Genomic DNA, 142836 nt, shown 5'->3' with positions numbered 1-142836 from the left:
AGAGTAGCTTTCAAATAAAATGGTTCAGTTATCTAATAATGAATTTTTTTTTGTCAACTAATAAGTCATCTAGAATTAATCAAACAAGTTATCACAATCCCTCTACAAATAAGCTAATTTAAAATCAAAATATATATTTTTTATATTCATTTTAAGACCTTACACGTCTTCAAATCTTAGATTTATTACTCTTAAAGCCTTTCAACACCCATGGACACCACCTGTCACTGTTGCTGCTGCATTAACCCTGAGAGCACAGCCAGTTTATTTCATGCAAAGCATTGTGGAACCTGGTTGAGGGCTTTGAGCCGGTACAATGGCATCCATTTTAAAGGATGTCATAATCAGTCAGGCCTGCAATTTCTGCCACCACAGGGGAGTAGAGAGTAGAGACCATGCAGCGAGGAGGAGGAGGAGGAGGAGGAGGAGGAGGAGGACGAGTAGAGGAGAGGAGAGCCTGAGACCGACAAGGTCACCGCTAACATCATAACAGGTGCAAAGACATGAAGGAGAGAAGGAGAGAGGAGAGAAAGGAGGGTGAAAAAAGGAATAATCTGAAAATGAAGAATTATATTGATCTATCATAGGGGGAAAAAAGAAAATCTCAGTTATTATTATTTTTTGCACTGCCACTGTCACTGTACTAAGACCCTGTTGACCAATATAATTTGAGTGTAATGTTTTAATTGTTTAATTGTGTGCTATAACGTAAAGCCCTCAGTGGAAAACGGACATGTAGAAACACAGAAGGACAAAGCTTGTCGTCTGCAGAGGAAACTCCCTGATGAAAATGGTGACTTTTCAGGATGATATGAAACATGCACAGCTCCTCCATCCTGTGGCTTTGGGGTCTCTCTCCTCCATCCTGTGGCTTTGGGGTCTCTCTCTCTCTCTCTCTCTCTCTCTCTCTCTCTCTCTCTCTCTCTCTCTCTCTCTCTCTCTCTCTCTCTCTCTCTCTCTCTCTCTCTCTCTCTCTCTCTCTCTCTCTCTCTCTCTCTCTCTCTCTCTCTCTCTCTCTCTCTCTCCCTGTGACCCAGTTCTGCCGCACCGCTGCACACATCATTACGTTTCCCACTGAGAAATCCTCCTCTGACACCTCCCAGTACACGGAAACACACATACACAGATGCAGGCACCTGTTACTGGGAGGCCTGACTATAAATAAAGCAGGTCAAAGACAGTTGCAAAATATCGGACAAGGCACAGCTTTTATGGCTGATAAGAGAGGTGAACCAGGTGATGGGTGTGGCCTGTTCGCAGCATGTCACATTCCTGCATGAACGCAGGTCAGTGTGCTATCGACCGGTGAACCCGAGGGAGGAGGGCAGATGTTTGTCCAGCTATGACTCTGCTCGAGAGTTCAAAGCACCAGTGAGCGGTGCATTATCTAACATACAAGTTACAGCTGGGCATATATGATGAAATAATATGTGATGCATAGCCACAGATATTGAAAATGACAAATGATCAACTACTAAGATAAGTATGTACTTGCTGTTCACTTTTACAGTTAATCCAGGTAAATCAATCCCTCCCTAAAAGGTCATTTTGGTCTCTAATCATGCTGAAGTTGTATGATAATGTACAAACCTTGTTATATTTCTGCACCTGCTATACAAAGCAAAATCATTAGTCCTCTTACCGTTTTTAAAACCATCCATTTTCTTTTGAGATCCAAAACCACTGCACACTTCCTCCTCCTCTATTGGTTTATTTTAGTTTTTTGTTGTATAATTATGTTTCCCCTCTGCCTTTATGCTCGTCTGTGCTCAGGTCGTGCCCCTTCTCATTCTCTAAGTCTTGTGACACCTGAACAAGTCTGGTTGAGTCTCTTTCCTTCATTTTCACACTCTGACCCCTCTGCTGCTCACTCATCTCTCCTCCCACTTACACCATTTGGAGTGAGGCCACCGCTTGCAACAGATGGTTGATTTTGGATGAATTAGTAGACTGACTGGGCCAAGATGATGCTAAAAATAGAAAAAAAACCTTTATGTGATGGTACTAAACTATCTGTGTGCACTAAAGTGATAGATGTCTATTCGATGCATCGCTACAGATTATGTAAACATAACCCTGAGCTTGACACAATTTTAAAACCAAACCAGACACAGAATATCTTCACATGGCTGTTAGTTGTGCTTAAATGATTTGTTGGTTAATTGAATAGTTGATCCACATAAAAATAATAAAAAATAATAATAATCATCAGCAATTGACAATCATCAAGGTAAATTGCCAAATATTAGCTTTTTTGCTTTTTTTACATTGTTGGGAAACTTTTGATTTTGGACAAAACAAGACCTCTCCTTTTTTTTAAGTAAAAATGTATAAGTTGAATGTAAAAAATAAGTAAACAAACAATTAAACAGATTAATGGGTAATGGGAAAATAGTGTCTTAGTCTCTAATAGGCCACAAGCAAAAGCAAGTTAATAATCTATCATTATAATGTTAATAATTCAGAACCAATGGTTCTTAGAATAATTTAAGTCAGCAGTTTTAAATGTTAATACGTTATTGATAAATTAGTTTAGGCCTGGATGGCCTATGGCCGAGGTCAGAGGTCAAACAGTGGAGGAATATTGAGCTACAGAGATAAAAAGACAAGAAAAAGGTATTATAATAAACACCTGTTGCAACCTGGCAACCCAAAAAGAGATTTTATTAATGGATTATAACTATTCTATAAAGTATAGTGCAGTATTTATTACCGTAATCTTTAATTATAAGCCAGTATAAATCAGCTTATAACCCCTTTTTAATAGGTGATTTTCTAGAGTGTTACATTTATAGGTTAGGATCATTCAAAGTTTATAGCAGATTTAGTTTGAGGTTATTGATCTCAGTAGTTTTTGAACCTCTGAAATAGTCTGTATAATTACTAATTTGTTGCATTCACCCACTGCAGCATGTCACTGTTTTATTGGAAAGCAAAGCTGTCTAACTGAACTTCAGACTGATAAAAGCTGATGCTATACAAGTATGAAACTTTGACAAATGAGGTGACACATAGAAATGACGTGTCTTCCACTCAGTGACACAGTTTATTCGGAGCTCCTAGAGGGTTGCAGTCTGCAGAGTTGTATCTATGCACAGTCACGCATGAACTCAGACTGACAGAAGTTGTAAATCTTTAGCCAAAGGACAAACAGACCTTTGTTCCTGAGTTAACCAGATAAACCCTGCAGCCCTCTGCTCACTGTGGCACACACCTATATGATATAATAGCTCTGAACATAATTACCAGTCTGGGTAAAGGTCGGTTTTACGCATACAGACAGAACAGTCAGTCAGTTGCTGTTTTAGGAGAAAATGAAGTATTGTTAAGGAGCTCGTCGGCAAACAATTGAAAAAAGAGGGTAAAAAAAAAAGAGTGAACAATTAATATTTGACGGAGCGACAGTAATAAACAGCAGGAGAGACTTTCACCTGAAAAATGATCAATCTAACAGAAAAAAACATATGCCATAAACCGAAAGGTACAGAAGGAAGTGTTGGCACACTGCGTACAGTCCGTAAACGGGGGGTTACACAGACACAGTATGAAGTAAAGTTGTACAGTTTAGATCTTTATGAAAGGAGACGACCAACCTGCTGGATGCACGAAGCGGGCCAAGAGTGGTGAGGAGGGACAAGCACCGCAAATGTAAATGAATGGGTTGGTGTGCGATTTAGCGCCATCTGGTGGACAGTGGTGTTAATGCAGATTTTGAATGATGAAGACAACAGGAGGAAATGATACAAGTTTATTCATCAGTATTATGAATTATTGGCTATCAGGATGCTCACTATAAGCTTCAGTGAGTACCATCAGAATATAGTTAGTATGTATTGTAATGTATTGTATTGATTAAACATGTCAAATGTTGATGGCATGACTGTCTTCTGTCTGTGTGTGGCATGTGTGTGTGTCAGAGTTTGCTGAAAGTGATCCTCGGAGGAGTCTCGGGCTGTAGGATGAGGGTGCATATTGTTTTGATGTCCTCTGAGGACGACACGCTGAGATGGAAGCTTAGCAGGATCTAGACAGAGAGGGAGGAGAGAGAGGAAGGGGGGATAAAGGGAAGCAAGGGGGGTGGGGGTTGTTAGTTACGGATTAAAAATCTTAATTTAAAAACAGATCATAAGCTTGTAACCCTGAACAGTAAAGCAGTCTCTTGTTGCTCCTTGTCACATTTCATGAGTTGTAGTAGATCCACCAAGAAGACACTTTTTCTCTAAGCTTCTCGAAGGGTTTCATTTAAATAACTGTTTGAGGCCCAAAGAGGTAAAACTATCCAGTATATAATACAAATTTGTGCAACAGAACTCTCTTTTCTCTCCCTTTCATTATCTTACAACCCTCCAGATTCATCTTGTGGCTCTTTGGAGGGGCCTGACCACCAAGTTTGTAACCACTGAATTAAAATACTATTGTATGTAAAGTGGCTAAAATGCTCCACCTCACCTTGATAAAACAGATAAATGCTGCTTTCGCATTGAGGCATCAGTATCAATACTTACATTAATTTGTAACATAGTATTTGATCATTGTAGTACTGGTACTTTGACATAAGTAAAGGATCTGAGTACTTCTTCCTACCCAGCAAATCCAGATTAAGTCTGTCTTCCGTTCCCTAAAACTAAACATCAGCCTATCCAACTCTTTTCTTTCCTCTTGAATTGCATCCCTTCTCTCTGACTCCGTCCTCCTTCACTCACATGCATGAGCAAGAGTTGCATCTCGTTCTCAGCAATCCTCCTCCCAACACACTGCCTCGCCCCGAACCCAAATGCCAGAGAGCGAAACCCCCCAGCCCCGTCTCCTCTTTGGCCGTCCTCTCTGCCGCTGGCCCAACGTCCGGGGTCAAAGCGCTGTGGATCATTAAACACCTCTGCACTCCTTCCCAGGGGGTAAAGACAGGCCTGGACCATCGTCTGAGGGGAGAGTTGATGAGTGTCAAACAAACCAGAAGTCTACCCGAATGTGTTTGTACGAGTATATGTAAGAATCTGATCACTCACCCCAGCAGGAACGTGGTAATTCTGAAGAACAATATCTTTTATTGGATACCGCTGCACTGTGGTTCCCACCGGATATAACCTGACACACACACACACACACACACACACACACACACACACACACACACACACACACACACACACACACACACACACACACACACACACACACACACACACACACACACACACACACACACACACACACACACACACAAACTGAGTCCTGTTTTCTAGGTGCCATCTTTGACTTCTGACTCATTCTCAACACTAAACTCAGAAACACTGGCAATCAATTCTCATTGTTGAGGAAGACACTTCAGACATCTGTTCCAAGGCTCAGAGCGTGATTTTCCTTTCATGATCCTCTATTGATCTGAAGGAGAAAGGAGGGTTTTTTTCTACTCTTAAAGGATGTTTCATGTAGTGAAGCTTGTGTCAGCTGGTTGTTAGTAATCTGATTAATTGCATAATTGTTTGGGAATGTGCACCACTAAAACACCATTTCAGCTGACTCACACATTATAGTGTTATCTTTTGGCTCTATCCTGTTGAAGTCTTAATTACTTTAACCATGAAAGCTTATACTCAGCCTTGGTAATAGCAGTTTGACAAACATTCCTGGATCAAGGTCCACTTACACCCTTTTTCCACAGATTTGGACTGCCGCACAGTCTTCATCAGCTGATGAAGTCTTATCAGTTAATATTGGAGCTCAATAGTTTGTTAATTCCATCCATAGCACTTTTAAAACTTCTTGTCTGGACAAAAGACAACAACTGAGATTACATGTCATTAGATCCATCTTTACGAACACTCCATCCACTGATGGAGACAAAGTGATGTGTATGAAAGCCCTGGAAAGGCATGTAAGTGGACCTTGAGTTGAAAATGTTATGTCAAATTACTATTTCCAAGGTCAAGATTAAAATGTAATGTTTAACATTTAAGCTAATACAGATGAAGGAGCACTAAAAGTGCTATTGAAAAAATAAGAGCCTCTGTTTCCATGACAACTGAGCAAACTTCATCCACTCAGGAAACAGCTTGGATTGTTTTGTTGAATACAAACAATCCAAGCTGTTTCCTGAGTGGATTAGTTTATATTATGCTAATATGGTGCATATTCCTAAATAAAGTTATGTACACAAACACATAGAGCTTATCAATATTCAAGTATGTTTTTACTGGTTGGTTTTCTGGGTATTTGGGCATATTTTATAATGAAGGTGGAGTGTGCTGGCCGCTGTGTACTTGATAGGAACTGGGAGGCAACAGAGTACTTGCAGATATGGAGCAAAGTGTGTCTATGTGGTTGACAGATAAACAAATCCCCAGGAAGCCCACAAATAGGTTAATCAGGCCAAGAGCAGAGGGATGTGTCTTGAGTATTATGTACCTGAGGATCTCCTTGATTGTGCCTTTCAGCAGTGGCGCTCCCTGCAGGGCTTTCTGAGCATCACCCCCTGCTTGTGCCCATGACGCCCTCACCTGCTGCCTCACCCTCTCCTGCACCTCCGGGTTACGGCCCAGCTCAAACAGAGCAAACTGCAGGGGCACCGCTGTCTGCAGAGAGGACGGGATGAGAGGTGACATGGAATCAGTTATGGTGAGGTATACAGAAACACAAATTACAAACACACACACACACACACACACACACACACACACACACACACACCGTGTCGACCCCTCCAGCCATCAGCTCAGTGACGTTGGCTTTGATGAGGTCTAAAGATAGCTGCCCTTTCTCCATGAGTTGGCCCAGAACCCCGGTGTACTGGCCTCCAGCTGCACCCTCAGACCCCCGAGCCTGCGAGGAAGACAGGCGCTGGTACCCCTTCTGGATCCGAGCCTCCGCTGGAAGACGAAAAGGACAGGATGACAGAGTCAGGTGAGATGGGAATAGTGAAGGGGGGGGGGGGGGGTACTGAAACAGAGGGAGGTGCCTGAGGAGTCTAATGAATGCTGCCTACCGTGGCTGAAGATGTGGTCCCATGCGCTGGCGTGCTGCGTCCACAGGGGAGCACCCACGAGGAGCATCAGGCGAGGGGGCAGGTAGAGGAGAGGAGGGGTCGTGGCCAACATTCGCTCCACGGCCCAGATGAACTTCTGGGACTCCAGGGAAGGAGACGAGGAGAAGAGGCCGATACGCTCCCCGTAGATCACATGGCAACTGGCTATAAGGGGGGGAGGAAAGGAGGGAGGTTGAGGTTGTTTTGGTGGGTGAGGGTGAGAGACAACTGACGTGTTTCAAGGTGAACAAACAATCTGAAACCAAAAGTACTTTTTGAAAATGTTTTAAACTAGCCAAGGCTTTACTGAATAAATTAACTTAAGGTTGCCATTTTTTTTAAAAGTAGATTATAAGACTTACTGACACATATTTTCATGTTTTAAATGTAAGCTCTGAAGAATTACATGGCCCTATGGGTTGAGGATATTCTAAAATGAAGCCCCAAAGTCTGTAACAGCTAGAAAATATTCTGTGTTTTTCAAATGCCGCTCCGCACAGATAAACATTTTTGTTTACTGAGTGCATACACTGCCACAGAGAACTGCCTCTCCTCCACCAGACATCCACCACCTATCAGACATGCTCATATTATATCAACCTCACAGCACTGACTGGAATAGAGTTTCTTGCAGGTCTATTCCTATCCCGACTTAGCACCTGGCTTCGTGTGCTGTGGTCCATTAGGAGCAGGCTAGCATGACTCAAAGTAATCAACTCTCCCCTTTTCACTCTCTCTCTCTCACATACACATACAAACACACACACACAGATGCAAGTGTTCAGCACGCTGAGTCACACCAATCATTCACACATGTGATTGTGGCATGTTGCAGATATAGGCAGATGAAAGGAGCAGACCTGGTGAAAGAATGCCGGAGCTTTGATCATCTTTGTTAGTGTTTCTATTTTTAAAGGTGCATGTTCTCCTTGACCTCCTTCGGCTATAAGATGTTAACGACAGATATGCCTCAGGATAAAATGAGTTTCGGCTCTCATAAGAGGTGAGAATATTTTTTAATTAAAAACAGAAAGAGCAGAAGCAGTGAGTGAGGGGAATGATTTTGTTGCAGCAGATTGTATAATTCCTCTTATGTGAGATGTTTTCATGGCTTACGTCAGCATTTATGACTCAACTCAAAGTGTTGATATTTGCAGTATAAAATCCTGTCAAAACAGGGAGGTGACATTAAGAGTAGACACCCCGGGTAAATAGGGTAAAATTCCTAATATCACCATGAATCTTACCCAGTTGATAACTTACTTTTGTATTACATGTTTCCTGATCCTGTTATGTTATGAGGCATAATCATTTTAAATATGTGCTAATTTGAATACATTTGCAGAACCTAACTGGATATAGCCAGTTTCCCAATTAATTTTTCATTTTGTTGATATATTAGAGTCACAGATTTTCCGGTGAGAATTATGGATAACTCTTTGTATCACTCCATAAATTACTTTCAACAGCCATTAAAAAAACAATTATCACCATGTGTTTTAATAAAATGTTCTATAAATAATATACAAAAAAAAAACCTTTGTAAAAAGAAAATAGATGGAAATGACACTGGAAGGTTTGGTGTATGTAAGTGTTACTTTAGTGGAAATTTCTGGCGTATGAGAAAAACCTAATTTTGAGAAAACAGCCTTTAAAGATATTTTTTTGTAAAATTCAGTACACTTTGTTGGACAAAACAGATGAAAAGGGAAGAAAAAATCACTAATAGATATCACCATGAAACTTCCCCCAGTAGCTTACTGACATTACAAAAAATATTTTCTGTATTACAAATGTTCTGAAATGTTAACTTTTGGTGAATTTATGAGAAATCTATAGATCAAATAGACAAAGTGTAGTTAAATAAACACCTAAATGGGTGTTGCATTGTTTTCTTTCCACTAATCTTGGAAACAAAATAGCCCAAAATGTTGATCATTTCTAGGTGAAACGGTTAAGAACTGTGATGTCCCATCAGACCCTCATCCTTTGACACCTCTCTACACTAAACTAACTTTTGCTGGAAAGAAAAAGAGCCAGAGTTTTATGGCATTGAAGTGTATTTGTAAATAAAACAGTAACTCATGTGTACTTCAACTGTGCAATCACACACAAAGAAACCACAGGTCACAAGTTACTGGGGATGATGACCTCTGACCTTCCAGTGCGAAGCGAAAGAGGTCAGGACTGGGATCCATGGTCAAACTGCGTTTCCCCTCCTCGCCTCTCCCCTCCCTCTCCACTCTCACCCGCAGCATTCGGCAGAAATCCATCGCAACCTCATCGAGCAGGGGGAGAAAACGCTTCACGGCCGCGCTCATCATCACCTCCTTGTTGAGCAGTAGGCGGTCAGATCGCCACTCCTCACCATTCCTGTTGAGATAAGATTTGGAGCGAGGCATTAAAGTGAGCCGCTTCACTTCTGCTCAGTCATTGTGAAGCAAAGGAACTGGGTTGTGGAAGAAAAGAGAAGACTTTCCCAAGCAGATGTGTTGTTATGTTACTTAAATATATATCAAAAATATATACAGAGTAAAGTAGAGGTGTCAATGTCAGTTTCCATATCAGTTTGTGTTTCCCCTTGCGTTAACCTGAACCCTAACAAAGCCATAACCGCAAACAGAACTCTTCTGTGATGCTTAACTGCTACTCAACTATGAATTTCTGCAATGTTTGACCAAAACCTCACCTAAAGAAGAAAGAAACCCAGACTGAAAAAGATACAGAAAGACACAAATTTTGACTGATGCATCCTTTGTATTTTTTTGCGCTTCTTAATGGTCGTTCTGCAGTTGTTTTGCAACTTTCTGTGGTTGCTTTGCATAACATTGCAAACCTTTTGTGTCTCTTTGTGGTCTTTTTTTTTTTTAACTGAAGCTGTCTGATTTTAATCCAAACACAAACTCATGATCAGAATAATTTGAATGATGCTACAATCACATTAATATTCTAAGAGCTTTAACAAGCTACAGCAACAAGAGAATAGCTGAATACTTTCCACACATTTGATTGAATGACCCCCAAAACATGAGCAAGATCATGATGACACAAGTGATTACATGCACTTACACACACAAAACATGTTTGCCTCACTTAACGGAACATTTCAATATCTCACATTCATAAAATCATTCCCTGGAGACTTGTCTTTACCTTAATCATTATCATACCCAACCCTGAACATAAATAACCTAACATTGAATGACCTATGCACATAGTGGGGATCTTTCCCAACATGGTGACGGCTTAAACAGATTTTCAGTGCATCACCACGACATGAGCAACACACATACACACACATGTACACGGGAGTGGTACTGACTTGAGGAAGACTCCCTTGCTGTGCTGGCGAGTCTCTCTGTGCGTCGCCCAGGGCTGCAGGGTCATCCGTCGGGGGTGCAGGCCCTCTGAGCGAAACAGCTCAGCTATGTCCAGCGGCAACATGATGTTCACACTGCTCTGAGTGCCCACGTGCTCCCTACACACACAAATACACACAAAAAAGGCATAAACTCATATGAACTACTGCTACATAAACATATTGGAAAACCCTGATGATCAAATTTTTCTCTCCTTATTCAAGTGTCAATGCCACACTTAAGGCAATGACACCATCCCTCTATCTTCCTGCTACCTGTAGATGGGGCCGAGGGCGTTGAAGGTCCTCTCCATGTGCTTGTGGAGCTGCCGGAAACGATCTTCTCTCCAGAACTTCACCAAGTTGACCCAGCCGCTCCTCCCTGTGTGAGGGATCTCCTCGAAGCTTCGAACCCGTCCATCCACACCTCCCTTCCTAACTCCTGTTCTCTCAGCTCCTTTTCTACCCTCCAACTTTCCAGCTGACACCATCCCTGCTGCTGTCACACATAAAGCTCTTTGTGATGCGACACCACAAAGCAGATTCCTGGACCCCCAAGTGCCCTGTGTTCTGAAACACACAGTCACTGGGATGTACATGCTCCTCATGGTCCAGACGAGATGTGTCCAGTCGGTCTCATCCAGAGTTGTGACACCGCCTGTTGTCGTCTCTGCGTGACCGATTATTTCCCTCCTTCATCCTCAACCTCATATCCTTGAATCTGCTCTATCCCTCCAATGGACTGATAGTGGATGATGATTTATCGATGGGAAGATCACAAGTTCAAGAGAATCACAACAGAGCCCAAATGTCAAGCTGATCCAGAACACGCACACACAAACACACAACACATAAAGGCCAAAAAAGGAGAGAGTCCAGCTGGTCAAAGATGTCTTTATAACAATTTTTCTGTGACAGCTGGTAAAAAATAATAAAAGGACCATGACTGCTTATCAGTTTGTAGGAAAACTCCACAAGGTTTTGAGGTGAGTTCTTTGCTTCTGCGTCCTTTTGTATGAAAACAATTAATTAGGCAGCGGGAAAAAACTAATCAGGAAAACTAATTGCTTAAAAGTTCTCGCTACGATATTCAGAGCATTATTGTTCATAGAGATTATAGATACATTTTATAAACATTTGATATTGATCAGAGAATATTTACAAAGAGACACTAAAAAATGTTCTCAGTTAATCGTACAAACATATTATATGTCATTATTTGTGTGAATGTGTGTTGAAATGTGAACGTGTTTCCCTGAGGTTCCTTACTTGTGAATAGATCACTTGGATCTATGTCGTTTGGAGCGACGAGACAGTAAAAAGAAACTAGCTACAGTAGCTTCTAGATTACATAAAACATAACGTCATGAAAATAATAAAAAAATATATAAAATGCGGTGAACTTGTGATCAATCCTTTTAAAGAAAATGTGAAAACCTAATTTTCAATTAACCTAATGACCCCCTTAATATTACACCCTATTAAGATAAGAACTTGAGTCATTGTTTTTTTAATTAATAACATTTGTATCATAAGTTAAATAAGTTGCAATATAACACCACTTCTGAGGTAACTTTCAGTGACAGGTGAATTCATCAGATTATTATCAGGAAATTCATTATATTTGCAGGTTTGATCACGTTCTCAACTCACTCAAATTAATACTAAGCTCATCTCATATAAGATATAAAATGATCTGTCATATTAGTATTATTGCTACATAAAAGAGAAAAAATAAGTACAAAAGAGCGAGTTTGTATGTAAGATGTTGAAGCACAGTTTGTGTGTAAGCAGCAATCATGTATGAGGGTCCCCTACTGGTCCCCTGCACTAAACTAACACATTGAGAAGGTGTTGTACCGATCTTCCCTTTGATCACATATTGATCACATGACTTTACAAGTTGCTGGTGCAGCAGTAGATGTCTTGCTGTGTTTCCTCCCTTTGAGCTCCGTTGTGCCAAAGCTGAGGCCTTGAAAGGCGCTCAGCAGGTTAAAGTCGTCGTCCTTAGTTTTGGTTTTAGGATGAATGATCTTCGACAGCTTATGGGGGAGCGACACTTTTCCTCCCACAGACCTCAGGTGGTTTTTGTCCTTGGGGCTCTAATCATGAATGAAAAAAATGGAGAAGAAAAGAACTTGATGTGCTGAATCATCTCTGTATTTGTCCACATTGCTCTTGCCAATGCTACACCAACAGGCAGCATTGATAACAAATAGAAAAGCACCTGTTGAGTGCAGCTCTATTTGTTTATAAAGGTTTGATAAAGTAAATGAGCTTAATCACAAAGAACAGATACCTCCACAAAGACTCGTCTAAATAGATTTTGTTAAAGCTACAACGAGGAACTATCATTTTGTGTTGATTTTGGTGGTCATTCTGAATAAAAGCGGTAATGTATTGGAATACCAGAGAGCGTCTGGAAAACGTATTTTACTGCAGTAAGGTGTGACAGTCTGCCCTGCTCAGTCCGTGTTCTGGTTCTCTGGTAAACCTTTATGATTTTATGTGATTTTGCCAGAGTTTGACTGGCACCGATGACAATCATCAGGAATAATCACGTAGGAATAGTCAATCTTATCGCTGATGGTCTCGTTCACTTATGTTGGTCAAATAGAGGGATTAGTATTAAATCATGCTCATTTTCAGTTCCATACTTTGGTTTCTACTACAACATGTTTACAAACTTTTATGTTTATATTACACATTAGTTCTTCACATACTGTCTGAAAAAACCTGTATTCACCCTCTGTATCTTAAATCCCCCTCCTGAAAAAGTCCATTCTGCTCCGATATGATTGCAAGAAAAATATGGTGCACCTCTGCAAAGGTAGTTCTCAAACTGTGAGTGGAGATTATCAGATAGAGGGATGTATTTTCTAATGAACCAGCATGTTACATAGGAAAGGAAGCCAAATCTGAATTTCCTTTTGAATCACATGTTTTCTGATCTAGGCAGCCAACAAAAAAATGTCTGGATTGTCTTCTTTCATAGTTTGTGGTTTGGGAAGGACTCTAGATATCCAAATGTATGTGCAAAAGCACTGCAGGTGAGATTTTACATGATATTTCCCCTTTAAAATATGTTATGGAACAAATTATTTCTTCCCCAAATAACCCTGAAGTCTCTCAATGAGACGTCACCCTGACTAAACAAACTACAGTAAAAACATAAATGATTAATGTTTATTCTCATTCTATTAGAAATATTAGCACAGACCTCAGACAGATGATATTTTTTCCTGAAGTGAGATCTCATAGATGCTCTCTCTGCATTCTTCTGAGCGTTCAATGCTTCCCGCAGCTTTCTGTAAACACAGCAGACAAATAGACAATTACACCTGAAATATTGCAGACAGTTTTTAATCGAAGCAACATCTCTGCTTCAGCAGTGACTTAGGCTTGTGACTCAGAACTAACTTGATTTCCTTTCTCTAATGAAAGCAAATACAAGCAGCTGCAGGCCGTAAAATTCTAAAAATGTCATATTTTAAAACACTGTGAATATAAAGCACATGTGCTGGTTTTGTTGCCCTAAAGTATTTCAGTTAACATGTGCCATTAAACTATGTGTTTTCAGTATCTAAGTACATTTACTCAAGTACTCTATTTCCATTTTATGCAACTTCCACTTCTACCAGACTAGATTTCAGGAGGAAATTCTGTTCTAATAATATACAAAACGCTTTTGATACTTCAAGAACATTTAGCAAATCATACTTTTACTTAAATAACATTTTCAATAAAGGACTTTTACTTGTAAAAAAGTATTTTCATTTTAACTTAAGTAAAGACATGATGTGTTTCTACATTGTCCACTTGCCTCTCCTTCTCCAGGTCCTCCTGGTACGAGCAGATGATTGACGGGTCTTTGGGGTGTGATGTTCGGCGAGGAGGGGTCCTCCCAAACCGGTTGCGTCCTCCTCTTCTTCTCCCACCTCTACCCCTCTTGTTCCTGTGTTTGGCACACGACTCCCTCTCCTTCACCAGTGACACCCAGCCTGTCAGCTTCCTGATGGGCGTCCTCAGCAACTTTTTCACTCTCACCACAGACTCCATGATGCACCGGGCCTCTCAGGACAGGAGGGAATGACCAAAGCCCTACTTCTTGGAGAGGTGTTGGATGAATATATAAAAGTTTTCTCCTTCGCTCATGTTGTGTTGCTCTGACAGTACGGACTCAGGACACACACACAATCTCACGTCCTGTAGCGGCTATAACTCAGGTTGAGACCTGCCAAGGACAAGGATTTAAGTCAGACAAGGCTCAGACAGACAGACTTAGTTAACTCTTTCATAATGTTACAAACACAGATGAAGTGTTTGTCGTCTAGAGGATATACGAGAGAAAGATGGAAACGACATTGGGACAAAAAGTCTGACTCAAACCTAATGTACAGATTCTTATTCAGGCCACTTATAACTATTAATCAACAAACAACATTAACATTTATCATGTTTGTCCAGTCCACAGTTTACTCACCATGCAGGTGGTCGCAGTTGGTCAAAGGCTCACAGAATACAATCCTGATAAAGCTCCAGCCATATGGCCTCCACCGCAACCAGACAACCCCCCAAAGCTTTAGAACGAATCGGAGAGGACAAGAAGAAACAACAGGAGACTCCCTACAAGACGTTGTTCTGGTGTTTCTTGACCCATACAGGAGAATATTAATGTCTGCAGTTCCAGGTTTAAGCCACTTCTTCTTCTGCTTCCGTCCTACAGACCTACTCCACTATTCAACACCACCAACTCTCCCATACAAATCGCTACTTAAAGGACTTAATGAGGGGAATCTCGTTAGCCGGGGCAGGTAATGAACCCGATGACTCACTTGTTGGTGATGAAGATTATGAGACACGAGCTGATGTCATGTTAAATGACACATGCATGCATTGACAGTAGTGACATTAGTGTTGTTCATGTTGGATCTCAATTGCGCTCTTACGATGCTGCACTTTGTTTTTGTTTAGGAGCAGTTGAGCTCTTAATTTAGGAAGGTGACATAAGAGGTATTGGGTAATGTTCTTCAAACGCAGCCAACCAGAAAGCCATTCAATTCAGATTATTATCAAGATATAACAGGTTTTCAGGTCTTCACAATAACTTAATAAGTGTTTGGCTTTCTGGATATCCAGAGATGAAGAGATGAGCACAGATTTGGGAAGAGGAAATGAAACAAAGAGAAACCTGCATGGAGAGAATCTGAGACAGCAGCATCAGAGTTATAGAGATAAGAGAAAATGATTAACAACTGAAAACAAAGCTGCCTAAACTATTAAAGAGGAGGTAAAGGGAGTGAGATCCTCCCTCTTAAATGTTTATATATATATATATATATATATATATATATATATATATATATATATATATATGTGTGTGTGTGTGTGTGTGTGTGTGTGTGTGTGTGTGTGTGTGTGTGTGTGTGTGTTTTTAATTTGTGGTAGCCTAGTTTTCTGTTTTGGTAATCAGTTAAATCAGGATGTTATGCCTTATATCTGTGCAAACAAAGTGAAATGAAAAATGCTAAATGAACATTGAATAAATGGTTTGTGTTTTCAATGGTTTTACACACTATAATGTAGTTGTAACCAGTTATATAGACATTTAAAGCCTCACCTATGAAGACATATTTTATATTTATTAAACATACAGTTAAAGTAAAGTGTTACCAATATGTATCCCTTGATTTCCTCTTCACACATTTTCTGCATTAGAATGTCTCACCTCAGTGAGTTTTGTGCTCAATGGCCTACTCTAATGCCCTATTTTGCACTCACATGACCTTTAAACTCTCAAATCAACCCCCTTAATATCCCTCGTTCCCTTCTTTCCCTCCTTTTTATTTTCCCTTTGCTGTCTAGACCACTTTGGTTTTCCGACAGCTGAGGACACTTTAATGCTTTAACAAGATCACCAAGACAGGCCACGCCTCCTTCAAGCTCATGTTCAGTGACTGATCTGGGATCAGTTCACCCATCAAGCCATCGATCCTGTGTCAACAGTATTTCTCCACAGATGGGAGAAACAAAGGTTGAGCACATTACTGACCCTACATCCAAGATGTGTTAATATTCAATCTCTTATGAGTGGATACTTTTTTATAAATCAATCAGCGCAACCAAAAACACAACTTCTGTCAATTATTAACATACCCAAGCAAATTTTTGATGAGCAATGCACACAAATCCAGTGTATATTGTTGGCTTGTGTTAGTGTGTGCCTGTGTATGTGTGTGTGTGTATGTGTGTGTGTATGTGTGTGTAGGTGTGTGTATGTGTGTGTGTGTGTTTGAACCAGAGCTTACGCGCAAGCCCAGTGAAAAGAGCCACTTAAGGGATTCTCAGGTGCATCAGAGTCCAACTCGTGACAGCCCGTAACTGACACTATCACATTAACACAGAGACACACACACACGCACGCGCGCGCACACGCACGAACTCCCAAAAGGCGTGTCTTTTTCACAAAAAAGGTATAAATTGAATGCTAAAAATGTCCTATTATTGCAGACTGATACCAGAGCAGAAGTGATGATGGTCCTGCAGCTAATAAATCTTATAATAAAACCATGTATCATTCTCACATTTCATTCTACATAAAATATCATGTAATTTGAATTTGAAGATAATAAATATGAGTCAATCTAAAAAATTACTTTATATAACTAATTATTTTTGTCTTTAAGGTTTCAGATCTATTGCAGAGAATGGTAGCTAAACCAGGAGACACTACACTGATGATTTAAGAAAAGTTTTGGCACAGACACGTTTCCACGGACCTTTTGGTCCAAGGCTGATGCACTGGTCCGAGGGCGTCGCAGCCTAAACCACCTGTTTAAGGCCCATTCAGTGATGGCCACAGCTTCTAGGTCTAAAACAAACAATCTGTTTAAATTCACCAGACTCTCACTCATATTTCAGAAGTCCTTTTTTTCAAATCCCAAGATTTATACACAACAAAATTATTACTGCATTCTAAGTATAATTGTAAAACCGTTAAACACAAAATGTACATCTTTGATAAAAAACTAAATTCTGTGTTACACACAAAAATATTGATTTACCTTCCTTCAATAAATCTTCATAAAAATGTGTGATGCTCATGCTCATTGACAGCCTAAATTTACTTTAGCGCTGCTAAAGAAGAAGATCATATGCAGACATTTAAACATTCCCTCATTATACACGCATACAAGTACACACAACCGCCCACACAAACACACACATTTCAAAAATAAGGTCTCATTCAGTCAAACACCCATACGTTGACAATAAGTCTCTCTCAGCTCTGCCAAGAAGGAAAATGAAAATTGGCAAGCGCACACACTCGCTCAGCCTTGTGACCGTGCTCTCTGCTGAGCTGCACTCAATCAAGACGGCAGTTAAGTAAGGAGTGTGTGAGAAATGGATGTGCCAATGTAAAACTTCAACTACTAAAGAGGTCATTCAATTCCAAATTTATTACAAAAAACACACAAATTATTGTTATAAAGTGACTGAGAGCATTACACTGAAAATGTACTTTTAAAAGTTGCATAAGCTTTTGTAACTAAATCCTCAAAGTTTAAGAGATACAGCTGTATTTGTAACATGTTGAAGCTGACTTGATGTCCTTGAATGTGATGATCAGTCAGACAACACAGTCAAACGGTCATTTACTTCCATTCACATATATTTAGATTACCAGCTAAACGTTTCATCCATTGGTTTCCACTCATTTCTGTTTGACACAAAAATCTATCAGCAGACTGTATAAACTTTTCAGTAAAAATCAAGGATTGCAAGTTAAATTATTGTGTATGTATATATATAGATACATTTCCCTCAGAAATTGGTGGAGCCCAAAACCAGAGCTAAAAGAGAGTGAATATCGGATTTTACTTTAGATTTTCATCAGGTGGTCAGAAACACAACTCCAAATGAATGATAATGTTGTTCTGTGTCTGCTGGGTGTATAACAGCCAACTGTTAATAAGTTTACTATAACTTAAATATTATATATCTGAATTGTGTTCACAGGTCAATGTATCCTCTCCAATGATTTGTACGTGTCTTTTGTGGCAAAAAAATCTTTGTGTTTATGAAATTCTTTCCCATTTATAACTCAATTAGCTGACTCAGGGTTCACCAATCATGTGGTTGGAGTCAAACAAATATTCCTTTTGCTGCTGCTGTCAGCTGTTATTTCAGTGTATGATTTGACATGACCCACCTCCACCCCGTTCACCTCCAGTTTTAACAGTCTGTCTTATGGATCCTTCCACTGAGCTCATTAGGACTCTAGTACAAAATTACATTCAACCAGATCCTCACCTATCGTTCTTCACCCTTTCACCATCAGCCGACTCCTTCGGGGTAATATTCCTGTCGGGCTCAACCCACGACTACCCCCATAAAATCTGTCTACTTGCCAAAGACATTTCACATAAAGTAATCCCTCAACTTTTCACATTGTGCACACTATAACAAATAGATAAATGTATAACTTCTTAAGCCCTTCTTTCAATTAGTCTCTCCCCCGATTGAAATGCAATATAAAGTATGCATTATTTGCAGTTGAGAAAGTAATACTTGCAAACACACTGGCATGGTCCGCACAAGGTCAAGTGTCTATTCAGGGTCTCATCTGCTCATATCCCAGCTGTTCCTCCAGATTTGACTCTTCCCTGGATGAGGAAGAGGCAGGAAGAAGGGTTGAGACAGGGCAGAGGAGAGAGAGATGCGTGTGGAAGGCTCGTACTCCAGCATCCTCTCCAAGAGGTAAAACAACTGGTGGTGTTCTGTTCCATGTGATAACAAGTACTTCTAAAAAACACACAGAGAGGAACGTTAGTGTGAGTTAATGTGGTTCATGTTTAAAAGTTTGCACCCGCCACAGCTCACCCTTAATGGTTTGCACTTGGCTTTCACGTAGCGTCCGGCCTTGGAGCACTCATTCCAGTCCAGACGCCCACGGTGGAAATACTTCTGCTTTCTGTGAAGCAAAAACATTTTTTTTGTCAGATAAAGTTTGTTTGCATGTGTGTTTTGTGTAACACTGAACAGAAGAGTGTTACCTGCTCCTTTGGATCATTCTCTGAGGAACCGGTCCCTGTATGCTCTCCATCATAGCCAGATGCTCCTTATTGTCATGAGTCTAAAAAGCAAAGATCGTGTCAACAAGATCCCAATCATACTACTTTCAGCATGCTCTAATTTTACCAATATTATCACACATGTGACCTGGTACAGTGTGAAGCCTTCGTAGTATTCGAACAGGATGCATCCGATACTCCACACGTCACATGGGTGACTCCAACCCAACTCTGTGGAAGAGAGAAGAGGGACAAAACCTTTAACACAACAGGACTGACAGCTCCTGGTTAACCCCTGGTCTTGATCAACATCTCTCACCCAGTATGACCTCTGGAGCTCGGTAGTGACGTGTAGAGATGAGGGCAGAGTGGTGTTCGTGGTCAAAGGTGGCGCTGCCAAAGTCAACAAGCCGCACTGTGGTGTCATTTATTCTCCGCTCATTGCACTTCTAAAGGAAGACAGAACGTAAACAAGCCAACCCTTTAGCCAGATACACAACATTTTGTTATAATCCCCCTTTGGCAAAAGAACACTGTGCAAATGCAACTATGCTAAAGGAACAGTTTTAACAGAGAGAGAGATTGGAGAGAAATAAGATAAGAGTTCAGTCAGAGGTCCAGCTGAACACAAACACACAAGCTCACTCCCATAGGTGATCTGTAGCTAGCTATCTTAAAGCTAACATCGGTACATTGGATGTTTGGGGCGAATACACACAAACTGTACAAACAATCCAGGGGCCAAATTTGAAGGAATGACATGAGGCTTCAAAAGAGAATCCGCTTTACTTCTGAGCACACTTTTACACTTTGATATTTGTACGGATTAAGCAGATGATGGAACCAGGTTAATTACTGATCATTAGAGGAGCTGGTAGGTGGCTTTTAGTTACCTTAAAAAAGAGCCAGGCTATCTTTCCCCGTAGTTTCCAGTCTTAAGCTAAGCTAACGGTTGCTGCCTACCTTCATATTAACTGTACATGTCAGCGATATCGACCATCTCAGCTAACTCTGGGCAAGAAAGTGAATGAGCATATCTCCCTAAATGTGGAACTTTGCTTTTACAGACTTTTTTAATTGCCAAAAACCCAAACACTGGAGCTTGAGCACAATTATTGAAACCACTAACTCATATTGCCACTCTATTGACCAGGTATGATCAAGAAACCCTACTTTTTGCAAATAATAACAGTTATCTACTTAAAATACATCATTTTAAACCTGCACCCAGAATGCACCTTTGAAACCACCAATTAGATCACTTAGAAATCAAAGCTTGAAAGGCCAAAAACTCTAGATAATTGTGTTTTAAACCGAGCACATCAGTGCGCAGTTGGCATCTTGAATCAGCTTTTTATTTACGGCTTGTGTAAAGTTGTGATGTAAAAATGACATTTTCAAGAGTTTGAATAGATTAGAATGAAGTGTTTGCTTGTGCAAGAGGTGTAAGATATTTTGACAGAGAGGGCCGGAGTGTGGTTTAGCAGTTGCAAAAAAGTGTAAGTACAATAGGACAACGTTTAACCAGTAAGTCTGCAAAGGATATTTATAATACAGAAAATATGTGCATTTGTAACTAAAATAAGTTTGGCTAACCTAGGGGTTTGATTAAAAGCTTGGTGAATGTCTCACTGCTCACGTCTCATGCCTTGCCTGCCTAATACAGATAACTAAAACAACAAACCTCAATCCAAAATCTCATCAAAGATTCCACACATTGTCCCACTCAGGTAAGCAAACACAACCTTTGCCTGAACACATGCGGCTGGTGTACAGGTTCTGCTGAGCAAAATTTGCATCTCAAATGAGCAACAACAGCGCAAATCTCCCAGGTTGCTCTGCCTGCATTAATCTGTGCTTATTTAACATCGTGGCTTCATATCACCCCCGAAGATCCCAGCCTTCCTGCCTGCAGTTGTTTACCTTCTCAGCGTTGTATATGATGGAGTAGTCTGAGTTGACAAAGAGGATGTTCTCAGGCTTCAGGTCTGTGTGAGTCAGCTTGTTGTCATGGAGAACTGCAGTGGAGACAGAGGGAGGAGAGTATCAGGAGAAATCCAACGCCCTCGTCTGGTGGAGTTCATTGTTGGTTTAACAATCAGACTGTAATAATTTTTTAGGGGGAAAAGATCCTAAATGAAAATAATCAGAATTAGCCCTAGTTGTGTTTGTCTTTCACTTTAATCTGCATGGGGAATCAGGATGACTTATATCATCTCCAGGTAAGAAGTACTACCCTGAGCCTTCCTCTTAGCACCTATTGTATTCGTATTAGTTTGTTGCACTTATTGTATTCGTATTAGTTTGTTGCACTTATTGTATTCGTATTAGTTTGTTGTACTTATTGTATTCGTATTAGTCTGTTGCACTTATTGTTTTCGTAGTAATTTGCTTCTGCACTATACTTTTGCTCTGGTTTATGCTCTTAGATGCTTGTTTAAGAAAGGAGATGCACTTATGACTTCTGGTGACTAGTAGTTCTTTTGAATACCTATGTTGAATACACTTATTGTAAGTTGCTTTGGATAAAAGCGTCTGCTAAATGACTGTAATGTAATGTAATGTAATGTAACAGTCACCCTCTAAATTTCTATCTGGCTTGTTCACTCCTGCACGGGACAGCTGTTATAATCTGCTTACTGCCATCACTGACATTGATCCTGAAGTACAAGAGAAAAAGAAAAATGGTACAGTTGGTGTGATGCATGTTGGACTCACAGCTGACAGCGTGGCAGATCTGGTGGGCCATGTGTCGGATCTGGTTAATGGGATAAGGCAGGAAGTTGTTTGCTTTCAAGAAGTCGAAGGTGCTGAGAGACAGCAGCTCAAAACAGATGCACATGTGGCCGTAGTAGTTAAACCAGTCCAGCATCTGTACACAGTGACTGATGGGAAAAAAAGATGGTGGTAATTGTTTGGTACAGTGCAAAGAAAGAAAGAAGAAAGAAGCAACAGACACAATAAATCATTGCAATAGGTACACAAAAGAAAACCAACGGATGAATATGTGAGTTCAGTTCCCAGGAAAATGCAAACAGGAGAGTTAATTGGTCTGATTGCTGTAAGAAAGAAGCTGTTATTGAACAGTGTGGTGGTGGTTGAGATGGACATATAGTGCCTTTCAAACACAGAGATGAAACATATAAGACATAAAAAGAGTCAAAATTACAAACTACTCACCGTCTGTTGTCTGGATCTCTCGTGCTGATCTTCTCCAAAACATTTATTTCCAGTTTGGCTGCTTCTCTGTATTTCTCCAAGTTCTTAATGATCTTCAGAGCAATTCGACTTCCTCCTCTGTGTGTTAAAACACTGTCGTTAAAAGCACTAGTCACACATTGCATTTTGGTCCAACCTTCATTTTTAGATGTAGCAAAGTACCTGCTGTGGTCCGAGCATTGCACCACCTTCCCAAAGGTTCCCTCACCTAGAGTGTCGACTATCTCATCTGTAAGAGGGATTAAGATGAAATTAAAGCTGGAGCATTTTTATACAACGGCTGCCAACACTTACAACTGATACCTACATCTGTCTTCGAGGACGTCCCCACTTTTGTAGATCAGGTGGCCATTCTCAGTGTCCCTCTCAATGTCGCATGTAGCCTCAACGCTGCTTCGCTGGAAGCAAAGGTACATTTATGACAGGTGGAGCAAAAGAAGAGAAATCTGTGTAGGGAAAGCTGCTTCTGGGCCTTTCTCCACAATCCAACTAAAGGCTGAGAAGACGTGAGTGAGGTCTGACCTATGGGTCTTAAAGGGCAAAGGTCATCAAGTGGATTTACCCCTGGCTCTGAATGATGCATTTAAACGTACATGCAAACAAATGATCACATGGCAAAAAAAAATCTGCATTAAAAGGTGCTTAGTTTCACGTATTTCTCAAAAATGATCTGAATGCAGTCGTGATAAAAGTAAAAAAATCTCTAGAATGCAAACTTTTGCATTGAGTTTGATTCTGACGACCTGAGTTTGTTTTTAAATGAGGTTAATAAGAAATGTCAAATGACTTCTGTCCTCTTTGGAGGAGCTGAGGCTCTATTTCCATCCACATTCTGAGACTGTTATTAATATCAGAAGCCCAGCATGTGCTGAGGAGACACTTACTGCAGGGCATGGGCCACGAAATAGACCATACACAAACACATGTAAACACACATAGACTGCACATGATTTGTGGAGCTCAAATCAAAATGATCAATTAAACTTTACCACATAGTGCAAATGATTTAAGGTCATATGTCAGCTATGACGCAGAGGTGATTGTTGTGATTCTTTGTGGAAAGAAATTAGAACAAGAATACAGGAGAAGCATGCACAGAAAATGGAGATACTCACAGAGAGGCAGAGGCAAATACAGTCCATAAACCCCTTATAGAGAGAGCACAGTTCTGTCTTTCCCATCATGAAGAAGCACAGAGCTACTTGGAGATGAGAAGAGCTTGAGGGAAAGAGGATGGAGGGGTGTTGTAGTAAGGTGAAGGAGAGAGGCAGGTGAAGCAAAAGCAGGAAAACTAGACGTCCAGGAGTTGTGAAGAGAAAAAGCACAAAGGACGGGACAACACAATATTAAAGCAACAGCACAGAGAAAAACAGCAGGACATTGAGCTGTGACAAAGTAAAATATAGCTCACAAAGTTGTCAAAGGAAACCAGAAGTGAAGGTGTGAAACTAAACCGACACAAGAAAAAATAGCTATGAGGAATAAAGAAAAGTAAAAATCAAAGAGAAGTGAATAAGAAAAGCTGAAGACAAAAACAGAAAGCGACAGACAGAAAGCGACAGACAGAAATGAGACGAGGAGGCAGGAGGACAGATAGACAGGGTGAGAAAGAGAGAGAGCTGAGACTGATGCTAATAATAAACTTTGGTCACAACCCCCCGAGAAAGTCTTCAGAGGAGAATCAAGATGTGGTCAGGGGGAGGAGAGATCCTGTTTCACTCATCTTACTTACTCTCCTCCTTGCACCTCCTTAACCTCTGCATCATGTTTTGCCACATCTGTCCTGCTCTGCACGCTACACATAGCTTTCAATTTACAGCACATTCTCTCTTTACAAAAATAACTGACAGAGCGCTTATAAAAGATTTTATTTTGTAGTTCATATGAAGCAGCAGTAAAAGGGTTTTAAAAAACTAAAATCATTTCAAACTTGTTAACAAGACACATCGATAACAAATCTTATAAAGTGATCCGTAACAAAACATTGGACTTTTTTTTTTGTATCATATTGTTTGAATCACGATTCTTTTTTCTCTGATGAACTGAACAGTAGAAAACAGACAAATTATCTTCTATCAGACTGAACAATGATTCGATGAGTTTGTTTTGGAGGCTTTTCGGGACTTGAGTGACCATGTAAACCTCATAATATCAGATGCAACTCTTCAAAGTTGGTTCCAGGTAATATCAGAATGTCACCATAAGGCTCGTCCTGCTCCGCACGCACCTTCCTGGCCGTTAAAGTCTCTGCAGACAGGACACACACACAGAGTTTAAAGCATCCACTTACTGTAAATAAAAACACATTTTTTGACGAAAAGACCGATGTAAGAAAGGGAGGATAATAGTATGTGAAAAAATAATGTAGGACTTCAACTGGAACTAAAAGTGGTTGAAATATTTTCCTTTTAAATCCTATTCTCTTTCTATGAACAGCTGTACAAGACCCCAGTGTGTTATTGGCCCCTCAGCTCCTCCATTTAATTATTAAAGCTTCAACTCGTGAGACCCTTTGGTATTTTTAAAGATCTCACCCAGAATCATGGATTAAAGAGTTTCCTCCATTGTCAATGCTGTAACACAAACATAATTTCATCATGTGTAATGAGATGATTGGATGATCACTGAAACTGATTTCTTACCCAGGAGCCTCTGAAAAACATTGCTGACAGTTCTGCGGTCGGCGTCTGGCGGCAGAAGAGACTGAAACACCACAGACGCCTCTTCATGCTCGGGCAGCAGACTTAACACACAAGAAAACATAAACACAGAATCGTATTCTTATCTCCAAACCTAACAAATGCAAAGACTGGGAAAAACAAACTTCCAAAAAGTAACGGTGTTGCATTCACTGTCATTACCCAGGAGACTCTGCTGCAGGAATCTCCGGCAACTCGTCCGCCACCTCTGGGATGTCCTGCAGTGCAGAGACAGATCTGGAGACAGTGGACCTGCCAACACACATTTGCACATAAGCATGTATGCACTCACAGTCTTCAACTGTTTTTCTTTTATGTGTATGTTTCTCATATTTTTTTATGTATTTTGAGTTAAAAGTTTATGTTTTTTTAATTTGTTTTTAGAGGTTACCTACCCTTCTTTCTCGGATGTGTATATGGGGGAGATCTCTCGACTCACATCCCTTTGGTCGGAGCCCTCCAGCAGCAGTGAGCCAGGCTCTGAGCCAGGCTCTGGACACACACACACACACACACACACACACACACACACACACACACACACACACACACACACACACACACACACACACACACACACACACACACACACACACACACACACACACACACACACACACACAGAGTTTAAAGCATCCACTTACTGTAAATAAAAACACATTTTTTGACGAAAAGACCGATGTAAGAAAGGGAGGATAATAGTATGTGAAAAAATAATGTAGGACTTCAACTGGAACTAAAAGTGGTTGAAATATTTTCCTTTTAAATCCTATTCTCTTTCTATGAACAGCTGTACAAGACCCCAGTGTGTTATTCGCCCCTCAGCTCCTCCATTTAATTATTAAAGCTTCAACTCGTGAGACCCTTTGGTATTTTTAAAGATCTCACCCAGAATTATGGATTAAAGAGTTTCCTCCATTGTCAATGCTGTAACACAAACATAATTTCATCATGTGTAATGAGATGATTGGATGATCACTGAAACTGATTTCTTACCCAGGAGCCTCTGAAAAACATTTCTGACAGTTCTGCGGTCGGCCTCTGGCGGCAGAAGAGACTCTTCATGCTCGGGCAAATACGGCAGCAGACTTAACACACAAGAAAACATAAACACAGAATCGTATTCTTATCTCCAAACCTAACAAATGCAAAGACTGGGAAAAACAAACTTCCAAAAAGTAACGGTGTTGCATTCACTGTCATTACCCAGGAGACTCTGCTGCAGGAATCTCCGGCAACTCGGCCGCCACCTCTGGGATGTCCTGCAGTGCAGAGACAGATCTGGAGACAGTGGACCTGCCAACACACATTTGCACATAAGCATGTATGCACTCACAGTCTTCAACTGTTTTTCTTTTATGTGTATGTTTCTCATATTTTTTTATGTATTTTGAGTTAAAAGTTTATGTTTTTTTTATTTGTTTTTAGAGGTTACCTACCCTTCTTTCTCGGATGTGTATATGGGGGAGATCTCTCGAGTCACATCCCTTTGGTCGGAGCCCTCCAGCAGCAGTGAGCCAGGCTCTGGACACACACACACACACACACACACACACACACACACACACACACACACACACACACACACACACACACACACACACACACACACACACACACACACACACACACACACACACACACACACACAAGAGGACGTTGCATTGGCTTATATTCGTTCCCTGGAGGCTTGCCCTAACCCTTAACCATAAGTGATACATGCCTAACACCGACCTCTGACCTCAGCTCCACCTCAGGGGTGACATACAACCTCTTGAGCTTGTGCTGAATGCAAATACAGTGGTAACAATGAGGAGAATTTCACCCCCAGTTAAACACAAACTAGCTGTCCCCGGTCAACTGGTCTGGATTCAGTCTCATGGCATACCTGAAATATCAAACAACTCTGGTTCTGCCACATCTCTGGGGACCTGCATTCACACACAGACACAAACACAATCAGTCATTCATTTTGTGTCATTTCCCATCTTCTCTCAGCACAAGAAAAAGCGAAGGAATAAACGTCCCATCACACCTCCCCTGCTTCGACGGCCTCGGCCGCCTCGACCATCTCACGCTCTCTTTCCTTTCCAGAATCAGTGGACTCGGACCCTCTCTCCCCAACCTGCAGGTCCGAGCCCGAGACGGGATTGATGGCCGCAGCCCGTCTCCATAGAAACAGCACTTCTTCAGGCAGTGCTGCAGGGGAGAAATAGCTTTGAGGTTTATTTTTGAAAAGGTTACTTGAGTCAGATATTTTAAAATCACAGTAAGAGCAGATGAGTATGAGGGGGGGGATAAAGATTCTAAATATGTTACACTTTATATAACTAGTTCATTATAACAGATCATCAGCCTTTATTCATTCACATTTTACAATAGGTGCCACTGGATTGTATTTCACAGGAAATATGCTGGATTGTTGTATGGTTTAAGTGAAACATATTTTACAGTTATTAAGTTAGTATGGGAAACTAGTCTGTAAGGAAGACAAGTGTAAAATGAAACCTGTTTTTTTTTTTTTTTTTTTTACAGGTGTGTTACTCACGGGTGCAGGGTTGGTTGAATAGCTCAGCAGCAGAGGGCAACCTGTTGGAAGGTGACGGTGGGTAAAGTGGAGGTTTGGTCTCAATCAGAGGGTCGTCGAGCTGCTGCTGAAGCACCTCCTGGTCGATCTGTGTCTGCAAGTCCAAGAAGATCAGCTGCCTCTTCCCCCTGGTCTTCCTCTTTGGAGGAGGCTCATCCTGGACATGGGAGGATTGTGGGAAGCAAGTTTAACAGAACTTTCCTCCAGCTGTAAAACCTAGTCCGGCTGTCTATTTATAATAAGAACAACATTTGGATTGCCAGGTTTCTGGTGTTCACTCTTCCTCTTAGCTTGACACTTGCTTTGGTTTTTTTACCTAGCTCTTTTATTCATCAGAATTACACCTCCAATAGACCTTTTAACCACTGGACCACAATCTATTTAATAACACTGTATTAACAATAACAAGGGCGTGTTATGTATGGACTTCTGTAAATAACCTTTATTTATCATTTATTAACATTTATAATTGCAGATTAAACAGGTTATTAGAACATGGAAATCCTGGTCATTTGTCAATCTGATTTTAAAAACATCGGTGTGGTTGCACCTCTGACTGTAGAGTCGGTCCTCCACGATCCTCTGCTGCAGATGGTGGGGATGGGACAATGTGCACAGAGGTGGGGGTGAGCTGGTCTGACGGGGGTCCAGGGGTCTCCAGGGACAGGTCTAGCTCTTCCTGAGGCAACAGCGTGGCGTCCTCACCAGAAAGCATTGTTGGCTGTAATCTGACACAGGTAGAAACATTGTGAGCTTGTGTGGATCTGTGTGTGTGTGTTTGTGCTGATGTGTCCATGTGCATCTGGATGATTTACTCAATAGGGGATCCTGGGAGCTCTTTTGTCCCTTCTTTCTCCAGGTCTTCCTCTCCTCCGCCTCTTTCCACCTCCCTCTCTTGCTTTCCCGGTGTCACTTCCTCTCTGGGCATTTCCAAATCCTCTGTTAGAAAAGATTAAAGAAAGACAAAAACATCACTATGTTATTGTCACCCTTGTCACTTGAGAGAAAGAAGCTCCTAGTTTTGCCACACACCTTCTGGAAAGTTATCTGTTTGGGCCAGGAGAAGGTCAATAGTATCTGGATGCTGATCGACGAGCTCCTCGCCCTCAAACTAGCAGTGAGAAGAAGGAAGAGAAAGGAATGAATGCAAGGGAAGACCAGCGGGATGCAAACATGTGTATGTCTTTGCATGAGCTTCTTCTGACAGTCATACCTCTGCAACAGGGATGTTAACAGGCTCCGTCTCTCTCAGAGTAATGCTTTCTTGAGATGCAGTAATGCCTGGGGAAAAATATGGGTGACATTAATGAAAGAGGCCCATCATTTCAACAGCTACACAAACCAGCGGGAAAGGACACAACTAATCAAGCTGCAGTTTAAGTGCTCTCTTCTGCAGATTGAAATGCAGCTACATGACACTTCCTGACACCGCGGCATCTTCCTCTGCCAGTTAGGAGGATGTTGTTGCAGGCAGTCTGCTCTGCCTTGCCCTGACCTACAGTATCTCTCTGATCTCTGTGCTGCTCTGGATTTCTGCCAGGATTTGCATGATCTGAGCAATGTCTATTCCTGTGACCCCGTTGTTATTTCTGTGCAAATCGCTGCACGCATTCTAATATATTGTACAATTCTTTACATGTTTTTGCATGTTTTTCTGTAAAGCCGCACAGTTGAAGTTTAATTAATGCCGATAATCAAAGAATTAGGACAGGCCTTGGGTATTCCCTTACAATAGCATTTCAACCAAGCATGCTGTATTCATTCCTTCTGTTCATACTGGACATTATAAGATCCTTTCTTAAAGTGCTTTAAATGTAAGTGATTGGGGACAAATAACAGTCCTATCTTCTACAAGGATATATTAGATGTTAAGTGCCAGTTTAATCATCAGCTAAATGTGCATTTTGCTTTATTTGTTTAAGTCTCTCTATTATTCTTGTATTATAGTATCGCATTGTCAGTTCAAGAGAGCCCAGGTGAATCTTTATTAAAGGGAAACTTTGCAGGTTTTCAATCTCCTTTGCTGGCGGAGGATTGCTGAAGGAAGCCAAACAACGTTCATCTGCACACATTGCGGTGACACAGGTCTGGTTCAAATTCCACCATATGCCAATTTATTCAATTTTCCTGGACCTGCAACGACCCAATGCCCTGAAGAGATCATTATTTCCATTTCATTGCAGCCCATCAAGTCCTCCTACCGCTCTCTGGTGCAGCAGCAGATGGAGTTGGACTCAGTTCAGGATGCTCAGGTGACGTTCCTCTCAGATACTCCTGACCCACCTGAAAGACAGAAAAGTACACTCATTTTATCAGTACAAATACAGTATTTACCTTCAGTTACAAGTGTCAGCTGCCTGTTAAATCTCCTCCATTATCTGGGTATTTGGGTACCTGTATTAGTGTATTTGGACTGGGTATGGGCTCCTGCATGTACATCACTCCGAATAAAGGGTCAGGAGCTCCTTCTGTCTCCTCCAGGAGAGTCAGGGCGTCAAGAAAGTCCAGAGCTTGTCTGAGAGACAACAGGAGGCAAAGCAGCAAGAAACAGGAGTTACAGGGTGTTTTTTTTTAAGTACAGACAAATGTAAGAAATGTTGAGCACCTGTTCTCACCTGCCGTGCTCAACCATATCAATTTTATGGGACGTTTTTTTTTTTATCAGCTGGCCCACAACGGTCTGAAGTTCCTCTGGAAGGACACAAGTCTTATTACTTATTATTATTAGTGTGTCGATCCGAGGGAAGGTCAAACTGTTTTCACCCGAATTGTTAACAATCCTGATTTCCAGCCTGGGATGTCTGAGGCTGGTTTCAGTGCGGCAAGGATGAAATAAGTAGAATGGAGGACTTATTTGAGAATAAGGCATTATATATTGCAGTGCACGACAATAATTACCAATGCTGAAAGATCTCCTGTTAAGAAATTGTTATTTCTTACAATTGGAAAGATGTTGGTCTATTCTATGAGGCTATGAGTTCTGCACGTCACAAAGAGCTTAGGGGCACAAGAGAGAATGAGCTCCTGTCACAATCGATGATGAAAAGTGGAAAGACATCTGGAGACATGCCAAATCAATATCAGTCTGCTATTCTACCAAGGCAATACTGTTTTTTGATCATACACAGAATATATATAGCACCGAACTGTAGACATAAATTAAGCCCTACTCCTTGACCAAAGACAAGAAAATGGTACACTTTTTATTGCACATTATAATTGTAACCTCTGATGTTGTGTGTATGAATCAGAGCTGGTGTTCTGTGTTTTGGGTTGGTTTGTTTCTAATGTTTAGTCTTTTGTACTTTTTTCCTCTCCTGTTGCTTCCATAATGTGTATAAAATGTATAAAATGTAAAAAAAAAAACGAATAACTATATTGTCCAAAAAATAACCAGGGCTCATCTCTTTCCTCCAGTCTGTTGATAACTTCTTACCCAGGAAAATAGCACACTGCCGGTGGAAGACGAGGACGACGCCGTACTGGAGCTGTGAGGAGAGGTAGAGGGAGAAGCGAGGTCGTGGCAGACCAGGCCGAGGGGGCGGGACCTGCTCCAGCAGGTAGTTCATGATGTCATCACTGTATGGACATTAGCTTTGTTGTAACTGGACAGATTCACGGTTCAGCCATTGATTAAAACGTGACAATGACTCAAATAACTTCTCACCAGGTACTTTTGACGTTGACTTTTAGGAAATCCCGGCGAGGAACTCTGATGCCTTTTGTGGCAACCAGCCTGAAATGGACACAGAGCGTTTAATATCGTATTAATATCGAATCTGCAACTTCTTGAACTGTACAAGCAACTTGTAAAAACTGTGATTTAGGTTTGGACAAGTCTCTAAAATACACCGTAGACCACACACACAGAGATACACCCCTTTACTGTATGAGGTACAGTATGATGGCCTTTAATGCTAACCCAGGTTTTTACCGCACTCTTTTGCTCAGCAATTTAAAAAAGGCAAATTAGAAAAAGCACACAACTCATCATTTACAGCATGTGATCAGAGCACTGAAGGAGGCAATTAAAGAAGCCAAACTATCCAAAACACCATCCGATCTGAGACAGCTTTAATTCAGCAAAGCTTCATAGGATTGTATAAAGTATATTTCTGTCATTGTATTCATATTGCTGCACTTTCATATATTTCCTAATACATCAGTGCTCTCTCTAAAAAAAAATGTTGTTCATGCTTAATTCCTGCGTCACGTTATAAACTGAGAGCTCAGGACTAAAGTATTGTTAACTTTTAATTTTAGTTTTAAGGCTAAAATGTCTTTGATAACATGTTGTTATTGATAGCATACAGTGTAATAATGTGCAAACTCTTTGTTCCCTGTTTTTCTTAAATCCTGAATAATTATGTTTACCTCATTGATCAGCCTTGGCAGGACTGTACTAATTTATGGTAATGTCAATAAAGCACATTTAAATTGGAAAAATGAAGAAATAAAGATTGTTCTCATTCCAGTAGTAATTACAACTACAATCCTCCATGCATTTTTTAAATCTCTCTTTCTCATAATATAACCTTTGACCTTCACCTCATCTTCAAAGCTGCTGTCTTAAAAGGGGACTTCAAAGCCTCAGACTTGATGTTTTGGTTGCAGTCTATGTTGCCAGATATTTGTTTTCTTTGCCACTGGTGCACCTGCTCTCTGGGGTTGTTTTTTTTCATACTGTATGTCCAAGTGTGTATGCTCAAAAAGTATGTGTATTTTATATAATGGAGATTCTAGGTTTTAAAATGATATATTTTGGAATACAAGAAAAAATGTGCGTCATTCTTTTTTTTTTAGGAACAAAATCTATAAAGTGTAGCGTTAAAACGTTAAACAGACCAACGAAATAATGATGCATTTAATCAGCCTTTATATTATTTATTAAGATGTCTGTCTACTTAGTTGGGCCTTAAATGATGGTTGGGGCATAATTTCAATTTAAGTGAGCTTGATTTTATATTTAAACCATTTGAGGGACGATGGACGCACTTACGATGATTTCCAAAGGTTTTAATCTCAGTAAATCTTGAAAAGAATTAAAAATACTAAAGCCCAACTTCTAGTGAACAAAACAGCAGCGAGGAATTAGTCTGTAAAACCTGATAATCGATCACAAATCCAGTTTATGAGAACTAATAACGGGAAAAGAATACATTTAATACCCGGTAACTAAATCAAACCATGAGTGGCCATTATAACTCCACTAGCCTAAATATATAAATAATAATAAAAAATAGCAAAGATATTAGTTTTACTTACCAGATTGTAGAGAAACATCCTGTATGACGCTTCAGAACTGTGGGGTAGTAAAACATCTTTTCGAGAAATCGATAAATTAGCGGATTAACTGCAGATATGTATCTGGTCCAGAGCGGCTCTTCAGTGTGTGATAGCAGAAGACTGTTTGTCGGTTTATTTATTGTTATTTGAGACGAGCTGATTGGTCAGTGTCACCGCGAGATCATGAAAATAAAGCTTAGTGAATAGAAAAAAACATGTATTAGATTTGATGATAACCAAATTATTACATCATAATCTAATATTTGTAACCAGATTCTCTAGTTAAATAGTTAAAAACAAAATGCTTGTAAAGCATTAGGCACAACATATTTTTTTATAAATAATGTGGTGAGAATTATATTGATATTTAAATTATATATTTGTGAACATACCTGTACCATTTATCTATTTTTATGGCTTCCTTGTTTTTCACAAAAAAACGGATGTGGGAACTTTGATTCCTTGAAGAAAACTGCATTTTATTCAGATGTAAAGGAAAAACGTCATAGATAAAATGAGACAAAACAGGAAACAAGTTCATATAAAATAAAGGCAACAAAACAGATGTAATAAAAGACAATGGTCAACTTAAAAAAAAAAAAAAAAAAAAAGAAAAGGGAGCAAAGTTACGGTGGTAAAAGGGATCCTCTAAGGCTCCTATAGATGGAGTCAATGATGGCTGCAGATCACAGCAGTCTTCCTCTGCACTCGGTGGATCCACAGCAGCAGAGCAGCACCTTCCCCTCCACACTGCCCACCTCGTAGTTGTAGTCCCAGGTCAGCTCTGTGCCGGCCCGGATCCGCCTGAACGAGGACACAAGCAGTCAAGTGGGTGCAGGATACAAGCTAATCAATACGTTAACTTGAAGCAAAAGTAGTGCATTGATTATTGCTAATAGCTGATGTACATACTGTATAAAAAACACCCCATAAAGCCTAGCATCATTCTCCTGAGGCTCCTGAGACAAAAACGCATATCCTGTAGAACATGATCTGTGATGGGCTGAATTATAATTCAATATGACAATTTATCATCTTTCAATGGAAATATATAGTGATGATATGATATATATATAGAGATATAATATAGATAATTATGTTGTCTAAACTGATGATAACAAGCACATTCTAATTTCTCATAAAAATCTGATGTGAAATATTACATTACACTTTATATTACCACTGAGTTTGTGAAATTAACAAACTGGAATCCAACTGGCAACCTTCAAGTCACAACATTTAAGCTCTATTCTCCAATATGTGCATGCATGTTAACATAGTCAGCGTGTAGCCACCAACATTTTTCTATTTTCCACTTTAATTCCAATTGACATTTTTATACTGTTACATTTTGCAACAGTTTTTTAATAAAAGGAGAAAAAAATAAGCATTTCATTACTGTACAAAATTAGGCTTTACCATGTATTTATTTCATATAGACTAATCGTTTATTTAATTACCAGAGAACATACTTTATGTGATATATATTGTTATCGAGATATGAAATGGCCTATATCACAATATAAGATTCCATAATGAGTGGCAAACTTAAACTTTGTTTCAAAACTCACTTGCTGGCAAAGAATGCCACCCAGGGAAACCTCAAGTCATGTGTCCACAAACACATTCTGGACGAAAAGGTTAGGACTACAGCTGTGCTGTAATACAAAGAGCAGACAGATGTGATCACATACAAGATATATTCATAGCAGCATAATCAATGGATACACACTGAGATCTTTCAGATTCCACACTTACATTGAGGTAACGCCCCAGGTTTCCTTCCAACTTGGCATCGATGATGTAGCAGGACTCTTCACCGTCAAAGAACAGGCGGGTGTTTTTGGGAGCGTTCTCCCCACCTCCTCCAGTCTGACCTTGCTGTCCCGTTTTTCCTCCATGACCTCCCGACCCTCCCCCGCCTCCAGGTGCACCTGTTTTCACCATCATCCCGTGGCCGCCTTTTAGGGCGATGCCACGCGTTGATTTCACTGCCACCTGCTTTTTAGTCACACCTGAACCAGAACAGCAGCAACAGGAGCAAGACAGAAAGTGAAGTGAAACAGTCAAAACCATGCGGTCATTATCAGTGTAGTGTAAATTAATGTATTTTCTAATTTCTCCCTTTTCTTCTCCTCACCCGGGGTGACTTTCTCTCTCTCCTTGTTGTCGTCAGATCCAGAGCTGATGGTCTGAACATCATCACTGTCAGAGAGAGTCATCACATCCTGCTTCTTCCCTGTTTCTGACTTCACTTGACTGCAAGAAACACAAAATTAATCTTAAAAGAAATCTAACTTTAGGTGAGGTTAATCATCACAGAGTTGCTGAATTATTGTTAATAAAATATATGTTTGAAATAAGAAAAAAACTCATAATCCATTCAGGAATAATTTGTTAAGTACAACACACCTCTTGCTGTCTCCAGATTCCTGTGATGGAAAACAGAAAATTGAGGGTCATCGATCTTTGTGCAAGAGAAGCATGATACAAAATCTCATAAAATAAGAGCCACCTTTTACAATAAATCCTCCTACTAAAGATAACATATCTAAAATGAGAGTTCGAATGAGCAGAAACAGCCGGATTGTGTTAATATTTCTGTGTGAGACACTGCATTTTAAATTTTTTTAAAAGGCTTTGCACACAGAGCTCAAATAAAAAATGACACATTATTTTGACTTTGTCTCGTCTTTACTCACCTTCTTTAGCCCCTGGCTGGTGAGCCAGGAAGCCACTTTGCTTTTCCCCGTCTCTTCTGGCATGGACGGTGGCTTATCGTCATCAGTTCCTCTGGCTGACGCGCTCAATCCATCTTTACTGTCTTGACTCCCTGGGGCAGGAAGGAGAGGAGTGTGAAAAGACAAAACAGAAATCTAACAAACCATTCTTTAGCTTCACTACATCAGTGCAGTGGAAAGAATGTAAATATTGGCCATAATATGAGGTGTGTGGAGAAAGACAGAAACATACAGTACAATGTCAACTTATAACCTTCAACTCACCTACATTTGACATTCACTCTAAGCCTAAAACTTAAATGCAATTGTTTTCGATTCGGGAGCAAGTAAAAAATACTTTCATTATCAGTAAATATAAATATATTTTTGAATAACTAATTAGGCATTTAATCTGTAAAATGTCAAACACACTGGCAAATGCCATTCAAAAGTTCTGAGAGTCTTAAGTAATGTAATATATTTGCTTATTTTGTCTCAAAACATGATAAGAAATTTAAAATAGCAAAAAAGCAAACTTTAAAAAGGTTCTAACCAGCATTTTTATTTCTTATTTTAAAAGGTTAAAATGTTTTATCTTTCAGCAAAATTGTTGTTATTCCTTTTCTGTTTGAAGAGGTCTTTTCATCACTACTGCTCATCACTAGCTACCTTGTAAATACATTTAACATGTTACCTATAAAGCAGTAAGATGAAGGAAAGGTATTTCATACAGTTGTGGATTAAAGCTACAGGTGTTAAATCACCAACAAGTACTACACAGTTAACACACATATACAAAGCAGTCTCACCCCAAGAACACAACCAAGCCTAATGTGGACACTACAGGTCTTTAAAGCAATTGTTTTTTAGAAAATGTTTCTCCTGCTTAGCTTAGCGTAAAGATTGGAAACAGTGGGAAACAGCTAGCCGGCACCGGATCACATGTAACAACATCTGCCTATCAGCTCCTCTAAAGATCACTAACTAACATGTTGTATCACTTTTTTTTATGAAATGATGTACTGGATTATTTCTTTATATTTCCTTAAATGTCTAACCTTTTGATTAAATAAAAACCCTGAACATTGACCTGCTACCTGCAAAAGTTCTCTGACGACTCTGCAATCGTCGGCCTCATCTCCGCAGGCGATGAGAGGGAATACAGAGAACTGAACCAGGACTTCATAGGATGGTGCCGGCGGAACCGCCTCCAGATCAACTCTGGTAAAACCAAAGAGCTGGTGGTGGACTTCCGCCGGGGTAAACACTGTCCTCCGGAACCAGTGAACATCCAGGGACAGGACATTGAGATTGTGCAATCTTATAAGTACCTGGGTGTTCACTTGAGCAATAAACTGGACTGGACTAATCACTCAAATGCACTTTATAAAAAGGGTCAGAGCAGACTGTATCTGCTGAGGAGACTAAGGTCCTTTGGAGTGCAGGGAGCACTCCTGAGGACCTTTTTCAACTCTGTGGTGGCATCAGCCATCTTTTATGCAGTGGTCTGCTGGAGCAGCAGCATCTCAGCAGCCGACAAGAAGAGACTGAACAAGCTTGTCAGGAAGGCCAGCAGTGTGCTGGGGTGTCCACTGGATACGGTGGAGGTGGTGGGAGACAGGAGGATGATGGCCAAGCTGTCATCCCTGATGAACAACACCTCTCACCCCATGCAGGACACCCTGGCAGCTCTGTGCAGCTCCTTCAGCCACCGGCTGCTTCACCCCCGTGTGTGAAGGAGAGGTACCGCAGGTCCTTCCTTCCTGCTGCTGTCAGGCTGCACAACCAACTCTGCTCCCAGCAGACCACATGACACATGACAATAAAAACACTGTGCAATAATAGTTAAAATAGTTTTTTTCTGTCTGTAAATATTATATTTCAGTTATTGTGTTTTTCTACTGTTTTTATTGCTTATTTATAATACTTGTTTTTTTATTTTTATTTTTTATTTTTCATTTTTTATTTTTATCTTGTCTTTCTTTACTATGTCTCTTGTGTGCACTTTAACTCTATGCTGCTGTAAGCCTGCAAATTTCCCCGCTGCGGGACTAATAAAGGATTATCTTATCTTATCTTATCTTATCTTATCTTATCTTATCTTATCTTCCACACCTCATGAAGATGCCACCAGCTCACCTTCCTTGTTACCTTTGACCTGACCACGGGTGGTGTAACTCCTCCACACAGAGCTGGAGCTGAAGTAGTTCTCCTTCACAAACGTGTTGTCAGAACTGTCACTTTCCTCTTCGCTCTTTGAATCCTTGTCATCGTCATCGTTGCTGTCCCCTGATGAGCTTGGGCTTTGGGCTGTGACAGATGAAAAATACATAATTTAATAAAACAGGTGAAAATCATGTGGAGAAGGAGGAGGATAGAAATGTCAGCTGGGGTCAAGAAAAAAAGCTGCAGAGAATGTAATCTGGTCAGTATGGGACCACCTTGATCTCTTACCTTTTGACTTGGACTCACCCTTTTTGGGCAGTCTCCCAATAGGGCTTGCCGATACTAAAGCAGATGGTTGGATTTTTATCCTCGACACGTCCACGCCGCTCCCCTCGCTGTCCGAACAGTGAGCCTCGCTCTCATAGCCCTCTTTGAAGTTCTCCACACTTTCTATGTGGTCCAGATTGGCGAAATACTCATCACCCATCTCTAGACCTTCCCTGTCGGCAAAGTCGTCCGTCAAGATTTTACCTGGTAAAGATTAAGAAAAAGGAAGAGAGGAAAAAGTCACTTTGCTATTAAGTCATCTGCTGTTGTATTGCAATGACCAAACGGATGAGGATGTCTGCATGTGTTCTGTTTTTGATGATGTCGGTCTGTATCTTCTCATAAATCCGTGCCCTTCCTCACCAGCATAAATGCAGACAAAAGAGCCCTTGGCCACGTCATCCAGACAGCGGATGCCCCAGCCTTTGTTCTGGGTCTTGAAGAGCTGGAGGCGCACCTGCAGGCCGTGTTGCACCAAGCGGTTGGTGCACATCTGAGCACAACATTTGCACCGCTTGTTACACTCGTAGATCCTGAGAGTGCAGGAGAGAAAATAAAAATGATGGCCAATGAGATTAGACAACTGAAATAGCATTTTTATTTAAAAGTAATTATCTCTCTGTAGAGTGTGTGTAGAATGTCTGACCCTGTTGGGAGGCACTCCTCTAATCGTTTGTGCAAATATCCAGCATTTGGGTTGATCTGAGCCCCTGGTGTACAACCTGTAGCCTGAAGGGTCAGCTGGTGGCAAGAGCATTTGGACCTGTAACAAAAACGCAAAAATATGTTTAGAATATTAAAAGAAGGAGATATATGAAAAACCATGGGTCACGGGTGAATAATGTCACTAACTTGTCGCGACAGCCGTCGGTGCATTCACATCCAACCAGGAAGTCTGGACTAGTGTTGATGTATACTCCATCTTCAGGAATACGCTCTTTACCTTGAAAAGAAGAGAGAAAGAAATAAATTAATTCACAGTGAATTTTCAAAATAGGTAGGGGCAGCAAAAGTCAGCTGCATGGATAGGTAAATATTTCAGATTTACTTTTATGGCTTTTTCAACATAAGACCTGCAGGTGAAGGGGGAAGCTTAAGCCTTAGAACAATAGCTCTATGAAAACAAAAGCTAGATAAACAAATAATACCTTTTTTTTTTTTTTTTTTTTTTTTTTTTTTTTTTTTTTTTATATACTTAAAAGGGATAGAAGAGCAACAAGGGGAACAAATAGAAATTAAACTGAAAAAAAAATGTTTTTCATACAAGCTATTTAAAAAATAAAAAATTGTCTTTGCATCCGGCTGTGACAGATTTCTTTGTCAGATGTCTAGAAGTAATCATATCTACTACTCGATGTATAAATGCACCCACTAGAGCACAAACTAATGCTAGGATTAAACAACATTATGTCAGCACGATAATGGCCCAACATGACAGACGTAAGATGTTGGGAATACAAATCAGCGTTGAGCACTACAATTTTATACTGTGTATTGTATTTCTGTCACAGTGGAGGACAACTGACGCAGCAGTACAATAGAGAAAAAGACAAAAGTGTCACAATTTTTCTAAGCCGTCTCTCGCCAAGTTTCATAATTTATACGACATGTTCTCTGATGTTTGCCGGAAGGAGAGGACTGCTCTTTGGTGCAAAACTTTAAACTTTAACTCATTTGTTAATATCTCAGTGTAATTCTTACTGTAAGCTACTTCAGGAGGCGGGGTGGAATCAATCTCGTTGACGCAGGACAGTGGGATGTCCTCTTTTCCAATGGTGATGTCATGAATGTAATAGAACGGCCTCTGTGGCTGGAACGGCCGGTCCACAAGCACATAGGGGTCTAGACAGAACATCTCTAAGAATATAAAGTCACAGCGCGTCTGGAAGAGGTAGTGCTGGATCTCTGCCATGTTGCGCAGGCAAAGCCCACAGGGAGCCTTGTAGATCACGTGGAAGGACATCTGAGGGGTGGAAATGCAGAAGACAAGAGTTGTACAATTCAGTTTAACTGCAAGGATTTTAAAGGAAAACTGGGTATTTGAAGGAAATGGAGAAGCTCTAGCTCAGGGTTAGGCCTCATATTTTCACAACATTACTCTAATCTTTCTTCAAATTTACCTTGCGGTTGACTTTTCGGCGTCCCGTCATGCGTCTGAAATCGTACAGTAAAGGTGTGAGGAGGGGGTTCTTTCCTTGGTGCAGGTCGGACTTTGCAGGTCGGACACGATTCAGACATGCGGGCTGACAAGTGTGCACAAGGTAGAAGATGCGGTCAGTCGGGGCCCGGTACGAGGGCTGATGTGGGACGATGGCCATCGTGTGGGTCATAGGAGGGGGTGCAGCAGCCAGAGTGGGCAGTCTCTGATACGACTGTGTGAAAGCGGGTGGAGCAATACTTTGGACACTCAAAATTCTTGCACTATGGATAGACAAAAAAGACAGAGAGAAAAAGATGTGATCACTTTCAAAAGCATTTTTCTTAGAGTTACTTAAACCCCCCCCAAACACTTAGGTTTAGAGACCAAAACCATTTTCTGTACCAGTCTGTTGACACGTTCATATCTGCTGTAAAGTAAAGGGCATAATAACATGGGGTGAATGAGGATTGACTCCCTTTTGGAGCCAGACTCAAGTGGCCGGTTTGAGGAACTGCAGTTTTGGTACTTTTTGGTTTGGCTTCATGTCTCAGCACCTGAGTTTGGACTCACCTAGCGAGGTCGCTGGGACTGGAAGAAAGACACTGCATCATGATTTTGGAGGCGTGAGTGCCTCCCACCCCTGGGACAAATGGTGAGGTACTCTTCTTTGCCATCTGATGTTTATTGCTTGAAGACAGCAAGGAGATAAAAGACAAGTTAGTCGATATCAAGTCTCCACTTCCTTTCTTTATCGTCTGGGTTTAAAGCTAGACTTATCAACATTGTGGTGGAGCTGAACACACACTTTTCAAACAAGGCGGCTGTTTCCCTTCTTTATGAAGTCAAAATATGTCAGTGTTGTTTTCCAGCTTGTTGTGGTGCTGCCAAGTGGCCAAACACATAAATCAATGCAGCTTTGAGGAGGTGATGTAAAGTAAATGTACACTAAATGAAAGCAGTGTTTAACTACCCTGCCATAGAAGGATAAAGTATAAAATCCAAGTCATTGTAGTATCTCATTCTCACATGACTGAAATACTTTTCTCTGTTTGCTTTGGTCGATGTAAGAATGAAGCTGGGTCATAAGAAGAAACCGACTTTTAGAGGCGTTAGGGACCATTGTCGATCCGTACGGACCACACCCGGATTAATTACACAGTTTAACATTAACCACCGCGGTGTGAAATAAAGTTTTTCTGACGATAGTTATGTGCCAACAGTGAGTGAAAATATGCTATAAGGACATCGGGATTATGCATTTCTAGTCTCCGATCTCTGATAATGTTACATTGCACGTTGACAGGAGGAGAGGTGGTTACCATGGCAGCACCGCTAATGCCCAACCAAATTCCGTTCGGTGACATGATGATGCGTTCAGGCTCTGTTCAGAGAAAAGGACTATCGGGCGAAGAATTTTCTGACGTTATCATGATGTGTTCACATGCAATCTCGTAAAATGTAGTGTTGGTGAGAAACTTGAATCAATATTTTAAATAAAAAACAAATAAGTATTAGAGAGGAAATGATGACCTGTTTACACTACCTCTAAGCAGCTTATAAAACAATGTTAAAACTACTAATGACAAGATTTGTTTTAATCAATAGAAATACAATCTTTTATTTCCTTATCATTTGAATTATGTTTTTTATGAAAAAGAAAAAAATATATAAATTACTACAGCAAAGTAAAATTATAACATTTAAATATTTTGATAATTAACACTGACTTCAGAGCAGATTTTGGGACAGTGGAAAAAAATAGCCTGGAACCTTGTAGACCAGCTGCTATAATCAAACAACAAAGGGATTTGTATCTGCCCATATGGATCAGCGATTAGTATTGGAGGCAAAAAAACTTTATCAGGGATCTCTAAAAATGACTGTATATTGCTCCAGTTTTTCTTTTGTGCTGATCCAATCCGTGATACTATCCGAACCTTTAGTTTTATGATCTGTTGCACCGCTACCAATTTTTCTTTGAGAAGATGGTCTTAAGGCAATTTGGTTACATCTTTGAAATTGTTCCGTCAAAAGGTCAATACTTCCTCAGCTTCAGCTATTCTTTGCAAAGTATACATCTTCGAAACAAACTGCCTTAAGTAGTGTCATGCTATAGTTCAATAAGCATCACTTACTCAATACGTGGAGGCTGTGGAGGCTGGATCGTCTGTTGGATTTGTTGAATTTGTTGGGGTTGTTGGAGTTGTTGGAGTTGTTGGAGTTGTTGGAGTTGTTGGGGTTGTTGGGGTTGTTGGGGTTGTTGGGGCTGTTGGGGTTGTTGGATTTGTTGGATTTGTTGAATTTGTTGGATTTGTTGGATTTGTTGGATTTGTTGGATTTGTTGGGGTTGTTGGGGTTGTTGGGGTTGTTGAGGTTGTGGGGGCTGAGGACGCTGTTGCTGTGGTGACTGTGAAGGCTGGCTGGGTGAGCCTTGCGGCGTTTTGACGGGAGAGGCTCCAACATGTCCGTCACTGGTGTATTGAACGACTGGACCTTTACTCCTCAACGCACCTGGAGATTGAAATAGACAATAATAGATTAATGCAAATTAAGTGACTCAAAGCAAACAGTGGGAATGACAATTATTATGAATACATTTTTTTTTTCAATCATTTAAAAAAAAGAAAATCAAAATAAATCCCAGTGGTTCAAATGAGGCTTTTTTCACGAGATTAACAGTTCAAAAATGTAATTGTTACCCATGTTAGGTCGTGTCCTCTGTTGACCAGCCAGCTTCTTCTCCTGGGTGTTGGCGGTGGTCATCTTCAGGTTGAACATTGGCTCCAACCTGGTGGAGCCTCTATAAATCCACTCACTCCTCTTGTCATCCTGATCAACACACAACAACAAGAAGTTTACTCTCCCTTCTGAACATTTTGACAGCTGTTTTACGAGGTGAATATTTTTTCCATCGACATACCAAAAAGAGGATCTTGACCAAGCTTCCATCCACCTCTTCCACTTTGCTCTTCCACCAGGTTCCCTCCCACTCTGTCTTGATGATCTGCCCAACCTTTAGGAGCACCATAGGCCTGCTGGGATATGCAGTGATGTACTCCTCAATGAAGTCTCGACAAGATGCATCTTCTATGTCCTCCCAGGTACGCTTTACTGTGAAAACAAGTAAACAACAACGCAGCATTTAGCCACCTAATAGGTAGAGTTCACTGGGCTTTACAGATTACAAGAGAGAAGGAGAACATAAAGAAATAGGCACTTACATGGTCGGCAAACTGGGTGGAGGTCAGGTAGTGTCACATATGAAGCATAGCCATCATCAAAGAAGATCAAAAACCTGAAACAGATATAACAAAATATTTTAACTACAATCTGACAGATTCACTTTTTACATATAAAGTACTTGCAGTACTTGCAAATACTGTATGTTTAATATAAAGTGTCACTTATATATAGTTTGAACCACCAATGAGCACTGACATTGTAAAAAGTCACACTTACATCATATCCTGGTCTCAATTCTTTACTAACAAAATGTAAGTAAAGATTATGCGTTTATTAAAAAAAAAAAAAAGAATGACGGCCAATATTAATTTTAAATCAGATTTTGTAACTCATTGAAATTGGCCTCACAAAAACAGATTTGGTAAAGCTCTAACATCAGCGAATAAGCACATCCCACCCTTCAGTTCACCCATTCTTTAGCTCCGTCTGCTCACCTCATACGGTTCTTGTTGTTGGGCATCTCTGCTACTATTCCAGCATAGAGCCACACCAGGTTGCCGTCCTTGTACTTGGCGACTACACGAGCACCGACATACAGGATCTCCAGGGTGGGGTTGTACTCAAAGGCCACATGATTTCCAGACAGCAGACTCTTTCCTTTATCAAACTTCACTTTATACTTGAATACACCATTCCCTGAATAAAGATAGAGGGTGTGTTGCATTAAAGATAGCACATCAGGAAAATTAAAGCATAGAATACATACAATAAATAACATATAGAAAATGTATATATAAACAAATGATTTGGGTAACACACCAACAGGGCTGATAGCAACAAGGGCGCCTTTGTGCCAGGTCTTGGTGCGTTTCTTTCCCAAAATCATCATCCCGACTCTAAGCTCATCTTCTGTCGCATTTGGGTTCGGCTGGGTCATGGACTGAGACTGGACCTGGGATACAAATACTGCTGGCACTGACGCATGAATACCTGGAGGGTAGGACAAGCCACACATACTGTCAGCATCAAATATACTTCCCCTACAGGTATGATGCATGTAACATTACCTAAGGTTAATATATGTTTGCTCACCTGACAGTGATGGAGGCTGTGACGGAGATCGCAGTAATGGAGCACCTGGTGAGGGCTTGGTGACCATTTGGACCAACTTCTGCACCTGCTGGGATGTTTTCTGCAGCACGGTGGAGGCCTCATTTAACTGGTAAATAAACAACATTTACATCATCATCATCTGCACACACTGAGCAGTGATACCCCTCATACCCCTCCATAGATGTTTGTTATAGAAACCAAAATATATATTGCTTCCCTTTTAAGCATTGCCACAAGTCTCTTAAAGCAGCAGGTCATTTACATCACTAACTTCCCCGCATGCATTAAAATCGCTCCTAGATACATTTTTGGAAGTAGGCTACTGTGTTAAAACTGTATATTTATATGCTTGTAATTTGTAACATCTGTAAGATAGTAACACTGTTGCAACTTTTTTTAACACAGTAATACAATCTTCAACATATTTCTGTACCGTTTACTAATTGCTTGTAGATGGAAACATTGTTTTCTTTTTTTATGCCTTTACATTTTGTATAATTTAGTATGTATGTACATTATTTTACAATACATGCATATATAGTGTACTAAAATGTATTAATTAATTTTGTTATGCACATTGAGGATCATGGGACAAGCACAGAGACTGAATCATTTATCAATCTACAGTATTTGTTAGATTTAAGTTGGCAAAGTTTTCAAACAATTAACATTTAAAATAGAGAAGCCCCAAAAGCCTTTTACTGAAACACATCAACATATGAGCACATCTTAACACCCCTCAATCTGCCAGCCCACATCAAACATTTAGCATTGAACAGTGTTAATACAGATCGTTTCTATTGTTCTCACCGCTGGATCTTTGCCAGGAGTGACGGGCTTCTTTGGAGGAACCACTGAAACAATATAAAGAACAGAAGATACTTAACAGGCTGATTGTTTTCATGTCGTAGTAGCAATGAATTGTAACTGAAAGGAGCAGGACTTACGACAGCCAACAGCAATGACATCATCGTCATCATCATCGTCTATTTCGATGACCTCAGAGGACAGCACGCTGCCTCCGCCCCCCTCATCATCTGAGCTGCTCTCTATGTATAAGAGGCCGTTCTTATTGTAAGTTTCCTTCACAAGCTTCTCACACTCTAATATGGACCTGAGGAACAAACGGGAGAAAAAACATGAGCCTGAAAGAAAAAAACAAGAACTGCACAACTAGGGATGCTCTGACTTAATTTATTCAGTAACAGCAGATTTCGATTTTTTTTTTTAGTGCCATAGCAATGCCTGGCCTTGTGTTAAAATAACATAATCTTTAAAAAAAATGTCCTATGAGTATGAACGATTAATACTGTGAATGTGCGACAACTAGCCGGACTGCTCCGGTCTGAACTTTTAACTCACACACTCACTTATATCAGTTTTTTTCAATACTGTATATAGACAAATGTTCAAAGGGTATGATATCTGCTAACCTGCATCGATATATCAGCGAATTGTGGATGGTTGTGCTGATGGTGGCCGGTTTTAAAATGTTAACATTTTCACCACACCCAGACTCATGTCATACTTACTTGTTGGCATCGTTGAGAAGAATGTTGGTCTTCGCCTCCTCTTCTTCTTTCTGCTCCACCCATTCCTTGAGCTCTGTCAGCTGAGCCTTTTTCTTCTGCACAATCTCACTCTTCTCCACAGCTTCGTCAATCCACTTCTTCAGCTCATCCAGAGAAATGCCCAGCTCCTCCTCCATATTTGAATCCCAGCCTTCCAACTCCATTCTAAGGAAGAAAAAAACAGAATTACATGTAAACATAATATTAAATACCTACACATTAGACTTATGTTATTCTCATTAATCAGTTATTGCAAAGCAAATCCTTAAAAAAGTTAGTTATAAACTATTACTGTATCTGTCTATCATTACTTTTACTAACTATTTTGTTAGCCTTCCCATACAGTGACATTTTTCAGGATGTTTTGATATTGTTATTACAACCATCATGCCACTTTGCATTCAAAAGTTGCAACAGAATAACATAATTACACTCATACATTTGATAACCTTGTGATAAGCATGTCCTAATAATCTTAACGCATTAAGTCACTGAATCTTTGAATTATTTCATCAAAAATGTACCCGCGTTGTTGTAAATCAAATCTCTTTGGGAAATTTAGTGTATTATTATGAGACATTTAAAGAGTTTGATCTGATAGACAAGTCATGTTATAAATACCAGTATGATTATTTAGCATACCTTTTCATCCATATAAATATCATAATGAAGTCCACCCTGCATGTAATGTCTGCAGAGACTCATGACAGATGCTTACTGATACCTGTCAGCTTATCAATCCACAGAATAAACATGTAAAGAAACAATGCAGACTGAGATCTCCCACCTAGTTGGGCTGTATTTAAACTGGACGGGCTCACACGTGTGTAACGTTACATCTGCTTCCTCTATTCCAGCCTGACTTCCATATGTTGGTGTTTGATTTGTTTACCCGAGCACACACACAGACACACATGGGCCAAATGTAGCTGTCCCAACCAAAACAAATAGGAAATACTGTAGAGTTGGTACAAATGTGGGTTTGTACATTACAATGAGGCAGAGTAGAGGTGATCTAGACTTGAATAACGTTACTCGTTAGCACAACAAGGGACTGAATACCGTTAACTGAAACCGGGTAACATCCGGTTTAATGTCGGCCAACAGAGTGGCTGCTCATTTAACCCAAGATAACTTCACTGACACTTTAATTAGACACATCCCGGCAAGCAGGGCAGCAAAAACACATCAACCTGACGCTCCAAACAAGTGAGAGGAGGCTAGCTCGTTAGCTTAGCATTAGCGTGGAGAAAGTCTCATATCTTCATAACTGGTGCAGATGTCCGGGGGGAATCAACGGTATGTCCTCTGGAGTAGTTTTAAATACACAATAGACGGTGAACTTAATTTGGAGACAGCACTAAAAACTCACCCATCGCTGATGTCCATCCTGCCTGCTTGCAAGTGTAAGCTCAGCTAGCTAGCTACGGTTAGGAGCGCATGCATTGTATCCCAGGGTAACCGAAGAGGGCGGAGGGGTTCGTGCGCTGTTTGGTTCTGTGAGAGAGACGAGAGCTCCGCCCGTGCGGGCTATCCAGGTATTTAAAAACGGGCACCTGAGGTTCATGATGCTTGATGTACACATTGAGGACAGAGGCGATGCATTGTCTCATGTCAGGATCATTTATACAACATATCAAGACTACAGAAATAAACTCACTGCCAGAACAATAACATAATAATATTGATGTTATTTCTATGTTAAGCTCATATTGACTCAATAAAAAACTCTAAACTATTGCAAGATGTGGGACTTTCAGTAGAAATTAGGATTAACCATTAACCATTCATTTACCCACTGCCCTTTTTACACACTTTGTATATTCTGATGAATAGGCTTCAATAATTACTGGATGCGTCATTACAGGATTCCCAGTGTTGCATGTAGGCTACTACTTCTTGCACAAAATACACTTAACCCTTTCATGCATAGAGGTCACTACAGTGGACAGCTATTCAAATGTTGTTTTCTTGTAGATGCATGGGTTTTGATGGCATAGTTGCACATCAGCCACTACAGTGAGCGCTATTGTAGTGGCTGATGTGCAACTATGCCATCAAAACCCATGCATATACAAGAAAACAACATTTGAATAGCTGTCCACTGTAGTGACCTCTATGCATGAAAGGGTTAAGTGAGAAATGGCAATTATTGAATTAACTAGCAACCTATCGGCGCTCATTATGGAGTTTCTGAACGATACCAAGATGGATTAGTATTTATTCATTAATTATTATAGGAGCATTAGGTGTAATTGTGTGGCTTCGAAGCGTTTAAAGCTTAATATATGAATATATAAGAGTCACTTTTTCAAGCAAATGTTCAAAACGTTGCTAGTCGAAAATTCACATCTGACTAAAAGGGACTGTGGAAAAGGTTCTCTGACTCCTACTATTCACATTATTCCTGTCCTTTAGTTTTAATTACTGTTAATCGGTAATCACTCATTTTCACCACTTGAGGGTGCACATGAATACTCTCTCCTGATTCCTTCTTGACTCAGCCTTTTATTATGGATATGTATCTATTGAAAGACTTACCACTGTTGAATTGCCAACATGTGCTTCAAACTAAAGGCTTTATTTGATTTGTTCAATAACAAGTATCTTGCATGAAAGTTTGTGCAAAATCTCCAAAACATTGTGTGACAAAGAGCAAAACATCTGTTTTGTGTTTTATGTCCACATTGAGAATATGTAACATCTGTGCTCTATTAGTGTGGAGGGGAAAGCATTTGCCTCTGTCTTTATCAAACAGCTTTTCACAATGTACACTCTTGTATGATGAATAAATCACACTTAATCTCTTGGACTCAGCCTCTCTGTCAAAAGTTTTGCTATTTGTATCTTTGTATGAAACAAGGAGAATGGGGCCTGTTGTCTCCCGGTGAGATATGCCTTTTTTGTAAAGTACATCTGATTAAATGAACAGGCTCTGACAGGACACCAGTGTTTGCTGATGAATTGTTAATTGTTTATTTACCAGTTGAGCTAAACAAACAACACTTTATATGCACTCCTTTTTTAGTATATAAATGTGTTAATATGTGGGCATGCAGGAATATATGTTTATCATACTAGAAAGGCCTACCTGGATGAAATAATTAGTTTTTCAAATGTCTAGGTATATGTGGTGAAAATATTTAATCATGTCTTGACCATATAGCACTCATAGTAAATAGTCATTTAAATAATAACATTTCACCAACATTTTAATTATTTTAAAACTACTTGATCTATCTTTTAGTTTTCCATCCATCTCTTATTTTTAAACCATGAATACCTAGTTATTCATATGCATTTACAACACTATATGTTAAGTGTATTTTGTAATTTACATAGCATACTTACATCATTTGCAGTTGTTGGATGCTGCTCGTAGACACCTTTTTTTGTACAAAAGTTTGATTTACTTAGGTTGAAACTATATAAAAGTTAAGAAAGTGTTGGACAAAACTCCACCAGAGTGATTCTGTCATAAAATAAGACTTAAAATATTCTTTGGCTTGAGGCAACTCATTTTTGTTATCCGATTGGAGTAGTTTGAATAAATGGCTTTACTGTAGACTATAATTTGTAGGTCCATCACTCCTCTGTTTGTGCCTCCTGGTATGTGGCGACAGAGATATTACTGTAAGGGTCAAGCACCATCTGACCGCAGCGAACTATGGTCACCAACAAGAAGAAGCAGAGCAGGAAGAAGAAGAAGAGGGCAAAACCAAGATCCACATCCACATCCAACCTCGACACCGAGACGACTGGAGGGTCCATGTTGACAAATCCACAAAAAAAAAAAAAAAAAGTATCAAATAAAGTATCAAATCCTCAGGCGTTATCTCATCTGTTTTCTTCCTTCTTGTGGGAACTACTTAATCATCAAAGTAGTTGCACTAATGCTTAAATTATTAAAAAATCCAGTATATCTTTATTTAAATGGTGTCTAGCAGTTCCTTTGTTGATGTTACGGTACAATCCATCAAGCTGCTGCAGTTTCAAACTGAGAAACCAACTCGTGCTCTGTTTTGTCTGAATACGACAATCCATTCCTCTACATCTCGCGCTGTTTTCTTTTCTCCCCACATTGACACCTACTGTCCTCCCAAAGACGAGACACACGGAGCCCTATTTGGCACCTGTGTCCTCCATGAATAGATAATAAGGAGTTTGGTAACGACCAGGCCGTTCCTGAGATTAGAACACCCAGTCATCTCTCTGGTCTCTTCAGGAGATGAGACCTTAACAGGAGATGACACCTTAACAGGAGTCACTGGATCCCTGGTCAGCAAGAGGAATGGACACACGACAACACGACAATTACATCCATCCGTACACAACCTTTTTAAGGTTTATAAAGCAAAAAGTAGTGTGCAGATTAAAATGCTCCGTCTATACTGAATCAATCAGTTGACTGTATACAAACCCCCTGCACACATGCATAATCATTTCATTTTTATGGCCTACTAGAGTACAGAGTGGTCAAGATGCATAAAGAAAAAAAAAAAAAAAAAAAAGGTTAAGAAAGAGAAAGAGGATATGACACCTTACTAGCAATCCACTTGAGGAGTGAAACTGATCCTGACCAAAAAAATGCAGATTGCTTGTATTCTGATGCCACTAAAGGCGCGCGCGCACACGCACACACGCGCACGCGCACACACACGTTAAGAGTAAAGTGACTCTATGCAAGAACCTGTGAGAAGAGGCCGTCTGCATTGAGATGATTCTGGCGAAACAAGATTTACAGCACAAGACGTCAATCAAGTGCAACCAAAACAGGGCACAGTAAACCTATCTTAGACCTGTACAAGAAATGAATGCCACCTGTTTTCACCCCCGGGCTGTGAAAGAGAGGACAGGACGAAGGTGGAAACTGATCCCAGTAGATACCCACAGATGTCTTGAGTCTTCACTGATATACAATGGAGAAAGAAAACAGATACAGCCCAATCAAAGAAAAGTTGGCTTTTGTTTCTGCACCAATTAAGAACTTAAAACTGTTTAAAGAAAGCGAATACATGCATGGATGTCACTGAAAACAGCCTTGACTATTGCATGAGTGTGATCAGTAGAGTAGACTGCTAGAACAGCTATCACGAGCAACACAGGAAATACATTTGACTTTGTAATCAAGGATTAAATGATACTGTGTGTGGACTAACCCGGCTATGACCTACCACAGCTGATAAGAAGCATTTGCTGTCCAATTTCTTCGCTTTCAACAATTTAATACAAAAAACAAACACTTCTTTCTCTCGTTTAACATTTCATGTACAGTATAATTATATTTGTTTTTCTATGAGTGATAAAAGTTCACATCATTGAAAAAGAAAACCTGGATACAGAGCAACCAATAACAAAGACAACACAGTCACCAACATACCATCCTGTTGAAGATTAAAAATGGACAATTATCAACATTGGTTTACATACAATTACATAATTTGTAATAGGTGTGCAAGTGTTTCACACAGACGATGGAAAACTGTAACAAAAAAGGGTCAAATTTATCCCACAACATTTTTATACAAATTCACCAAAAAATGATTGTATGTCACATATAATTTGACCTTATTGGCAAATATCGACGTTAGCCACAAAGGAGACAAAATACTTTTAGGGCATTATCACTAATAGATCATATTGTTTTCAGCTCAGTGTATTCCATTTTAATCCTGAATACCCTGATCAAACCATTAATTAAATACCAATCAGAATAGGGTGATAGAGAAATCAAAAGATCCAAAATAACAATAATCAAACATAACTACCATATCTCTCCATTTTAAAATAACATTAAATCAAGGGGAACATTTGACAACAAATAAAGAATGGCTTTAAAAGTACACAATTCCTGCTTGTTAATTATTGCTGTGTGATTTCTTCTCTTAATATTATTTTACAAAAAGGAGTACAAAAAGCCCATACTTGGTACAGGGTAATGCAGGGCGACAGAAAGAAGATTATCAAGCAAGTCAGAAACCCTAGGACTGTGTTACAGTTGATAATGACACTGTACGCATCCATTTTACATACACACATGCATACTGTATATAAGGTATGTAGGCAAAGAAAAATCGATTGTACACATTTCCAATGGGCACCTAGACAAACAGTATGTAGCCATTGTTAACACTGTTTGTCTGTTGGAGGACATCATTCAATGAGGAAAAAAACTCCTCAAGAGGATACACAAAATAATAAAATTTATAGGTGAAGCCACCAAACTGTATTCAGTACAAATCTACACATTGTAGAAGTGCTCCATGAAAGTGGTGCTGACATGCAGAGACATGCTGTGGATTTAAAACTGTGAGCGAGGTTAGCACAGACCGTGGTGGTGGTTTGCATGCAACAGCTGAGAATTACAACAAAACAGAATCACCAAAGCTGTATATACCTGCAAATTCCTGAGAGTTTAAATCAACGATGGAAGTGATTAGTCTACATGCTAAAAGGCTAAAACAGCAAAATACACTCTTCATCAATGCCTGAGAAAAATTAGGAACATTTCAGAATAAAAGGCCGTTGTTTGTTTGTGTGTGTGTGTGTGTGTGTGTGTGTGTGTGTGTGTGTGTGTGTGTGTGTGTGTGTGTGTGCTTTTATTTCCTGTGTATGTTTACCAGAGTTTGAGTTTTGTTTACTCTATTCAAGTGTGGTTGGGTGATTGTGCGCTTTTTATATATATTTATATATATCACATATCTACAACATAGGTTGTTGAGCTTTGGGAAGTGCTAGCTAGAGAATGATTGTAATATTGATAAAATAATTGTCTTTTAGTCAGTAGCAAATCCTTGATTTTCCTCCCGTTATATCTGCAGTCAGATATATCCCTCCTTCTTTAACTGGCTTGTGGCAGTGCAATTTAAGCCATGCATAGCAAGGAAAGAGTGCTACTCTCAAGATCAGGAAGAAAAGAGGAGCAGAAAAGCTATATAATATAAGGAAGAGTGAGGGCAAAAACACTCAAGAACACAAAAGGGGTGGACCAGGTCACTGGTCAAACGAGGAGTACAGGGGAATCTCAAAGTCGTCGCCGTTGAAGTTGGCAGGCTGGTCCAGCATAGACAACACATCCTGAATCAGATTGAGAGACAAAGAGATTTATTTTAAGTGTCAGAAAGAAAAAAAATTGCTTTAGAGAGGGGTAAGGCTGGTTTCACTCACAGGAAACATGTCTTGCTGGTTGCCCTGAGCGCGAGGATGCTGCTCTGCATTACTCTGCGAGTGCTGCTGGCCTTGCCACTGGGGCCACACTGCCTCTACTGCCTGAGAGGGGAACTGCGGCCCAGACCGAGAGCCATCTGGGATAAAGCACAGCGAGGTGAGATGATGCATCGGTATAACACAGAGAAACACAGGTTCAACGATATATGCACACAACCTACCATAACCATTGGTGTTGAGATTTGCATGTGCATTAATGGGCGGGTAGTTTGCGTTGTTGGTTTGGGTGGGAGCGGCACCTGTCGGCATATGGCTAAAAGAGTTGGAAGAGCCACCGCCAAATCCTACTATGGGAGCAAACTGTGGAGACATGGTCTTTGCAGCCTGGGGAGCCACCTGCTGGTTAGAATAGGAAGAGTGACTCAATTTACTGACTAGTAGGTAGGTGGGGTCGATGGTAAATAAGTGATGATCAATAACTGGGATAGACACAATAAAGTGTAATTATATTAAGTATCATTTGTGAATGAAGATTGGCTAAACATACTAACAAAGGCAAAACAAAGTCAGATAATGACTCCCGTTGTATCGGCTTACCTGGTTATTAAATTGTGGTCTGACTCCAGCTGCAGCTACAGGCCATCCTCCTGCTGGTCCTCCATGAAGGGGGCTGCCAGTGCTGGAGGGGGTAACTGACTGTGGGGCTCCATTCTGACGAGAAATCTGAGCCAGCATCTGCCCTGCTGAGTGGGAGGGTTGTGCCATCTGTGGAGTCATGTTGAGGGGCCTGCAGACAAAAGTGAAGAGGGTGCGAGCACGGTTACCTGACTGTCATCTAATAAGATAATCATCATAACATAAACATGGAAAATAAAAAATTATCCTCTTATCAAACATAATAGAAACGCAAAACAAAAAACCCACTATGAATTAAAGATTATAAGCAAATAAATAAATCGTATTCAAAGTCAGCATAGCAGCGAGTATGTACTTGAAAGATACAATAACTGCTTTTAGGAATACATTCTAATGTCATCATTGTCAGGCAGCATCTGCACCCACTTAACGCACATGGGGGAAGCCTTTATTCTCTTAAACCCTTTATGTGGCTGACTCACATTTGAGGGAACTGGGAGTTTACCTCATACGCTGTTGTTGCACACAAACCAATATCATACAAAAGAAGTTGCCCTGCTAGCTCTGCTCTGATAGGCAAAACCTTTAGACATGCAAATCAGTTTGTAGGTTACATAAATGTGTCAATTCACTCACGCTCACTGCAGCAAAGAGTCACTTTGGCCTGTCATATAGTACAGTAAATAACTATTTCATTATCTTCAGATCTCAAATTAGGTACACCACCAACTAAATTTGACATATTCACTGTAATCCCAAATTTAAGCCGTGGTAAGCAATACATTTTTGGCATAAACAGGAACAAATGCCACAATAACCTTTTAGCAGATTGTCATTTAAGTGGTACCACAGGGTAAGGGAGTTTTCAAGACGAAGGCCAAATAAAAATGATACAACCCTCATCCTCTAGCTCCTCTTCTCAGTCTTAGGCCCCACCACCAGACGAGCGCAGGCATTATGCATGCTCTTCATACATTAACCTATATAAATACTGGTCAATCAAGTCAAACATCCTATTGATCGTGATTCCATAAGAATTACCCTCCCGTTTTCCTACTTAACTTGTGTGTCTGTAAAGCACTTTGAGATTACATACTGTGATTTGCGGCTCAAGCTAGCTATCATATTGGTGAAGTGTTTCAGAGATGATGAGAAAATGTTGCTAATAGTTAAGCCTTCTGCTAAATGCTGTGAGCTACCATGTGACAGCTGCAGCAGGGAAACTTTGGCTACAGTTAGCAGAAGTATAAACTACTAGCTACATTTTCACTCCATCAGATAAGTCTGTCGGGGTTGCTTTGCAGTGTTGGCACTTGTTGCAAATGTTGGTCAAGCATCTGCATTTGTAGAACAGCCAATAGGAACACATTCTCTCTGAAAGGACCTGTGACTGGCAAAGTCTCCTGACACACGCTAGATTTTCTGAAGCCTGAAAACAGAGCCCAGACGAGGTGCAGGAGTCTAGTCTTTTCTTAGACCTTAAGATCTGGTGTACATGTAACCACATGCACAGACACCTATACGCACTGAAGACCTATTCCCACCTGTATGCATCATTGGAACGACCAGCAGCGAAGCTATTGGCTGGAGGATAGATCTGTGTGGTGGGAGTGGAGGTGGAGGGCAGGCCCTTGGTCTGATCTGGGCCTTGGAAAAGGGAGGGGTAGAGCTCTGGCTTCTCAAGGCTCTTGCTGAGGTCCGGCCCTGCTGCTGTCACTGGCTGCACCGGCATCTGAAGACCACCAAAAATAAATCAGTAATCATTTCTGTAATTAATCTTATAACATTCACAACAGATGGGGGAGGCTGAAATCATGGAAGCAGGTGACAACTGCCAAGCTCTATATCATTTTGTTTCTAGCCAAAAACCAGATTTGTCTTTACAGTGAATACAATATAACAGCCCATCTTTACAGGGTAGACAGGAGCAGCAGTCATACAATTAGGAAAAAAGAATAACAGGTAAATAAAGGGCACATAAAGAAATGAATAAGTGTTCTGCCAACGGCATGGTTGAGTCGAATAATGTGTTGCTAGTAGCAACCACTACTGGCACAGTTCCATGGCAGTTTAACTGACAACTTGGTACATCCAACATTTTGTCAGATATGTGCCGAGGCAAATATTGACAAACATCTATTGTTTACTTCTCATATTCCCTTGTTGTACTATCATCTGTAGGAACTGTAGCTATTTTGACTGTTGTCATATGAGATATTAGTATGCCGACAAATAAGTGAGAGAGCTCGATAGGGAGATTCATTTTATAACACATAGCAGAAAAGAGAGACTAAAATTTTAAAAGAGTTTAAGTTAAGACTGTGATCAAATGTGGCACTTTAAGTCAGGAACCTACAAACCAATCCAATTGATTTTTGTTGGGAACACTTCCAGGCTTAAAATATATTTTGATAACAAAAGTACGACAGAAAATGTGTTCCATTTAATTCAAGCATGAACAACAGGCATTCCTGATAATGGGTCTCTCTCAACATCCTGTTCTGTTTTCCTTCTGAGCAAACAATCAACATCCGGCCACAAAAAGGCCTGACCAGTTACTACAGCAAGGGACAAAGGACCCAAGAGAAAACATGTAATCTATGCTTCGATCAAACTGGACATGTACTGTACATTCATGTGTCCCCACATGTGCATGGCCTTACCTGTGAGAGGGCGATTGGTCCTGCCTCATACAGTCCGTCTCTGGCCCCACCTCCCTCTAGCTCGGCCTGCTGCTGCTGTAGCTGCCTGAAAAGGGAAACAGAGAGGGACAGAGAGAGACGGTCTAAAATAGCCTCATTTCCATTTCCATGCCCATCCACTGTTGAGTTAGAAGCCCAAACACCTGCTGACAAAACAGCACTTAACCCGCCACCGGTCACCATGGCAACATAAAAATAGAAACAAGAGAGAAGAGGAAGACAGTGACAGGAAAGGTCTGCTATACAAATACATACTGCTAACATGCTAGACTACCTGTGTTAAAAGTCCATATTCACTACTTGCTATTAGACATGCTCCTAATTAGAAAACAGCTCTATTTTTCTAAACGCTACAGAGACAAATACAGGGGAGAGAAGAATCACCCAGAGTAGGAAACAAAAACTATAACAGAAGGACTGCAGTTTGCTAGAAACCACAGTAGTCTCCCACGAAGAGGCAGCCCCTGTTCTCCCATGCAGGGGGAGGATAGTCAGGCCAGGCCTGGTCTCACCTGGTGGCCACCTGCCCAGGGCTGAGCATTACAGGAGGGCAGTTTGGGCTGCTCTGACCCAGAGAGGGGGGCAGCAAGCCGACTGGGGAGGAGATGGGTGTGAGGGGGTCCTGAGTTGAGTTTCTACTGCCCCACAATCAGAGATGGGTGCAAAGGAGAGGTGTAGGGAGAGAGTGATCAGTGTGTGGTTTATTAAAAGGGGTTGTGGTAAGGGCGTAAGAGGAACTGGGGATGGAGGGTGATAGGTAAGCATTCAGACAGAGGGATTTTCACAACAGTCACACTTCAAAACGTCGATGGTTTCATTATGTACTGTATTTGACAGTACAACATGTGTAATCATGTTACATAATCATCGGCATTGGTAAAATATGTGTGTGACTCACTTGACATTGACATTGGTGCAGATTATATACTCAATCTCCTCTGAAAACGGGTTCTGGAAGGTGAAGGAGCTGGTTCTCATCCAGATCCACTCTCTCGATTTGGAGCGAAACCGGAACATCACTGACAGGACCTGGCCCTTCAGCTTCACCACCTGTTGGCACAAATCCAACACACCAAACAGTCACAATCTGGGGTTTTCATCATCAATGCAAACAAGAAACAGAGTTATAGAGAGATAACAGGTTACACTGATAATTCGAGTCAGGCTCTTAAGTGAGAGGGAGCAGTTTTCTTTACAGCATGAATGTAGCTGAATTTTACCAGCATTACATTTTTAGCTGTGGAAAGTGGCTGATTCAGACTTAGAGACTACTTCGGTCAGTTTTAGTCTGACTTTGAATGAATTAATTCTGTCTACAATGTTGCTACATGTAGTCATCTTTTCTTTCATTCTTGTAAGTGCATGTAAACTCATTAATGTAGTAGTACAACCACAAGATAAGTCCTAAAAAAGCTGCACGTATTGACATTGACCTACCTGTTGGAAGCTGTCTCTCAGTAAGCCCTGGTCTTCAGGGTGGGCAAACTCGAGAATATTCTTCCCCAATAATTCCTGCAACACACAGCAGATAATAAAACCACCATTAGCTTAGAAGACATGTACGGCAACTTCTGGCACAAAGGTCCTTAGAGGATGAAATCTGACGTTTCCACAATCAAAGAGTCTTACCTGTGGCTGGTAGGCGACAGCTGCCATGCAGCGGTGGTCTACGAAGGTGAACATGCCCTGACAGTTATGGCGTGAGATGAACTCCACTGGAACACTAATACTGTTGATGTCGGTCTCACCTGGGCAACAAGTAACCTAAAACGGAAGAAAAAGATTTTAATACAAGCATTTTACCCTAAAGGATGCAAGCTACCACTATAATGTTAAATGGGTCAAAACAAGTGCGATACTTTAAAAGCCACACTGTGCATGAATCCCATTTATTTATATTTTCAATTTAATTTGGTTATCTATGTTTTGAGTGTAACTCAAAAGGCAAGAATATTATGGATGTTATTACAATTGACTGCTTGTAAAAATGATTTCAAAACACACTGTAACGGTGCAAAAGTCCACTTTAGAGAAGACCATAGATTGTGACCAGAAAATACTGCCTAGTGGTAGATGCACTTTCCAAAAAAAATTCAAAGAAATATACATTTCTATTCCACCATCAGTAAAGGTGATTATATTCTTAGATTGTTCAAACATGATTCTTAGAAGGATCAAACATTACTGCAGTTTGTAGGAAATATAAAAATGCAGTTAAGATGTAAAGAGCCATACCAACAACTTTTATTTCATTGTATCAAATAAATATACTACATAATAATGACCTTACATGATCAGTTCAAAAATTATTTTGTCATTGCGCGACTTGCTTCAATGTAAAGCCACGTGTGTGTGTGTGCGTGTGTGTGTGTGTGTGTGTGTGTCTCTACACACGAGGTATCCATCATACCTGTAATCTCCCGATTGCAACCAGACAGTAGCGACTCCCCTGAGTGTTGTCTGATTCATCGTCTGTTAATGATACTCCTAAACACAAACATGCAAAAAAAGTGTGTTAACATGGGCCTAAAAGAATAACTCATGAAAAGGTTTAGCACCATTTACAGGGTACTAGCCATATTACAAACAAATTTAACAGATAGCTATATATGGCTAACCCTAGTAAAATAACTAGTTTTACCTGAAGGGGGCCAGGACTTGATGTATCCTGTACAGTGGACCACTACATACTGGGGTTCTCCTTCCTTGGCTGTACCCAAACCATTCCTGCGATAAAGGAAGAAATGATAATATATACTTCAGAATGAATCAGTCATATTACTGTGCCAGAAAGAAAATTGTGCTTATGTGCTACCGAGCTACTCCAGGTACGATTATATCTGCACAGTAATCCCAACTCCATTTTAAAAAAAAGCAAAAGAAAGACAGTTTGGTTGTGGTCACCTGTTTCTATTCCTAAGGAAGTTCAGTCTGTTCATGGACATCGGTTCCACAGGACAAGAGCCACACCTGAAAATACACACAGGCCATAACATGGACAATTTATTCATCTGGACACACATAAATATTACTGATGAACTGGAAAACTAACTGTAGTATGAGTCACACCTCATTCTGCATATGAATGATCGACGGGCTCCCATAGTCATTCTGGATGACGACTGCTGGCCTTCTTTCTTCACTGTTCCTGTCTTCAAGTCCAACATCCTCCCTTTACGGGTAAACAAAGAATAGACTCAAAAAAAGGTGTAATGAGCGATCATGTGCCAACATTTTTGATATTGACGAAGACACTTTGGGAATAATTAATGATAACAAATAGACTACTGTCTGCCTATTTGGTGTCTGCTGTGTACCTGTATTGTTATTCTCGGCAGTAGAAAGCTGCTCTCTGAGCTTTTCTGTGTCATCCGGATGGAGCTGGTCATACAGGGAGGAGCCAAGCCATTCAGACTGTGCCTGGTTGAGGACAGGTGTCAGCGAGTCAGAGACGTAAACAATGCGGCCAGTCTCGCATGACACCACGAACAGGAAGCCGTCGGCTGCCTCCAGGATGAGGTGCTTCAGTTCCTATTGACAGATGGCAGCAAAGGCAGGCTAAGCAGTGTGGATGAGAGACCTATCATGGAGCATGAATCAAATTTGTGTGTGTGTGTGTGTGTGTGTGTGTGTGTGTGTGTGTGTGTGTGTGTGTGTGTGTGTGTGTGTGTGTGTGTGTGTACTTCTGTGTCTCAGTCCCTTTACTGTGTGCAATGACAATAAGGCTGAATCTAATCTTACCTAATTGATCCATTATGGTCCTTGTAATGGCTTTCTACATTTTTGACATGGTGAAGGTGTATAAAGATATGTGCTACGTCCATGATAATGACACCAGTTGCTTCATTTCACCTGTCAGCAGGGAGCTTCACCAGGGGGTCACTTACAGTAATTACATATTCAAAAAGTTTCTTTTTAAAAAAAGTGTACAAGTTGACCAACGGCCTGGAAGAAAGGCTGGTGAAGTATGGTAAAAGAAAAATATCAGTTTTAACATTCCAAATCTAGATTACACCAGCAATGTCAAAGACAGTCAGTAAAAAGTAGTTCTGGCTTGTCCAAATTTGTTGCCCACTCTGAACATGCTTTCAGCTAGTTTTAAGATTTCCCATCTCAATTTCTACATTTCACTCTCTCAGTTGCTCATACCTGGTCAGTGAGAAAGGAAGGTTTGTACGACCCATCCGAGTTGGTATTTCCACTTCCCCTTAGAGATTTCATATGGGACACGGCCATTCGCAGGATAGTTAGTTTGTCTGGCTTCCTTGCTAGTGCACTGCAGGTGGGCACCATGTCTGACAATTCTGTGATGTAGGCCGTCATCTTGTTCCGCCTTCGCCTCTCAATCTCACTGTGGTTCTCCCTGAAACGAGGAAACGACGACCAGAGGCAGAGGTGGACAGGAAAGGAGGGATTGAGATGGGGGAAACAGATGGGCAGGTGGACAACATGGAGTAGAGTTTAGAGTTAATGCTGCAATGTAATATGGCAACCGGGAAAAAGAGGTGAGAATGAGAGAAGGTGAGAGAAATAATAGTTGCACAAAACTATAAATCAATTATCTTTAAAAAATGATAGTGAGAAAGCAAGATTCTGGTCTTTCAAGCCCAGTTGGTGACAAAAGAGAGCAAGTGCCGAGAGAGAAAGACCACTTAGATATCCTGAGAGGGGGGGAGAAAAGAGACAGAAAGGACAGTTGCTCAAAAGGAAGGGATTACCAAAGTGAAAAAAGTCCCTGATTCACACACAGCGAAGCAGTTAGTGATGTATAAAATAGTAGTGGGCTGAAAAAGACAACAAGCTGCCTGGGGTAAATAAGCATAACATTCTGACAGGCACCAAAACAGACTCACAGAGCGCCGAAATATGCCGGTAATTTTGTGCTGTCAAAATAACAATGTGCTGGGGTCCCACCAGGACTAGATAGTATTTAATCAGTGCATTCAATGTTGATATAGAAACAAGCAGGAGAGGGAGCCTTCTTCAGTGGTACAGGCCATACCTGGCTTGTTTTTCCTTATCTGCAAAACTCTGATCTTCTTCCAAAAGCCTGGAAATGAAACCAACCCACTAAAACACAGGCCCAAATATCACTACCAAAATAAAAAAAAAGTGTAAGGGTAAAAAAAAAAAACTGGAAATGAGAGGGAGTGCAGCATGGGGGTAGCTGTTGTATAAATAATGTTGCTCCCCTTACACCCCCTTCACATACATAAGTCTCTTAATTCGTCCTCCTACCTGGCAAAGCGCTCTTTGTCATTGCCACCTCCTGTTTCATCATCACACCTGAGGAAAACCAGAGAAAACATTGCTTGTTATAGCAGCAGCCCAGACAATACGAGCACTTGATAAACCTCATCTTGCTTTATGACAGAACAATCTGAGAGACAAATTTACCTGAACAACTTGTTTCCTTCATCATCATCATCATCATCAAAGTCAGGCCTGTGAGAAGAGAGACATATTACATTACACTACAGTCATTTAGCAGACGCTTTTATCCAAAGCGACTTACAATAAGTGTATTCAACATAAGTATTCAAGAGAACTACTAGTCACCATTAGTCATAAGTGCATAAGTGCAACAAACGAATACGAATACAATAAGTGCTAAGTGGACGCATATCAGACAAATATTCTCACAGGACTTTTGACCAAGTGTCAAAACAAAACTATAACTGTCAGCAAATGCACACAAGTTATTATGAAATATCAGCACAAGGGTTAACACTGCCACACAAACTTACGCAGCTCTTCTTTTGTTGGTCCCCTTTGGTACAACAGCCCCACCACTTCCTTGGGCCCCACTTGCCCCCATACCCAGATTTGGGTCTGGTAACTCTATTAATAAACACAGAGGCACAGAGAGACGAAATGTAGAAGGCATGACAGGTGATTTACTCTTTGAGCCTCAAGCACTGAAAAAGAAACTAAACTAGATCGAGGCCACATTGACTCCACTGTCACCGCACAGAGCTGACTTTGGTTTCATGTCGCAGCCTCAGTTATCAACATTAAGTTTTCTGGACGTCAGCTATTCGTCATCAGTGTTTGTAGATCGTAGTCAGCCAAGACAACGACGACACCAAGCTAATGTGAAAGCTACATGTAGCATACCGTTACAGATACAGATCTTGTAAGACACATTACCTAAAAATAGCAACAGATGAGCAGAGATAAGCAACCGCAGCTTGCTAGTCAGCTAATTTAGATGTGGTTTTTTTTTTTTAAACTTAACTCATTTGGCCTGTCAATAGAAGCACAACAGGGCTGTTTTAATAGCCAGCTAGTAGCTAAAGTGGCTAACATGTTAGCTAGATAACACTGATCCACTCAGCAGCTAGCCTTGCTGTAGCATTAGCTTTGCTACTAAGCTAACGTAGCTGTCACGCTATCTGTAGGAAAGTCTCCGCTGGAGCCGTGCGGGGGGGAAACGCCCATGACCCGTCAACAGTACGCGTTTAGATGACCTCAGTGTCTTGTGTTGCACTTTACCTGGGTTTGAAGAGGACATGTCTGCCTGGAATAACATAAACAAACAACTTCGGCTGCGGGAGAAAAAAAAAAAAAAAAAAAATCACCCAAACCCTTCGCCCCTCCTCCTCGCTAGCCGGGTAAAGGCTAACAAGTGCTGATTTCCTCACGTATGCGCCTTCACTCTGTGTTACCAAACGCCCACAGCCATGACTAGATCTGTTCCGTGAGGACTCGATACGCAGACACACGTAGCGGTGTAACTCCTACAAGTCCTCCTTGTCCTGTTTTTCGGTTTAAATCCCCTTTCCAATTCAAGATGGCGCGCTAGGCTATCGGAGCAGAAGCTGTCTACTTCTTTTCTTCTCTTTCTATTGGACGTCACGCGAGCCAGATACAAATGACGTCAGTGTTGGGAAATCCGTGTTTAGCTCCGCCCCTCTGACAGTGTAAGGCACTAGTGTACTGAAGAACAATTTTGAGGATTATATGAGTATTTAACTGAATAATTCCACTTCTTACTTCACAATCATTACAAAAGCTTGTCACTTACAGTACCAGTCAAAAGTTTGGACACCTTCTCATTCAACTACTTTGAAGAATCTAAAATATAAAACATATTCTGGTTTGTTGAGCATTTGTTTGTTTACCACATAATTCCATGTGTTCCTTCATAGTTTGAATGTCTTCAATATTAATCTACAATGTAGAACCATGTTTTGACTGGTACTGTATATACTATAATGTTAGGAAAATATACTGAAAGTATCAAAAGTTTTATTGCGCAGAGTGACAGCTTTCAATGTGTTGTATCATGGGACCATATATGTATTCATGTAAAAGCAGCATGTCACTGTTGCAGTTGGTCAATGTGGAGTTAATTTAAACTACTCTATATACTAAACTACTTTATATACTACTAATCTACAACATTGTTTCATGTTTTATTAGCTCTTCATGTTTGTTCTGTAAGAAGAATTGTATCTGCTAGTCAAGAAGTACTACCCTGAGCCTTCCACTTAGCACTTATTGTATTCGTATTAGTTTGTTGCACTTATTGTATTCGTATTAGTTTGTTGCACTTATTGTATTCATATTAATTTGCTTCTGCACTATACTTTTGCTCTGGTTTATGCTCTTAGATGCTTGTTTAAGAAAGGAGATGCACTTATGACTTCTGGTGACTAGTAGTTCTCTTGAATACCTATGTTGAATACACTTATTGTAAGTCGCTTTGGATAAAAGCATCTGCTAAATGACTGTAATGTAATGTAATGTAAAAAAGGTTAAAATTTCGGCTGAAAGTAGAAAGTTGCAGGAAATGGAAGTATTCCAGGAAAGCACAGTTATCTCAGAAGTGTACTTAAGAACAGCAATTGAGAAAATATACTGAGTTTTCATTTGAAGTACAAGTACATAAGTAATTTACAATATGAGGTCTGATAATATTGGGTATTCTCTTCAGATTAAATAAATAAATACAAATTTCCAGGATGACTTGACATGATTTCCTGCTTAAGGACTGAGTTCATGCTGCTGTCTTTAAATCTGTAAAATATATGATGTATTTTAACATTTTGACAGATGGACTTTCAAATGACAAGATCATGTTAAATGTTATAATGTTTTTGTTTTATTTGCTGGAAGTTAGAAACTTAAGAGTATTTACTGTTTGGGATGTTTGCAGACAAAAAAAAGTTGCATTCATTGTGATTCATGATCTTTGCTTTTATTATTAATAACAATACTTGGACATCATTAGACAAAAAAATAAAACAAAATAAGAAAAAAAAATAACACTGTAATTAGGACACAGCTGTTTCTTCTGTATCCCCAGGGTAGAGAGGTTGCTGGTTGGTCTGGGTTAGTAAAATACAACGTGGTGGTGGAATGAGGGTGAGTTTGAAAGGAAGGTAATGAAGGTAAGTAAGGAAGCGGAGTGAGTGATGGATGAGACAGTGGAGGGAGGATATACTAGTCTTAAAGTTGGATCTGTGATTTGAGGTGGAGACAGGAAAGAAAACAAGCGGCCATGAAGACAGGAGAGAGCTTCCCATACATTACAGATAAGGCACTTAACATACAAACAACTTTAAAGCATAAAAACAAAACAACATTCATTGCTTGATTAAGTCTCAAACACTAAACTGCTAGAAAATGATTTCAATATCTTTTACCTCCTCGACATCAAATGACAAAACCTGTAAAACCAGTTTCATAAACACAATCATACCTAAAATCATTTGCTTAGATCTACATTTAAAATTCTAACCCAGGTTAACAAATAACCCAGGCTACAAGGCAGTGAATTGAAGTAATCTGGCCCCTTTTTTTCTAAAATCTGGAAATGGTTATTCTGTCCCATTCCAATCGAGCCACCCACCTTGGCAATGATTTTATTGAGAGTCATCGGTTTACAGCTGGTGGCAGCATCAGCGTGATTCACGACTCAACTGGATCAAACAGCGTCGGATAAACCAGAGAGGAAAAACATTCAGCTCCGACAAAAACTAGCAGGAAGCTGTGATTTAATATTGCAGTGTTTGTGCTAAGCACTCATTTTCTGGGTATTTCTGACTGCTCAGACAGCAAAGAACTGAGAATGATGCATTTGATCCTTTGCAGGTCAGACATCTCTTTCTGAAGAAGTAATTTTATATAATGAGCTATGCTGGCTTAAGAATAGAACATAATAGAATAGAATAGAGAAGAACATCAATTAAAACAAGAAAGCAAGATGTTCTTTTTGTTTATAGACAAAACTGACACCAAATTTACTCCTTAAACCTCAAAAAGCAGTGTAATTTATGAATGGCACAGGCCGCATTGGAGAGCAGAGGCACACAGTCCTACTGCACGATATTACAGTATACAAGGGACACTGTATGTTTGTGCAAAGACATTGCAATAGCTGAAAACTTATGTAATTGCATAGACAGAAAATTAGGGAATTAAATACCCTATTGTCTCACTTTCTTACACTCAATTTCACTCTCTTTTGTTCTTCTATTAGAATACAAATAAGATTTGACGAAATAAAGCAACACAAGATTAAAGCAGAAAGCTTTCTTTTTAAAAATGGCTTTTTAACGGCCATTAGCTGGCTCTAAGGCACACAGAACAAGGAAAGCTAAGAAGAAGCACCATCAACCCCCCTTCTGTCCATTTTCTCCCCTGTCTCTTTGAAGTTTTTGGACTGACATCACATACTGACAACGACACATTTTTCTCTACTGACAAAGCTAAAAAGCCATGCCACTTAATGTAGTGTGCATCATCGGCAGGATCTCTGTGCCCGCTAAAAGTACGAATGAACGCGTGCGAGTGTGTTTCTGTGTTGTGCAAAAGTAACAGTGTCAAATGTCCTCAGGATACCTGCTGTTCTTGGTTTAAGGGGAATTACTTTCCCCCTCCCTAACCCATGATCCTTTCTTTTTTCTCTCTCTTTTCAACCCTCCCTCCTGCTCCCCTACCGAGGGATACGAGTCCTTCTCACATTTGTTCGTCCTGACACTTGTTTGCTTTCACTCTGTCTTGCTGTGGTTGTTGTTGTGGACCGTGTGACCGTTCTGCACCGGCCCATTTTTCTTCATGTCCTTTTTATCCTCCTCTTCCTCCCCCTCTTCTGATTCATCTGTTTCATCTTTGTCACTCCTTTCATCGTCCACTTTTTCCTGATGAACAACAAAAGAAAAGAGTTCAAAACACATCAATAATCAATGCTTGAAATGTCCTGGAGCTCTGGCCAGTCTCAGAAAAAGTCAACCAGTTACATGCTTGAAAATGTGTGTATGCATGTGTCTTGTTGTGCACAAAAGATCCATAAAATGACATGTTTTTCTATATTCCTATAATTATTCTATGGCTTATGTTGCATGTACTTATAGTTTTTTATTTGTAACTTTATATCTTGTGGGCATTTATATTTGTCCTGGCTGGATGATGAGGATGTAAGCACTTCCATAATTTTTAATTACATTTCAACAGTTTACAGCCCTTCAATATGTCATGTCAGCTGACAGTTCAGCTGCTTTCAATTATTATTCTCTAAAGGGGAACAACAAGGTATGTCTTGGTGCTACTGCAAGAAATAATTGTATACGCATTTTGTGGTTTCAGAGGGAGCTACAAAAAGGCTAATAGTTGCCTCAAATGATTTAATTTGAGTCGGCATCGGTTGGGTCTGAAGACAAGTTTTGAAAAAAATATCTGGGGTTGTGGAGTTAGAAACAAGTGATCTTACTACACCTCTGTAGCCTGCTCCTTGACTCTTCTTGAAGCTACTTAACTGCTATTTGCATAACCGACCTAAATCTCCAACAAAACTGTCAGTGGTTGAGTTGCATTGTGGGTAATGTAGGCACCAAGTTTTGACACGCCAGAAAGATGTGTTGAATTAAAAAACTGATATCTTTAAAGATTTTGATCCTCTTAAAAAAAAAACATTCATCATGAGTCAGACATGAATCCATTTACTTTCTGTGATTACTTTCAAACTGACACCCAAACTTAAAAAAAACATCTTCAGACCCTCTAAATACAACAACTGTCAGTGCATATATACAGTTTGCTTCAACCGATTCAGCGTTTGCATTTTGGTTGAAACCTCAACTGACATGTTTTTTTCCCAGTTCATACACCTGAACTGGCACGACTGTCTCTCAGGACACTTCAACTGACTCTCTCAGCTCAATTTACCATTTACACTTTTACATTTAAGTTCACACTTGATCTAATTCAGTTCCAACACTGAAACTTCCAATTCTTTGAGGACCTTTATTTTAACTTCTTTTGGTAATTTAAATGTTTCAACGGCAGATTTTCAGTGTGGAGTACATCTTATTTGTTATTGTCCTTTTCTTGTATTTAATTTCATCTTGTTTATTTTATTTTAATAAATGCTGTATGATGAAGATCTGAGCTCTTAATGGATGATTAAATGGATGGAAAACAAAATATGGAAATTTGCATTAGATTTCATTGCTTGCTTACATTGTGGGTGAGGAAGCGGATTGCTATGCGTATAATGAGGAAAGCCCAAAAGATATGAAGACACTGCAGAGTCATCAAAAGTCCGTTGAAGAAATAGTAGCCAAAGAAGGGTTCATAGATGGTCACTGGGTAAACCCAAGTACAGTAAACAATCCTGCAATAGAGATGGATAGGATTAAGGGCAAGGTAACTTAAATGTCATACAGGTGCATATCACAATAATATGTTGAAACAATTGTTTAAAACTTGTGTGTGTACCAGAAGGGGAAGATGATCAGCCGAGTGATAATGAAGAATGCAGCAAATACGATGAAGATGTAGTTACAGGCATTTCGCCACCCGGCATAGTTGAACATCTTTGCAGACTGTCAGATGGAGAAAGCAAGAAAATGTGTTAAATAGGTCGTTTGCAGATAAATATATAATTAGTTTGTTCGATGAATAGTAGTTGAAATGTAGTTTCCTCCACAAGGTGGCAATGTGTCATCACTGTGTCTGAATGTGTCTCAGTTGAAGTCTCATTGCACTCAGTGAATCATGGGTGAACAAAACTTGAAATACTATGAAGGTATGAATGCCATTTACCTCTAGTAGGTAATCGGAGGAGTCGTGAACCAGCATGATGAGAGTTCCAGCACGGATGTAGTTAACACACCAGGAGAAGCTAATGAGGAGGATGGTCGCCACATGGTGGACAATCTGCTCCTTAAAGTCCTAAAGGGAAGGCAAAAGGAGACATGGTTGTTATGCAGAAAAAGGGAAATGTTGGGGATATTTATTAATGTCTCGCATGTTTTGAGTGTGTGAAGTGGTGAACTCTGCTTAAGAGGCATCTAGATTAGAATAATCTGTTGGAGGAACACATTGTGCCTCTTTTGCAAGATTTTCTCCCACTGCGCTCAGCTGACCCTGGCTGAGCAAAGTCCAAACACTCACACACTCACACATACACACACACACACACACACACACACACACACACACACACACACACACACACACACTCAGACACACATAACGGAATATGTAATGTAACAACAGTCTAATGTCCAGCCAGGTGTCAAACTGAGATAGTAAGAACAGACTTTGTCTTCCTCTTGCATTCGCTGAATCATGATTTAACACCATATAAAAGTGAAACACAAACTGTTTGTATAGATTATATTTGTTTTATAACAGTTATTTCTGTGTATCTTTTCCTTCTGTTACCGTTAAAGTGTCGTTGTTTTATACCACCTGAACTAAGGAGAAGAGATAAATGAATAATTTCACTCACTTTGCGTTTGACATCAGAAGCCACACTGAAGAGCAGAGAGCTGTAGAAACCCAGCTCAATCATATAGTACCAATACTGAGATGGCAGGAGAGTCTGGAGGAGAGGAAACAGCTTTACTTTCAAAATCAATACACCAATTGGAGCAAATCTATATTGGAAACTAGGGCTGCAACTATCCATTATCATCACTATTACTGATTCATCTTATTATCTTCATTCTCTTGATCAGTCGATTAATAGTTTGGTCTATAATAATGTCAGAAAATAGTGAAAAATGTTAAGTCCAGGCTGACTCTATAGGGAACTCTATATAAGGAGGGTGTCGTATGACTCGTGTCTCAGGTTCTCTGCAGTATTCTTCAAATCAAATTTAAGACTTATTAAGACCACAAAGAATGCAATTCTGCTCATTTTTTACAGTCATACCAGTAAAAGAAAAGAGTCCTACAACCAGGAAATTAGTTCATTTTAGCACTTTCGGTTCCCTTTTTTTTCTCCTGCATATATCCTGTTGCATACAGTGAACATCCGAGAGACTTACCAGCACAGGGAAACCTTGCCACATCTCCTTCAGGTCATACAGCCAAGGTTTCTGGAGGGAGGGATGCGATTTGAATGAGACAGCAAAACTCGACAGGTGTATTTATATCTACTGACTCAGCATGGCAATGAGTCAGCGCTGCCCCCCTAACAGTGCGTGAGCTGAGGTTATCACAGCAAAAAAAGACGGACTACTTTGAAAACTGTCATGTTACGATGGCAGGGCAGGTGACGAATGAGCATGTGAACATAAAGAGACGAGAGGAGGAGGAATCAAGGTTAACATGGCAGTACTCACATCGATGAGGGCGGCCAGGCCAGCAATGAAAGCAAGAAGGTAAAAGGTAAATCTCCAACTGCAAGAGAACACACACACATACAAACAAACTTTCTACTCAGTCAATGGGGAAAAGACAATAGACACATTTTCTACCAGCAGACTCATAAACACATCACAAACAAACAGTCCCAAACACACAAGAATGCCAGTTAGAATGAAATGCCAGGCTGAATGTCTGGAACAGTCTGGAAAATGTGGTGAATGGCACTGAGAATGTCAAATCAGGACACACACACACACACACACACACACACACACACACACACACACACACACACACACACACACACACACACACACACACACACACACACACACACAGACAAACACGTGCTGACAAACAATGAGTGCTGTCAGACAGTTTCCTCCCTGTGAATCCTGTTACAGAGACAGTGAGGAGGTCATCCCCTCTACAGCCTCTAGTACAGGTGTAAAGAGGGGATTTCACACAGGAATCACAGCAGAAGAGACAAACAAGAACAGAAAAGTGAACACAGAGAAAGAAGAGACACTGAATGTAAGTGATACACCAGTGGGGAAAGTTAGGGAGCGTAACAGAAAGCCTGTTGTGTGCACCAAAACAACAGATTGATTCAGAGGAGAAATGTCATACCACGCACAGTGAAAGACACACCAAAACCAGGGAGCGACAGACATGCAGGCACATGCACGCAAGCATCAAATGAAGAACATCAATCTGCTTACATAGGCATTCACACACACATATTCAGCAGAGACGTACACACACCAGTCTGATTCCTCTTCTTGCAGATTAAAGGGTCACTTCACCAAAAATTACAAAAAATAACTTTTGTTAAAGTCGTGCAGATAGTTTTGGTTTAATTTGGAAAGGTTTTAAGTTATCTCTCTAAGATTCTGGCCTCCTCCACGACAAAATGAGAAGTTATGTTGATAAAATTCCTCAGCTAACATGTCCCCATTAATGTGGATAAGAAAACACTGTCAACACTTTTATAGGGTGATAAAAAAAAATCTCAGCTGATGCAGAAAAAATGCGAACAAATCCTATAAAATGTTAAAGTGCCCAGGAAACATTTCCAAGCAAATGAGCCATCCCATCCACTGTAGAAAATCATGTGATATGGTCAAAAGCTCCTGAACAGCTACTGAGATGCTTCTGGCGAGATTGTTTTGGTAAACAGCTGTTTGCAAAGGGTTGTATTCCTTTAGTTCCAGTGAAAACTGTTCACAACGAGACTATGTCTTCTTCTAATTTGGGTGAACTGACCCTTTAAGTCATGTAAAAAAATAAATATGTTATGTCTCTGTCGACAACATGAATAATGACCATGACGATGAAGCTAATGGTTACAACAGTGACGACACTACAGAGAAGTCATACATTAAGCACAACACATGGGGTGGAATAATGCATTAACAAATCATCAAGTCAAAGTGTTTGTCTACATTTACTGCCTGTTTATCAGTCCTACTGCTGTTTATGGCACTCTTTTAGATATGGTTATCTGTCGTACTGCTCATACATTTTAAGTATCATCTATTACCACGTGCGAATCCAGGCAGCTGACACTAGCTAGTTTCATTAGCCTTGTATTACTGTTGGTTTGACTCAGTTAATGCTCTCACATAAATACAACCAACAGTGGTGACAGAGCCCCTGTTGCCGAGAGCCTGTGCTAATGAGTGTGGGTGAATGAATTTGTGTTTGTGTGTGTGAGAAGAGTCGGGGCCACAGGCATGGTAGCAGCAGAGTGGCATTGTAAAGAGTGCATGTTAAAAATAGAGGGCTACTTTTGCCCTCAGAAATGTGCTCATATAGCCAGAGGAATGCAAGGGTTAGCAGCTGTTTAAACCTGCTCTATGACTCTATAGACATATGCGTATATATTTATATTTAAATGTAGTGTGTGTGTGTGTGTGTGTGTGTGTGTGCGCATGCAGGTGCTTACCTGGCCTCTCGAAACTTTTTGAGCAAACTCGGTCTCTCCTGGTTCCTTCGTCTCCTGAACCATCGCTGCACTTGTCTTTCCGAAAAGCCGGTCTGCTTGCAAAGACTTGCTATTGAAGTCTGAGAAAAGCACAAAGTGGTCTGATTTCAGTATTTCATTTCCTGACAAAACACAAAGCACACCACTCTGTCTTTTCTAAAGTGGGAATGGGTGTGTTTGAACATGTACCTGTGTGGGGGTTTTGGAAATGTTACAGAAGTAAAAATCCAGTGTTGGGTTTTGAGGGACTCTGAGTCGCACTGTCTCTTTAACCCCGAGCAGAGAAGCCAGGGGTGTAGCCACTGTCCTGCAATCACAAAAAGGTTGTAAAGATTAAAAGGAGATGAAATGTAAAGAAGTTAAAGACAGTACAGGGTGCAATCATGAAAACTCATGATTGCGATAAATTTATTCAAATTTGCCATAAAAGAGGCAAATAGACATAAATGTCATTTAAACCATTAGAGGTGAGGATGATGAAAGTCAGAATGACGAGGTAAGGGTTTAATACTAACAAATTAAATAAATAAATGCTACGAAAAACAATATGAGTCACTTGAAAGAACAGAGCTTAACCTATTTTAGAGAAGGGCACAGCACTGGGAACATTAAATTATAAGTCAATAAGATAAAAACAATGTAAAAATAATGTAATTAGAGGTCAGAGGATGAGATAGCGATGGTCAGACTAAGGAAATGTGTAAATACAGAGGAAGCAAATGTTGAAATGAATAACCAAAGACTACTACCACAGATATTCAGTGACAAATGGACTGACCTTTCAAAGATCTGACGGATAATGAGGAATATAAGGGCGATGGGCAGCGCCACCCACAGGTCCTGGGCTTTGGCGTATACTCGTCCATCCCGATCCTCCAGGTCGGCCCAGCCCAGGCCCTTTGGGAACCACAGCCGCTCCTGCCAGAACCACTCGCTCAGCCCAAACAGCATCCTGCAACACGGGGAGACACAAGAAGTCAGCACCAACTCTGTAGGTTTATACGTTTGCTAAGCTAAAGGCTCAAGACACAAGATACACAAGTTCTAGAGGCAGAATCCACAACCTAAAAAATACTGTTCCACCTAAAATCTGAATTCTGAAGCAGTCTATAGGGGCTTATTTTAGGGTCTTTAAGGCAGCAGCTATGCAGGTCTGGCTGTGTATAGGGGAAGACATCTGTGATTGGGAATGTTTGCTACCATGCCATTAAAAGAATTAGATGATGGCACAAATGTTTCCCTCTAACTGGAAGCCTGCCTGTAGATTTTTCCTAATGCATATAACAGAGCACAAGCAGCATGCTGGGAGCTCAGCTCAGGAGGCCCACGTGAGGGAAGAAGAATCACACCAACAACTGAGCTTCGTGCTTTCACACCAGCACTTTTCTAAACTGTGGACAGCAGCTGTGAATGTTGAGTACAGAGATGAATATTTCTGCTGCTAAGTTCAGGGAGTGGCAGAGAAAGAGAGTAAAAAAAAAGGGATGGCAGTGAGGGACAACTAGCGCCTGAGAGATTTGAGTCATGATTCCTCCATATGTGCAGAGCAGCGGAGGCGCCCCCACAAACTCCATCTCTGGAGTCCCCTTGCAGATCTACAGTAACTCCCCTTCCACCCACTGCAGCTGTAAATGCTGAAGCCATGTAACCGCTTCACTTCCACTCCCGTCCCCACCCTGCTGCTCCCCGCCAGTAATCAAGAAGGATTCCCCCTTTGGCCACATGAGCCATGTGTAATGCTGCCCCCCTCCCTTTACTTTATGTTCAAAATATGCAGCTGAAATTAGACTCGAATGTAAAGGTCTGGTATAGGTTCACCCAATGAGAAGCAGTGGGGTTTAAAACTTTGACATGGACTTTTAAACAAAGTAACCGTGTGCTTTATGCATACAGATTCAGATCCTATGGAACACTGAAATCAGTTACGTTATCAAATAATCTACTGATTAGTTAGTTCAACAGGACGTCAAAAGATAGAAAAACTTCAAACTTCCTGGATTCCAAAGGAGATTTATTGCCTTTTTCTGACCAACAGACCAAAACATCAAAGTATTCAGTTTACTTTCATGTAAAAACTAAGAAAGACAGCAAATAGTCACGTTTTGCTTAAAAAATGACTTCATAGATTGTGTAAAAAATTTGTTTTTTTGTGTTTTAAGGATACATTTTGGTCGGTACCCAAAAAATATTTAAGTTGGATACCCAGCCCTTTTTCTCAATATCCTCCTCTTTGTCTTCCTCCCTGATTAGTTCTTTAATTCATCTTATTCAGACAGGCTCTTGTTTGACACAAACCCTTCATTAAGTTAATCCTACAGATAAAAGATATTGCTGCTCTGACACCATCCATGATACAATGCCATGCTTGAATGTGCTGGTTATTTTCCACATCATGTCATGTTAGTCATAGCCCCCATTTCCTGTTGCAACAGCACGGCTGGCCGAGCATTGGGCTTTCCTCTCTCTCTCTCTCTCCCCTCAGCACTTGTGGTGGTGGATAGGAAGGGTGACATATTTTTCCCAGTTATATCGCCAACTCTTCCACTTCAGTAGCACTACATCTCACTTCTCCTGGTGTGTCCTGACAGATCATGTGCTCTGCTGAACAGCTTGTTCGTGTGCACGTTTGCCTTCATTAGAAGCAGCGTGCTCTATCCAAAATCGGGTCGCTTAATGAGCTTCTGCGCACCAGTAAAAAATGGCTCAGGTAGACTCCATTGACTTCTCTGTGTATTAAATGATTTCCCTTAATAACAACCTACTATAAAATGTTCATAAGTGTAATCATGCCAAAACATACAAGCACGCACAGACGTTGAAAAATTAAAAAAAAAACATAGAGCAGTCACTTGCAAACAAACAAGGAAAAATTATTTATACTTTGTATTGTTGCCGTGTGGAGGCGATTTAGGATTTGGTGGGATATTTTAGGGTTTTTAGTTGAGATCATCCAGTGAATTCAGCATGTTTAAGGCTCTTTCCCCCCACAAGCTTTCCTAACAACACATTCCATTGGCCCACAGGATCATATGACCACACTCTGACCATTTCAAAGGTCCAATAAAAAAAAGGATGCCTCTGGCAGGGGAGGGAGAAAGGAAGTTTTCTCACTGTCTCCTCTCTCTTCTTCACTATTAAAATACACTGCAGGGATTTGGTGATTGTAAACACAGAACTGAACTTCAGGCTGGCACAGTATAGCTCCAGATGTTACTGACATCTGCTCAATCTGAATCCTAGGTTTACAAACTCATAGTGCAGTTACTCAAAAAAAAATTATGAAATAAAGGTAACAGGCTTTAGCGGAAAAACCTAAACAGACCGGACAAGAACCTGGTACAGAGTCCAGGAATATTTAGATAATGTAAACATACTGCCACCATACCAAGGGAGCGCTTCATCTTTCTACATAGATGAATAACTTTTTATGGAGTTTTTAAGTAACCTAACACTTTGTTTATCTGAATGATAGAAGACTGAGTCGACAAGAGGAACATAAGTCACGAGACAGTTGCAGTGAGTCACTCAGTAAAATTTGGTCTATGTGCACATAACTACTCATTTACTCATCTCCAGCCATACTTAACAGTTCACTCACAGCTGACTAATTCAAACCACAACTTTTTTAAATTGCTAGGAGACGGACAGCTTGGACAGCGTACACACTATCGACTAAATGTTGATGTCACAAAAGGACATGAAACTATAGAGTCAAAATGAGGCTGAGTAAGTCAGATAAGTAAGCAGACCTGAATTATTTCATGGCCATGAACGTTACAGTAGCTAGAACGTTTATTTATTCTTTGATTGGATATTTCCTGAATGTCTTAATTGTTTTGCTAAATTTAGATTACCGTACATTTTATTTTGGATGTATTAAATTAAGCACCAGGTTTAAGTAAATAAAATAAAAAAAGTTCTTTTTTTGGTTGAAAATGTTTTTGTTACTCATTGTGAGATAATGGAAAAGGTACAATGAGGTATCAGTGCCAAAACTCAGGTATTATATTAGTACCAGTATAACAAAGTTTGAAATAACCCCCAGCTCTAAGCCTGACTTATTGGACTGATCATGGCAATGTAGTAACTATCGCTTACTAATGCCGTCCATTTTTGATGTGATGGAGGATTTCTCAGCAACAGCGACAATAAAACAGGCTATAAATCTGCAATGACACATTTCACTGCTAAAACTGACTGTTTTGTAAATTGACTCAGATATTGTAATAAATGAGGTAATGGGCCACCTTTCCAAACGGAGGTGATAACCTTTCGAGCATTTAATTAGCATGCTATTTGGTGTCGCACGATTACAGCTGAAAGGATTAGTCAATCAATCAGTTGACAAAAGAATTCAGTGTAAAGAGTGAATATTTTAATGATTTCTCTGTCATACATGAACTATATGTAACTGAGTAGATTTACCTATGGCCTATTTGTTCGATACATTCCCCTATTCGATTAGGTCACCTTGGCCTGTGGGAGATTCTATAACAGAGTTTTTTCAGTATTTTCTTATATTTTATGGACCAAATAATTAATTGATAGAAAAAAATGGCCTACTAATTGATAATGAGAGCAATTGCTTCTTGCAGGCCTAGTTTAAGTGCTGTATTACTATACATGTAGTGCTGTACGTGTACTTTCAGCACTCACAAGAGTATAATGTTTGATGTAAACACTGGATACATTGTGTAATGTCTATCATGCAAAGTTGTGGCCACTGTAAAAACTTCAATATCAGTCAAACTGTAGATTACAGTAGATGGTAAATATTTGGTTTGTCAAACTGAGAACATTAATTTCTTGTGGCCCAACATGTAGCCTCAGTTTGCATATCACAGAACAAACTATGAACTCCTGAATGCACATATTGTGAGATGAGGGCAAACTGTTAATCAGTTTTAACTCAGGTCATGCATTGGACATTTTCAGGTGGAGTCAGACACATCATTCACATTGTACACGTTCCTCTGGATCTTGGTTTGACCAAAAACAGTTTGTGGTAAGTTTTACTAAAGTGCAAGATAAAGTGGTAACGCAAACATAGAAATCGCAGAAAATTATCTAATACAAGTGGGAGAAAATGTTATATCATCCGTAAAGCAGACAGCCAGTCTGTGGTGATCTGTTCCATCACTGTTATTCAATCTTCAGTGTTATAGAAAGAGATCACAAGAAAGTCAACTTCAATACCCGGAGACACGGATCTGTGACCCTCATGAATTATTAATGGTGAGATTCAATCAGTCAGCAGACTGATTTGAATAGGCCTGTTCGGGAGGTGTGAAGGTAACATTGTCATGTTGATTCTCCGAGATTCAGACCAATTAGGCCCTTTGAGTAAATACAGTTACCTGGCCCACACCTAAAAGATGGCCCAGGGCTATATGTGAGGCTATTCTTTCTGACGAAGCGCTAAATGCTAATGAGTCCTGTCTTCAACTGAATTACTGATTAGTCAGTGAACAGAGCTGAAGAAGTAGGCGTTGTAATCATTGACAGGTGATAGTTAAAGTTATTTTCTGTCCAGATTAGGGAGAGATGAACAGAAATCTAAACTTTATAAAATATATTTTCCCCCTAGACTTTCTGTGGAGGTTTTGTGGAGCTAACATAAAGTTTGACCTGAATGCAGAGCTTTCCTCAATAGGAGGGTTACTCTTCCTAATGAATTATTCAGTTAGTCTTTCAGATTGGCAATCACTGATAGTAAGTAAGTATCTTGTGGTCTTGGGAACAGTAACTTTCATCATTTATTAATATAACAATTATCTCTTGAATTAATTGTTCTATAAAACTATGAACCTAATTACAAAAAATAAAATGTACAGTGATATATCTCAGAGACAAGCTGCAAATACTCACATTTGAGAAGCTGGAACAATATAATGCTGAAATACTCAATAAATAACTCAAACTAACAATCAATTATCATAACTGCAGGTGATACTTTTTCTCCCAATCGACTATTTGATTTAATTTACTAATCCTTTCAGCACTACTGTCAGGCTTCCATGGACTTTAACCAATGATTTACATGATGATAGACCTGGATGCCAAGCTTGACAACACATGCTCACATACTTGGCTATTATCGTGTCATAGATTTGCATTAATTTGAGTATGAACAAGTCCTTATGGTAATATACACAAATCTAATTTGGTTAAAAAAACAACCCTATTCCCATCATACTCATCAAGACTTCCTGTTGCTGAGTCGAAACCCTACCCTATCTCAATTTCAGATCTCATTCTAACTCAATACTCTATATGGCTGTGTTCTCTGTCACTGTGGTTTTCATACTAGAGGGACTAGACTAGAGGGGAAAGCTCAGAGAAGACCACAATGGTAGAAGCAGGAGGAGGGGGGGGCGTCCCAAAGTGAAACAAATCACTGTAATTAAAACACACACACACACACACACAGATATCTGCACGTGCTACCACCCTGAGCATGTCGTCTCGTGGTGTTGGCCTCGTCGGTATGTAGTTGTGCAGCGTATGTTACAGCGATAATGTGACATAATCTGCTGCTAGTTATCAAACTCTAGAAACCGACCCCCCCCCCCCGGGTCTTCACTAGGCTTACTTTCATACAGTTACGACAACACCCCACCAATGCTTGTGTTCTGTCCCCCCTCCCCTTGTTAAACTACAATACAACAGGGAGCCATGTTTTTTATATATATATATATATATTGAATTAACAGAGTTCTAGATCTAGAATGCGTGATGACGTCAGAGCGAAGTGAGGATGCGGCGCGTGCGCCCACCGTTACGCGCAAAGACACGCGACCAACGTCTACCAACGTTCTGCTCTCCCACTCGAAAGTGAAACGGTAACGGGACTTACTTTGGTGTTTTGTCCTCGTGGCCAAGCTTCGATTCACTGTTTGTGATTCAGAAAAATATGTTTGTATTTTTCCACAAAGTCGTCCGGGTCCCACCGAGCCACCGAGCTTACGCTAAACCAGCGAAAACAACGCAACCTAACGGTCCCGTCGCGTGCCCAGCCGTGCGGATACACGTCTAGCATCCGCTCAGACTTCTACACCTCTCCACGGCGTACGAAGTTTGTTTCTCCTCGTCATAACGACACTGGTGGGGGGGGTGCAGACCACAAAAAGAAAAAGTGTCCAGAGATGGGAGAATGTTTGAGATGACTGCAATGCGACCCCCAATGTCTCCCCCACCCCACCAAACACTCTTGTCTTGTTCCCTCTTTGGGTCTTCTCCCAGAGAGCGGTGCCCCTCTCGTGTGGTCCAGGGAGTCTGCGGGGTCGGTGCGGGTGTTGGGCCGGGCAGGGGTGGAGGACGGGCCGGCACAGGAGAGCGGAGTGAGAGGAGCAGACAGAGGGAGGAGTGAGAGGATAGCGGAGAGGGAGGGACGCAGATGACGTCCGGGCACATGAGATCAGTTGGCTGGTACATCCATGGCTGACACGCGCACATCCGCATCTTGTTTTCGCGCGAGAAAAGTTTCACCCCTCTCTGTTGTCCAAGGGGTAGTTGTCGGTTCCGGTTATTTTATGTTTTCGTGTATGATAAAACGAGTTATTTTCCTCGGGTCACAGCGTTTGGCCCAGCTTTACTGGAGGTGACCTTTGACCTCCTTGTTTTGCAACTCTTCCATAATCTACTGTTGCACTCATTTACTCAGAATCATCCTAATATATCATCCTAATATAGCCACATTAGCTGAATGCAGAACATGTTTTACTGCCTGTTTATAATTCATATTGTTTCCATAGCATAGCAATGTAATTATTTATTTGGGGCCATTTTTCAACCTTTTGTCTTTTGCAGAATCATGTTTATTTCTGTTATATTTCTTCAGGTATTGATCTGCCCTTCCGAGCCACTGGCCAACACCTACATTTGTGATGACACAATGACATCACCTCAAATGATCTCCTCCCTGGAGAACAGATTTTGGTGAGTAAATAAACATGTTATCATTCAAACAATATGTACTAAATCTTGAAAAAACAGTGACTTTTGAACTTTTTGAACAAACAAACAAAAGCAATACCAAATGTTTGCCTTTTGCAGGGCAGTGTAATGTTTGCATTGCAGTGGCCCTTCTTTCAGCCACAGTGGAGTAAGTCTATCGTGTTATCCTTGTGACCCACCATGAACTATAAAAAAAGCTTGTGAGGGGTTTCATGTTGACCCGCTGAACCGAATGACTTTCAAGGTCTGACTGACCTAGAGCCTGTAAATGAGCTCAGCCCAGATAGTGACAGTTTACACGATGCAACGGGTTCACTTGGACAAGGTCAGTGAGTTGAGATAGCCCTCATGTGAAGGTGAGAGGCAAACTTTGTGACCTATAGGCTTTATCATTGATTGTCAAAGTCTGGGTTGTAATTCACCATCGGGTCATGACAGATTTTGAATGACTCACGGAGCCAAGGAGTCAAGAATTAAAAACATTAACCAACTGTTGTCAATTATAACCAGTTTGTCATTAAAGTCGGTTACTTGCAACTGCCACATAACCGCCTCATTAAAACATATTCATCAAGTTAAAGAAAAGTATTTTGGAATTCATTTTTAAATACAAAGGCTCATCACATTGATGGAGTCTGACTGTCAAAGCTTTTGTCTGTTGCTAACCTCAATCACTATTGTTATTGTATATGTAACTCTGTACTTGTTCTTGACAATACAATTACATCTGCACTTGGACAATAGGCCTATATGTTTTCATTCTTTAACTGTGTGTTCATAGAGTTGAGCAATTTACAAAGTTTGTAAACCACAGGGCAGACATGTGATATTATGTGGCCATCAAGCTCATTAATAATCTTAACACTTCTCAGAATTTGGTTTGAGTACTTGCACATGTTCTTTCTCTTTTGGTAATTTCAACTGTGATCAGCTTATCAAACGAAAAAAGTTGTTAAATCCCCAAGTACTGGAAGCATAATCACACAGATAAAATTAATCCAGTATTTCATTCTGCTGATAAATAAATAGGCTACTCCCATAAACGTTTAGAGGAGATAGCAAGCTTGGCACACTTATTTGGCTGTAAACACCGTCGTCCCTCATTCTCTGGTAACGTGCTTTCTACTAACGCCCCCTTCTGGTCAGAAGAAGGATGTGCACTCTCATTTCTGTGGCATTTTTGTATTGAGTCATTGGAAAAGTTTGTGTAAATTAATAATTCAAATATTTTCTATCAGTCTCTTCACACATACAAACACATACACACTTAACAAAAATCACATTAGGACATTTTAGTATGATACTTTTTATTTTAACTTAAAAAGAGAGTGGATCAAAAACAGGATTCAATAAATTAGAAATAAATATAATTGCTGTAATAATTAATACATACATTATAATTACTCGATTGCAAGAGTCTGACAGAAACAGGCCCTCAAAAGGTTTTTCTCTAGAAAATTCTAAAATCAAAATATTGCAACCCACTCAAACCCCTTCTCCCAATAAACAAAATAATTGATAAATTAGTAAATAAATAAAAAATAGCTCAAATATTAAAACCTCCCGAATAAAAGTGCAATCCCCCCCCTCCCCCAAGTTTCACCTAAAATCTAAGTAGAAATTTAAAATAGGTTAGTGATTTCCCATTTTACAATTTGGAATGTAATATCCCTTTGAGGATGAAGATGTTACTAGTGGTAATAGTAATAATAATAATAATAATAATAATAATAATAATAATAATGTCGCTGTGTCCTTTTCAGTGTTTATCTAAAGTAGTATTCTTTTTGCATTTTTTCTTGTTTTTTAAATGCTGCTCTTTGTAAACTAAATTATTTACAGGTCATTAGGATTTTCTCCAAAGTCTCTCTCTAACCTACTCATTTAGTCATCTTTTTTGTATTTTCTTTCTTTTTTTTATTATGAAACATCGGCCCCTTTATATTTGTCATGGAATAGACATGGTATAGACATGTTAAAGTCTATTGAAGTGATATATCAGCATTTTTTTTATCAGTATCTTCCATACATGCTCAGTCTGAGTTGTCTTAACTGTACTAAACACCCTGTTGGCAAACTCCACACAGACCGTGGTCAAACCGAACTCCTGGTTGTATGGGTAAGATTACTGACTGGTGTGAACCGTGTGTGTTTTGTAAGTGTCTGCAGGCGTGTGTGTGTGTTTGTGCACTTTATGTACATTTGTATATCAGCCTTGTACCGTTTACGAGGTTCAGTGTTGCGAGCGCATGTGTATTCATGTGAGTGTGTGTCAGTGTGTGTGTGGCTGTTCTCCCCGGACGCTCAAAGGTAGCAGACAATCTGAAAGCGCTATGAACCCTGGGATTCCACCTCGGCTGGACTCTGAAAGGTCACCTGTGAGGGGGAGGGAGAGTTGGGGGATAGAGGGAGTGATACAGAAACAAGGAGAGAGGGACAGAGAAGAGGAAGAATATGTTAGAGAGCAGAATAAAAAAATAAGCTGGAGTTCCATGTTTCTGTCTGATCTTTACATCTTGTCAAACATGCTCCTCCAATCAAACAAAACTCTCAGAGGCACAACTTGAACTGCTTTCATACGTCTGGCTGCAAACTGCACCTACGGATGCTCCTAGCTTGTCTTTGTTTGGGTTTCATCATCGTGAGTTAAAACAAGAAGGCATCATTCACAGTTGTAAAGCTTTGTCTTTTCAACAGCAATAAATCATGGTGCTTTAACACATACACACACAGTGTCTGGATCATGCAACTCAATACAGTGAAAAAAAAACATTATTCCGTGTCCTTGTGTGATTGGGAGTGTCTGTCCGGGGGTAAGCATGTGTGCGCATGTTTGTAAAAGCTCCATATGTGTTTATGTGTGCGACCTTATGAGCATGTGCTGCACTCATGTGCCTTTTGATCACGGCAAGCAAACACTACTACCGTCATGCATCACTCTCTGGCATTTGCAGTATAGAAATTCTGGGTGATAATTTGCATCTGACGGATGTAGGGACATAGCGGTAGGTTTTCCACCCAGATTTGTTATGTAAAAGTTTGTCTAGAAATAGAAACAGAATCCTTTATTTATAATGTGTGCTGCCATCTGACAGTGCGTCCACACACTGGTCTGACAGCAGCTACACATTTTCTCCTCTTTGGTTTAGGTTGGGGTTTGTGGAGGATTGAATTTACCTAAATATATCTTCAATTCTCTTTTTTTAGTACTTCTCCCAGAATTCCTATAGTTGTGGACTGTTCTCCAATAAGCAAGAGGCACTTGTTTTTCCACCGTAACAACCACATACCCTTTACCTCAAAACACGAGCTAGAAGGATAAAGACAGGAGGTTGGGAAGAGGAGAAGCGAAGATAGAATTTTACAGAGAAAAGGCGGGACAAGAAGGAGGAGAAAAGCAGATCAGAAGAGAAGGAGGTGGGGAGTAGTGAAGGGGAGAGGAAGGACACACCACAAATGCACCGATAGAAGATGTAAAAGAGACCAAAAGAGGGAAACAAAGGAGCAAAAGACTAAAGTGCCACATCAAACAGTGTAACAAATCAGAATCCAGGAATATAAAACTCAGCCTATCAGAGTACAGCTCAACAAAATGCATGCTCGCCCAAAAAATTGTGTGCTTTTGTCATAAAACTCATATTTCCATTCCTTCCATCCTAACCTGAATGGCCCATTTGGACCAGTTTGTTGCCATATTTAAACTTCTATGTTCAGTACTGCATAATCATTTCATGGCTTCTTGTCCAACATGTTCTGTCATTGCTGTATGTTGCATAATATCATTCTAGCATGTTACTTTTTCCATTAAAATAATTTCATACTTGGCAGTAAACTGTAATGCTGTTCTACATTTCCCCACCAGTCCACTATTGAAAACCTGTCTTTGCAGACACCAGTACAACAAGGATTATGCACTACTGCATTACACACTAACAGTGTAAAACAGACACGTTACCAAAACAATTTGTTCAAATAATAATGACACCAAACAGAACACTACAGAAACTGATCAAAAACAAAGCTGCAAAGAAATAACAAGCGTTGCTGTAGAATTTATCAGATTACTATACGATGAATAAGTGTATCAAATATCCAATTAAATCAATTGATTCTGAGTTCAGCCCTGGCTATTGACAGTTATTGATCAGTATGTGCACAGGTCAATACAAAATAAAGTCACAATGCACCAAACACAGTCTGTGGTCACTACAGCAACAGGACATGCAGGTCAACGCATGGCTGGTTGCTCGAGGTGACAGAACAAAAATTGCCAAGGGCAACCAACACAGGCAATCAATCGCCACAGCAACCCAAACACAGGCCAACCAATCAACTTACAACAATGCGAGAGGAAGGGGGGGTCAGGGCTTTATCGGTCACTAGGCAACCATTGCCATAGCGATGGGGTCCTCGTGAATTATGATTGGACGGGAGGATCTTGGGTGAGGTAAGTTGCCGTTTCAGGAAAAGACCAAAACAGCAGGAAAGAAAATAAATAAGATTGTGAAAGAAAATAAAAAGGAAAACAATATTTTAGTATTTTCACTTTTCCTGAGTTGTTTTCATATGAGTAACCCAATGTATATTCACTGTTATGTCATGTTAAGCTCTTTCTTTTTTTTTTTTAACTTTGTACCATCAATTAGCATTGCAGTGTCAAAGCTAACGTTACCTTCTCCAGGTTTTATTTCTCTCAGACCTAATTTCACACTCTGGCTCCCCCAACATACAACACCTCACTTCATGTTGTGTCACTCATCACCTCCTCACCACCACCTCACCTCTCTTTTTGTCTTCTTCCTCCTCTCAGTTGTCACTCAGTATGGGCGGTTGGCATCTTTGGGCCTTTTCAGCTGCACTTTGAGTCTTTTCATGCCGATCTGGAAGCCATTCATGGCCTGAATGGCGGCCTGAGCACTGGCTGGGTTGTCAAAACTCACAAATCCTGGAAGAGAGAGAAAATGAAAAGTTTTTGATCTCTTCCACATCATGCCTTTTATGTAAACTTAACTAAGACATACAATTGAAACAGACACAGTATCTTATGCTCCACAAAGTCACCCAGTGTTTTACACTTGCCCTTTCCTTTTTCCTCTCTCCCCTTTCCCTCCCTCTTTCTCCCCGTCTGTGTGTCTCACCGAAGCATTTGCTCTGGTTGGTGGCGCGATCAACAAACACCTTAGCCGAGATGACATTGCCAAAGGGCAGGAACATCTGCAGCATCTCAGAGTCACTGAACTCCTGAGGCAGGTGGTAGATGAAGATGTTACAGCCCTCTGGACCTGAAACACACACACACACACACACACACACACACACACACACACACACACACACACACACACACATTAGGCATGTGTGATAAATTATCTCTGTGAAAACCTTGTGATAAACAACTTTTACTAAGATCATTGAAGACAGGGGTGTGGCCCCAGACAGAAAGGATGTCACATCACCTTCTCTCTGCTGCTGTTGCTGGGGCTGTTGGTGTTGCTGGGCAACCAGTGTTGGCTGCTGGGGGAACGGCTGCCCGACCAATCCGTAAGCAGCAGGATACGCCGCTATTGGGAGAGACAGCAACATAATCTGATTGGGTAAAAACAACAGGTGGCAACATAGCAGTGTCCAATAGAATCATTTCGTATGAGCTGAAACGTCTCCTGCTGAAGGTGAAAACTATTAAATGTAACACTTGAAGGGAGCAAGACACAACAACAATGACATTGTTGGTCTGAGTCAAGTACGCACACATTACAGTCCCCATTGACTCCATAAGTATGAATCGTGTATTCGGATGGTGTAAAGGTATCATTAGCTTTATTGCATTTACCAGCCATTAATGTGTGTCACTGAAATCGGATAAATCAAAACAAAATTAATTCAACCAATTGCCCTTGAAACACTTCCAACCTTGAGACGATGGCGGTCAAACTCAAAGCAGCCACCTGGCCTTCCATGTTCCCTATTTACATGTGTTCTGATTCAACCTACTGCATGAGCTGCACAATTGAATTTGGATCAGACATGTCACGAAATTGACACTTGTAAATAACATGTCTCTTTACTGAACCTGAAGTGATTTTCAAAGCAATATATGTGTATTTACATTGGGAATGTTCATATGTTTAACGATATACCATCCCAACCCACAGTGGGACATTCAAAAAGCTTTTCGTTCACCTGTCTGTACACTTACACCAACCTGTGTAGTGTTGCATGCCTGCATACGCCTGCTGAAGGGGGTCCAGGGCCGCTGGACTCTGAGCTGGAGAGCCAGAAAATAGAAAAACAGTGAGAATGAAAACAAGAAAAACAATGTGATAATAAATCCTAGATTTCCCTTAGTTTGGGTCTCAGTTTCAATACTCTTTAAGTCTTAATGCTTCTTAGATTTTATTTAAATACCTTAATATTTGGTGCTATATATGTAAAACACTTGGTCCGGCCCTCAATATGCCTATGACCCTAACCCTCTAACGATCCTGTTTGGTCTCCCACTGAATATACCCTCCACAACAAAGCATGTCATTGCATTAACAATATTTTTGGGCATTCTTATTAAATGGAAACATGCCTCCCATTCTACACACAACAGATGGATACAGGAAATCTTGGAATCCATAAAGCTAGAAAAATAAAGATTTTTACTAAAATAATAATGCAATAATAGAGAGAGTAATACACTTCTCTCACCTCTTTCTTTCTGTATTTATTTATTTATTTATGTGTTACGTACTTTTTTCTTTGAGTGACCACGACCAGCTTTAAAAAGACTTCCAAACGAACAAAATACCTTGATATGGGTGAACGCCGTTGGTGTATAGTGCTTCTGTTGCTTGTTGTCCATTGGTGGGGGCTGGCAGACTGCTGTAACCGTTCACTCCTAATGGCGGAGGGAGAGATGGCACAGGGGTTGCTGCGATAGTTGGTGGAGTGTTTGTACCTACAGATGGAGATCACAGTCCGGAAAATGAGTCCGTCATTGCCACTCACTAACTATACCTACTATTTGATGCAACCCGTTAGTCTACATCTTAAAAATCCTAATTTATGTGTGCATTTATCTTACCTATGCAAAATAATGGGAAGCCCATTGATAACTAAGTGCTGTAAACTTTTTATTTTATTTTGATGAAGCAAAGCATCCAAGGTTAAAGACTGCTGACCTTCAAAAAACACTTTCAAGTGTTGTGATGTAATTTACAGCTGATAACTACATCTACAAACCACTGTATTCTACACAATACAGCTCCTGTGCATGTGTCTGACTATATACTCGTTGAGGATGCGTGGCGTGTGTGTGTGTGTGTGCGTGTGTGTGTGTGTGTGTGCGTGTGCGTGTGTGTGTGGGCCTACCCGAGGACGGCGTGATGGATGTAATGGGTGTGGCAATGATTCCGTTGGCATTGAGCGCCGCCATCTGCTGCATCTGTACGGCGGCAACTGTTGCCACAGGAGACAAGTACGCTGACTGGGCAACCAGGGCCTGCTGTTGGACAAGCTGTAGACAGGGATGGAAACAGAGAGAGAGAGAGAGGAAGGGGATGGAGAAAAGGAGGGGGAGGGAAGGAGAAAGGGGGGAACAAGTGAGAGAGAAAGAAGACAGAGACAGTTAAATGGATATGGGAAAAAGAGAGAGGGAGAAACAAAGAGAAGGAAAAAAAAGAGAGGAAGGGGCAGGGAGAGGGAGTGATGGAGGAACAGATGAATAGAGATCTAATTACAAGGCCATTATGTCCCGAGTCAGTGGGTTAATGGTTGTGTGTTGCGGGAAAGCTAATGCCAGATGACGTATGTTCTGTTGTCTGGGTAATAACATTAGCCCCAATTAGACCACTGATAGCCTCTTCAAACTTATTACATCCTTTCATAAGCACAGCACTCCTCTTACAAACTTAGTGCGTATATGTGCGTGTGGTGTACAGAGTATTTGTGCGTCCGTGCACTGCTTGCCTGTGCGTTGACCGCCTGCGTGTAGGCATTGTAGGCGGGGAAGTTGAGGGTCATGGGGCTGAAGATGCCGAGCTGGGAGGCCACCTGCTGCATCCTCCTCAGCCCCCGCTCCTTCTCTGTGTCGGCGAACTTCACCACCAGACTGGACGACGCTCCCTGTGAAGCGAAGGATGGAGATGGAGTGTGTTTCAACTGCAATTACAAGTTATGTTACATGTTATCCACTTTATGTGTTAATGGGACTGGACTGGGACAATTCATATAGGGCCGAGGCCTATCCCAGCATGTTGATGATACCCAGGACAGCACCAAAGAAGACAGATGATTACATGACTTACATTATTACCTACAGAAAATTCAAACTGTCCCCTGTGACTCGTGCACATGTCTTTGGAAGACCATGTGTGTGTTTGCCTTGTGTGTGTGTTTTTAATCATTTGTAATCTGAAGCATGCAACTTACGGGCATTGTGCGGCTTCCATGCAAGCTGTTGATGGCAGCCTGGGCTTCAGCGTGTCCTTGGTATTTTACAAAAGCGCACCCTGTAACAAAACAGAGTTAGTTAGAGCACACAGAATACATAAAATTGCATTATACAAGCATGAGTTCTGCATGTGTTTTACCTTTGCTAGTGCCGTCAGGTCCTCTCAACACAGTACACTCGTCTATGCTGCCGAAGGGCTCAAACAGTCTTCTGACGTCCTCATCGCTCTGCTGCTTTCCCAGCATGCCTACAAACAACTTCCTGTCCTCTGAGAGACCAACAATATTGAAGAAAGAAAAGGAAATGATAAGAATCAACTTAATTTCACTTAAACTGGTCACACCTATGTTGATCAAACAATAGACGTTGTGTTACTATAAATGGAAGCTACCGCTTTTGTCCACCAGGGAGCAGTATTGACTACGGAGATGTGTAATGGAGAGATGGGAGTGGAAATAATGTGATTTGAATGTGTGTCTATGTGTAAATGCGTATGTACTTGGCAACCCCTTTGACTACTTTCCATCAATATCTGATCCAGCTTGACACCTAGCATTCTCTCAGACACACAGAAAGGCTTGTGTAGGTGTGTCTGTGTGTTTGTGTTACTATGTTTAGGCCCTTGTCTCACCTCCTCTGCCCTCGCTGTCAGCTGGTTTCACCTGGATTGGCCGATTCATCTGCAGAACAAACAAGAAGGAACATCAACACAGATGGTCAACATAAACAAGCCTCTCTCCATTTGTCTTATCTCAGGGCATTTCTTTAGGATGGACTCCACTTAACAGTTCTAAAACAATAAAACAGTGACATCTAGCACAGGAAGTAGTAATGTTTATTTTGTTACAGAGGCTTTCAAGCCAAAAGTTAATAAGAGCACTGACAGTGTGTGTGTGTGTGTGTGTGTGTGTGTGTGTGTGTGTGTGTGTGTGTGTGTGTGTGTGTTTTTTAGTCACTGATAAATCAAGTTTAGCAGGTGGCAGGTGTGTCCGAACTCTCAGGCTGCTGGGACAACCTTAAAATCTCTGATTTCTCTCTCTCTCTCTCACATACACACACACACACCGACACAGAATGGAGGAGGGATTGAGAAGTGACGAGATTAAGAATGCAGGGAAGCTGATCTGGATTACAGAAGAACTACGGATTAGATGAGGGACAAGAGTAGATTGAGATAGAGAGAAGAGGGGGGAGAGAGATGAGATGACAAGTGTGTGAAGCGAACAGGCGCAGTCAGCTAAAAATAAAAGGTTTGGGATCGAGAGTCAGGCCTGGGGGACCCCGACAGACTCTGACCGACTGAAAGGGCAGGTGGAGGCCAAAAGGGAACCCAAGGAGTGAAAGAAAAAAGACGGAAAAAGAAAAAAGAAGCATTACATGAGGAGTGAGACAGAGAGATGGAGAGTGGGAGGATGAAAGCAAAGCTGCCCCTCAGAGGATGATTCAAAAAGAATGGAAAGAGAAAGAGGGGGGAGGAGGGAGGAGCGGGGCGTGATTCAGTCGTGACTTCCTCAGTCCAAAAATTGTCACGACTACAGAGCTCCATCGCCTTGAGTGCTAATGCATGCATACAAGCATACACATGTTCTGCATGGACCTCCCATGCATATACTATCGACAGGCACACAGGGTTTATCACACACAGAAATGCACACATACACACACACACAGTGCTTAGTCATAGCACTGAGGCAATGAGACAGAGTGTTAATGCCAGAGGGATGCGGTGGGGGAGGAGAAGGGCTGCAGAATGATGAGGATGAAAAGAAAGAAGAACCACAAGGAATGGAGAAAGGAAGAGAAATGATGGATTCAGACAAGGAGTGGTTTTAAGAAGGGAATGACATCGATTCAGACAAAAAGAGAGGAAGAAAACAGCATGTTTGTGGGGGTAGACACTCCTATTTTCCGATCCAAGCTTTGAAATGTTGCAAAACTAAATCAAAACAACCATCGCACATTTTGGAGCTGACATATTTATCAGACAGGCTCAGATTTAAAACTCCTCACTCAGCCGCAACAAAGTGTAGAATGTTCTAATCATTGCCTCGCCTCACTGCCACTCAAACAGTGATTTGTAGCAATAGCGGTTGAATCAGATGAATTTTGCATCTATGACAGGGAGGAGAAAAACTCAGAGGGGAAGAACAGAGGATGAGAAAAAGGGACGGGTAGGGACAGAGAGGAGGAGGAGGGTGGAGAAGGAAGGGAAAGGGAGGGGGGATGAGGAGGAAGAATGGAGAGAGGTCCCAGTGGGGTGTTAAGGCAATGTAATGAAGCTGGTAATTGAGGAGAGGGCAGAGCAGAGAGAGACAGATCCATACGTTTGATTAATCAGCTCTTAGCTGTCACCACAAAGCTATTGATCTAAGGCATAGCCATCACACCCAGTCAGAGACAACAAACCCACACAGATGCAAACACATCTGTGCACACGTTCACATAAACACAAATACACACAGATGTAATGGGAAGGAAAAACAATTACCAATATTTTTGATTTATTGATCGAACTATTGGCATAAACATTAAGTGACAGATTCACACACCCTCACAGTTTCCAGTGACCTTGGAGTCAAACTGTCCATCCATCCTTCCATCCATCTCTCCATCCATCCATCATATTCCAGTCCTGGTACTATTGCTATCCATCCACGCTGCCATCCATCTTGCACTATCAACTCATCGATCAGTCCCGTCTTGTTCATTGATTCCGGCCTGTGTTGTAGAGCAGGCTGATCGTAGCAAGATTTGTGTCCACTAACCCTTTCTCTATCCTTACATCCATCCATCACCTCTCCCATTGCTTCCTTCATTAGCCCTATTCAAGCTCATCTTTGTGATTGTGAAACAGACTGAACAGAACAACCTAATGATTCCCCATTACAGTTTATCAATCAGGGCTTACCAATCTGTTCCTGAGTAAGTGAATAGTGCGTGTATGTAACTGCAATGACCTTTTGATGATTTCATGTAACCACATAATATTAAGTTCATATGATGCGTTGAGAAAGACGGATGGAGATGGAGAGAAAAAGCAGTAACAGCAGATGAGAGGTGCATACTGCCGACACAAAGATAACACAATGGCATCGGAAAATTGGCATGGCAACCAGCTAGTTGTCATGGCAATCATATGACGGCACACTGGGTAGGTAAACAAGGATGCTGGTTGCCAAGGGTGACTGCTGTGCTCTTGGGGTAAACAAAGAATGTGTGCTGGAGAGTGCTTTACTGGCTTCATACTATCATCCTCAACATCTTTCCCCCAACCCGTTTTTTTATTTTATATAACAAGGGAGAAAGGAGCACCGAGTAAAAGCGTATGAGAACAAGGAAATGAACAGGACCGAAGATTTATGATAATAATGTAGAGATGTGGGCAGTATCCAGATGGAAGCAGTAAGTGTGATTTGGCTCTGGGCAGGAGAGGGAGAGGGAAAAGGTGAGGGGACTGAATCTATATTGTAGTAAGAGTGATTAAAATTCCTTTGAGCCTCAGAGAAAAATGCAAATAAAGTACAGTCCCTGCTGGTAAGTCACACTGTACTCCACTCTTTTCTCTTCCTCTACTCCAACACACATGAACAGCCACACGCCCCTTTCAAGTAAAATGATCCTCTAATTACTCACGTTCCAATTAAGACTTAATTAACGGTAACCATCTGCAAAGCGTGCGCACGTACAAGGAGCTGGCTTCATACTGTAGCGAGGTTTTGATCCGTCCTGCTGAATACTAAGAAGCCCCTTTCTCTATCTCTGAGGAAAGGGAATTCGTATGTGAGCAGCAGCAGCAGCAGCAGCGATGCATGAGGGTGAGATATATGATATATGATATATGATCGTGTGTGAGCTCGCATGACCACTCGCACTCAGTGGAGGCACGTCCACTGACACACTCATGACCGAACCCTGCATGCAAAACACAGCCCCATTTGCATGCTGTGGTGCCAAAACAAATACACACACATGGTATACACTCACATATGCACACACAGGCACACACTGTATACACTAGACTTTTCCCCACACCCAGAGCACCCGCCCTTTTGCGCACACAGAAACAAACATCCTACAAACATACAGTTAATCTTGCTCCCTGCAGTAACGCAGAGAGGATTATGCCAGGATTAGGGGATATTAAATCCTTGGATTATCCAATCGTATTCTACCCCCTCCCCCACATAGGCAAAATCAGTGGAACAAACCATTGCACCACATCATGAGGGTAGGAGGTAGTGTGGATATGTAAATGTGTGTGTGTGTGTGTGTGTGTGTGTGTGTGTGTGTGTGTGTGTGTGTGTGTGTGTGTGTGTGTGTACATGCACTATTTGGAACAGGGAACAAAGTAGTGTTGAACCAATGTTATCATTACGGTAAATTGGGTCCGTTCCAAATGTCACCGCAAACAAAAAATCTAAAATTGATAACAGACAATGGTGTGTGAGTGTGTGTGTGTGTGTGAGTGTGCACAGACACACATACACTCTTCCTATCTATCGTCCTCACACATGCACACACACACCCTTCCCCCTTCAATCTCCCTCTGGAACACTCCATCCACACAATTTCAGATGTCCATTTTTTAGAGTGCACAAGAAAAGAAAACTATTTTTATCCCTTCTCCACGATCAAGCATTATTTCTCCCTCTTTCTCTTCCCCCATCCTCGATTCCCCTCTTTCCGCTCCCAACTCCGTAATCCCTCCATTCCCTTTCTGATGACATGGGCATCACTACTTTTTTTTTATCTTTTTCCATCCGTTCCCTTTTTTCCCCCTCTCGCCTACTCTCATTCACTTCCTCCTCTCGTTTTGCTCTGACTCTCTCGTTTTTTTCTCCATCATTGCTGTAACATGCCTTGCAGGCCTACAAACTCATTATCATCAGTATACTGAACCCTTATGCAGTGTCATCTAATTAACCAAGTATTTTGACTATCAAGTCATCATTTAAGACGCGTTTTCAAGGACAAATTTGCACACAAAAAATTCCCAAAAGAGATGATTTCAGTTAAATACATATTATTGGGCTTTGGGCTGTAGGTTGGACAAACCAAAAAAATGTAAGTTGCCATGTTGTGCTCTGGGAACTCGATTGTGAAAATAATCATTACTTGCAGCCCTGAACTCAATATTTTATACTGTAATCCTGTAAAAGACAGAAAGAAACTACATATCATGATCACCAAATACCAAAGTAAAAGAATCCCATTATCAGTGATTCATCCATCAGCTCCAGTGCATGCATCATCTGTGTGTTTCAGTGTGTTTATATTTCAACAAAGCTGGCAGGATATTGCAGCATGCAACACCCTGACTCCCCGATGACACTTAGTTTTCGACTCTCATTCACAGCTGGATGAAAACACTGGGATGTGAGAAACAGAGCAAATTGAGCGGGAAGGTGGAGCAGCCCAGCAGCACAGCTCCACCCCACCTCTCTCTCCTCTCTCTATCACACCACGTTAGGCTTTGCATCCCCCAGGTTACCTAGCAACCTGGCATCTCGCTCAGCGCTGTTGCCTGGCAACGGGGGCCTGCAACCATAATACAAGCTCCTGAGCAGCCCATCCCCCTGCTCTCATCCCTCCATCCTCTGTCTATCTCATTCCATTCTTCACACCTGAGAAGCCTGCCCTCCTTCTCTTCCACTCAATGCTTTATCTGTCTGTTAACCCTTTCATCACCCTCTCTACTGGAGCATGGATTACCAATATATTCGCCTCCGTCTCTCCCTCTCTTTTTGCCTTCATCACTCTCCATAGTAATGGTATCAAACCATGCATAGAGCAGAACTAACCACCATGTTGATCCCTATAATATTATGCTGTTTTTTGTCAAACCCCAATGACAACATTCTGAATGCAGCAGTGGAGCACTCACTGAAATTTGATCCTTTGGACTTAGTCCAACATAATCCACCAGCACTATAGCGGATAACTGTTAGACCTATGCACTTGGACCTTCTTTCTATTTTAGGGAGTGTAAGTCCTTTGGGAAATGAGCTGGTAAATTCAAAAGGCTGCTCAAATCCATACAAATGTATGATTGCAAAAGTGTCATATTCACTGAGATTACATTCAATACAGCTCCAGTGACACATTTCTGGATGCCCAGATAGTTAAATAAAATTATAGTAAAATATGCTAATTACTTGTTTATTCTTTTAAAGGCTTAATCAAAAGGGGAAATAGCCTAATATTTGACCATCTGATTTTGTGCACACCATGAGTAAAAATTATTTCTGTAATTATTTTTTTTAAACTACTTGCTTCTATGTCATTGGAGTCTAACTCATAAGGAATACATACAATTTCTAAAACTCTCTTTACTTACATGAGAGATATTTGGCTGATCAGTTCCAAGAAAGTCTCTTAAGTCTCTTAAGATCACTCTAGCGCCTGAATCTATCCAAGCAACGCTTAGCTTGTCTCTCCTGCTGCTGTGTTCCACTGACTCTCTATGATTTGCATCTTTTCCTTGTCCTCTTGATATTTTCTATTAAGATTAAGATTTTTTGTTGAGTAATCATATTGAAAGCCTATGGGTGTATGTACTTAAAATGTAATGTCTAGCTTATCAATGGGAAGTTATACTTAATTTTTTTTATTATTATAAATTTAGTTTATTTTTTTATCAAACTCACCTATACACCTTACATTGTAATGAAAAATACACAGAAAGCAAAGAAGTATCCACAATATTACATTCAAAACTAAAATGTGCTAAAATTAAATGAGCTGAACAAAACCTTAGGTTGTTATCCGAAAATCTTAAACATAAATCATTTTATGTGTGCGTCATTAAAACAAGGCCTAACCCGCTCATTTACAAACCAAAGACGACAAACCCAGTTGTCTTATCCTCCCATCTTCTGTTGTTGGGCTGCGCACTGTGAAGTGTGGTGATATACAATAGTGTAATTTGGTCTACAAAGCTCCGTCTTTGGCCTGTGTTCAGTGTGAAAAGGCCATTATTAAGACAGCAGGTTTTAAGTGTGGTTAGAGAGGAGACCCCAGAGCAGAGGTCACACTCCAGGTGCAACTTAAGTCCCGTCATCCCCTTTTCAAGCCTAATCACACACACACATATATAAAGCACACACAATATATACGCACACACACACACACACAGACCAGTGGCCCCCTCTGACAGATGTCTCTGTTTAAATTGACAGAAGTGCGCCCTGACTCCCTCCCACTCCTCCACCACCCAGAGAACCCCTTTTCTTCTCCACACAACCCGCCTGCCCCTTCCTCCATGCTCATTATGGCAAACTTTTGTCTTGTTTCCTCCTTCTCTCTAACCCGACCTCCTCTGCTCCTCCCCTGTCTCACCCTACCCCCTCCCTGTCTATACATCCCTATTCATGCCAAACCTCTTCATGGCCCTCCTCCACCACTCTTAACCCTCCTTTTTCATTCAGACGAATTCACACACACTCATTCACCCCCACTGTATTGGCCCTGCTCCATACATCCAGCTTAGTGCAGACATATAAATATTACATGTTGAGAGGTGTCTGGATGCAGGGTTTAGTCAAACAGTCTAATATGGGCAGTATATACATCATCCTTGACTTTTTATGATGGGAGAGGATTTATTTTTCTGCTTTATTTAAAGTCCAGAGGCAGTTCAGTACATAAATGCAAATGCACAAAAGCAGCCTAATAAGCTGATGCTTGTGAAAGGAAATAAAAGGATGAACGTTACTGTAACTGATGTAAAAAAATGAGTGATGCTTGCTATATGATCTGGCACTGGAAGTCAGTGACACCGCTCAATGATCAAAGCCCTGCTCAAGATCTGGGCATCTGTTAGGCTTGCTACATTTAAGTGATTTTTTGGCACACTCTACTTTCTGGCACTTGTTTTCATCCTTGATAATCCCTGAAAAACCCAAATACATAAATGAAAGGCATCCCGCCATGTACTTTCATTAATCAGTCAATTTAAACTATTTAAATCATTCAATGTGGAACATCTATATTTAATGTCAAATTTAAATATGAGCATTCCCATAAGTGTGCATCTTGGGTTAAACCATGTGTGAATCAAGGATTTAAATGGGCACATTAAAGCTGCCCATGCAGAACTTCACTCCAGATTTGAAGCCAGCTTTAGGTTGCGAGAACAAAGCAGCACGTCCAGCATCAGATGCAATAATGATGAAAGATAATTGCAACTAAACAGTTCTTTTCAATCTGTGAACGTGGAAGCTAGGCCCTGCAGATTTCTGTAGCTGGCTGGATTTACAAAACAGATGGTGTGTGATATGGCCTCAACTCAACTTTGGGTTACTTTAGGGCTCAGCATCTAAGAGACACAGAATTGGCAGTGAACAGTCACGTAACCTGGTAATTATGTGTCCGCACAAACATGATTGAACTGGCCAAGATACAAATGAGCCTCTGTGTTTGTGATTGTAGATTGTATGTGTGTGTGTGTGTGTGTGTGTGTGTGTGTGTGTGTGTGTGTGTGTGTGTGTGTGTGTGTGTGTGTGTGTGTGTGTGTGCGTGTGTGTGTGTGTGTGTGTGTGTGTGTGTTGTGTGTGTGTGTGTGTTTGTGAGGTCTTAGAGGGGCAGGTGCTCTCCAGGGTCAGACTTTTATGAGGCAATGATTAGATTGTGCCTCAATTTTGAGGGGAAATATGAGGCAGGCACTCTTTCTGTCCATGTTGCATGCACAAATGCACATGCACATAAAAGCGCACACATACAGAGTTAAGATTTTAGTTTAAAACAAACAAGCTAAACCCCGCTTGGATTTAGCTGTACACAACCCACACCAACACCCCTCTTCTCTGTATCACTCTCTCTGGCTCCTCCTCTTTCTCTTTCCTTCTTTCACACACACAAACACACACACACACACACACACAATCACACTTTTTTTCTACACCTGTCCCTCTACTCCCTCCCCATCCCACACACAGTGAGGATAAAAATAGAGAAACAGCTTGAGGGAGGGGGGAGAGATACACATCACAAACCCCATCAGGCGGGGAGAGATAGAGGCAGAGGGATGGCAGAGAGGGAAGAGACGAGAGGAAATGAAAGAGATAGAGAGAGAGAGAGAGAGTGGGAGCTCGGGTCTGTTCTGAATTGAAAGTGCAGCAGTAAGCAGTGAAGGGGAATAGTAAACAGTGCTGCTGACCACATAAATATGCTAAATTAGCCTACAAAGTCGCCCTAGTGGATAATTGCTCATCATAGCTTTGCCCTATAGGGAGGCTGGCTGCCAGGCATCTTAGATTCCACATGGAAAAACACACAGAACATACACAACATGCACACAGTACACGTCCTGAGTGGATCTGATAATCATCAACTACAAGGACAGGAAGATGGACTCATGAAGAGAGTGTTTCTAACTTCCCAGTCATTCTCTTAACACTACGAACGTACTGAAGGGACCAGCACTTTTGAATTGTGAACCAAAAATTCCTGTTTCAACATATATTGGGCTTTCCTTTTTTAGAATTAAGTGATATAAAGCTTACTGTAAAGCAGTAGCACGGGCATCGCTACGGAGCTGCTGCACCTTGGAGGAACCCGGTTGAGTCGATAATGTGGACGAAAATAAATACGTTTTCAGCCCTGGGACATAAATAAAAAATTCACTTTCTCTCTCACTTCAGTCCACGCTCAATAAAAAAACCCAGCTCCTGTTATGTTTGCATGATCCAGCTGTAACCCTGGAAATATTCCAATTTATGGGCTAAGGAAAGCTGTCATACCGTATACATTTAATCAATATCACTAATAAAAACTTGTATTATTTTTTCATACGTGTATCGATCTTCTGCTATATCAGATATTGTTAACTACTTGTCCTGTGGTTCTTCTTCTGCCTTTTTAATAATTCATTAGGCATCAAGTGTGTCATGGGAAGCACAATGTGTGTATAAGTTTGTGTCTATGTGTGTGTGTGGGTGTAAGCTTCAGTTTGGCTCTAATCAAAGAACAGGGAGCAAAGTGCTGCCTGGAGAGCAGTGAAGCATGACAACACACACCTGGTAAGCTGCTTATCACACTTTAATTTCACCTACACTGAGATCGGCGGATGCCAGCGTGACCAAACAGATGCGTGCGAGTGTGTTTGTGTGTGTGTCGTCGCGTACCTACATGTGTGTATGTACGAACCCTTGTGTTTGAAGTAGAACAAAGATAAAGAGAGCGATAAAGGCAGAGAGGAGAGAGTGCAGATTAAATGGAGAGAGAGATATCAACGACAGAGAACAAAAGGAGAAGATAAGGGAGGAAATACAGCAGCAGTAGGATTGGGAGAGATAGAGCGACAGATAGAGAGGGGGAGGGAGATGTGAGGTTAAAATCTGAACAGCCCGGGAGTGAAGGATGGCCTTAGAGAGAGTGGGGAAGGATGGAGATTATGATAAAGCAAGGATGGGTTTTGTATGAATGATTACTTTAAATGTTGTGTTTTCAGCAGGACAAAATATAGCTGTTCCCTTTTACTAAAATATGGACTAAATATGAGCTATAGATGTGAAGTTTACTTCTGTTAAGTCGTTACAAAAACAGCATGTCAAACGAATTATGCTGTAATAATGAGTATTCCAATAGCATGACAAATATCAAAGACAAGATAAAAAGGGAGATTCTTTATACAAACGTTCACTTCACCCTCCCCCTGTCCCCACGTTATTTTACAGCTCTGTAACCAGCCACACTGAATCTGTTGACGAGAGGCTGAGCCCTGACCTCTGACCTTGGACACAGGCTGTCTGCCTACTGCCACCAACCCTCTCTACTAACAAGGCAATAACACATGGTACAACATATATTATGTGTCCAATGTAAATCAATATCATGTATGTAGATGTGATAAAAAAAATATATAAATATTAAACACATGGACACAGCTGCTTAATGGCTGTTTACTTGCTAATTTGTCCTGTCCTGTTCACGCATTTAGCAATATTAGTCATCAACAAGGTAAAAACAAACATTTGCTAAATATTTTCCTCATTATTCAATGAATGTGAAATTCAATTTTCAAGTGCAAATTAGCACTGATATGCGACAGCTAAACATGAGCTCCTTCGTGTGGATGCATCCCAGGGGAAATCTCTGTACCACATCTAATACACCAAAACATCTGTGTGCTACAGTGGGACTTGCTAGCGGTTCCACTGTTAAATTTCTGCCACTGTGACTAACATAATGTAACTCTCTCCATCTCTCCATCTCATGCTCCCTCTGTGCTTCTCATTCCCTTTCTGTGTCCAAATTAAACACAAGGCGCAGGACTCTCTGATAAGGCCATCTGTTCATCTCTTTCTCTCTCTCTCACAATCCCTCTATCCTTTTCCTCATTTTAGATTCTGACAGCCGACTGCCCCTGCTGAAGCTAGCGGGGGACATTTGAGAGATAGTTTCTCTGCAACTCTCTCTGTGTTTGTCTCGTTGCTTTCATTCCTCTACTGGCTGGATGGAACCGTTAAATCAGCGTTAAATCCCATCAGTGAGTGACAGACAGAAGCAGCAAGAGCAACCATGTAGCATAGACTTGTCACCAAACTTTTAATTGCTTGGCCATGACGTTGGAGAAACACATCTGTATGGGTGTGTGAAGATACAGCTCCATTAAAGTTGTATGAGGTGCCTGACGTTCCACCAGTATCCGCAATTAGGAGCAATCCCAAGATTCAAGACTACAACCTCGCCCCCACGGTGAGCCCAGGATCTGACTATGAAAATGAGTTTGTGAGAAACTAATCATGCAGCTTAACAAGTGGAGCCGGGGAAGAAGGGGAGAAGGGGGGGGGGAGGGGAGGAGACGTGGGGGTGTGAAACGGTCAAAAGGGTCAACTAATCAAGAGGAGGGGAAATGAGACGAGGGGTAGAGTAACTGTGAGAGTATGGGGGGGGGGGAGAGAGAGAGAAACTGACGTTGAGAGGAGGACGTAGAAGAAGGGTTACCATAAATGACTGTGAAATGAGAATCCAAGGAGGAAGCGTGAGCGTGCAGTGAGGGGGGGAAAAATGAGTATAAGACAGCAGGAAGGGAAAAGCGGGGATGAAAGAGGGATACCATGAAGAGATTTTAGAGAGGGGAAGGAGCGAGCGATGAAAGGGTTTTGGGTGGTGAAGAGAACATTCTGTAATATTCTACTGGTGCAGAGAAACTGGGGGACGTGAGAGGAGGAGTTGAACAGAGGACAGAGGGGATTTAGGGGGGGGGGGGATAAATGGAAAACATGGATTGAAAAATAAAAGGAAGAATAAGGAAGAGATGAGAAAGCAATTCCTGGGGAAATAAAAGAATTGGACAATGGGAGGGATGTGTGAAAAGGAGAGAGAAATCGTCTGAAGTCATTCCTGAATCCTGTCAAAGAAGGCAATAGTCAGGGAGGGGGAGGATGACACACAGGACAGAGGAAGGGTATAGACAGGTAGTGGAAAGTGATAGCAGAGCTAAACCTGAGAGAGGATACAGGGAGGGGAGGCCTTTAAGCTAAAGCCACCAAAATAATGCCTTGGACTTATTTGGGGGAATAAGATTTTGATTTATCTTTTTAGAAACTCAAGCAATATTCAACATAGCGGAGGGGGTTGTTTGTGGGAATGCGTCAGAAATATTTGTGATGGTTTGAATAAAGGAAAGTGTGGGGAAGGAAAAACTGTGTACATATAGCTTCTATTTACTTTACTATTTATTTTACCAATTCACTGAACTCATATAAACATGCTGTAATAACGTCTTCAGTAAGACTTTTTGCTCAAACTAGGCAGAATACCGGTTCCATATACACCTCAAGGGGGAGGCAAGAGACTCCAAATTGAGGAAGGCCACATGCGGAAACAGTCATGCTGCTCATTGCCAGTGAAGGCTTATCGTAAACCCAGCACACGACAGCCACACCCACAATTCAGCGTGTCTTCCTCAGCGTTGTGGTGCTTCAGGTTGTTTCTTTGCCGACTCTCTAGTAAATCTGTACCGCTAATGAGAATCTTCTCTGCAAATGTTTCCTTTGTGTGTCCAGATTCTTCATTAGAATGTATCTAGAAGTTCACTGCAGCTAGCTGCTCCTGTGACAAGCCGGTTATTGATGTCATCAACAGGAAGGGATAATAGTAAAACCCACTGGAGAGGGTTAGAGGAATGAGTCATGAGTCAAAGGACAAAGGGCAGCACGAGAGGGAGGAACGAGACACAGCAGACAGCCGAGAGGTGATTTCCACAGAGAGGTCAGACTCCTTAGCGGGCCCTAATTGGATTAATGTCATTATAACGTGCGGCGTTCGTACGTGTGAGTGTGTATGAACAAATGCAGTGACATTTCCCAGCTGCATGGAAAAGCATACATGATTACAATATCTATGTATGAATGCAGGGACTTGTGTTTTGTGTCAGAACATTTCCCCTCCCCCAGAATCCTTTTCTTCAGGCTCTCCTCCGACCATTTTCTCAAAGAGATCTTATCAACACCCCAGCCTGCAGAGAAGGTGCAGGAACTGAAATTCCGATTAGTGGCTGAGCAACAATAAGATAGAGAACAGCTCAGCGACGGTGACGGTGACGGTACATTCACTTTTCTGTTATAACTGCTGCAAATCAGAGTTTAGATAAGGCTGGGAAAATGTCATCTCTACAAAACGCCCCATGCTTTAAAACCCTTCTCTCTTGGCTGGGTTGCAGTGCACACTACTTTGCGGTGTAAAAATGAGGGTAGAAAATGCAAAACGTTCCAAAACAGCCACTGTAAAATCCGTTTTTAACTGCAGCGGAAACCAGGTCAGGGAGAGAAAAAAAGAGAGAGAGAGGGAGCGACAGAGAGGTACAGCCTACGAGACAGACACAGATCTCGCACAGTGGCCCATCCATAATGAACAGTGTCCTACCCCTTTGCCCAGCCGCAGCACACGATCCCTCAACAAGAGAGACTGAGGGAGACTGGGGACGAGACAAAGGGGAATGGCCACATTAATTACACACACTCTCTAGGCGGGAGCTATCACCGGAGGCTAACGGGGAGGCCGACAGAGAGATGGAGAGACATAGAGAGATAGAGAAATGGAGATGATTATGCTCACAGAGTACCCTACGTGTCTCCGGTGAGAGGGAGTGTTTGTCCTTCCCAGCAAGACGCCTGCTGGCTGCTGAGTTATGTCACAGTGTTACTAATGGGAGCTGAACCTCGGACGGAACAGACAACAGACACACACTGATCTGAGGCCACTCATGTGTGTGTGTGTGTGTGTGTGTGTGTGTGTGTGTGTGTGTGTGCGTGCATGCGTGTGTGTGTTTACAAGGTAGCGCCTGTGCATGTAGGTGGGGGGAGGGGTTCTTTTGATATGAGTGTATGTGCAAGCTTGTGTTTATTGTTGCATAAGTGTGAAGTGTGTACCGTTTGGGGATATGTGTGTGTGTGTGTGTGTGTGTGTGTGTGTGTGTGTGTGTGTGTGTGTGTGTGTGTGTGTGTGTGTGTGTGTGTGTGTGTGTGTGTGTGTGTCTGTTTGTGATGTGATGTGATGTGCACTCACCCCCGGTAGCGTTTTCTGCTCGTGTAGAGCGCTCTGGGCTTTCAGTGCCGACTCTCTCGCACAGTACGTCAGAAACGCACATCCTGTCAGACAGAGAGAGAGAAGAAGGTAAAGGAGTGAAGGTAGAAAAGGTCAGTGAGTAGCTCTAATGTCTGTCATTCTCTATCTCTGTCTCTGTATCACCCCCTACCAAAACACACACAGCCACACCATTTAAATCATTTAAATGTCTCTTTTTCTGATACCTTCCCTCGGTATATGTCACCTACTCTGATTGATCTGGAGGCTAACTGCGAGATGATTAAAAAATATATATAAATATATATATATTCATGCACTGTAATTAAACTTGACAACACCATGATGATGCACTCTAGAGCAGAGAAGGACACTCCACGGCACGGCACATTGCAGAACGGCACGGCACGAGTCAGCACACATGACAGCACCACAGACGTGTGTGTGTGGGGCTAACAAGGCCTTACAGGCCGGGCACAGTCAGGTTCCTGCCCTTAACCAACCACTACGCATGCCTCACGATCACTCCAAATACACTCCCTCTGTTTTCCTATGTGCTGTACCTGTGTCTGTGTGTGTGAGGGAGGGGTAGGTAGCAGAGCTGGCTGGCCAGAGCTGTTTACTACACCTGTCACCAGCACTAAGACAACAAGATTAGCAGCAGGTTAGCATCCCGGTGACATCTCAGACAGACGAATGTAGATTCAGAGTAAAGAAGAGAAGATTTGACGATTAGGATGGAAACATTCACACGTGAGTGCACATACATCGGAAGAACTGAGCGTGACTCAACATAATGACACACACACACACACCCCACGTATATACACGCATGCATCTTATGGTCCATCTCATTGCTTTTAAGAGGGGCTTACTGTTGCCATGGGGATTCTCAAAACAACAGATTCTTTCCCCTGTGTCACCGAGGCTTACAGGCCCATTACACTGATTGGAGCACACAGCCTAATCTGGTTCATAACACACAGGACCCCAGGTCATTGTGAGTGTGTGTGTGACTGCTACCATTTATTACCGACTATTGTTAAAGGGGGCCATTATTTAAAGCCTCCTAATCATTAACACAATTGGAGGTCTCCCAGCTCTATTTAACATACACTATATGACATCTTTATTTAGTGCTGTTCTTAGTACATTTTGGCACAAGCATACTCATGCACAAGCATGTTTTAGATTCACAGTGTACGTGTAGTAACCGACTCGGTTTCCCCTGTCTTCATGATTTCACGTTGCCGCGCTAACAGGAGATGGAGACGAGAGGAGATGTGACAGTTTCCATGGTTACATGTGACTCAGCGCAGAAAAATCCACCCATATATCTGCCTCACTGTCACACGTCTATCTATCTAATATCTATCTGACTCTCGATCTTTTTTGTCTTTCTATGTTTAGGCTGTGTTATAATGGCAAGACCTACCTTTGTGCATGCCGGTGTATTTGTCCTTAATCACAGTTAGCTCATAGATCTTGCCAAACTGCTCAAAGATGGGCTTGAGGTCCTTCTCTTCCAGATTCCGAGGAATCTGCCCCACGAACAGCTTGATGGCGTCGGCCTCCTTCATCAGGACGGAGTTGATATGAGGGCTGGGTATTGCAGGAGCTCAGGGGCAAACAGATCAGGAGCAGGTAACCCTGGAGAGGAGCAACCGATGCTGGATGAGTCTTTGGGTCACAATAATAGTCACACTAATAATCCTAAAAATATTTTGCCTTTCATTAAAAATGTTGACTCTTGGTATGTCTGAGGTATGTAATAATGAATTTTTAATTATACATGTTGGAGACTTTAAAACATATATAACAATACAATTTGTAGTTTTCCCTGAGGGGTTTGTTTATAATATATAATTTGTCACATTATTATATTGTTAGCATATTTGTAGTTGTAAGATAAAAAATAAAAAAAAAGAATAAAAAAAACACCCAATATATATTCTGAATCAACTTTCTTATTTGAATTTGCTCTTAGGCTCGAAAATGTTTGCCTAAATGATTTAAATGTACATACAAATGATATGCGTGGTAGTTTTGAGTATTTATTGTCTAGCCTGATGACAAAGGGCTCCAGTAGCTTCTGGTAAAACAATTATGCAAATGTTAATTAGCCAATCAAAAAGCAATAATGGGACTTTCCCCCTTCCCAATTAAATAAATATATATCGAAAATATCTGTAAGCATTCGTTACCTTTTCGTGGATAAGCAGCGTTCAGGATCCCTACAAATAAAGAGGAAACACCGTGACTGGGGGTAAATCATTGCATTAGAGCGGTTTCTTTGTTTAGCCAGCTGTAGGTTACACCATACACAGGGATGTTATGGGGCTCCCCGGCTCTTTGTCCGATCCCCCCCCCCCCTCAATGTACACATACACATACAAACACGCGCGCGCGCACGCACACACACCAGAACAAAAACAGAGAAATATATCCAGGCTATAAACATCAAAGCTCTTACCGGGTTTTCAGATGATGCTTGTGCGGGCAGAGTGTTTCCTGTGCGGATGAGATGTTAAAGAGGGATGCTCTCTGCGTTGGGTCCCCGTTGTTGTCCTCAGCGCGCTCTCTCCGTCCCGTCCTCCTTCCTCCCCTCTCTCTGGATGCTCTCCGCTCTTTGTGCCTGCCAAACTCTCCCTCTCCTCCCTCTCCTCCTCCTCCTCCTCCTCCTCCTCCTCTTCCGTGTGAAGATACTAGAGGCTCGGTTGTGTTTTTATGAACCCCCCGGTCTTCCCGGTCTGGAGGTCTTGAGTTGGCGGAGTATATATAGAGTCCTCGCAGGTGAGTCCAAACCACAGCTTGTCACCGGTCCGACTGAAATATTACCAGCCTGTCGACTCTCAAAATCCAGAGTGAACGGCTTGCTGGTTAGTTATAACTTTCACCAAAACCCACTCTTAATTCCTATTTAATTGCAAAGTGATAACAGGCTAACCAGCCGCTTAAATTCGGGGTATATCCAACAGTTATTTTCAGTCCTGCCCTTATTGTTCCAACCCTGAACCGAGGTGATTCCTACTTACTATTCTTGCTATTTTCTATTTTCTTGTTGCGTCTCACCCGTTCAGCGGCTGGATGGCTTTTCACGTCCAATGCCGGTATCTCCTCTACTCCCTTTCTCTCCCTCCCCCTCCTCCCATCAAAGCGGCTCCAAGCGTGTGACGTAACTCCCAGGGACCGTCAATAAACACGTCTGCCTCGCTCGCACGAAAAGTAAAATAAAATAAAGGTGTCACCTACTTACTCAATTACCTTTACATCTCCATTCGTTAAATTCAGCGTAATACGTACTTTTTTTTATATTGTATTTATATTATTTTGATGTGTTTGTACCGGTTTAAACCCCCCCCCCCCCCAGTAAAGGTTTGCTTGTGCAACTTTTTCTACACAATGCCTGGGAGATACCGTGCGCGAGGCCGCCTATTGTTCTGGCCGCGAGCTCTGGCCTTGGTGCTGAAACTATGCCTCTTGACGTGAAGCCGAAGCGCGCCGCCGCCGACGAGCACGCAGTCACGACTACTACAGCTGTTCACGCCCGAGCCCGAAATCACGCTCACACCCACACAGAGTAAAATGTGTGACAGGGAGAAGGAGAGATAGCTCGGGGTCGGAGTTGGCCTACTTTACAGCCTTTACTTTGGGGGGAAAAAAACGGCCGACATTGGCCTTATTTTACAAAGATACAAAAGCAGGCAGCGTCCAATTGTAATGCTAAACAAACTAACAGCCACATGACACAATTTTTCATAAATTATCTTTGATGTGTGCGTGCGTGCAGAGAGCCATTGGAAGGGGAGCGATTGAGTGAAAAGAGAGAGTCGTAGGGTTCATGGTAATTTACTCCAAAAGGTCACCATCTGCCTGCTTTGCCTCGTGCCCTCTGTGAGCCAGCATCCCCCGCCAGATACATCAACCATATAGGCTGCACCCCCCCCCTCACATACGCACACGCAATTGCATGTATATCTCCACACTGGGGGCTTTCTTACACGAGCAGCACCGACAGAGGAGGCACGCTGCGCCCTGAGGTCGTGAACGGTGCTCGGGCAGCGGGCCGCACGCCACCGGAGCCGCTAAGCCTCCCTGCACGGTGGAGAGGAAACAGCTAGAAAGCACGCAAGTGTTAGAGCAGCGAAGTTGAAGAGGGAAAACCTCAACGTTGAGCTACTCAGATTCTTATTGGTCCAACTTGAAGGCCACCGATACAGCAGTTAGGGCTTTATGGTACTTTATAAAGATGATTTACGTCCATATCAATGGTCTGGGCCTTTGCATAAAACAATTGTCCAAAATTCAATACCCTAGAAATACCAAAAAGGACACAGAGGACTGTTACATTCTACTATTTAAGACCTGCACATGACGGATATTTTAAAGGCAGATTCCAATATTTTGATACTCAGTATGTCCCAATGTGATAACTTTTAGGGGTAAAAGTAAAGGAACTGTATTTCTTAAAAGTGTTGATAAAGCCTTGAAACAGCATTAAGACCCACTCTGGTGTTGGACGATAACAATGACTTGGACTCATGACCTGAGTATCTTCTCCTGGCTACGGGGCCTGTAACTTGGTACTCCAGCATCCAACCCCAACACTCTTATAACTGCACATTCCCATTATACTTCTGCAAAAGTCTAGAATAACAAAGTGGCTATGACCTTTTAACTTCCAAACTCTTCTTTCCAGCTTTCACCTAGTTTTACAGTCGGCTCTATTGAACTCTTACAGTTCCGGCCTCTCCAACATTTACACTACAGGCATAAAGACATATCTGACCTTTATGTACTTGTCAAAATATGCTTTTTCGTATCATGCACTGTGGGCTTTGAATAGTCTGCATAATGAACTTGATTTGGAAATTCTTCCCTTGTATCAAACATTGAAACTCTACATTTAATATGAAAAAAGGCTTCATGATGGATTTCGTTTATTCATGTCCTATCTTATTGTGTTGTATGTGAATGTTGTAAATCCACGGCATGTGTTTTCATTTGATTGCAGATAAAACAGATTTTTCTGATGCTGTTTTGACCAGGTGATATATAATGTATCTCAAGAATCTTCCACCTCCGAGCATTTGATACAGTAATGATTCAAAATATATTTTGGTTAGATACATCAAGCTTGCAAGCAAAACCTTACTCATTCAATATTTTGACAAAAACTTTATTCTTATTTAAAAACCAACTAGTAACAATGCAGGCTTGATACCAAAAAGATACATTTACCACTTCATTTTGAGATAACTGGGCCTGTTCAGATATGTATGGGACTCAACAGTGCCATCGTTTGGAGGAAACTGGCTATATCACCCTTAATCACTGTGCAAAAGGAAACATGACACACTACTTAATTTCTGTGTTGTTTTATTTAAAATGAAGCTTTGAGATAATAATTTTTCCACATTCTTTTTTGTTTTTGCATGATAGCAAAAAAAGGTTTGTGTATCAACAATAACAATCTTATATACTCTGGTGGTAACAAAACAATTTGCTACAGCTTCTTAAAACAAGAAAATAAATTACATGTTCTTTAGATAATAGATAAATTACTATCCTTTTTTAGTTTTTATATAAAAAGTATTTTTTACTACAAGGGATTAGAGACAAGAATGACACATTCAAAGCAACGATCGCAAAACACACAACCATACACACACATACATGAACACATGGACACACACACACACACACACACACACACACACACACACATCCAAAACTCACAAGTACGATAAAGTCGCTGATTCTCTTGTCCAATGCAAAATAGTTATATGACAGTTAGATGTGAATAAATGCAGTCTACAACAACACTTCTCTATAAAACATAAGCGCTTACTATGTTCAAAGAAAATATAGACATTAAAACATATCTGACAAATATACAGACTCCTCACCTTTATATGGGCAGAGTGTAATGTGTGTGTGCTTCTTCTTGGGAGGTGAAGAAAGAGAAAAAGAGCCAAGTAAAAACAGTCAATATAAGAGAAAGAGAGAAAAGGCATAAAGAGTACTTACACACAAATATACAGAGGTTGCCACCTCAGAATGCAAAATATTTACTTCCAGGTCAAAGCAGAATGATTGCATTTGATCTGTAAACTATTATTAAAAGACTATTGTAAGAAAAGCAGCTTTCTCAGTCAACACAAGGTTTTTCTAATTATGGCTTCACCTACTCTCAAAGGACAGATTCATCGTCTCCTCCCATGAAGGGGACGACGGATGCATTTCAGTATTGTGCATCGCCAAGTTTGTGGTTCAAGGCATTATTCTATGTTTTTCTTATTGTCAATAAATCCCAAAAACGATTTAACATATAAACAAGCCATAAATATGCACTGGATGACATGTTTCCTCATTAGGACTAACATGGGCAATGTAGCTTTTTTTGATTAAATCCCATATGCAACACCCTGGTGGCATAATTACTTACTAATGTGTGTTAATCTGTAGCTGAAAACAGTCTCCGACAAATAAACCTTTCTCTTGTTTGAGTGACATTTTCTAAAATCCCAGCTACATAAGAACATTACTGACCATTAAAAAAAAGAAAACTATATATTTGTGAGCTGTTTTTTAAGATTTACATCAGACTAACGCATTGTTGGTTTGGTCTTTTCATGTGATTTGTTGACAAGAAGAAAAGTATAGAACAACACTTTATTGTTTTGTTTATTTAGTGAGCAGCATCGTGTTGAGTTTAGTAAAAACGTAACTGCAGCTATGTCAAACCCGTGGATTTAAACACAGCTCCAACAGCACTCATTAAAAAGATGTATCTGTAACTGACTTGAATACGTCGAATGACTGCAGAGTCTGTGCTGCTAAGTTTCCATCCATGTCTAATTATCCTATTTGTTTGGGAAGAATCTCACTTCTTCCCTCTCTGATATATTTGGTCACTAACTGCAATGCTCACCCTACTCCTTTGGTTCATCTGTCCAAATAAGAGGACGCTTGAGAAAATATTTTTGGCAAACAGAAAGAAGACATACGATATGTTAATGAAATCCTTCTAGCTTAGTTGGGGATCTGCAGTGAACAGAAACACAGTAGATCTATTACAGTAGATCTTGCATTCACTACAGCACACACAGTGTATCTAGCACAAATGGTAATTATTTGCTTAGCACGTTTCTTTTCATAATTAGTGGTAGGCATTGTTTTAAATTGCTGTAGATTAAAGTGAACCATTAAAAAAAGGCAAAAATTTGCTGTTGAAACACAGCGGTGTCATGTTCCATTATAATCTATCAGCCTAAGAAATCAGCCTGCAAGAGCTGAAATCACAACAGTGCATCACTCAGCCCTGTGTGACACATTATGAACCTGTTAAAGCTAGCGTACAGAGTAAACAGTTGCGCTCTAAGTGGAATATGTTGTTCTAAAAGACAAATTAAACGAATGCAGAGAAGTGGAAGAAGGAACCGGCTGCTTTCACAGTGTTTTACCTGAAGAATCAGGAGGAATTAATTAAATGTGATCTCACCACAAGATTTATGTCTACTCTGGGCTTTCCATGTCTACAGACGTTTTTATATCAGGGGTGATGAGATCTTTTGACCTAATCCTTGACTTCTTGCACACCTGTGTCTGTCTGTGTGATTGGCTGGTCAGTGCCTCTTGGCACGCTGAGCATTCTGGGTACACGAGGCACAGCAGGCGGTCTTGTAGTAGGAGTAGATGCACATCCTGGCCTGAACCACCACTACACAGTTGTGAAGTCTGTCCCGGCAGTTTTCATCTGTGAAAAGAGAGAAAGAGAGAGAGGTTGGTGGCAAGAAAGAATAAGACATATGTGTATACATATCATTGTCACACACACACACACACACAGACACACACACACACACACACACACACACACACACACACACACACACACACACACACACACACACACACACACACACACACACACACACACACACACACACACACCTGCAACTTGTGGACTGCAGGGTATCGTGTTGCAGATTTGCTCCTGCTCAGGTTTGGTCCTCAAATCACATTCACGGCTTCGTTTTTTGTCTGGTGCTAGACACCGTACCTCCCTCATCTGTAAGCCTTTTCCACAAGACCGTGAGCACTAAGAAGAAGAAAAACAATAAACAATAGGGTTACAAATTAAAATAAATCATAATTTGTAGATTTTTCCCTTAACAATTCAGTCTGTTCTGTCTCACCACGCTCCACTCTGTTGTGAACCACTGTGGCTCACACTCTCCCATCTCACACTGCTGGACCGCAGCAGGTTTGTCCAGATGAGCGCACTCATGGGCTGGTGCCACAGTAAAATCACTCCCCATTCTCCGGACACAAATGATGTCTCGTCGCTGAGTTCCATTCCCACAGGGGACATTACACTGGAAAAATGAATACAGTAGGTGTGTTTATTGGATCCATCACTGCAATATGAACGCCCTTTTTCTCCAAATCAAACATACAAAAAATATTTATGCAAAAAAACACACAGAAGACTACATAAAGTACAAATTAAAGTTACTGTGGGTCAATAAAAATGTCTAGAATTGTAGAAACTAAAAGGAACATTAATTCCTGCACACTCAACACCAACTTTAGTGACAATGTAACATTTGTGTTAGGCCTCATACTCACAATACAAAAAAACGATGTCTTTATAATAGAAACTTAAAAGGGAAACAAACCGAAAACCAAACAAAAAAATGATTCAAGTTTTAAATTACTATACATTAAAACAACTTGGACAGATTCTGTCCTTCAAAGGTATTTTTCCCCCGTTCATCTCTATGTTTCATTCATTCTTCCTCCATCCTACCTGTGTCCAGGGGCTGCTGTACCACATGGTTGTTGGCACACAGGGACCCCCGTTGCAGGCCTTCATCTCTGCAGGTTTTTCCCCAAAACAGTCCCCTCCTCCTCCACACACCACGTCCCTCTTCTGAACCCCAGGGCCACACTGCGCCGAACACTGAGGGACAAAGTGGAAGATTATGTTGAGGCTTACTGTTAAGTGCTGTGGGTGTTTCTTCCTTTTGCTTCTGTATATGTTTGTTACTCACAGTGTTTGACCAGTCAGTGAAGTACCAGTTGGTCACACAGGGGCCCATGTGGCACTCCTCACTTCCTTGTGGTCGAGTCCTGGAGCTGCACTCCTTTTCGTTCACCACGCTGCCCTGATCGCTGAGGCAGTGCACACTCCTCGTCCTCCTCCCAACTCCACAATCCACTGAGCACTGTGACAAATGGAGAGGATAAAACAAGAATGACTACAAACAGATGAAAGAAACTTTAAAAAGCATATCATCAAAGCACATCATACCCATTATCTTGATTAAAATCTAAGGTCGATCGAATACTAGTTGACAAAAAAGATTGACGGTTGATTATCAATCAATTCATCCTTTAATTGTTCCCAAAGGGCAGTTGGTTGTGCAGCAGGAAAACAGAAACAATTGAATGATTAATGACAAAATTTAAAATTTAAAATTGTGTATTGATGCAACCCCACCCCTGGCACAGATTCTGCAGCATTCTCTGACTTGAAAAGTACTTTAATAGTTGCATGCCGACCCGCTGAAGAAGTTTTTTTAATTTATGATGCACAGTGCCATAATTTAAAAGTATAACGCCCATATTAAAACTCCTTGCACCCAAACTCTTTTGCTTTCAGTCTGTTATGTTTGCAGATTCTGAGATTCAATAATTGTCCTCTTTCTACTGCAGAGTCATTAGCAGATACATTTCGACTTACCGTGCTCCAGTCGGAGCTGACATCCCAGTGGGAGCAGAGGCCTAGTTGACACGCCTGTTTGGACTCTGGTGGGGTGAGGTTGGCACAGCGCTGCGGGTGGACCATGGTGGAGCGGTTCCCAAAACTCTGCCTGCACTGGAGCTGCCTCTGCTGCACCCCGGGGCCACAGGACACACTGCACTCTGACCATGAACTGGCCTCCCAGCTGAGAGAAACAGGGAGGGAGAGATGGAGAGAGAGGGACATGTTAAAGCTAAATGTTACAGGAAAATAAAACATACTCACATGGCTTCAGGTACACACTACATGAATAAGATCTAACTCTGTGTGTCAGTATTATGTGCATTTGTCACATTATTCATGTTTTTTCCTTGAGAAAATTTGCACAGCAAAAGAAAAAACCCATCCTATCAGCTATGAAAAAATCACTTTCTTGTGAAAAATCATTTATCTCTCTACCTGGAGGGTTTAATATAAAGTAATACATATGATGTATATTTTCAAGGTAACTGTGTGTTTCCTCACAATGGTGGGCAGGGATGTGTGTTACAAGGCTCCTCCTCAGGAACTGGCCTGGCAGCAGAGTCACACTTCCTCTCCGGGACTTCCTCGTCTGTATGGCGGTTTATACACAAAATTACTCTGTTCTGAGAACCTACAGAGAGAGAGAGAGAAAGATGAATAGATAGATGCACAGAGTGAGAAAGACATCAGTTCCATGACATTGTACTTGTACTTCCATCTACACACCACAGGGGGGAGACATCACTCAGTCCAAAGTACGTAAGTCATTTTAAGCATGGAGTGACTCATTTTAAAAACAGGCAAGTAGAAGGTATTTATGACCTCTGACCTTTGCCACAGGAAGCCGAGCACTCTGTGAGTCCTCCTCTCCTCCACACAAATGGTGGCTGAGTGTCCGGTGGCAGGTCAGTGCGAGGGGGGATTCGAGCATTCCTATTGGGCGCGGAGCCTCGAGGACGTGATCTCTCAGGTGTCCATCGGTCCGAGGAGGGGGGAGAAAACACAGAGGTGGAGGAGGAGGAGGGGAAAGAGGGGACCGAAATAGGAGGAGCAGCAGGAGGTTCTTCTACTGACACAGTGAGAGGACCTGTGAGAGAGAAAGAAAAGAGATTGACATCAAGAAAAAATTGAAAGGAAGAACAAAGGTTGAAGAGAGGGGTGAACTTTTGGTAACACACAGGGAGAGAAGAGAGTTAAAGAGTGAAGAAAGAGGCGAAAACATGAATGTTGAAATATTAAGAATAGGAGGAAGGCAGTAATCAGACGCTATGATGTCATGATGAGGTCAGGGTCTCATGACAGCGAACATTTGGACCACATAGCCTCCCATCTAGGTCACGCATAAACACACAAACACACTTGCACAATAATCCCTCCCACTTGGCCCACAACCACACCCATCCTGATCCATAAACACGTCCTTCACTCTTATGGCTCACAGTAATGTTTCTCTACATATTTTGGAAAGAATGAATCTAGAGATGTTTGATTTAGGGTTCAATTCTGCAACTGACATGACTCAACTATGTGCTGAACATGGCTGTGGAGAATCCAGTGTCTCTGTGCTACTGTATAAAACATGCAGAAAACATGGATGTCAAAAAGTGAGCCAAACAGAAGAAGAAAAAACTGAAAGTAGAAGTGTGAGAGACGTACTGCGGAGGGGTGCCCTCCCTGGCTCTCGCTCCCTCGGCCTCTCCCTCGGCCTCTCCCTCGGCCTCTCCCTGGGTGCCTCCCTCTCCTTTTCTACCTCCTTTTTCTCCACGGGGACATAAAACTCATAGTTGATGCCTGGGTTCTCCTTGTGGAAAATGATCTGGAGGGCATAACAGGATGAGACAACAAAAAAAGTTAGAGGTCAAAACAAGCCAATGACGAGAAACACCCTAAAACAGCTGTAAACATCCCCATCGAGAAATTCACTGAGGTCAGGATGAGCCACTAAGGCCGTGGAAGGGAAACAGTGTCAAGCTCAAGGATGCCTCAGCAGGATGTATGCTTGTCCCTGTGTGTCCCCCCTCTTATTATGAAACCCGGCAGACCATCACACAAGACTTAACATATCCAAGGTCATCTAAACTTAATCAGCTGCTATTTTTTGCCTAAGATGTCAAAGGAATTCAGGCAGTTGCTCAATCTGTCAATGCGGCACTTTTGTCAAGTGTGACATATCTCAATAACTATAAAAGGGATTGACTTTGGCTTTTGTACAGATTAAACAAACAACTTGGAATGTGTTAATTTCGAGCTTTACAGGGACGGGTAGGCAGATGTTGTTATGTTTGGACTGAGTCAGACTAGCTATTACCAGTCTTTATGCTAAGCTAAGCTAAGATAACCAGCTTCTAGCAGTTAAGATGGTCACCACGAAATACAACTTGCAATAAGGGGAAAGCTTTACCCGAACTCTCTCCTCTACCATACTAATGTGATGGTAAGAATTAAGTAAAGTAGTTGAATGCTATGGAGAGCTGGAAAAAAAAACAAGTTCTGCGCAAACAATGGGTCTAGCTTGGGGTGTAACTTGTGCTATTCAGGCAAAAGCAACCTGAGAACAACCAATAAACACTTTTGTTTTGTTTTTTTCCATTGTTTCCAGTGTTTTTCTCTGTGGCCAAACTTAAATTTGTTCCACCAGAGGCAAGGCTCTACATATAGATGACTTGTCTTTCTATTTTTTATCCATCCAACAAGTTATTTTCCAGCATGTAATAAGCAATACGCCCTCACAGTGCCTATGGTGTGTTTATAGACTTTAAGTCTTTTTTTCAAAATCAAAATAAAGCCTTAAAAATGCAGGTGATTCCAGAGGCTTTGGTGGATGCTTGCTATTTTTACCCCCTCCTTCCCTGTAACTTCTCAATGCAAAGCTGCAGATGAGTTCTGTTCTTTAATAAGATCTTAGCCTGAAGTCGGAGTCGTTGTTATTAAGCCCTGGATAGTCTGATTTGGCTCAGGCTTAGCTTTGTCATAGCTGTCTTTATCCCACCATAATGCTAAAATAACGCAGGCTATCTGGAAGATCTTGACACAGAGCAGGAGAGCATAGCCTCGGGCTTACGACAATGTGAGGGAGATGTCAAATACTCTGTGTATACACACATGTGTCTATGTGTATGTGTGTGATTCTTATCATTAACTTAATTTTGCCATGCCCTGGCTCATGTTTGCTTACAGGGTTAAAGTAAACAATGTTCTTACATATAGCTGTAGCTGTGTGGTGGTTGGTCCTGGAGCACTGAGGGACTCGCCTTTCTCTTCCTCCCCCTCCGCCTGTGCTCTAGGTCGGGTGTAGGTGAAGGTAGTCCCTCCTGCCTGGTACTCCCCAGGAGGATCCACAGCCCACCGCCCATTCACTACTGAAGCCCCCGTGCCACTCCTCATGGCTGTAGAAAAAGGGAGGAGAGCGTTAGAAGGGCAGACGGGAGGAATGAAGCATGATTTGAGTTAAATTTTCTTTTTTTTTTCTTTTGATCATGTTTAGTCTACATAGTGGGGAATTCTTAGGAAAACCCCCCAAACTCAAACACACTCAGACAGACAAACATACTTTTGGAGTGCTGTCTCATTACCAAACGGCAGGACAAACACTCACACGTACACACTTCACTGGTTCCTTATGGGGCTCTAACAATACAAGCTTTATCTGCTTGGAATCTGTGAGGCCACAGAATTTACAGCCTTGGTCGAAGCCAGCACACACATGCTCGTGGGCCAAATCTCATTACCAAATTTAAAAGTTCCCTCTCCAACATCTCACTTTAACTGTAGCTGCAACCAGTATTATGTAAGAAACTTTAAATTGTCTGTGTGTGTGCATGATTTCGTATGTGTCTATTAGCTCTTACCCAGGTAATTAGGGCTGGCTCGCCTCTCTGTGATGTTAATGAATGTCGCTCCGGGTGGGATGTCCAGGATCTTGTGGTAACCAAGGGGAACCGTGACATTTTGGAAACTTCCCGTCACCTTTCGACAGGAGTTCTCCCGCCCACCACACACTCCACACTTGTCAATCACAGAGCCGGAGCCCAGTACCCCATCACAACCCTCGGTCTGGCAGGAGAGGAAGGTGAAAAGATGTGAGTGATGGGTCAGACAATGTGGGGGAAAAAATGGGGTTGGGGAACAAAAGAGATGTGGGAGGAGGGGAGGGGACAGAGCAGAGAAAAGCTATTCCAATGTGGTTGAAATTTCACATACATCGCCAGTGTTTATTTCACCGTTGTTTGTGTAATTGGCAACTGGTGCTGGCCAGATTTATGCCAGAAACAGAAGTGTGCAATAAGGGCAAATCCATGGAGTGCAAATGAGAGAAAGAGGGAACGACACAGAGAACAGAGGCCCAGAGCAGGGTAATAAAAAAAGGTTGGAGCGACTCTGACTCTGAATGCCAGGCTGGAATCAGCCTGAGACGGAGAGGTTCTGGATCTTGTCAACTCCGGCTAGACAGGATGGACTTGGGAACAGACACCTGAAGCTGAAATCTCCCACACATGCACATATGAATGCACTCACCAGACATCGCCCCTCTACACACACATCGTTGGAGCTGACGTTAAAGCAGGGGGTGCCGTCTCTGGCGCGCTCGGCCTGGCGGACATAGAAACGATAGCCCGAAGGTCTGCAGGTCAGCTCGCACTGTTTGTCCGCACCAACTGCAACACAGGGACGGAGGAAAGGAGGATTAGTGCATAACATATCGCTTTATATGTGTCTGACTGTGAGATATTCTGCATGAGTCTGTGAAGCTTCTCTCGGCGTCTGCCTGGCGCTGAGAAGACCCAGCTGAGCGATGAATGTCTTTCCATGTGGTTTCCCCCGACTGTCAGACAGCACCACAGTGATTAGCTATTTCCCCTACTGCTCACTCGCGTGAATGCATTTACTGCTGCACCATCCCAGGAGCTACATACCCAGAGGAGAGGTGTAAACATAAGCCTGAGGAAGGTTTGATTTATGAGAAGAACCCAACAGGCCAACACAGCAGGGATATATGTACTTTGAAAAAGAGAACAGATGGGAATAATAAGAGAAAGAGAAGACAGCTTCAAGGTTAAAGAGGAAATTGAAGTCCTTCAGTACTGAGAGAATAGGCACGAGTGGAGAATACAGAAGACTTCTCAGAGGAATAGGGGTGGGGTCCAAGCAAAAAATGTGGAGAAAGTAGAAGAGCAGCAGAAGAGTGAGTCTGAGTGACCGAATACAATGAGCAGGTTTAAAGGAACAGTTCAACTTCTTGTTTCTTTCCGAGCATGAAATGAGAAGATATCAATCTGATGTCTGTAGTAGCTACACCATGTGAGTCCCTCTAAAACGACAAAACTTGTCGAAAAAAATGACATATTTGTTTCTGTAATGATTAAACTAACGAGATACACAATGTGTGATAGTGAACTTCAGAGGTGTTGGTAGTTGCATTATTGAACTTTGGACAGAGCCAGCCTCATACAATGTCTATAATAAGCTAGGCTGACCACTGATGGATACGTGAAAAAGTTGTACAAAGCCAATTTTGTAGCTAAAGAGAGAGCTGTGTGAATTTGATGAATCGCGTCAAGTGATGTCACGTGAGTCAGCATCGGAACGGGGCTGAAGACTACAAGTTTGAAAAAGAAAGAATCTGGAGGTGTGGAGTTCCAAAATAAGTGAGTTTACCAGGCCTCTTTTTTACACACTCCTCATCTCTGCTTGAGGATAAAGGTTTGAGGCAGCTACTAGCATAACAACCAAATCTCAGAAAAAAATGTTGAGTTGCATTGTGGGTAATTAAGAGCAGTTTTGATATGATAGAAGATTGTGTGGACTAAAAGAGCCTAAAGCAAAATTTTGATACTTTTGAAAAAACTGTCCATTGTGAGTCCAACAATGTTATTGCGGAGCATTTCCAAATTGGTTTAATATTCTTTTAAAACACACACATGAAATTATCTTCTAGTGTAAGCTTATTTTGAAAACATGTCCAAATATTCCTTTAAAGAAGAGATGAAAAGACATAAGAACGGGTGAGGAAGCCAAGAAGCGATAGTGAGCGGCTCAGCTGTTCATCATCCTCTTTGAGGTCAGAGATTGGGGGTCTTACAGGGGTTAAAGGCCTCAGGCAGAGCTGGTGTGTGTGCATATAGAGCTGCGTTTGTGTGTGTGAAATAGAGCTATAAACATGAACTCATAGCATGAGTTAGGGGTCAGAGATTTAGTTGCAGATGGGAGGGAGGAGTTTCTGTCACCAGGAGTTGAGGTTTTTCAGTTTAAAGAACAAATTATGTGCTTCTGAATCTGTGACTTCTCACTTTCTCACTTCCAAATATAATATATATAAATATGAACAGCATGACACCTTGTGGTCATATTGTAACGGTTATATCATTCTGTCTTTGAATCGGTTTGAAAAGTAGGTTTTCTCTCCAAAAGCGCTACTTTGGTGAAATATTTTTGACAATTAAAAATAATTTAAATGTTGCTCTGATATTGCACGAATGCCAATTTATTTTCCTATAATACCACTGAAGATTGTTTCACCATAGGAGGATCCCCTCTCCCACTTCAAATAGCCATCATCAGCGAGTAACCCAAAGCCCCTTCAAAGTCAAGATGTTCATAGGAGATACAAGAACAAAGACTAAAGGTCAAATACCAGCTTTCACCTTGTGTGTCCAAGAGAGAAAGCAGAAAGTGAATAGTTGGTAGTAGTCTACTGAAAGTAACTCCATATGCTTTCAAAGAATCTTCCTTGACCCTCTACGCTGAAATGCAACAACACTTCAACAAGCAATACACAAGTCATCATACAGGAACATAGCAAACCTCCAGACAGAAGAGAGGATACGTAAATCAAGTACTGTTAAGATGCTATTTCATTGTTTTTTGTTTTCCATTTCAGCAAATAGAAGGATTAGGTGCTAAGGAAGCTTGGAGTCTTTTCCTGGGAGGGCAGAGTGAACCAAATATTATCTTAATGACTGAAAAGTGGCCCAAAAATACACCTGCAACAGGGATGAGCCATGTTGTGAGCCTCCAAAAAAAAAATCTCTCCACAACTTTGTAGGGAAGTACAGGTTTGTTCCTTTGCCAGTTAGACATCCTGATCCGTGGACATTAAGAAGTGCATGTTATCTCACTAAGTGGCTAGAAGTGGTCAGGAAGTCATACACATGAAGCAAATGACTCAGGGTGGATGTTTATCTCTCCACAACTTTGTAGGGAAGTGTTGGTGCATAACCAGGTACATCAATTGGCTTATAAATATATTCCGAAAATGTATGAGTGGTCCTTCAGAATGGGTAAAGATGGACTCTACGATACTTAATGAAAAACAGATTCATTGGTACAGTAATAGACTTATCAGAATTGACTTTGTTGCTGGAAATTATGTAAAATGTTTCTAAACTATGGCATGAGAGAGAATATAAAAACATTAGAAAAGTAATTCTTCATAAAAATACAAATGTCATCAGCATATGTGGAAACTATGCCAATAAAAGAGAGAAGATGAATGAAGCTGGTTATTTTTTATGATTTAAACAACTTGAGGCCATTGGATAATAACTCCGATCTTCAACAGCTTGTAGCTGATGGTATTTTATCAAAAAAGGCATCTGCTCTTTTAAAGTACTTGATATTAAAATGTGGGATGAAAACAATCAGCTATTTTATTATTTTTATTGATTTTAACTGTTTTCAATTAATATAATTGTCTTGGTGGCGCCATATTGTAAAACAATTGGTATGAAAGCATGAGTAACTGTCTGTGACTGACATCCAAATGAGCCACCCTTGTTCCCTCTTTCCATCCATCATAGTTATCTTTGAGAGATTAGACTGGAGACAGTGACAGAAAAGAGAGGGGGAGACGTGTTGCCACTCATCTGCCTCTCTCTCTGCATGCCTCCTGCTCATCTCCCTCATTCTCCATCTCATCTTTATCCTGCCCTGAAGTCATCATCTTTAATTTTTTTCCCTGTTTGTGGTCCTTTCATTTGTCTCTAGCTACTTCATTCTGCTTCTCTGTTCCTCTCTTCGACCTCGATCTCGGGCCTCTCTATCTCTTCCACTGTCTCTCTCTCTCCCTCTCTGAGCTTAGTGTTCAGACAGTGGAATATATGTCGTCTAAATATACTTCCCCACTATCTCTCCGTCTAAACAAACTCCAACAGGGAGAGAGAAAGAGAGAGGCAGTGGGACAGGAAGAGGGGAGGATGGGTGCGCAGACTGGGGATGAGGCCTGAAAAAAGGGAATATTCAAGTAAAACAACACCTGCACGTGCAGCGAATACAAAACAAAAGAGGTAGCATAATTCAGGGCTGAGCTTGTGAGGGGAAACATTACCACTAAAAATGAATCACTTCTGTGGTTTATAACCGTTGTGGCAGCTTTAAAGTTTAAGCCTCAAGTTTCAAACCAAAGGCCACCACACTTTGCAGTTCATACATAACACGGCTGTCACCTTGGAGGCAAAAAAAAACAACACACTAAGTAGCAAGAGCTGACTGCATGGTTTAACATAAATACTGTTGGGAAATATATGCAGTGTGGTACAAAGTCTTAAACAGATGAGTGCGGCTGGAGAGAGAAATTACTAATAAACCATTCGATGTCGAAACACACACACACACACACACACACACACACACACACACACACACACACACACACACACACACACACACACACACACACACACACACACACACACACACACACACACACACACACTCTGCGCAGCCTCCAGTGTGTTGATGGGAAGCGAGATATGAAGATTTGGGTTGTAGCCAATGGGACTGGACTGAAGTAAACAGTGTGATACAGTTTACTTAGCAGAGTGGAAAAGGATCAGCCACAGGATCCGACCCAGCTGACGTCATCTGCAAATACCTTTAACAAATACAGTACTGTATCTCCTCATCACCACCAATAAATGCGACATCTGCCATTTGGTGGCTTCTTTTATCCCAAAAAAGTCTCACAGTGATGCAGCTATTCTGTGTCTTTCTGATGCCAGAACCATGATTTACCCATGTAGCCCCCCTACAAGAGGTTTTCTCTGCTTTTCTTCCTGTCCTTTCCTTTTCTCAGCAGATCTCAAGGACAGGCTGGTTTAAAATAATCCAGGGCAGAGGGCAAGGACACACAGCACATAGATCAAATGTAAGAGCAGCTTAATTCAGGATAAATACAGTAATCTCACTCTTTCCCCTCACAAACACACAGAGAACGGGGGTGGTGGGTGAAAGGAAACCCCCTGTGTGTTTATGCAGACAGTTAGACTCCAGCTGATACCTCCGCCATGACCTCTGCTACAGATGTTCAGTGTACCATGTCTAGATCTGCCTGTATCCTCAAAACTGGGTTGACCAAAAATTATCAGTACATCCTTCAAGGTGTACTCCCTCTGTGTTGTCATGTAAATAACTCATTTCCATACCAAATTGCCCAATATTGATGGGCAATATGGCGATTAAAACAGAAAGACGAATTCAACTACCATTAAAGATATTGTAGCTATCTCTTTAATATATCTGGGTGTATTGTGCCATTATTTGGGTTACATGCTATACTGGGTTTCTAGTTTTGTCTATGTGCGCATTAAGAAAACTGCACATTATGGCTGATGTTGCTGATCTAGTGCGTCTGGCTCTACACTCTCAGTGTGCGCGTTGAGGAATTTCAGCCAGCTGATACCGTAATCACAAGTGGACAGACAGACAGATACACAAACATACATGCACAAATATTTCTCCACATACTATCTCACATCCATTAAGCCATTCATCTACAGCACAAGCACACACACTTGCCAATATTCACATACTGTAAATACACAGAGGCTTAAAAAACACAAGACTAAGTCTAATGACAAAAACTGTTGATATCATCCCACAGCTGTGTTTCTCTATACTCTCTTTGTCTTTCCCTCCTCCAATCTCTCACTCCCCAAACCCCCCATGTTTGTGATATTCTCTCTATCCACTCTTCCTTTTCTCTCAAATTCCTCAAATATCTGTTTAGTGTTTTCTCTCACTCTCTTCCCTCCAGCATTGGAAAACAAAGATAAATAGACACAATATCCACTGTGCTGAACTATTGTACACTTAACACCAAAGTAAACAAACACACATAAAGTACGGAGAACCAGAGACACACACACGTGTGTGTGTGTGTGTGTGTGTGTGTGTGTGTGTGTGTCTCTGGTTCTCCGTACTTTATGTGTGAGAGACAACACGCAAGCCACGTTGTCTCTCTTTGCTCCCACTGCTCATATGACAAAACACTTGCGTCCCATCACCTCTCACCTTCCCTCCTCTGTCTCTCTCTTTCTGTCTTTATCTCACCCAGTAAGAATCTGTGTGCTTAGTCAGAGCTGGGAGGAAAAGCTTGGCAGGAGAGGAAGGGAGACGTTGGACAAACGAGAGGAAAATGAGAGGAGGGAGAGTGTTTTGTGCAAAGAATAAAAGCAGATTGAGTTCCAGTCATTCCCTTTTCCTCTTGACTCTCACCACCCTTGACGCTACATGTACTGCAGGCCAATGAGAGGAGGGATTGCGGTGGGTTGGGCACGCAGCGAAAGGCCTGCCAACACACACTAATACCAGAGCAACATTTAACTCACTTAATCACACATTTTACTGACGCTTTTTCAACCCCCCTCTTCCGCTCTCCTAGCATTTCATTCTCGCAGTAAGCCTATTATCACATTGAAGCTCTGTGCAGCTAAACCCTTAACTACCGTGTGTGTGTGTGTGTGTGTGTGTGTGTGTGTGTGTGTGTGTGTGTGTGTGTGTGTTTGTTTACTCAGTCCTCACCCTCAGTGAAAGGTTCCCAGTTGTAGAGGCGACCCATGAACTCCTGGGTGTTAAAGGCAGCACACTGCTCTGCTCTGGACTCCGACGCACCTCCTCCACACACCTGGAGGACAGAAACACAGGGAGACAGAGAATTTAAAATGCAGAGCCACATATTGATGTAATATGAAATCACCCAGCTATTAAACTGCCGGTTGTTCCTCTTTCGCTCCCTGAAGCAGGAAGCCTGCTGTGGACTGTTGTGAGGAAAAGGCAAAGGAAACACGCTAATAAAGAAGGAAATTAATACATTTGAAATCATAAAAGTAAGCGCATACACGGTAAAACTGTACACACAAAAACACACACACACGCAGTCTACATGCTGCCTTTTGGCAGGCAGCAAGTGTACAATATCAGAACCATATGGACATAATAGAAGTTTTGGAAGCGGCTGCTCACATAAATCCACTGTGGCTTTTAGTGCATGACCACAGAATGTGATGTGCATGTGTGTGTGTATGTGCGCGTGTGTGTGCATGTCTGTCTGTGTATGAGCACATGTCCAGCTTGCACTCGTTCAAGTAGAGTCCTTATGGAGCCGTACAGTGAAAAGAGTTTTAAACGACAGCTGAAACATCAGGCAGAGACGACTCTGCTGGTTTATACTGTACTGACCATAACTCACGTTGCCCCAGACCTTCGGGACACACACTAACACACACACACACACACACACACACACACACACACACACACACACACACACACACACACACACACACTAGTACAATATTTCCTACTTCCATGTAATGCTACTTTAAACTTCCATTCTACTACACTTCAGAAGGAGATATGGTTATACTGTGTAAATATTCATGTTACCTAGATGACGAATCCTAATGACTTTTGTGATTCCCTGACTTTTCGTCTAGAAGCACCATCAGATCAATAAACCATAACACCTAGTTCACCTACTACTTTGTGTTTAGTGCTAATTAGCAAATGTAAGCCTGCTAACAGGCTAAAAGAAAGTGAACATGGCAAACAGTAAAACTGCTATACTCCAGCATGTTAGCATTGTCATTGTGAGCATGGTAATGTTAGCTGTTAGCTGAAAGCACCACTGTGCCTCAGTACATTAGCCTAACAGAATGGAAAAACCGAAGTCAAATTCATTGTATGTGCACGCAAATAAAGCTGATTCTGATTCTGATTCTAATGTAGCTGTAGACTGAGTTTTGAGATTAATGAATTGACGCATCAGTATTTTTAATCTAATAATGTAATACAAAGTATGAAGATACTGGTAGCAGCCGCTCGGCTTAGCTTAGCATCAAGACTGGAAATTGGGGGAAAGCTTGCCTGACTCTGTCCGAAGATGACAAAATCTGCCTAACTTTACCATTAAAGGTTATTAACCTTAGAGATGCTGGCTGGCCGACTTTGTCACCTTTGGGCCAAGACAGGCTAGCTCATCTTCCTGCTTCTACTCTTTGTGCTAAGCTAACCAGCTGCTAGCGGTACTTTCATATTCATCAGACAGATTGCAGAATGAGCATATTTCCCAAAGTGTCAAACTATTCCTTTAAGTACATTATGCTGATTATACCTCTGTACTTTTAGTTAACTTTAATATTTTGAATGCAGGAAAATTACTTATAATGGAGTATTAATACATACTCTACGTGAGTAAAAAAATAGCATACTTCTTCCACCGCTGCACAAATGCGCACATGCAAACCCACACACACACACACACACACACACACACTCATCATCAGGTATCATTACTTTGGGGAGCCACAACTACCCTGATGGAAAAAGAAAGAGTTTACAACTCTCTGATATACAGCTGGCTCAAATATACACATACACACACACTCTTTCAATCTGCACAAAGAACTCTCAGATTTCCTTGCAACTCTAATCTCTGTCAGCTCCACAATCATCTCGTATTTCACTCCTCTCTTTCTTCGATTCGTTCCTCTTGTCTTTTGTTTTTTTTGTGGATCTGTCTCCACGTTCACAGCTGTCACACACAGCTGGATAGTCCCTATTCACTCATCTAGGGAGGCAAGAGCAAGGGAGTAGTCAATTTACACACACACACACACACACACACACACACACACACACACACACACACACACACACACACACACACACACACACACACACACAGACACACATACGAATGCACGAACACAGACTGACAGTTCCCATGTGAATCAGCCTCTGCGACAAAGTGTAACGAAAAGACTAATTGATAAACCGCCAAAGTATGCACTCATTGACACTGATGAAACTCACCCTTTCACTGTGTTGTGTGTGTGTGAAGGAATGCATGTCATTGTCATGTCACAAGGCACTCATAAGGATCATCTGTTGTTTCTCTTTTAGTGGAGTGTGAAACCAGCTCATGAAACTTTATGTGCTACACTCCACCACAGTTTCACACTGCTGAAACAGACTTATTTTTTGCGTTATTTACAGGCGATATGTTGTAGTCTGGTTTCAGCATCTTATACGAGACTGTGGGTTTGAGCTACATCAGCTGAATGCATTCGTAAGAAGGCGCCAATTGAGGGTCAGTGTATGTATGTGACCTGATGTTTTCAAGTAACCGTGTAAATCTGCCTGGATGTCTGTGTAAAACGTGGTTTGTAATGGTTGTAAATATTTCTGCAGGACATAAACATGGTGGGCCCCGCTTCAAACTTGAGAGTTTCTGTGTATCTGTGCCTGTGTGTGTTCTTGTAAGACCATCAACGATGAGTGGTCAACACCACACACACACACACACACACACACACACACACACACACACACACACACACACACACACACACACACACACACACACACACACACACACACACACAAGGACAGTGTGTGTGCAGCTATGGGATGCTACAGTACAGTGAAAAGAAAGAAAGAGCTTCCATAAAAGACGACAAGAGGAATGTTAAGATGAAAAGAGAGAATGCAAGTAAAAGTCGAGTGTGTGCATTCATGCATTGGCGATTGTATGAATCCTATGCGGCGAAAAAGATTCTCCTCCCAAAAGAGGGTTTAGGGTGTGTAAAAACATCAGGGGGCTAATGGAGTGAATGGAGGACGGAGGGCAGGGAGGTAAAGTGAGAGTAAAAACTGGCGTTTCACGGTTCTGGAGGAGAATGAGTGTTATTGTAAGGGCTGGTATACTTTGGTGTTCCCTCATATACTATGAGTGCAGGGCTAGGGGGACCCCCCATAACTGTGAACAGAAGGAGTGATGACAGGGAGCATTGGGGGGGAGTGGCAGTTATTGAATTGGCCAAGGAGGGAAGATAAAAGAGAGTAAAATACTTAAAGATGGGTGTGATAGAAAGAGAGAAATGTGGTGTGTGGTGGGGGGAAGGCAGCGCGGATGAGTCTGGGCCTGTGGATGAAATCAAAACACCACAAAAACACTCCAAACAGAGTCAATATTACTCAATCGTGTAGCAATATTATTTTTAAATGTTTTTACGTTTTTTTACTTGCCCAATGTCAGTTTATAAGGCTGTTTATCAACTAGAATCCTTGATAACACTGAGAATTTCAAATATCTCTTTGGACTCTTTAGGTCTTTGAATGAAATCTGTCATATTATTTTATTAACCACTAAGGACACCAAAGCTGTCATTATTTTAGACTTTTCATCGTCTAGATATGAAACCACAATAGTCTTACTGGCAGAAATGTAGTCAAAGCATGGAATATGAAAAAAACTGATTGTCCTGAGAAAACATTTAATATTTGAAAACTTCCCGGCTTTTTATTTAAAATTTTAAAAAATATGTTTTTCTGTAGAATGAAGTGATTAAAAAAGTGAAAAAACTCAGGTATTGTACCTTATTACCAAGGAATGTGAAGCAATACTCTGCCCTATTTAAAGAGTGAATATTTAAATAGAAATTACTTAGTTAACAAAAAATACATTTCTTTTGGTCCCTTTAGTTCAGTTTTTTCACTCTTCTTTGTGCATGATTTTTGTAGATCATTTACACTTAACATGGTAATCAATCAGGTATGATAACATAATTCTCACTAAAGTAATGACTGAGCTCTATGACTACATTACTACGATGAAGTCCGACAGTTTAAGAAACACGAGTGGTCGGACAATCAGACAGGATGTAAACAAGCCAACGGTTAAACCAGATTAAACTAAACCACTTTAGAGGTAAAACCCAAAGCGAGCGAAAAAAAAATGTTGGTAATAATCCTTCAATGCACAGGAAGACCAGAGTCCTATCAAGATGTCCGTCTTCTCATCAAACTGTGATGGATGTTTAAAATGGACAGCCGGAAAAAATGTACCTTCTCTTTGTCTTTCAAATAAATTAAGATAATCTAAGGTTTGTTTTCTTACTGCCTGTGTTTCTTGCTCCGTTGGATTTGTTAGTGATTTCTCCCGTAGTTCCCAATAAGAATGATGGCTAAACTAGTAAACTAAGACTGAAGTTATATAACACCAGGATTATAACTCCTTGTTTAAATACAATCAAAGTACATGAAACCTAAAGCCACCAAGAGGCTTCTTCATTGATATGATAACATAAAAGAAGTAGTGAAAGATATAATAACTGGCTGCTACTGATTGACACGGTGAGAGTGAACGATGGACAGCAGCAGAGAGCAGGTGAAAGAAAAGTGTACACAGCTGACAGTCAGTGTTTTTGTACAGGAGATGTGAAAGTTACAGATGTGTTTTACTACCAGGGAGGGGGCAGGAGAGAAAAGGTCTGTGGGCAATATATTGGAGCATGTGGAGGAGGAGGGGGTTTACTGCCTGAGGGCTAAAAGCTTTGTTCTGTGCACACACACACACACACACACACACACACACACACGCACACACACGCACACACACGCACACACACACACACACACACACACACACAAATGCCACACACATATAAACACACACCAGCCATTCCTGGTCACACATAACACTCCTGCGTGAAACACAAACACCGGCCCAGGCAAGACTAATGAGTTTTGGGGAGGAACAGATTACAAGGAAAGCGGGAACCTTTCACCACATGTGTGTTTCCGCAGGGAAAGCCCAGGTGAGACATCGGCATTCTCCATGCAGGTCTCTGCCTGCACGGCCGGCCTTATCCCAGCAATACAACATACAGGTTAAGGCTGGCCGGTCATTCCTCGAGCATTACTGCGACATAAAACAGACAAAACAACTGACCGTTGGCCCCTGCAGCCATATATCACACACACACCTCACGCCAGGACTAATCACTGTATGCATGCACACAAATCCATGACATATGTTAAGATATGTGCGTATGTGTTTGTCCTCAGCGATTAACATTCTCTGGCTAATCTTGTGACCGAGGCCGTGTTGCGGTGCTTTGCAGGGCACCACCCAGCTCTCGGCCTTGAACCCTGAGGAGAAGTCAGGAGTCCTCCAGAGGAAACGCTGCTCATCTATCAACGACTGAAGGAGGCCCCGTGTCGCGCAAGACCAGCGGCAAGAAATAATGCTGTTATTCTCAGGAGAAATTTGAGTTTGAGCGTCAAAACAGTTCTAGAAAGAAAAGAAAAGGAAAAAGAGAAGAAAACACTTCACAAGACCAATAAATGAAAACCAGAACTTTGCTCGAAGGCAATGAAAGTGACAAACCCACATCTTATTGCTACAAACCAGTATAATGATAACTCTTAATTTAAAGCATATTTTCATAATAACACATGGGTGTGAGTGAGAGAGGTAGGAAGTGTGGACAGTTATGCTCTTCTTTCCAAGGGCTCATTTCTATTAACGGTCCAAAAGTCTGCACTGAACTATGCAAAGGAGCTTTTGCTGTAGACAGAAATGCTGCTTCCTCTGTCGGGAAACGTCTGCAATTGGATCCAAAGTTGTCTAAAAAGTTGGACTCACTCTGTAAATTCAAATTATTGCTGCAGAAACAATGTGCTCTGTCCTCTGGCTGCCGATGTTGTGGTTTTTTGTATGATTGTATTTAAAATTTCTTGATTTTGTGGCATATGTTGTGTTATTAGTCGAACATTCTTTACCTGTAACTCAGTGTCATTGCTGACTGTCATGGTCAGGACACAAATAAGGAAGATATGTTGAATCTAAATAAGTATTTTATGGAAATACACCTATTCGCTCTCTTGCTGTGAGTTATATTAAGGTATAGATACGAAGAAAACGTATTTTCCAAAATGTCGACCTATTCCTTTAAAAAAGGGGAAAATATTAAGCAACAGATGGTGGTTTGAAGTGAGTGAGAGGAAAGCCAGAAAGCACTGAAAAGGAACATGAAAGTGGGAAAACTCAGCACACAGGAGCTGATTTAATAAGACTTTAACAAGCAGAGGTACCTGTTTTTTGTAGAGAAGCAGGTTCTTCTGCTTGTTAAAATACTAAAGCAAAGCAAGAACAGATCTTCTAAATTAATCAATGTGGTTGAGTGTTTGCGTGTCTGCTTGAGTCCCACAAACAAAACCATCTGGGCCGGTTTGTCAACAACAGTAAGGATGGCAGGATCTGCACACAGTTATCAGAGTTGACGAGCGTGGCTCTGCGCTAAAAGTCGTAATAATATATTTCCTGTGTAACAACGCCTGTGTAATGACAGACTGTAATTAGATCATCTGACTCTTGCAGCAGCTTGAAGCCACGTTAGCGTGTAGTGTAGAGTAGTCACAACACAAACTCCTCAGGTTTCGGTTACAGTAGTGCGATCAATGACATTGTTGTGTGGGTTTAAATTATTGCATGTTTTTTTTAGGTATTATGTCTACTTTAGAGTGCATATTTGGTGTCAGAAGCGGTGAAGAATGAAGTCAGAGGTTCATCATATAATATGGGAATTTTATATCCTATTAATATTTGTTTAAATCCATCTAGAAAATAACGAGCCTGAAGATAAATTAAAGCGGTACATTGAATTTTAGGTAAGTTGTTTTCATTCATTTAAACTGTACCATTAACCACTGGGTAGCTTACAGTTCATGGTTTGTGTGACGTTAGCACACGTTCGTTGGTTGCCTAGCAACAAAAAACAACAACAAAAGACGTGGCAAACTGCAATAAAACGCTCGGTCTGATCAGGGCAAGTAGACTGAATGTAGCCTGTAAGGAAAAGCCAAAGGCCATTTGAAATGACACCCTTGTGTTTGCTGCTATCAATCTTATTGAGCCGCGTGCTGAACTATCTGCATCTCAAATCTCGCCTCACTTGCTGCTGCAGAGGAACGCATTGTTAGTGATTCTTGGCAAATATTTACTCTGAAGAGGAGGACAGAGAGAGGAGCTAAGGCGAGCGGGGAATGCTTAAAGAATCCTCAAAATCAAAGAATTGAGAAAAAGAAAGGAAGGGAAGAGGAGTGTGTCTCTCTGTGAAAAGTCTGCTTCAAGCTGGTGTCTCTCTCTCTTTTTTTGTTTTTTTCAGCCAGCTTCTTCTCAAATTCCACCTTTTCCTCCCCTCTCCGACAGAATAACTTCTCCTCTTGTTACACTCTGCGCTCGTTCACACAAACACACACACTTTTCCATGAATCCCTCTGTTCCTCTGTCATAAAAACTTCCTCTTTTTTCTTCCTGCAGAAGTTTTTTTCTCTCCATCCTCTCCATACCACTCTATTTGTTGCTCCCTCCGTCCACTCCACTGACTTCGTCCTTCCACACACACCATAACACTCATCCTCACCAGCCTTCATCTCCATTTCTTCTTTGCCTCAATCTCTCCTCACCTATTCTCTCCCCTCGGCCTTTAGCTCGCCCTCCCACTACTGTGTGTAGATTTTCTAAAAACAGTACTCTCTTTCACTACTACTTAACTGCGTCACTTCCTTCACTCTAACACTTACACACACATCACACACGCACACACACACACACTCTTCCCCTTTTGCCCTTCTCATTTCCTCTGTCCCTCTCTCGGTTCCCCTCTTGCTTCTACGCAACAGTACAAACACACACATGCACACAGCCAATCACACTTGTGGTGGGCCTCAGGCACGATGTGTTATGACAAACACACCTAATAGATAATAGGATGTGTCACACTCGGTCTGGCTCACTCCCTCAATCACTCACAAACACACACACATATATACAGTACATACAAGCCTGGGCAAAGTCCTGCATTCATCAGAACCTAAACCTATCTTTAAACTATGAAAGGACATATAAAAATGTGGACCCTGCAGGAGCAAACAAGGCCAAAGCGGAGGCTGATGTTGGGTAAGTATGTAACCCAATGAGTCAGGCTGAGCCGTCACAGGACTGCTATTAGAACTGCTGGCACACACAGGGCGAGTATTCTGTCAGGCCAGCTCCTAAATCTGTTTTAACACAGGGACTATCACATAAAGCCGGGTAGAGGCGGAAAAGAAGAAAGAGAGAGAGATGAAAGAGGGCAAGAGAGCCAGCCAAATTATCTAAAGCGAGAAAAGTCAAGAGCCCACGAGTGCCAACCCGGCCCCAAATTCAAGTGTCTACTTCCACTCCATGAGAGCCAGTTGTGGAAATAACCTGTGAGAATGAAAATGCATAAGTGTGAAGGTGGCTGTGTCTGTCTGTGTGTATGGTATTTAACTTTAATCTTATCATCTCTACCAACGCTCTCACTTAAGACAGACCTGCTACAAGTAGTCTGCTGAAATAAATAACCGGGTCCAATGTCACTCTGAGTATTTTTGTCCCCATGATCAAATTTTAAAAGGGACTATGGATCAGTTTCCTTCTGTTTATTTCATTAGTCCGTCCCTCCATCCATGTGCGATATCTCACATGTTGACCGATTTACATGAAACTCAATGAATGATACCTTCTCACTGCTGCATTTACAAATAGCCCTCTGTAAAGCCCAAGAGAGATGTCACGTCATATTGTTTTTTTTCCTTTTTATCTATTAGTATTGAATAAATTATTATGAAAGATGTTAACATTATAAATGCAGCTGTAAAGGAATACAATTAAATATACAGCTAAAATTAGAAAAATTATGATTTTAGCCTGATCACAAGGGACTTCAGTTGAGAATTGGCCATTTAGCCAACACTGGCTGAAATGTCAATTCATTTATTTTGCCAATATTAATAAAGAAAAATCAAATCAAACAATAAGTTTAGACCTTTGTCTACAGTTTTGGATACTTGGCGCTACAAACACATTTCAAAAGGCAACCAAATACTCCAATCCTACATCAGTTATAATGCGTAACATACACATGTAAGCTATTTTGTGCCTCACTATTACAAGGTATTGTTTACACTTATTGAACAAAGGAAGGCTGTGTTTTTGTGCAGGAATTTTTTTTATAATTTAAGCATGAAATCTGTGACTTTCACCTTGTTATCGTTTTTCTACAGGAACAAGAGTTGATTGATTGATGATTTAAAAATGGCAAAGATGGTGGGAGGTAGTGTGAAAGTCTGCTGTTAATTTGAAGTAGCCATTTTTAAAAAGGTTGAAAATGTGCACTTTGGCCAATGGTAAAACGTGTGAAATGTGTCAATGCCCGGACAGGTGCCTCCTGAAATGTCTATTGCCTGGTGGTTATGGGTTAAAACAATCCACTATACTAATAGATACAGAATATTACCAATATATAAATTAGAAACCGTGTGGATACAATCTTCAGGGTAAAACCCTGGATCAGTACAAACTCCTGGTCCACAATATTCACTCTCAATCTCACATTTAATTGAGTGAAATCAAGCGTGGCATTCCTGTCTCCGTGAAACCTGAGTTACTGCGAGGTCGATCTTAGTTTCTCACCTGTGTGTCGAAGGTGAATTTGCCCATCTGTCACGACCGGCCTGTCTGTGCCTCGGGCAGCTCTTTTTTTTCCTTTGCTACTGATAATGTTCGCACTAACCCGCACTGAGAGGTATGGAGAAGGTTGCAACCCCAATCATCACCAGACAGGCCTTTGAGTTAGACAGGACATTAGGTTGATACATTCTGCCACACGGACACATTTACACACACTAACGCGCAGGTACTGGCAAGTTTTTCCTCTTACACGTATGTGCAATCAGTCACAAACACGTGTATGGCTTCACAACAGAGGTGTGTATTCTGGTTGCTACCCAGAATACACACAGGCCTCGGAGCTGCAGAGTTATTTGCAGTCAGTTTCCATTCGATTACTCAAAGACAACCGGCTAGTGCTGGAGCTGGGGAATGATCTACCTATCAAATACACTCTGCTGACCTTCAACTTTACGCCTGCCTAACTGCTCCCTTGAACACATGGCATGAATATAAATCAAGCATGACTGCAGTCTGAATAAAGCAGAGGTGAGCAGGGGACAAACACGCTAGTAAGCAAGTACGAAAGTGAACTACTGATATTATTAAAAGGGTGTAAAGCCAGTGGAATGAGTGGGAGGATTACTTTTTCCTCGTATGGGTGAAGATATTACCTGCGAGAAGCACCTGCGGTACTCCTTCTCAGGCCCAGAGCATTTGAAGACCTGAGGAGCAGCACTTCCTCCATCTCTGCTGGATTCCACTCCCGGATGCGGGATGTTGGGGTGCTGCAGCGGGTAGATGTCGCCGGTGGGTGGGACGTGGGGGCTAAAGCCTGGCTGGGGCTCCCTGTCTCTGTGCAGGGGGCTGGAGTGGTGGAGAGGAGGGGAAAAAGGTGAGGCGACGGCAGGGGAGTTGGGACGGGAGAGAGGAGGGACGGGAGGAGGCGGCGCATTGACGGAGTGCCAGTCAAACCTGTGGCGGTTGGGTAGGAGAGGTGGCGATATGGAGCGTGAGAAGAGTTGAAAGGGTGGGGTGCGCTCTCTTGGCCTCCCGTGCTCTGTGTTGATTTGTGGGGGGCGGTTAACATGGCGGTGTGAGTGGCCAGTTGTGGTGGTCGTCGTGGGAACCTCCTCAGCAGCAGGCACCTCCTCCTCATCATGCCTCCCTGGCTTCCTGTCCTCTCCATCACTCCCCGTCTCCCCGTCCTCTCTCCTGTTGTTCTCTGCATCGCGTCCACCAGATGCAGGTGCAGGTGTTGTTGCAGCATCAGTGCCGTTAGCGGTGTGGCGAGCCTGCCGGTTGGGACGGTGCAGAGGCAGAGAGAACGGGACCCTGCCGTACCCAAACTGACCTGGACGGATGGCCGAAGACCTGCAAGTCAAAAAGAAAGATGCAAGAAGAAGCATGACGTTTTTAGAGAGGACATTTACAGATGGATAGAAAGATCCAGAGGCATATGACAGAGTTAAAGAAAACAGGAAGACGAGAACCGTATCAGCTAACATGATACGGTTCATGTCAGCTGTCCAACATAATCATAACCGACATTGAGCCAGCAGGAAGTGGTGAGCGGGCAGAGTAAAGCAGTGCCTGTTGGTATGACAAAAGCCAGAGGTAATGATCTAATAACACAGCAGTTACCAGTTATGGGCAAAAGTCCAACTCCCAACACTCGAAACTTCATAACAAACCCTCTTTAATGCCTAAACAATGTCAGCACTTTAACTAACGGCACCTGAATGACTCATGAGCATGTGCATCGAATGGTACTCTGAGGAATCTTATTTTGCTGACGTCTTTGTTGATAAGTCATCGCTGTTTCTGTGTTACAGTTCCCAGAGATCACATAGGCTAATTCCATGGTCATTCCATAATCTGCACTTTTTTGCCAGTGAGGCAAAACTCACTTCCTGTGTGCTAGAGTTGTTTCCATGGAGAAGACCAGCACACAGAACAAGCAAAAGCTTCCGTTAACTGGAAATTCTTAGAATCAGTGTTTCTGTTTCGGCCACTGACCTTTAGCTTTTAATAAATGCTGAGACCTTTTGTTTTTCGAGAGAGACTGATACTGGAATTTTTGTTGCTGATATCAGCATCACAAACATGTGATTATGACGCATTGGCCCATTAATTAAATGCATCAAGAATTGATGCACTTAATTTTGGTTATTGACCAAAAATGTATACAGATTGGAGATTTTACAGATGAAGAATGTACTAATATCTGTGAGAAGCTCGGCTCTACCTGACTAGTTCGCTTGTCCAGTCTCACTCACCTCCTCACAGGCAAACCCTCCCGATTTGGTGTGATTGACCTTCTGCTCCCGCCTCCTGCAGCCCTCGATGCTCCTGGATTGGTTGGCCTCCTGATGTTTCGCGCTGGCTGGTTGTAGCCCTGAGAAGGAGTGTGGTAGGGCGAGCGGTACACAGACCCATGGTCTTGATTGGTTGGGGAGAATTCTGGCTGGTAAAAAGAAGGGTTTGGATTGGCCTGTCCCGGTACCGGAGCTCCTCCTCCCCCGGGGTTGGTATTCCGATACAGAGACACTCCTTGGTTGTGATCGGTGGAGATTGACGAGGAGGACTGATAAGGCTGGTGTTGGCCGGGGTAACGAGGAGGGTAGAAGGGGCGCCCAGGTGCCATGACAGGATGTCCGATGCCCCCGGGCAAATAACCTGCCCAGTTAGGTGGAGAGCGGGAGATGGGAGGTGGGGGAGGTAAACACTTCCTGCTCCTCTGTGACACGCCTACGTTGCAGGTCTGAGAGCAGTCAGACCACTCCTCCCACTCCGACCACACCCCCTCCACAGGCTCCGCCTCAAACACCTGTCTGGACCGTCTGCCTGCCACCTGGCAAACACACATACACACACACAAAGATATTCAGATATTTGATTAAAAACTGAAATAAAAAGTAGAAAAGTCTCTTATACGAGAAGATGGAAATATATTTTTATTTAACTAATTACTAAATAGTTGCTGATTATTTTTTCTGTTGCTTGACTAATCAACTTATCGTTTCAGCTAATCTATCTTTTATTTTCAGTAATCGTTTTATCTACTGATTTTCTTATTGATTATTCAGGTTCATTGGTCTATAGCATGTCAGCAAAAAGTTCACAAGATAAAATATTCCAAGAGCTCAGAGTGGCGTCTTGACTATTTTTTCTTTTGTCCAACCAACAGACCAAAATCCACAACATCAACATCAGTTTACAAGCATATAAAACTAAGAAAAACTGAAAATATTTACATTCAAGAAACTGGAACCAGTGAATATTTGCCATTTTTGGGTTAAGAAATTATTAAACAATAGTTGCCAATTTATTTTCTTTCATTTATCTAATAGTAGATTAATAATTTCAGCTATTATAGAATATTTTTGTGGTAATTACTTTGAATCCGCCTGTGCTACAAGTTTCCTCATCACTCTCTGTCACAGCCAACTACGATACACTGATTTTACACTGAACAAAAGCTCAACTGTTGGTCAGGTAACCGATTCGTCATCACCACATTTCAGCATTCAGCCGAACAAAAATTTGTGAGATACCACTAAAAGAGACCACTAAAACAGTTGTTAGTGTCTGGTTTAATCCAGCAGCTATATCTCTATTCACTACTAAGAGAAAATGTTGAAAAAGTAATTTAGTTTGAGTTGCATTTTGTGAAAATCTGATTTAAAAGTCAGTATGTTTTGTACCGTTTTAAATGTTAGGCCTGAATGAAAACATTTTTGGGCAATAAATTAATAATAATATAAAAAGTTTGGCTGGTTAAAAAGTACTTTAATTGAATTGAATGTGCCCTGACTGACCTTACTGACTGTCACATTAACCCTTCTGTAAAAAGTTAAAACTGCAAGCCTTGGCAATATTTTAAAGAAGTTCCTCACTAAGCAAAAACGTTGCCAGTGCAAAATCAAAGATCTCTGGAGGGACTTATTTCTTCACAGTAACTGAGTAAGCTGGTGGGCTGCAGTCTCACGAGTTTCCTTCCTCTGAGGCCAAAATATAAATCCTCAACTTTTCATGTTCACTCAGACCTAGAGGAGACTCGGTCACCTGCCAGCAGATTATGAGCAGATGGATAAATTCATTGGAGTTGTTGTCATTTGAATGCTCTGCAGAAACGACAAGATTGGGGCTGATCTGGCTGTGTGTGTGTGTGTGTGTGTGTGTGTGTGTGTGTGTGTGTGTGTGTGTGTGTGTGTGTGTGTGTGTGTGTGTGTGTGTGTGTGTGTGTGTGTGTGTGTTTGTGTCTGAGAGTGCATATGTTGGTGCCAGGTCAGACTTTGATGTCTTCTTCTGTGGCTACAAATAAATGTTTCTCATATCATTTCATAACTGAAGCATTGGCCTGGTTGGCAGAGCGGCAAACATGAGAGCTGAACAAAAGTTTCCATTCAGAAAGAACCAAAACATAAATCTGCACTCCACTTCTCCCCCCCCCCCTCTCTCTCTCTTTGAGTGTGTACATTTGTGTGTACATGGGCAGAAATATGCAGGTAAACATACTGTACAAACTGTTTGAGGGTTTGTGGAGAGAGAGGACAGGTGTAAGAGACATGATTGTGTGTTTGTGCTTCTATGCATGTGTTCTCCAGTTCTGTTTGATCCAGATTGAAACTGTTCCTTGTCAGTGTCTGAGGTGAAATGGCAGGAGGGTGGGAGAAAAGTAAAGAGAAAGGGGTAAGAGAGATGAGGGGGTGGCTGAGGCAGACAGGCCTAATGAATGTGAGTGTGTGTGTGTGTGTGTGTGTGTGTGTGTGTGTGTGTGTGTGTGTGTGTGTGTGTGTGTGTGTGTGTGTGTGTGTGTGTGTGTGGGTGGTGTGTGTGTGTTTCTAGTTGTAATGAGTGACATCAAACACACAGCTGCCACATAACTGGGACCATTAATGAGCTCCGCGCAGTGACCCTGCAGCAGCCATTGCTGACCTGGAGCTACTGGTTAAACTCCTGCGACACTGCGCTGCCAGGCCCGATCCAGACCGGAGTGAAGCTGTGAATTCTGCCTCCCGTTATTACATGTTTTAAACAAATGATCGTACTACTGTGGGCCCCCTGCAGCCGTGGCACCCTTTAAAGGATAGGTTGACGTGTTTAAAATTGTGTCTTAAAACAATACTGACATGTGTACATTTAACCAAATGTTGTAATTATCCTCCTCTACATACCGGCAGCGAAGAGATCCAGTCCTTGAACAGTTTCCAGCAGAAGAGATGGGGGACAATTCTTAATCTTTTTTTTTTGTACTAAGAATAGATTTTTCAGCTAAACTGAAGGATTAAGTGCTCATTTATAGGTTGAGGAACTTTATCCTCTTAAACCTTCAGCAACAGATTACTTCCATTCGGGAGCACAACATTTTAAGTTTTTTTTGTGAACTTGTTAGCAAACAATTGCTTCTTCCAACAGTTACGGTGGAACTTTATCACGTTATCATTAATTTGGAGTTGTATTTCTGGCCACCTGATGAATGTGAGTCCAACATACACTCTCTTTAAGCTCTGTTTTTGGTCTCCTCCTGCTCCCAAGGGAAATATCTGGATCTTTAGCTGCTAACGTTGGACTATATGGCTCAGCTAGTCGCTAAATGTGTCTGATGCTTGGTCCTGAGCAGGTAGTGTAACATCTGCCAGCTGAGGCCGTAATAACTATGAGAGTGCTGAGAGTGAACCAAAACAGTAACATTTCAGACGCACAAATTAGCTAAACAATGAGCTGAAACTCAATAGCCAAAGGGGAGTTTCAGGTGATAATTCTCTTCAGCTTTTTCCTTCTGAGCAACTTCTCTCACAATGTTTTCACATTTTCATTTGATACATTGTTATTATAAAAATAGCTATGATAGCAGCTTTAAGCTAAAAGCATTTTTAAAATACCAAAATACATTATCCAAAGAATGTATTAACACAGCTGCTGCTTTTGTTAACAGTAGATCTTGAAAAGCTGTTATCTATAACAAAATTGTCCCAAAGTTCGGTGGAAGCTGATTTGAGGCTTCAACAGTCTTTTTAGTACAAAATTCCCTCTGTGTTTTATTAGACGGTGTAACCTTGCTTATCTGCAGTGGAGCGATGCTAACACAAAGAGAATTTGATACTAAAAAAGACTGGAAGGTACCCTCTTAATTTGACTGACTGACTGGTGAAGCCTCACTTTAGCTTCCTCTGAAATTTGGCTGTGTATTTTTGCAAAGTATGAAGACTGTGGATTTTGTCTCCCATCTCCTCCATTGGTGTTAGAGAGGGAGCACCTTTGTAGCCAAATAGTTACAACGCATGACACATAACAGTCTCCAGCCAGGGACCCTGGTTGCATCTCATAGATCTACCGCTCTCCCTCGTTTCCAGTCTGCCTATCACTGTCCAATAAAGGGGAAAATGACACAAACCAAAAAAATAACAAAAGAAAAAGAATGGGATCTCTTTGCAGCCAGTATGAACATTTGCAGTGTCCGATTACTCTTTCAGAGAGCATATTGGCCAGTCAGGACTGTTGTAGGACATGAAACAATGTGAATCTATCCTTAAATTGTCATTTTTCCCCCCTTTATCGTGATGCTGCTGTCTGTGGATCTCATTCATAATGAGCTTATAACTCACCTTCCTCTTGGCTGCCTTGGTCACGGAGGTCGTGACCACCACAAATCCCCACAGCACATAGAGCCTGGAGGGATGAAGAGCAGAGGGTGAAAAACGAGGCAGATATACAATATTTTAAACATCAGTTGTTCCATAGCTATTCCATGACCTAAAAGTTGAATTTATGTGTAATGTGCAAACTGACAGAGACTCATTGTTCTCTGTTCAATGGTCATCAGCTTTCTTAACATTTTCCCCCAAATGAAAATTGAGTTTAGAAACTGTGTTGAACATGTTGAGTGAACTCCCTATCATATGTTCCAGTGACCTAACTCTGCAACCAATTATGCCACTTTCTTTCTCACTCAATGTGGCGTGAGGTTTCCAGCCCGGGTGAACACAAGTTTCTTTTTCACTTCAGGGTTCGCGGGAAAACATCTCAATCAATTTTTGGGAGGCGCTAACAAACTAATTGGTTTAAACAGCAAGTATGTTTCCCCTCCGCATGCCTCTCTCTGGGACTCTACACACCCTGAGGATTTGGCTTTAACACACACACACACACACACACACACACACACACACACACACACACACACACACACACACACACACACACACACACAAAACAACCAGACTTTTTCAGTCACAATATCTTATGTACTATGTACTGTGAGGTAGTTCTCATTTTAGGTCTGGTATCTAAAGGACGTGGTTTATGATGTGGGATGTTGTTGAATGTCCCTTTTTAATTTTAGGTTTAGTGTCCTTAAATTTGACATGAAACTACTTTAAGAAGCATTACTCACTAGAGCAGTTTTTTTTATATACTTTGATATTGAGTCGTCAAAGCCTTACATTTCCCTTTAAAGTGAAACGTTTCAAATAAATGTACTTGTTTTGAAGAAAACCAGTAGTTTCCACAACAATCTCCAGAGAGAAGCTGCAGTGACAAGTGCAAAAGAAACAAGTGGAATAGCATCTCTTCATCTGCCAAGAAAATAGCCTGAACATGATGCTAAACGCTCAGATGGACAACTCGGCGCTCACCACGAAAACCAAACCATCACCACCAACCACCAGTCCGCAAGCCACATGTAGTCAGGGTAATTGGTGCCTTCGTCCCAGTGTGGTGCACCGCCGTGGTCTCTGGAGCTTTCCCCACATCGGACTACATAACTAGACCCAAAAAACACAGACAAAGGTCCCGCACAGCCCGACACAACAGAGGCGCTCAGGCCGAAGTAACGACCCCCTACCCGGGTCCACGTTTCCCTGGCCGCTACAGTGGCACATTGTAGAATAAACTCAGAGCCGCGGGGACAGAGGGAAAGAGAGAGGGAGAGGGAGACAGAGATCTGCGACAGAGGGGAAAACTCACAAAAATCCGCCCTGAGGAGAAAGACTCTAACCTAAACCTAAACCCAGATGTCTTCGGGTAGATTCCTATCATATATCCTGCAGTGCGCAGTGCGCAACAAGAAGGCGTCGTGCGTAAAAGTCCAAACTTCGCCACAAAACATATTTTATTTTTTTTAAAAACAACTCCTCCACGCTCCACATCAACACCATGCCCGCTCAAAGGTGGATGCGACACCCCCTCCATGTGATGTTGTGTACAAGCGGACTGAGAGGGGCAGCAGGTTGCAGCTGTAAAAGTCAAAGTTTTACCTGAATAGTAAACCGAGCCGCATGCTCCTCCAAGAGTCTCCAACAACAGTCCTCACTTCGCGTCTAATAAAAAACTATTGATTATCAGTCCAGACTTAGTGATCGGGTTGTTGTTCTGGTCTGTGAGGTCCTGAAAGAAATGTGGTGAAATCCTGCGAGGGCTTCTTCAGCTCTCTCCCTCTCTCTCTCTCTCTCTCTCTCTCTTTCACTCTCTGTGTCCCCTTCCTCCTGTCACAGTCACTCCCCGTGATTTTGTGAGAGTGGGAAGGGTCCAGGTTTTTTTTTTCTCTCTTTCAGTCCGTTCACTCGACAACTTTTTTTGGGTCCTTATTATAAACTGCTGTGACGCCTGGCAGCCAGGGGGCCTGAGGGAAGAGAGAGAGGGAGAGAGAGGGAGAGAGGGGGGAGACAGGAGACTCAATATGAACAGATTACACAACTCTCCCTGTCTCCCTCTTTCACACGCATAAACCATACACTCCCACCGTCTCTCTCTCTACACACACACACAACACACACACACACACACACACACACACACACACACACACCTCTGTGGGCCCTGACTAAGCTATAATAACTCTCAGAGCTTTCTTAGTTGCACAATCCAACATAAGAATGCTACATTGTACTAGGTCACACTGATCAGTAGCAATGACCTACTCATTGTCAGAAACAGGTCTGAGCTGGCAGCCCCTAACATTGTGCCAACACCAACACTAATTGTTCTATAACAAAGTGGAAAATGAATGTCAAAAGTGGAAAAATATTTTTTTATATT

The 142836-nt window shown here is 41.4% G+C and overlaps 10 protein-coding genes across 16 annotated transcripts in view; all 10 read right to left on the bottom strand.

The window, feature by feature from the left end:
- pklr (pyruvate kinase L/R) overlaps positions 1–3659 on the bottom strand; it is a 14820-nt gene extending 11161 nt beyond the window's left edge. The window contains exon 1 of one of the 2 annotated variants that reach the window (XM_054622482.1): positions 3594–3659. Coding sequence is in view for 1 of the 2 variants with exons in the window: in XM_054622481.1 (XP_054478456.1) it covers positions 1643–1661 (19 nt within the window). In the remaining variant the exon portion in view is untranslated. Of the gene's footprint in view, positions 1–1642; positions 1825–3593 lie in introns of those variants that run through there. The other variant, XM_054622481.1, reaches the window with a different exon arrangement.
- A 94-nt stretch (positions 3660–3753) lies between these two features.
- LOC129110285 (cytochrome P450 11B, mitochondrial) lies at positions 3754–11040 on the bottom strand. Its single transcript, XM_054622480.1, has 9 exons — positions 10656–11040; positions 10344–10499; positions 9180–9394; positions 6983–7186; positions 6688–6866; positions 6406–6572; positions 5007–5085; positions 4704–4919; positions 3754–4024 (listed from the first exon to the last, which is right to left on the bottom strand). Exons 1-9 carry the CDS (start codon positions 10985–10987, stop codon positions 3914–3916), a joined length of 1659 nt encoding a protein of 552 aa, XP_054478455.1. The 5' UTR covers positions 10988–11040; the 3' UTR covers positions 3754–3913.
- A 1131-nt stretch (positions 11041–12171) lies between these two features.
- On the bottom strand, positions 12172–14438 carry LOC129110287 (complexin-3-like). Its single transcript, XM_054622484.1, has 3 exons — positions 14199–14438; positions 13600–13683; positions 12172–12481 (listed from the first exon to the last, which is right to left on the bottom strand). Exons 1-3 carry the CDS (start codon positions 14436–14438, stop codon positions 12266–12268), a joined length of 540 nt encoding a protein of 179 aa, XP_054478459.1. The 3' UTR covers positions 12172–12265.
- A 3400-nt stretch (positions 14439–17838) lies between these two features.
- On the bottom strand, positions 17839–23855 carry clk2b (CDC-like kinase 2b). Of its 2 annotated transcripts, none has more exons than XM_054621556.1 (11): positions 23788–23855; positions 22980–23070; positions 22835–22901; positions 22634–22765; positions 22172–22338; positions 21377–21471; positions 19773–19902; positions 19602–19684; positions 19436–19515; positions 19263–19353; positions 17839–19184 (listed from the first exon to the last, which is right to left on the bottom strand). In XM_054621556.1, exons 1-11 carry the CDS (start codon positions 23851–23853, stop codon positions 19002–19004), a joined length of 1185 nt encoding a protein of 394 aa, XP_054477531.1. In that variant the 5' UTR covers positions 23854–23855; the 3' UTR covers positions 17839–19001. The 2 variants fall into 2 exon arrangements, with proteins under 2 accessions (XP_054477531.1, XP_054477530.1); XM_054621555.1 differs by having other exon boundaries at positions 22634–22750.
- An 893-nt stretch (positions 23856–24748) lies between these two features.
- Positions 24749–33279, bottom strand: LOC129110281 (meiotic recombination protein REC8 homolog). The gene is given in 17 exon segments (XM_054622478.1): positions 24749–24919; positions 25315–25415; positions 25534–25623; positions 25767–25851; positions 27260–27302; positions 27395–27570; positions 27920–28115; positions 28509–28686; positions 28774–28895; positions 28989–29069; positions 29172–29239; positions 30160–30241; positions 30353–30473; positions 30574–30649; positions 31395–31537; positions 31626–31694; positions 33224–33279. Coding segments are annotated over 17 exon segments (1791 nt in total). The 3' UTR covers positions 24749–24815.
- A 438-nt stretch (positions 33280–33717) lies between these two features.
- On the bottom strand, positions 33718–47930 carry LOC129109882 (histone-lysine N-methyltransferase SETDB1-B-like). Its single transcript, XM_054622030.1, is given in 26 exon segments — positions 33718–34048; positions 34816–34857; positions 34859–34902; positions 35003–35259; positions 35385–35503; positions 35657–35676; positions 35947–36077; positions 38104–38274; positions 38419–38661; positions 38821–38990; positions 39104–39220; positions 39310–39400; positions 40159–40420; positions 40578–40878; positions 41168–41284; positions 42733–43108; positions 43297–43426; positions 43518–43708; positions 43819–43892; positions 44275–44476; positions 44600–44770; positions 44873–44999; positions 45704–45747; positions 45841–46007; positions 46426–46629; positions 47837–47930. Coding segments are annotated over 26 exon segments (3906 nt in total). The 5' UTR covers positions 47854–47930; the 3' UTR covers positions 33718–33930.
- Positions 47931–51267: 3337 nt separating this feature from the next.
- Positions 51268–63806, bottom strand: arnt (aryl hydrocarbon receptor nuclear translocator). 5 transcript variants are annotated; one of them, XM_054621035.1, is made up of 21 exons: positions 63465–63806; positions 62717–62810; positions 62367–62414; positions 62208–62255; positions 61972–62019; positions 61119–61332; positions 60287–60500; positions 60039–60141; positions 59874–59939; positions 59611–59696; positions 59380–59456; positions 58599–58733; positions 58407–58481; positions 57868–58019; positions 57482–57604; positions 56931–57015; positions 55812–55999; positions 54229–54418; positions 53853–54030; positions 53632–53768; positions 51268–53541 (listed from the first exon to the last, which is right to left on the bottom strand). In XM_054621035.1, the coding sequence occupies exons 1-21, from the start codon at positions 63499–63501 to the stop codon at positions 53458–53460; spliced, it is 2382 nt and encodes a 793-aa protein (XP_054477010.1). In that variant the 5' UTR covers positions 63502–63806; the 3' UTR covers positions 51268–53457. The 5 variants fall into 5 exon arrangements, with proteins under 5 accessions (XP_054477010.1, XP_054477011.1, XP_054477012.1 ...); XM_054621036.1 differs by having other exon boundaries at positions 53853–54027; XM_054621037.1 differs by lacking the exon at positions 61972–62019.
- A 1350-nt stretch (positions 63807–65156) lies between these two features.
- Positions 65157–80099, bottom strand: cers2b (ceramide synthase 2b). Its single transcript, XM_054621888.1, has 11 exons — positions 79418–80099; positions 73340–73513; positions 72751–72868; positions 72523–72641; positions 70550–70607; positions 70253–70303; positions 69712–69804; positions 69021–69149; positions 68694–68800; positions 68436–68589; positions 65157–67117 (listed from the first exon to the last, which is right to left on the bottom strand). The coding sequence occupies exons 2-11, from the start codon at positions 73510–73512 to the stop codon at positions 66968–66970; spliced, it is 1152 nt and encodes a 383-aa protein (XP_054477863.1). The 5' UTR covers position 73513; positions 79418–80099; the 3' UTR covers positions 65157–66967.
- A 2013-nt stretch (positions 80100–82112) lies between these two features.
- On the bottom strand, positions 82113–105097 carry celf3b (cugbp, Elav-like family member 3b). The gene is made up of 13 exons (XM_054621781.1): positions 104919–105097; positions 103466–103548; positions 89586–89634; positions 89094–89222; positions 88933–89012; positions 88441–88626; positions 87874–88018; positions 87311–87460; positions 86720–86782; positions 85974–86078; positions 85656–85799; positions 85299–85462; positions 82113–82893 (listed from the first exon to the last, which is right to left on the bottom strand). The coding sequence occupies exons 1-12, from the start codon at positions 105061–105063 to the stop codon at positions 85335–85337; spliced, it is 1407 nt and encodes a 468-aa protein (XP_054477756.1). The 5' UTR covers positions 105064–105097; the 3' UTR covers positions 82113–82893; positions 85299–85334.
- Positions 105098–108845: 3748 nt separating this feature from the next.
- Positions 108846–142393, bottom strand: adamtsl4 (ADAMTS-like 4). Its single transcript, XM_054621860.1, has 17 exons — positions 142056–142393; positions 140406–140469; positions 136074–136648; positions 134469–135168; positions 124056–124158; positions 117774–117913; positions 117107–117311; positions 116460–116644; positions 114915–115074; positions 114088–114345; positions 113760–113889; positions 113235–113439; positions 112543–112716; positions 112299–112451; positions 111685–111864; positions 111440–111587; positions 108846–111242 (listed from the first exon to the last, which is right to left on the bottom strand). The coding sequence occupies exons 1-17, from the start codon at positions 142076–142078 to the stop codon at positions 111112–111114; spliced, it is 3534 nt and encodes a 1177-aa protein (XP_054477835.1). The 5' UTR covers positions 142079–142393; the 3' UTR covers positions 108846–111111.
- Positions 142394–142836: the final 443 nt, after the last annotated feature.

The sequence above is a fragment of the Anoplopoma fimbria genome, chromosome 20 (genome assembly GCF_027596085.1).
Source record: "Anoplopoma fimbria isolate UVic2021 breed Golden Eagle Sablefish chromosome 20, Afim_UVic_2022, whole genome shotgun sequence".
Classification (NCBI taxonomy): Eukaryota; Metazoa; Chordata; class Actinopteri; order Perciformes; family Anoplopomatidae; genus Anoplopoma; species Anoplopoma fimbria.
This window is presented reverse-complemented; position numbering and strand designations above follow the sequence as displayed.

Coding starts and splice junctions, on each gene's coding strand:
- LOC129110287 (XM_054622484.1), bottom strand. CDS start 14,438: ATGGAGTCTGTGGTGAGAGTGAAAAAGTTGCTGAGGACGCCCATCAGG. Junction 13,684..14,198: donor ACCTGGAGAAGGAGAGGCAA/GTGGACAATGTA, acceptor GTTTACAGAAAG/CTGCGGGAAGCATTGAACGC. Junction 12,482..13,599: donor AAAAATATCATCTGTCTGAG/GTCTGTGCTAAT, acceptor ATTCATGATTAG/AGCCCCAAGGACAAAAACCA.
- clk2b (XM_054621556.1), bottom strand. CDS start 23,853: ATGGGAAAGACAGAACTGTGCTCTCTCTATAAGGGGTTTATGGACTGT. Junction 19,903..21,376: donor TCATATACAACGCTGAGAAG/GTAAACAACTGC, acceptor GTCTTCCTTTAG/AAGTGCAATGAGCGGAGAAT. Junction 19,354..19,435: donor AGAATGATCCAAAGGAGCAG/GTAACACTCTTC, acceptor TTTGCTTCACAG/AAAGCAGAAGTATTTCCACC.
- celf3b (XM_054621781.1), bottom strand. CDS start 105,063: ATGAAGGAGGCCGACGCCATCAAGCTGTTCGTGGGGCAGATTCCTCGG. Junction 103,549..104,918: donor ATACACCGGCATGCACAAAG/GTAGGTCTTGCC, acceptor TCTGTCTGACAG/GATGTGCGTTTCTGACGTAC. Junction 89,223..89,585: donor TGACAGCGAGGGCAGAGGAG/GTGAGACAAGGG, acceptor TTGGTCTCTCAG/AGGACAGGAAGTTGTTTGTA.
- cers2b (XM_054621888.1), bottom strand. CDS start 73,512: ATGCTGTTTGGGCTGAGCGAGTGGTTCTGGCAGGAGCGGCTGTGGTTC. Junction 72,642..72,750: donor TTTCCAAAACCCCCACACAG/GTACATGTTCAA, acceptor TGCTTTTCTCAG/ACTTCAATAGCAAGTCTTTG. Junction 67,118..68,435: donor TCCGCTTCCTCACCCACAAT/GTAAGCAAGCAA, acceptor GTTGTTCATCAG/GAAAAAGTGGACGATGAAAG.
- LOC129110285 (XM_054622480.1), bottom strand. CDS start 10,987: ATGAGGAGCATGTACATCCCAGTGACTGTGTGTTTCAGAACACAGGGC. Junction 9,395..10,343: donor AGCAAGGGAGTCTTCCTCAA/GTCAGTACCACT, acceptor TTATCTCAACAG/GAATGGTGAGGAGTGGCGAT. Junction 4,920..5,006: donor ATTACCACGTTCCTGCTGGG/GTGAGTGATCAG, acceptor CTCTCCCCTCAG/ACGATGGTCCAGGCCTGTCT.
- adamtsl4 (XM_054621860.1), bottom strand. CDS start 142,078: ATGCGGCTCGGTTTACTATTCAG. Junction 135,169..136,073: donor GAGGGTTTGCCTGTGAGGAG/GTGAGTGAGACT, acceptor TTTGACTTGCAG/GTCTTCGGCCATCCGTCCAG. Junction 111,243..111,439: donor CTGCAGTCCACAAGTTGCAG/GTGTGTGTGTGT, acceptor CTCTTTTCACAG/ATGAAAACTGCCGGGACAGA.
- arnt (XM_054621035.1), bottom strand. CDS start 63,501: ATGTTATTCCAGGCAGACATGTCCTCTTCAAACCCAG. Junction 59,940..60,038: donor TCATTCATATGCAGAATGAG/GTGTGACTCATA, acceptor GTGTATTTTCAG/GTGTGGCTCTTGTCCTGTGG. Junction 58,734..59,379: donor TTGCAATCGGGAGATTACAG/GTATGATGGATA, acceptor CTTCCGTTTTAG/GTTACTTGTTGCCCAGGTGA.